General features: G+C 43.9%; 3 protein-coding genes across 7 annotated transcripts; 2 read left to right on the top strand and 1 right to left on the bottom strand.

Annotated features, from left to right (window-relative positions):
* The first annotated feature begins 3,877 nt into the window (after positions 1 to 3,877).
* Positions 3,878 to 51,287, top strand: ipo9 (importin 9). Its single transcript, XM_033042665.1, has 24 exons — positions 3,878 to 4,140; positions 4,994 to 5,055; positions 7,959 to 8,045; positions 10,519 to 10,720; positions 12,001 to 12,089; positions 16,315 to 16,401; positions 17,340 to 17,459; positions 20,122 to 20,222; positions 21,187 to 21,245; positions 22,378 to 22,529; positions 23,456 to 23,554; positions 26,640 to 26,746; positions 28,031 to 28,170; positions 29,230 to 29,389; positions 36,239 to 36,465; positions 36,936 to 37,084; positions 37,176 to 37,304; positions 37,617 to 37,892; positions 38,999 to 39,165; positions 41,842 to 41,975; positions 43,675 to 43,797; positions 43,954 to 44,082; positions 46,796 to 46,872; positions 49,904 to 51,287. The coding sequence occupies exons 1-24, from the start codon at positions 3,915 to 3,917 to the stop codon at positions 50,012 to 50,014; spliced, it is 3,213 nt and encodes a 1,070-aa protein (XP_032898556.1). The 5' UTR covers positions 3,878 to 3,914; the 3' UTR covers positions 50,015 to 51,287.
* A 16,761-nt stretch (positions 51,288 to 68,048) lies between these two features.
* Positions 68,049 to 71,481, top strand: kcna10 (potassium voltage-gated channel subfamily A member 10). The gene is made up of 2 exons (XM_033042664.1): positions 68,049 to 68,193; positions 69,913 to 71,481. Exon 2 carries the CDS (start codon positions 69,955 to 69,957, stop codon positions 71,458 to 71,460), a length of 1,506 nt encoding a protein of 501 aa, XP_032898555.1. The 5' UTR covers positions 68,049 to 68,193; positions 69,913 to 69,954; the 3' UTR covers positions 71,461 to 71,481.
* A 3,346-nt stretch (positions 71,482 to 74,827) lies between these two features.
* On the bottom strand, positions 74,828 to 99,136 carry shisa4 (shisa family member 4). 5 transcript variants are annotated; one of them, XM_033042661.1, is made up of 7 exons: positions 99,010 to 99,136; positions 93,736 to 93,913; positions 82,701 to 82,834; positions 80,706 to 80,834; positions 80,565 to 80,651; positions 76,812 to 76,919; positions 74,828 to 75,676 (listed from the first exon to the last, which is right to left on the bottom strand). In XM_033042661.1, exons 1-7 carry the CDS (start codon positions 99,065 to 99,067, stop codon positions 75,645 to 75,647), a joined length of 726 nt encoding a protein of 241 aa, XP_032898552.1. In that variant the 5' UTR covers positions 99,068 to 99,136; the 3' UTR covers positions 74,828 to 75,644. The 5 variants fall into 5 exon arrangements, with proteins under 5 accessions (XP_032898552.1, XP_032898550.1, XP_032898551.1 ...); XM_033042659.1 differs by having other exon boundaries at positions 80,565 to 80,834; XM_033042660.1 differs by having other exon boundaries at positions 80,574 to 80,834.
* Positions 99,137 to 107,283: the final 8,147 nt, after the last annotated feature.

Genomic DNA, 107,283 nt, shown 5'->3' with positions numbered 1-107,283 from the left:
TCTTGCCATTATTATTTGTCATTATTATTTATCTGATACGTTGGAGCTCCGCTCGGGCAGTGCACCTGAGATTTTGTTGTATGTATTTACAATGACAATAAAGTATTATTATTATTATTATTATTATTATTATTATTATTATTATATTGCTAACAGACAATGAGTTAGCCTATTGTGTTAGTTGATATGCACTGGCACATTTATGAAAGTTCAATAATATCTTTCCTTCACTGCAAGTAGTGTAAAATCTGTAATTGCAAAGATTGCTTTTCATTTCTGTGGCTCGCTGGGTTTTTCTTTGAAGTGAGATTGGATTGTTATCAATTTCAAAAGGCACACCTCATCTGTAGGTCATCTCACTCAATAAATATGGGTTGCTATCAGGGCTGAACTGGAAATGCTACTTTCATGTACTTTTCCCAAATATGTTAAATATTTTATCAGAAATAATCAAAAGTCAGACAGAAGAGATCAAGTAAATGTTTTTATTTTTTTTAAGGGTCAATACCTGTAGTTTAATTTTAATTCCCTCATACATTTGTTTTGTTTTTGAGGTTTCCAATCTAATATCTCATTGGCACCCACTCAATCTACTCTCAATTATAAGAAAAAATGATGGATGTTTTAACTGTGCTGTCAGAATGTGTGTATTCAACAAAACCAACATCTCAATGAGGTTTAGACAGGACCTTCGGCTCCAGATCTCACCGCTCTTGTGTAAACGTGGACCAGAGCTAAATTTTAAAAGTTAGTGACTGTTCTTGATAATTAGCCATTATTTGACCAGGTATGGCATTGAGGTGTCCTGATAAAACTAATGTCAATGGGCATTAAAGTAAAAAACTTCAATGACTGGAGTCATACATCACACAAAGAAAGATTGTTGTATCTGTAGATCAATGTCATGTTAGTTCCATGACATTGATCTAGGCCCATCTGTCTTCATCTGCTGCATCACTTATGTATCTCACATTACGATGATGTTTTCTGATGATTGCAAAATGATCAATTAGATACACAGTTCCTTAGTAAATGAAACAGTCCATACATGTATGCAATGAGAGCATGGCAACATTCAGCCATCGGCTGCTAATTGACAAGTTAAAATGTTCATGCCACAAAAGTTCCAGGTAATGTTAGAACAAATGAATTCTAACCACATACCACTTTGCTGAGACTGCACCATTAACCAGCTCAACTAAACCAGCCCCATTGATACCCTGGCTGTAAGAATGGGTCAGAGACTTATGTACGTTAAGGGAAAGAGGATAACCAGTGAGAGATGAGGGCCCCCCAAAAAGCAAAGCAGACATATTTGTGTTAAGTGACAGGAGATGGGGAGGGTCCTCAACAAATATTTCTCTGAATTTACTATGGAGAAAGACATGAAGATTGGGGAACGTGGAACAGTTAATAGAAATGTTTTGAGGATTCTCTTATTTTACGGTCGAGGAGGTGATGGTTGTCCTAAGGTGTATGAAGGTAGATAAATCTCCTGGGCCTGATCAGATACATTTGAAGACTCTCCTTTGGTTGGAGGAAATCTGAGGAAAGACATTCTTGCCATAGAGGGAGTACAGAGAAGGTTCACCAGACTGATTCCTGGGATGTCAGGACTTTCATATGAAGAAAGACTGGATAGGCTCGGCTTGTACTCGCTAGAATTTAGAAGATTGAGGGGGGATCTTATAGAAACTTACAAAATTCTTAAGGGGTTGGACAGGCTAGATGCAGGAAGATTGTTCCCGATGTTGGGGAAGTCCTGGACAAGGTTGTCACAGCTTAAGGATAAAGGGGAAATCCTTTAGGACCGAGATGAGAAAAACATTTTTCACACAGAGTGGTAAATCTCTGGAACTCTCTGCCACAGAAGGTAGTTGAGGCCAGTTCATTGGCTATATTTAAGAGAGTTAGATGTGGCCCTTGTGGCTAAAGGGATCAGGGGGTATGGAGAGAATGCAGGTACAGGATACTGAGTTGGATGATCAGCCATGATCATATTGAATGGCAGTGCAGGCTCGAAGGGCCGAATGGCCAACTCCTGCACCTATTTTCTATGTTTCTATGAATATAATTGCACTATGATCAGACAGACAGGCATCAATAATTTCTGTATTTCAAATTTGGAGACCAGACGATAGCACCAGGTCGAGTGTATGACCAAGCTTGTGCGTGGGTCCAGTCGTAAGTAGAGTCAGATTGAATGACTCAACCAGGTTCATAAATTCACTCACAAGAGGCTTAGTGGGACAGCAGACATGAATGTTAAAGTCACCAAGAATCAGGACCCGGTCAAATTAATAGCGATAAGATCAGCAAATTGTGAGATTTTGTCCTTGTACATTTTTGGTGGGTGATAAACAAGTACAATTAAAAGTGGACAGATTAGACCAACTATAATTAGTTGATGTTCAAAACTGGAGAAATGGTCAGCGTTCAGGAGGCGGCAGTTGAAATGTTTCTTAAACACATTGGCTAGGCCCCCACCGTGACCGGAGAGCCTAGGCGAGCTGAAAAAGTTACATTTATCAGGACAGAGTTCCAAGAGTGGAGCAAGCTCACCAGGATTAAGCCAGGTTTCTGTGATCAGTAGGAAGTCCAATTAGTAGGAAGTCGTTGAGGATGAAGGTTTTGTTCAGCAAGGATCTCGCATTGATCAGGGCCACTTTAGCAGGGACTGCAGGTGAGTTGTGGTCCGGTAGCGGCTCCCACGCCAGCGGGCAGAGGTTCAGGGAAACCACGCCGCTGCGTTTCACACATGGCCTGGCTGGAGCCCGCGGGCCAACAGACCGGGGACCGGAAAGATCGACCAGAGTGAGTCATACCTGGGCTCGAGGGACCGCCGATGGATGGAGCGGTAGGGCCGACCAGATCCGTCTTCACAGCGCTGGGCGAGGTAAGCTGATGTTGAACGGGCGCGGGCGAGAGTATTCAACCTTTCCAGGGCGCCCGCGCGTTTGCTCCGCCTGCTGGCTCGGCGTGTGTGGTGGCCGCCGCAAGACCGAGCCCATACACCCACCGGGAGCTGAGCGAGGGGTAGGGGAAGCTTTGTCCGGGGCTTTGTCCGGGGACTCGGATGAAGACCTCGATGACCGAGGCTCAAATGTCCAGCAGTGTTTGCCGTCCGTAGACCAGGATTGACTGCAGGCCATACGGACGGTTGAGGTTGCTTTGTTCGGGGATTTGTCCAGATGGGAGACGACGGGCAGCGAAACACAACGGCGCGAAATACAAATAGGAACGTGGAATGGGAAGTCTGGGCAGATAAAGTTCAAAGCAGAGAAATATGGTGCATTTTGATGGGAAGAATGGAGAGAGAAAATACATAGTAAGAAATAGTGTTCTAAAAAGGGCGCAGTCTTTGTGCTGAGTTAGGTTCTCCTCACATCATCCCTTCTCGTCCAGCACCTTCATCCTTGTCATGCCCTCCTGGTCCATTACCTTCCTTCATGTAAACATCTCCTGCTCTACCACCCTTCTCCATCTCACTCCTTACTCGTCCATCCCTCGGACTATCTTTCATCGGACTTTACCTGCACTAAACGTTATTCCTTTTTCCACTTATATTAATAATATTAATCATGTAACTATATATTGTAAATGGCTCGATTGTAACCATGTATTGTCTTTCCGATGACTGGTTAGTGTGCAACAAAAAACTTTTCACTGTACCTCGGTACACGCGACAATAAACTAAACTAAAAGGATCCCTCTCCTCCCATCACTCCACCCTGGTCCATCACCCGCCTACATGTTGCTACTGCAGGCCAAAGATCTTATAGCTATAGGATCTTTGCTGCAGGCAGCCAGTGGGGACCAGGCGCCTGCGCTTGGAGATCAAGGGGGTGATGCGCGTGCGCTGTCGCGACTTCCGCTGTGTTTGCCGCCTGAGCCACCACTGTGTGACCGGGAAGATGGCGGCAGCGAGAGCGGGCGCCGGAGTGGCGGCCGGTCCAGGTCACTCGAGCGTTGCTCCAGCAGCCAACGTCCCCACTAACCCAATCACGGCGGCTCCCGCTGGGCCCGTGCAGCAGGGCCTGAAAGAGGCGCTATTCGAAGCGCTGGGCTCCATCCTCTCCCCAGTGCAGGAGGTGCGGGCCGCGGGGGAGGAGCAGATCAAAGTGCTGGAGGTGACGGAGGGTGAGCGTCGGGGAGGTATCGGGGGTTGGGGAAAGGTTAGGAGGGATGAGGCGGTGGAGGAGTGACGATGTGGACGGGGCAGCGATGAGGGGGCTGCAGACAGGAAAGAAAGGAGGGAGTGGGGTTGGAAGGGGGGCAAGCACGAGGCGGGTGGGGTGGCACAGGAATGAGGTAAGGGTGGGGTAAGAATGAGGTTGGGATTGAGGTGGAGGGCGGTCGGAATGTGGAGAGGGTATGGTTGAGTGGGGATGGATGACGGGTGAGGGATGTGGTCGAGTGGGCAGGGATGAGGTGGGGGTTGAGGGGGGGCATGGATGATGGGTAGAGAGGGACTGAGAATAGGTGGAGGACGGGTGGCACATGGAAGAGTGAGGTTGTAGGGAAGGAAGGGATATTTTGAGAGACAAGTGTTTGGACTGGGATAATTACAAAGGAGACGTGCGATGCGGATAAGATTTTCCCCTCCCTGTTGCCCCTCTTGTTTGCCCTCGCTTTGCCATGGTTGATCCGTGCTTCCCTTCCCACAGTTCACTTCAGGTGCATGTCCCCATTCCTCCATCCTGACTTGGTCCAATTTCCCTTGCAACCCCTTTTTTCCCTTCACTTGCCTTGTCCTTTTTGCCTCACTGCATACTTGTCCAGTTCTAATTTCTGCCCTCGCCTGCGCATTGTCCTCTTTTCTCCTTGCCCACATTCCCTCCATCCGTTTACCTCTCCAGTTCCCATTCCCTCCCTCCCTCTGCCTCTTAGTGCTTTTTTCTCACTTTACACCCCTCTTGTGTTGTGTCCTTGATCTGTATAGCATATGAAGTAAAATCTGTTCCTGTTGATAGGTGGTTGTACTCTGTTTCAGAATTTGGTGTTCACCTAGCTGAGTTGACGGTGGATCCCCAGGGCGTTCTGGCTATCCGGCAGGTATGTGGAAAATGTCTCATGTAGGGGAACGTGAATATCTTACTTTAGTTTGCTTTACAATGTGTTGTATAATGAGGTATTGCAACAGCACTTTTGGGCTCTCAGCAAATAAATTGTACAGCTAAGAATCAGTTGTCTTGGAGGATGGCATCTTTAATGTATGGGGGAAACTACAGCAATTCATTGTGATTTCTTTGCCAGAATATTTGATGGTGGAGACAGGTCACATTAAACAATGGTTGAAGGTAGACAAAAATGCTGGAGAAACTCAGCGGGTGAGGCAGCATCTATGGAGTGAAGGAATAGGCGACGTTTCGGGTCGAGACCCTTCTTCAGACTGATGTGGGGAGGGGAATCGATGGTCACTTCAGTCTCAATCACTAACAGCAATGTGGTCACAGGGCTACATTTATGGTGGAATTATTCTCTGTGAGTGTGTTGGCATTGTTTTTTCAGTCATGAGTGCAGGATAGTTAATTTATGTTCAAGTTTTGCTGTTGTGGCCAATCCTGTAGACACCTACAAAAAAAAACTGATGCAAATAAGTTAAGTGCTAAAGTTTAAAATAAACAAGTTAAAATGATGGATGTCTGGTATTTAAAATGATTTGACATCCTTCATGTCATTGAGCTCTCTGCCATCAATGTACTTGGCACCATCGGCCAAAACCTGACCTGCCTTTGTAAGCCTGTGGCTATGGGCTGCTCAAATGGTGGGCATTCTATTAAGACATAGTTAAGAGCATGATAGAATTCTTTGGAAGAGTGAGACTCCAAAAATACTCAAAAAGCAAAGTGCCAACGTTGAAAAAAGCTGGCTGCTTGATTTATACCGTATCAATTAATTTGCAGATGCAGCAGGTAGTCAAAATTTTAGCCTTTAATAGCCTTAAATATAAGATATGGAAGTCTTATTGCAATTGAATAGGGTCTTGGTGAGACCAGATGGGGTCATTTATAATTTTTGTTTTAAGAATAGAGGGAGTGCAGAAAAAGTTCACTCGACTGGTTTCAAGGAAAGGAGACAAACTGCTAGAGTAACTCAGCAGTCAGACAGCATCTCTGGAGAACATGGGATATGTGATGTTTTGGATCGGGGCCTTTCTTCAGACTCGTCTGCAGTCTGAAGATCCCTGACCCGAAGCATCACTGATCCATGTTCTCCAGAGATGCTGCCTGGCCTGCTGAGTTACTCTTGCAGTTTATGTGCTTTTGTGTAAACCAGCATCTCCAATTCATTGTTTTCTGTACTAGTTTCAAGGAAGTCAGGTTAACCCTTTCAGGAGATATTACACTTAGCCTGTATTCTACAGTGTTCAGAAGAATAAGAGGAGATCTAATTGAAACAGGCAACATTTTTGTATGCCTTGACAGCCGTGATGCAGCATGGATGTTTCACTTTGGCTGAGGAGTTTGGAAACTCAATGCAGCAAGAGCAGCCTCGATGAGTGTCTGTCATACATTTTGTAGGTGATATACACCGCAGCCACACTCCACTGGTGGTAAAAGGAACTAATTCTGGAAGCTTAGTTGTTGAATTTTCTCAGAAAAGAGATCAACATTTAGATATCTGGGATATGAGGATGATATGTAAAATGGCTTTGGATTTAAAAAATAGCCATGATCTTGATGAAACATAGAAAGGTCTGCTGATCTTGTTTCTTACACCTTGAGAGAAAATCATTATCTCCGCAACGAGTAGACAATGCCTGCAGTGTGTACTATCTGCTGAATGCACAACAGTAACTCGCCTCAGTTACTCTGATAGAACTCCCAATTTTCTACCACAAAGGAGGGTGAGAGACACAGATACATCACCCCCTATATCATTTCTACATCAAAAGTTCTGCCTCATCACTGTAGTACATTCACCATTGCTTGGCTGAGATTTAAAAAAAGTTACCTATCACTACGACTGCTAGGTTAAAGAGGAATGGACAATAAATGCTGGGCTAGCCAGTCATATCTGCATTTTGAGGTAGCATTACAAAAATTAACTAGATGCTGTGTTGTTTTATGGTTTGGGACAGAGTTCTGGATTTTGATGGGATCCAGGGTTTTGGGAGTCTTCATTCTTTGCCCATTCTATCATGAGACTTTAGAGATTTTGTATCTTTCCCTCAATTTCTAAGCGTGTGCTTTGTTCTCTGACTGTCCACTGCCCCCATACTGTCAGAGGTTCCTATTGAAACTCCAATTCCAACACCGACCCAACTTGTCCATGCTGCCCAAGTTATGGAAACATTGTCAATTTCTATTGTGCAGTCGGCACCCACTTGTACCATGTTCTGGCCAGACTCCTTCATTGTGCGATCCCTGTAGAACATCCAATTCTGGATAAGCAGACACTCATCCTTAGCTAAGCTCTCCTTTCATCTGGCTACCACCTCCAGTCCCCCTCGGGAATCAGCTTCTTGAGCTGAAGCAAACTACTTGGAGTCTTGATGCCATATTTGACCCCAAAATGAGCTCTGTGGTGTAACAATAAAGCATTTTTTCCCACTTTCATTTGAATATCCTATGAAGCACCTTTTGCTAGCTCAAAGTATCAGTTTAGTATCGGTAAATGTGGGGCATGATAAAATAGAATAATTTCAAATGATATACATTAAAAGGAAGTTCTTAGTCTCTTTTCCTTATGGAGGTTGATCAATTTGTGATCAATCACTCAAGGTGGTTTAAATAGAGGAAACAGGGTGGTTAATGTCCCATGAATTAAGTGTGTGTTTTATCACAGTGACTGAATCACGATATCTGAAGCTTCTCGACTTTGGAAGGTAAAATTTCTAATATCCTCTCATGTAAGAGACCTGTAATGCTGATTCTAAGAATCTAATGCAGAATAGTGTGTAAATAAAAATATTTGGTTAATATTTTGTTTTTTTGTTTTTGACTTATCCATAGCTGGCATCTGTAATCCTCAAACAGTATGTGGAGAATCATTGGTGTAATCAGTCGGAGAAATTTCACACACCTGAGACTACCGAAAGGGTAAGAGCACAACGTGACCTTTATAAAATGTTAATAGATGTTTTCTTCCGCTGAGTGTGAGCATCAGGGTGAAACATTAAAGACAGAAAAATTGCAAATTTAGAAATTGGTAAGATATTTGGAGATCTAAGAACTGTAGCAGAATAGGAAGGATTAGTTTAGTTGTGGGTATGAACATGGAGCAGAACTGGACCAGGTCCTTTGGACCACAATATCTGTGCTGAACATTATGCCATGTAAAATTAATCTATGCTTGTTCTTGATCCATATCCCTCCATTCCTTGCACATACCATGTGCCCCTCCAAAAGCCTTTTAGATGCAGCTATCAGTGTATTGCTGGTCTAAGGACACAGATGAGATCTTTTACGACTGCTTTGACTGCAGCTAACTTAAATTAACATGCCACTGCTATCACGAATTTCAACAATTTCAAATCTGCTCCTCTTGCCTTAAAATGATGCCCTCTTGGCTTTGACAATTCCACTCTGGGGGGGGGGGGCCTGGGGGGGGGGGCCTACCCTGTGTATGCCTCGTATACTTTTACTGGGTCTCCCCTCGGCTTCCAATGTTCTAGGAAAACAATCCAGGTTTGACCAACCTCTCCTTGTAGCTAATACTCTTGTTAATATTCCGCTAAACCTCTTCTGGGCCCTCTCACAAGCCTCCACATTCTTTCTGCAATGGGGACGACAGAAACTGCTTGTAATATTTAAAAATCCTATAAAGCTGATTTAAGATTTACTGAGACTTGTATCAATGCCCCTGATGAAGGCAAGCACACCGCACACCTCCTTTATCACTCTTACTTGTGTTGCTATTTTCAAAGAGCAATGCACTTGGACCCCAATGTCCCTCTGTGTATCAGTGCCATTAACTGTGTACTTTCCTCTTGAATTTTACCTTTGAAATATGGAACATAGAAAATAGGTGCAGGAGTAAGCCATTTGGCCCTTCGAGCAAGCACCACCATTCAGTACCCTGTTCCTGCTTTCTGCCATATCCCTTGATTCCGTTAGCCTTAAGAGCTATATCTAACTCTCTTGAGAACATCCGGTGAATTGGCCTCCACTGCCTTCTGTGGCAGAGAATTTCACAGATTCGCAACTCTGGGTGAATTTTTTTTCCCTCGTATCAGTCCTAAATGGCCTACCTGTTATCCTTAAACTGTGACTCCTAGTTTTGGACTCTCCCAACATCGGGAACATTTTTCCTGCATCTATCCTGTCCAATCCCTCAAGCGTTTTATATGTTTCTATAAGATCCCCTCACATCCTTCTAAATTGCAGTGAATTTGGGCCCAGTCGATCCATTCTTTCATCATATGTCAGTCCTACCATCCCATAATTTTTTCCTCTTTGCATATCTATAGAAGATTTTACAGTCATTTTGATATTCAGCGCAAGCTTTCTTTCATGCTCTCAATTAACCCCTTTGTCCTCCTCTGTTGAATTCTAAATTTCTCCCAGTCCTCCAGTTTGTTGCTTCCTCTGGCTAATTTATGGTGTTGTCTGCAAAGGTCCCTGTGGAACTCCACTAGTCGCAGATCACTGGCCAGAAAACAACCCTCTGTCTTCTATGAGTATGCCAGTTCTAAATCCAAGTGATTGTCACCCTGGATCTTATGCATGTTAATTTTCTGGAACTTTCTACTCAGTACTCTGACTAATGAAGGCCAATGTGCCGAAAGCCGCCTTGTCTATATCTACCTGTGACACCACTTTCAAGGAACTATCTACCGGCACTGCTACATCTCTTATTGTCTACAACACTCTCCAGCGCCCTGCCATTTACTGTGAAGGTCCTGCCCTGGTTAGTCTTCCCAAAACGCAACACCTCACATTTACCTGCATTCACCTCCATTAACCATTCCTTTGCCCACTTGCCCAACTGATCAAGATCCAGCTGCAACGGTTGATAGCCATAATTGAAGGTTATACTACAATCTACTACGTACCATTGGCTATATTTAAGAGGGAGTTAGATGTGGCCCTTGTGGCTAAAGGGATCAGGGGGTATGGAGAGAAGGCAGGTACAGGATACTGAGTTGGATGATCAGCCATGATCATATTGAATGGCGGTGCAGGCTCGAAGGGCCGAATGGCCTACTCCTGCACTTATTTTCTATGTTTATATGTACTGCATTATCTACAATATATCCGCTTTAGTGTCACCTGCAAATTTGCTAATTCATGTACGATCCTATGGAAATCCAACTTTATTGCAGAGCAAGTGGTAATGATCTGAAACCCACTGCCTATGAGGATGATGGTAGTGTGAACGACCCAGGATTTGAAAAGCGATAGGTTAGACACTTGAGAAAAATAAACTTTCAGGGGAAAGCGGATGGAGCTGAGGAATAGATAAGGCAAGATTGCTATGGTGATGGCTGTGTTGACTAAATGTCATCCTTCAACTCTGTTACTGCACAGGATTAAGCAGGTAATCAGCCATTTATTTTAACTCCTGTTGCAGGCTAAGGTGGCCATCAGAGAACTATTACCAAGTGGCCTTCAAGAATCGATCAGTAAAGTGCGATCCAGTGTAGCCTACGCTATATCAGCAATAGCTCACTGGGACTGGCCTGAGGCCTGGCCAGAGCTCTTCCGACTGTTGATGGAGATGTTGATCAGCGGTGATGTGAATGCTGTGCACGGAGCCATGCGTGTCCTCACAGGTACTAATAATTGTACTAATAATTGTATCGGTGTGCTGGGTCCAACAAAGATCTTCTGATATATGCACGCCCAGGAATTTGAAGTTATTGACCCTCTCCACCATTGTCCCGTTGATATAAACAGGATTGTGGGTCCTCATCCTTCTCCTACTAAAGTCCACAATCACTTCCTTGGTCTTCCTGATGTTGAGAGCCAGGTTGTTGTGCTGGCACCTTTTGGTCAGTCGGTCGATCTCACTTCTATACTCTGACTCGTCCCCATCTGAGATTTGTCCAACCACAGTGGTGTCATCGGCGAACTTGATGATGGAGTTCGCACTATGACCGGCTACACAGTTATGGGCATAGAGTGAGTAAAGCAGGGGGCTGAGCACGCAGCCTTGAGGTGTTCCCGTACGAATTGTTACTGAGGATGAAGTGGTTCCTCCAATTCAAACAGACTATGGTCTGTGGATGAGGAAGTCGAGGATCCAATTGCAGAGGGTTGCGCAGAGGCCCAGTTCCGTGAGCTTGGTAACCAGCTTGGGAGGGATGATGGTATTAAACGTCGAGCTGTAGTCTATAAACTACAGCCTGACATAGGTGTTTTTATTGTCTAAGTGGTCCAGTGCGGAGTGGAGAGCCAGTGAAATTGCATCTACCGTTGACCTGTTGTGGCGGTATGCGAACTGTAGTTGGTCGAGGTTCTTGTCAAGGTAGAAGTTGATGTGCACCATAACCAACCTCTCAAAGCACTTCATTACCACAGACGTTAGTGCCAGTGGTCGATAGTCATTGAGGCACATCACCCTACTCTTCTTGGCCACTGGTATTATTGATGCCCTCTTAAAAGCAGGTGGGAACCTCAGACCTCAAAAGTGAGAGGTTTAAAATGTCCGTAAAAGCTCCAGCCAGTTGGTCCGCACAGGTTTTTAGAAAACGGCCGGGTATACCATCAGGTCCAGGTGCTTTCCGAGGGTTCACCCCCCCCTGAAGGATCTTGTGACGTCGGCCTCTGTGACTATGACTGTTACACCGTCAGGGCGAATAGGGGCTCTGGAAGGCACATCAGTGTGCTCCCTATCGAACCATACGTAGAACTCACAAGTCTCTGTGAGAAAAAGTGTTTCCTCGTCTCCGTTCTAAATGGCTTACCCCTTATTACCTGGTCTAGTGTTATTTTAAATGTATTGTCATGTTTCTTCAATTAGTAATGCTCTAAACTGAAGAAGTACTATTTAATTATTTTGGGCTGGCCCTATATTCGGTTCCTAATTTCTGTTTGTCACATTCTTCTGCAGAGTTCACTCGGGAGGTTACGGACATTCAGATGCCACTGGTGGCTCCTGTCATTTTGCCAGAAATGTATAAGATTTTTACAATGGCTGAGGTATGTGAACCAGGGTCCCATTCATTCTTCTGAAGCTCTGGGTTTGCCTTCAAACTTAAATTCTCTACATGGAAGACGTTTTGTGATGGTTTTACAAAACGTTAGTGGCTATTTAAATATATAAGCACCTTTAACCTGGGAAAATGGTCATAGGCATTGACTTTGCATGATGCTTGTGCTAACAATACTGATTAGGAGACAGATGTAAGGAAGAAGAAAACCAAAAAGAGATTGTAATTGGAGGATATGATAATTCAAATTGCTCTACAGTAGGCTAGTAATGTGTGGTCCAACATCCACGGAGGTTCTCAAGTGAAGAAAATTGATTCAGCAGTTGCAGTTGGGGCCAGTGACGTAGGAAAAATATAGAGCTACACTCTGAGGATGTTTCTACTTGAACTAGAATGTGATTAGAATCCATGAGAAAAGATTATTTGGATCCAATGATATATTTGACTAATAATACCTGGTCAGGAAGGTGGTGATGGCTGCAGGTGATGGGAGAATTGTGCAGGAGTTGGAGGGAAGTGATGTTGAGGATTCCCCTGGAGTATATAACAAGCCTGCAAAGGCAAGGACAAAGCAAGGACCAAGGTGAGGAATATGAGTAATATAAATAGTTAGGGAACGAAAAGCAAGCTATCAAACATATTAGACCGAATAAAATGTATTATGTTGCTTGTCGTGTAATCATCAAATTGTAGGCAACTCTTGAATTTTGTTATTATTTTGGGATAACTGAATTATAGCAAAGTCTATGACTTTCAAACAAATATTGTGGGACATATATTTAGAAAGGGTTGGGCAGGAAAAATATTGGTCAATATTCAAACTGGAGAATATAATGGCAATTATAAACACAAATTCAACTTTTACCATAGAAATAGAATCTAAATGAGGAGGAATGGATATTTACAATATGTTGCGGACCACCTATTAGTGAAGAATGTCAACAAATCTGAGAAATTAAAAATACTGAGATTAAAAAAGACCTGTTTCCAAATGTACTGATGAGGTAGAGAAAAGCCAAAAAGAAATTAGGATTTGGGATCCATGTTAAATGTTTTATGTAAGCAGTCGAACACAGGGTGGCCCCAGTGTACAAGTCAAAGGCTACAACCTAACAGTGCCGGTGTCTCTAGTTTGATCCTGATTATGGGGGCTGTCTGAGGAGTTTGTACCTTCTCCCGATGACCCTGCTTGTTTTCCCTGGGTGCTCAGGTTTCCTCCCACATTCTGAAGATATGCATGTTTGTATATTGTATATTGGCTTCTGTAAATTGTCCTTAGTATGTAGGATAGAACTAGTGTTCGGGTGATCGGTGTTGGGCCGAAGGGCCCGTTTCCACTCTGTAAACTAAACTAAAGTGTGACTTGATCTAGCTATAGGAAAATGAACCAAAGCAGATCTCAAATCTGTTGGGAAAATCCAGATAATAGTGATCATAATTATTTTTATGTAGTATATCAAGAAGGACATATGAGGGAAATAAATAGTCATATTATTAAAAACTAATTTTGACGGGACGGGAATATAACTTGAAGCTAAATTGTGGAAAATTAGCGGCTGATAAAATTAGCATTTGGAAATATTTAAGGGTTATCAGGAGATTGTTGCATTTCTCCTTTTTTTTAACCAGCATCAAGGGAATCAAATAATGAAACATATTGAATGAATCAAAGGAAAACAAAGGGAATGCATAGTTGTGAAAAGTCATAGACAATTAGAAAAGCAAAGTGGATCAATGAAAGTAAATTTGCAAGGAATATACTGTTCTACAAATGGCAAAAGATTAGAATATGCTCACAGAGGAGGGAGTATAGTAAACCTGTTGTCAGTGTACAGCACGCAACTTTGTGCTATGATCCTGTTTACAGCAAGTCTCCCTCAGCTGCTTGGCTGTGTTCAAACTGGTGGTTCACAACATTTTAAAAATGAAAGACCTATTTGTCCACATAAACACCAGATTCTGGCACAGGTTTCCTCCTTTAAGGAACTGGGCTGTGCCAGAAATGTGCGAGGTCACTTCAAAATGTCAGCTTTTTTTTTGTGAGCTTTCTAATTAAATTTCCTCACCATTTATGCCCCTCCTACTAATTCAAATAATTGTCTTAACAAAACATGTTCCAATCATGCATGTAGATAGGCTGATTTCATAACTCGTCCTATTGAAAATAATTTTTTTTTGCTGATATTCAACCTCCACTGTCACTGCATCAAAATATGTTTTCATCTGTTCAGTCCCAGTGATGACACATCTATTGTTACAAATTACAGCAATAGAAAGGAGGTAGAATAAAAGCAACGTGTACTTCTTCCTACCCCCCCCCCCCCCCCCACGGACTGAGACTGATTAATGCATGATAGTAACTGGGGAAACAAGTTTTGAGATAGCGTTTTGAGAAGGGTCAGGGGGTATTATTTAACAGGGGAAAGATTGATATTCTGTTTAACTGTGTACGAGCAGCAGTTATCAACTCTGTCAATATTTCAGTTGCTTGATAGCTCTGTCCGTAGAAAGAACAAAACATTCGACATCGCAAAAGTTGGTAACAGTTCCACTATTTAAAAAAGGAGAAAGAAGAGTTGTGAAGAGAGAGTATGGAATCTTTACACACTGGTCTCATGGAAAAATACAGAGAAAGAAAAATGGAATAATCTAGATTTCAATGGCATTGTCTGATCAGCGTAATTGTATTGTGGTAATAGAGGCAGTGCAACTATTTTCAAAAGGCCTTTGGTTAGCTGCCATAATTGGAGAGTCAGGGAGCCGATGGGACAATGGGTAAAAATTTGGCTGCAATTCAGCAAATAAAGTAGGGTGGAACTGCAGATGCGGGTTTAAACCAAAGATAGACACACAAACCTGGAGTAACTCAGCGGGACAGCAGCTCTGGAGAGAAGGAATAAGTGACGTTTCGGGTCAAAACCCATCTCTAGAAGGGTCTCTTCGGGGGGAGGGATAGGAGGAAGAAAATGTTGCTTTTATTCAAATTCCTTTCTTGCTGTCATTGGTAAGAAGGGTCTCGACCCGAAACATCACCCATTCCTTCTCCTCAGCTGTCCCGCTGAGTTACTCCAGCTTTTTGTGTCTATCTTCAGCAAATAGAGTTTTGAATTAAGATAGAGTTTCACAGGGACCATCAGAGTTCTAATTCAAACCACTTCTGTGGGCTACTCAATGAGAAATGTTTTATTTTGTTCAAACCATTCAGAAAAAATGCATGAAAGCTCTTTTTTCAAAAGCACAACTAGCTGCTCACATCTGAGTCAAAATTTCACTCGCACATAGTTCTCCCTGTTTACCCTTAATACTTATTGTTCTTTAGGCTCATCACTGGTTCGTCACTGAGTAAAGCTTATTATAATTTATAGAAGCTTGTACCCCTATACCTACTCTATAAAAAAGCAAATTGAAATTGCAGTCAATTTCATTCTGAAACCTTTATCCATTTTATGTGTGTTGCACTAACCTGTGGATAACCATGCTGTGACAATGCTGAATGGTGACTGATCCCTGCCCATCAGTAATATTTAGCTGCAACCAGAGTCAGATATAGACATGAATTTTCACTTGGCTCAATATCTAGTGTAGGGCTTGACGTTGTCTCTGGCCCCTGGCAATAGACCTGGCCAGTCACTGGGAGAGGAAATGAGGAACAAGTCCTAAATGCACTGTCTGACCTCAACAACATTGCTGTTGTCCTTGCCCTTTTCTTTTGGACAGTGTCATGGACACCTCTTGAGACTGGGACAATCCTGGGAGTTCCCAGTGTCTGTCAGGTCAGTGACTTGGGTAGCTAACCATAGCAATGAGGTCGTAAAGCCCAGGAACAGTCCATTGGCCCTCTGCATTTGCGCTGATGATCAAGCACCCATTTGCACAAATCCCTTCTCCCTCGCTTCCATATTAACACTTTGTGAGATTCTTCTGTCATCAACTATACTGTGGGTAATTTGTGGTAGCCTAGTCACTTATCGAGCCTGCCTTTGGTATGTGGCAGAAACCTAAAGTACTCGGGATTCATGTGATTATAGGATGATGTATAAACTCCACACAGATGTTATTCATACTCAAAGCATGTACATTTGCACTTGGACTTGTCAACTTTTTTTGCACCTAATCAGAAGCAATAAGTCCCATGTGTTCTGACTGATAAATCAATCTAAATGAAGATGAATTGTTTAAAATATCCAGGTGTTGATTTCCATTTGTTTCTGTAGGTTTACAGTATTCGGACTAGAGCACGTGCAGTTGAGATCTTCACTACGTGTGCCAACCTTATTTGTGCCATCGAGGAGGTTGAAAAGGTAAGTGTAAAGAAACTTAAACCTAAGAATGAAACTCATTTGGCTTGTATTTTCCCCACCACTTCCTGATCTTGCTATCATCTGTTTCTTTCTGCTTGGTGTATACTGATGCAAGGTAATCGTGTGCACATAAAGTCCCACCTTTGTCCATGAGTGGACTTATCCTTTACATAGCTAGATCCCGCCACCAGTCACATCTTCCCATCTCCACTCCTTTAGACCTTCTGCAGAGACCTCCCTCCGCAGCCCCTCGATTCACTCATCCCATCACATCAAAATCACTCCATCCCCTGGTACTTTCTCCTGCAACAACAGAGGTTCACATGCACCTCATTCACTGCATTTGGGGTTCCTGATGTGGCGTCCTTTACATCGGCAAGAACAAGCGTAACTAGGTGATTGTTTCGCTGAACACTTGCGCTTCGTCCGCTAACCATTTTAACTCCCCTTCCCATAATCTACAAACAACCCCCCTCTTCCCCTCTTCTCTCCCCCTTCTCCCCCTCACTTCCCTGTAGCCCATTTGGCTTTGCACCCATTCTTTCCCTCCCTCCTGTCCCCTTCCACCTATAGTTGCCCCTTCACACACACAATTCAAACCTCTTCTATCCTCATCTCACACCTTGTCTTCATCTCTGGCCTTTGTCTAACCAACTGCCAATCAAAAATCCTCCTTACCTGTATCCACCTATCACTCAAGACATTGTCCTGCCTCCACCTTTCTTCCAGGATTCTCCTTTCTCCCCCACCACCACAATCACATATCCATATTCTCCAGAGATACTGCCAGATCTGCTGGATTATTCCAGCAATTTGTCTTTTATTTGTAAACCAGCACCTGCAGTTCCTTGTGTGCCCATTGGTTCGCTTATTATGCGTGTTGTCTACTGCATGACGTGAAAAGTTATATCTGAAGGCTTTTTCTGTATTTCCATTAGGGTGCAGCCAAGGCATTGATATTCCCTGTGGTACAGCAGTTCACCCAGGCATTTGTACAAGCTCTGCAAATGCCAGATGGACCCAATTCTGATAGTGGATTGAAGATGGAGGTATTGAAGGTGAGTAGTGTGAAGTAATTGGGCAACATTTGCAAACTGAGCTGGCAATCTCGGTTTTTGAAACCACATAACCTTTTTCATGTTGGTAACAGCATTGTTTAATGACATTTTTTTTGCTGATTTAGTATTATAACAGGAATCAAGCCAAGAAACCCTGAAGTGAATGTCCCTTTGAGAAACTGCCAACTAAATACTCACATGTTCCTTAGAGAGTAGGAGCATGAGATATGTGGCCTAATACCATATGCTTTGTCCCATATCTTTTTGATTCTTGAAAATCCTTAAAAAATGCATATGGTAGAAGTCTGAAATAAAACCAGAAAAGGCTGGAAATGCTGTTAATTGTTTCTTTTAAATGCTGCCAATGAGTGTTTCCAGCACTTTCTGTTTTTGTATTCCTTTGATAAACTCAGTTTACACAAAAATCGTTCTCAATCGTTTTCTTAAAAAATGACCTGCAATACTTGTTGTGCACTATGTCAATTCTAAATATTTTCCTTTACATATTACCCAATTGCACTTTACCTTTTTTGGATGATGCTTCCTGATACTAGACATACCAGGGGAAGTAGTATTTTCCCACTTCAAAGACTTGTTTTTAAAAAGAAGAAACACTAATATGACCTAAGATTCAAAGAACAGAAATGGAGCTCTTTCTAATATCTCGGCTAATATTCACAACACACTCAGTATCTTTGTGAATAAAATGCTGTAAGTACTGAACAGTATAATATAACCAATCAAGAGAGATAGTTTTGTTCAAAATTGAGGTCCTGTTTATGTTCTATGCTCTTAATTTACTCTGATTTTTAAATTCATTTTGGGGGTCTTGGTGTTGTTGTAACTGTCACCATTTATTGCCATACTTAATTCTTGGGGGGGGGGGGGGGGGGGTGATGGCGAGCTGTCTTCTTGAATTACTGCAGTCCTTGAACATCTGTGCAGCCAAGGAAACAGGCCTTTCCGCCCAATTTGGTTGTGTTTGTGCACACATAGAAGTTGGGTTCCAAGACATTGTCACTCATTCGTGCTGCCCTATCTATATTTATATCACCAGTGTACGAATAGATAGAACTTGGTCTCAACATCCACAAAACCAAGCTTCTTTCCCGACTTCCCCTAATTGCACCACACTGCTGTCCCAACAGTTAAGGATTGTGCTTCTGAAGAGTATGGACCACTACCAATATCTTGAAGGTCGTCTCAGAGAAGGCAGATATTAAATGTTTGTATTTACTGCCAGACCAACATATCTAAAATTGAGGCACTGGGCTGTTATTGGTTCGCTACATTGAGTAGGCCATATTTGCATGCCCAACAACAGGCTCCTAGGACAGATACTCTTATCATAGGTAAAGAAAAAGATTGAAGGATATTCTCAAAGCCTCCTTGAAGAACTACACCACCCAAGGACTCCTGAGAACCTCTGGCCCAGTAATAGAAAAGAGATAGTACTGAGAACCTTAAGATTGTGCATCACGACCACTCAGATGCCTTGCTGGAGCTGCACACCATCACCAGCTGTGGAAGAGTATGTCATTCTCGCACTGACCTCAATAGACATTTCAGAGCCCACAAAACTGGAGCGAGTTGACCTCAATCTCAAGTCGATCATGGCTGTGGATGGCAATTGTCTGACTCTGTTCTTTTCTCTATCCCAGTTTCCTAAATTCATGTAGAGTGAATCAAAATGTCTGGAGACTAGCTTTCTTGTTGATGGGTATCTCGGGGAGAGTTGAGGTGGATCACTCCATTGGCAGTTTTGGCTGAAAATGATTATGAAAACTTCAGTCTTGTCTGTGGCACTCGTGCTGAGCACTGATGTTGAGGATGGCGATGTTCTTGGAGCCTCTGTTCTGTTAATTGTCCACCACCATTCATGACTGTTTTAAGTGGTGGTTCTGTAGAATTTTGGTATGAACTCTGATCCTGATTTTGATGCAGGCAACCATGGCTGTGACCCTAACTCACTGTTATAGACAATCTTGAGCTCTGTTACTACAAACAGTGAAAGCTCTTGATTGTGGCACTGGCTACTTGATTTTGTTGCAGTCGGTGTTGCCCCTAACTTCTGTTCCTCCTTTGATTTGTAGACAATGATAGCCCTGACCTGGTTCAATGCTCAATGGGAGAGAAGGATATGATCCCTGCTGTTATAAACAATGGTCTTGCTCTTTGTGCAGTTTTAGAAAGAGATTGTTTTAGACAGAGGTCCCTGCTGTTCTAGACCATGTTGTCCTGACCAGTAGACCTGCTTCTGGTTTAACACTGAATGTCCTGAAACATTGCCCTCATTCTATTAAATAGAGTGACAGTCCTGACTCCTGTGCTATAACTGGTGTTAACCTGACTTTCGGTTCTGTTGTAGACAATTGTGCCTAATTATTTCCTTGACCCAGTTTGCTGTGGGAAGTGATGGTCCTAACACATGCTTCTGATTATCTGTCAATTGATAATGTGCTTGGTGGCAGACAAGTTTCCTGGACTTACTGTGTGTTGCAGAAAGGTACAACCTGGACAGCTATTATATACTCTTATTATAGACAATGGTGTCTCCTATCCCAGCTTTGATTTGAAAGTTACAGGGAGAAGGCAGGAGATGTGGTTTGGTATGTGTGATTGGCATTGATACTGTTGACATCTCCCCATTCTTCTTTTGCAGGCAGTGACGGCTTTGGTTAAGAATTTTCCAAAGCACATGGTTTCATCAATGCAACAAATCCTACCGATTGTTTGGAATACGTTAACTGACAGTGCAGCCACATATCCTTCACTCAATACTGAAGAAACGTTAATCCTGCATCTTCCATAAATGCAGATATTTCCAACCTTTTTTGTTTTTATCTTTCACTCAGCTCAATAGTATTTCACATTCCTGATCTATAGTCAAGTGAGGACAGTATTTTTATTTTATAAATGCTTATTCTTAGCTTAAACATGGTGTAAGGTCACTGAGCTCCTGACTTTAAACAGATGTATGCAAGTCATATCTATCTTATGAATGCAGACTGAATTTTAAATATTCACTGTGCTTATTTACTGTTGTGTATTACTGTGTGTTGTGTATTTGAAATGGAATGGTCCTCTTGCCTTGATTTAGCCACCTTTCTCAAATCTGATGCTGGTGAGGCTTCTAAATGACCGTGTAATTGAGACATTAATTGTGGCCCCAGAGATGTGTGTACTGCCACAATCTATTCCAAACAAAATGTATAGACTTGACTCGTATGTTGGGGACAGTGTCTTCTGGTAACTACTCAGGAATTTTGGTTTTGATCAGTTTTTTGCCTCATAAATATCAAGTAGAATTTAATTATTCAGTTTGTTTTGACCTTCCTCTTTCTTGCCTCTTTTTTACAAAGTATGCTTTTCTAGTACAATGTTTTCAGGTACGAGTTTCAATGTGATCTGTTGACATGAAATACTTATTTATTTAGCGAATGCAAAGTCCTTTAGCCAAGCAGTTGCCTCTTGATCTGCTGTATGAAGGGTGACAAGTCCTCCTTTGAGTCTTTATGAAATACTTAATAAGTCGACAAACCGGACACACCCAGAACCCTACTTTTGTGTCAATAGATCCAGATAATTTGCTTAGTGCTGAGCAAAAAGCATTGGTGTGGGGTAGAGGTTAATAAATGACACACTCCGCATGGTGTGATAAATGGTACTAAGTTAGTAGAAGATTCAGGTAGTTAAACCATTGCTGTTTTCCTTAACTATGTGACACTTATGTAAGGACGGAGGTGAATTACATGGAAGAAGTAGATGATCCAGTGGATTCGGATGGTAAGTAGGAGCATTGCATTTGTCTTAAATTGATTGCTAGAAAGTCATTTAATTGAGGAAAGTAACCTTTAAGGATGGATGCCAGTCAATCAAATGCAAGAGTTTTATGCCATGCATTAGAAGCTTTATGTTGAAACTGAAAGTTTCCAAGTTTAATGCTCAAGATGGAAGCTGAGTATGCATTTGAGTTTGGAAATTATAGAAGATGAAGGAACATATAAGTGATAGTAGAATTAGGCCATTCGGCCAATCAAGTCTACTCCGCCAATCAATCATGGCTGATCTATCTCAAGTCAAGTTTATTTGTCACATACACTTACAAGATGTGCAGTGAAATGCAAGTTCACTCTCCCTCCTAACCATATCTCATGCCTTCTCCCTGTACCTTTTGACACACTAGTGGACACATCCACTTTATCCAAGCCTTTCACTATTCTGTGTGTTTCAATGAGCACCCCCGCCCCTCATTCTTCTGAACACCAGCGAGTACAGGCCCAGTGCTGACAAACGCTCATCATAGGCTAACCTACTCATTCCAGGGATCATTCTTGTAAACCTCCTCTGAACCCTCTCCAGAGCCTGCACATCCTTCTTTAGATATGGTGCCCAAAATTGCTCACAATATTCCAAGTGCTGCCTTACTAGCGCCTTACAGAGCTCCAACATTAAATCCCTGTTTTTGTATGCAAGCCCTCTTGAAATAAATGCTAGCATTGTGTTTGCTTTCATTACTACTGATTCGACTTGGGAGAATGTAATTAGAGCTTTTGTTTACGAGAATAAAGGTCGATACAGAACAGTTGTGTAAATTGGTCTCTGTTGAATAACATCATCTGTAATTGTAAATTCATGAGAACAAAGAAAATTCATTTCAATGGCAAAGAGTGACTGAGTTGGAGGAGTGGGGATGAATGAGAAGTGGTGTTGAATAGGTTAGGTTTGTGGGCATAATTAAGTATTTGTAATAATGCATATTATCTTGCCTCCTGATAAGTAGCAATGTTGACAGTACTGTTGCTGCCAATTGTATTTCCAGCTGTGGACTCTCATCTTCGAGTCCCTGCTGTCTGGGTTACTGACCATGTTGATGGGACAGGTTGATTGGTTGATTACTTTTTTTCCCCTCTCTTAGGTGAGGTGCTGGGGTTTGAGAACTTGGTATTCAATATTTTTGAGTTTGTGCATACGCTACTGGAGAACAGGAAGTTCAAGAACACGGTGAAGAAGGCCCTGCCTGAGTTGATTTACTACATCATCTTGTATATGCAGATCACCGAAGAGCAGGTGACACTTCACCTTCTGTCCCATACTCTAAAACTAGATAATCACTAAGAATCGAGATAATATCAGACATTCACAGATCCATTCCAGAATCACTCATGTTGTTGCAACTTAATGATATTGTGGGCCTTAATATGTCATCTGCTCATTTTATTGCGTCTTGGGGGGTATTTACATATCCTAATTAATTTGAAATGTTATTTCTACACCCTTCTTGGACAGCATAACGTTTTTAGTGAATATTGTTTTTCTGTAGATGCCATCATTTGGAAGCAACCCAGGCTATCACAAAATGCAAATTATGTCACACTATGGGAACTGATTTGATTCAGAAAGTTAAATGATCAGTCACTTGGCCCGTGACTGGCAAATCTCTACACTCTTTCCAGCTTAATGACATCCTTCCTTGTGCAGGATGATCAAAACTGAATACAGTACTTCCATGATTAAGTGAGGCTTCACCAGTGTCTTATACAACTGCAACGTAAGGTCCCAATTCCTATACTCAATACCCTAACTGATGAAGGTCAGTATTGGAAACCTAAAGCTGTACCTGTTTCACCCAATGTAAATAATTGCCATGCCCAAGTTCCTAACTTTTGCACTCTGAGATGTTTCGTATCCGTAGTGTGCAGCCACTCTCCAGGATAGGACTGACCACAACCAAGCAGCATATGCACTCGTCTTTCCTCTAAAATGTCACAGGCCATCACTGCAGCTCCTGTTGTAAAATTTGTACAAGGCAGGGTGTGAACAACTACTGAACATGCGTTGCCTTTAATTACTGGTTGGGGCATTGGGAGCTAGAGTAACATTATGTATTTTACCTGGGTTTGCTACATTGTTCAGTATTTGGTCCTAGGATCTTTGTGTGTGATATTTATTTATCTTTTCCTATTGTTCATTCCTCTGGTTTTCTTTTTCTGTAGATTAAGGTCTGGACGGGAAACCCACATCAATTTGTGGAGGATGAGGATGATGACACTTTTTCGTATTCAGTGCGAATCTCAGCTCAAGATCTCCTGCTGGTGAGGTCCGGAAAAATGTTCAGATGCAGGTTGCTATTGTAACAGATGCAGCATGCTTCTGTAGCCTGTCGAGGAGAAAATCTTGACAGCATAGTTATTAAATGGAGAGGTGTCTAGTCAAATGCACTGCAAGCGCTGAACAGTTGATTTCACAGTTAAACCCATCTGCTGAAATGATCCATGTGTGGGATTGTGGGAGTTCCTCTGTTTAACATGTTGTGATAATAGATTTGCCTTTGGGTAAACGTGACCAATGCCCTACTGATACTCGTGACCTGTTTACTAATGAGTGGAATCTGAGGCTGCAGTTCTCATAATCATGGAGATTGTTAGTCTTATTCCTGATGAACATGGATACTAAGCAAGCTGTGCAGATGCTGGAAGGTAGTTGCGAATTAAATGAACACAGGACGTGATCCATATCAAAGTAAAAAGAGATGGTGAATTGAAACTATCTTCCATGGTTAAATGATGTGTGAATGTTATGTGTGGAAGTGCCAATTTGACAACCCTAAACATCTCAGTGCCCCTTAAGCAGACATGGCAAAATGAATGGAGTTAGTGTATGTTCACCAGGTGTAACCTGTGAGTGTCCTTAACCAGATATCCTGCAGGATGTTGGTAACTACAGGATTCCACAAAGATACCAACATTACAGTGCATTTGGAATGACGGCAGCAAATTCTTCTCAGGAAGTCTGAAGCACTTGCATTCACACAATAGATGCTTTAGATTGTCTGGCCCGACCAACAAAAACAATTTATAAGTCACTGAACTAACAACCAGCTTCAACCTCACACCTCCAATTATTTTTGGTTTGGATCCTATCTCCTTTACCTCTCACTGGATCCAGCATGAAATGTTACAGGTATGGGAGTGGCAGGCAGGGTCGTATACGGCAGAATGTCAGAATTATTTATTTGCTCTCTAGGTAGTATACCACTGCTCTAATTGTTCCTGGGTCAGAAAAGATATGGGCCGGTCCCACTTAGGCGACTGGCGGACATTAACATTACCGGCCGGTTATCCTTGCTTCTAAAGTCTACTGCTTACGTTTTTTTCCTCCATTGAGCCAATGAAATTCACCGTTCAGCACCGGCTACAACCTACGAGAACCTTTGACCTCCTGGCGGCCCACCTAGGGCATGAGAATTCTCGCTACTCTCCATGGCGGCTTCATTCTTGTCGCCGCTAATTTTTCAACATGTTCAAAAATTTGCGGCGATCATAATGAGGCCGCGACTAGTTCACAGAATGCGGGAACTCCTCACGACCATGAAGGCGACTCCCCGGCAACTACTTGCCAACATGTGGCGACCGCAGAGACTCCTGCAGTCGCCTAAGTGGGACAGGCCCAATAAGGTCTGACCTCCAGCTCCTTCCTGCTGATTCCTGCTCTTTCACAATAGTTATCTTTTCATCTCTAGTTTTAAAAAGGATAAAGGAGGGCATTAATGCTTGGAGTCAGAGGATGGATGTAGGTGAGATACTAAACAAGTACTTTGCATCTACTCACCAAGGTGAAGGACGGTCAGATCAGTGTGAGGAATTGGTAAATGCTAGAATAGCTTGAGATCAAGAAGGAGGTGGTGTTCGGTGATGAGGAAAGCTGCCAAAATAAGCAGCTGAATATATGTCCGCCTCAAATGTTCAGAGAAGTGGCATATGGAGGTTAATCCGAGCAAGTGTGAGGTGTTGCACTTTGGGAGTTTGAATGCGAGAAGTATTCGGTTTATGGCAAGACCCTTATCAGCATTGATGTACAGAGGGATCTTGAGATCCATGTCCATGGACTCTTGAAAGTAGAGTGGTAAATAAGGCATATGATATGCTTGTCTTCATCGGTTGGAGTATTGCGTATAGGAACCAGGAAATGATGTTGCAGTCTTTTGGATGATGGTTAGGCTGTATTTACTATATGCAGTTCTGGTCTCCACATTATAGGAACGTGTTAAGCTTATGGAAAGGGTGACGACAGTTATGAAGAGGTTTACCAGAATGCTGGCTAGATTAAAGAGTATTTGCTATAAGAAGTTGTATAAACTTGAATTGTTTTCTCTGGAGTGTTAGAGGCCGAGGAGACTGATAGAAGTACATGTCTGCCACCCATTTTCCGGCATCTTTGGTTCCAGAGTCGTGCTGTATTATCCATTTTGCTGAACCAATAGAGGTCACATAACAATGATACCATTATTATGACCCATCAATTGTACCCCTCCCATGTCTCTAAAGCACCATGGACTGCTAGAAACGTAAATTATAAACGTATATGCAAATTAATTTTGCAGCAAAACTTGAGCTTTTATTGCACGGGCACCAGTTAACCGACTGCCCTTTGAAGTCCTGGTGAGGGTCGGATTGGCAGCCGCCCGCAAGTCAGGCGCCACTTTTCTTGCACGACATGCAGGCTGACCCCCTCTGACCCAAGATTTGCCAAAAATGTAATAGGGCGGGTGCACCTGCCATCCAACACAGGCCTCCAAGAGGGGTCCCAACGGAACAGGGTGTCCAGGCCACCATTGGGCCGAGATACCGGCCCGCTATGGGAATGGACCCGTCTGCTCTGGTCAGGCCGGTGTTCCAGAGCCCCGGCCGCAGGGTCTAAATTCGACCTGCAGATCGGCCGCGGAAGTCCCAATAAGGTCTCGTTCGGCCTCGTCGTGGTAAGGTTCACTACTTAAAAAACGGACAACTCACAAAAACTTTAGGTATGCTTTTAAGGTGAGATGGGGCAAGGTTTAAAGGAGATATGCAGGGCAAGTTGTTTTTTTGCAGAGTGATGGGTGTTGGAATGTGATGGAGACAAATACGATAGTGGCATTTAAGAGGCTTTTAGATAGGCACCGGATATGCAGGGAATGTATCACATGGAGGAGAATGATCACATGGAAGGAGGAGATTTGTTTATGTTCTGCATCATGTTCTGCACGGACATTGTGGGGTGCAGAGCCTGTTCCTGTACTGTTCTGTTTTATAGCCTGTATGAGTACCTAACACACTGAGGTTTCCTTTCACCCCACTTCCTCTCTTGAAAACCCATGCTTTCTATCAGAGCTAATACTGGTTTCTCATTTTCCCATTCCAGGCTGTTGCAAGTGACTTTCAGAACGAAAGTGCCATTGCCTTAGCAGCAGCTGCAACAAAACACTTGCAGGAAGCTGAACAGGCCAAGTGTGATGGGAATGTTCACTGGTAAGAAATTAGTCTGTCACCAAAGCAACAGCTAATATAGGTGTCCAGCCTTCATGAGGTGAGATCTGAACATCAGTGGATTATCACATTATTATTGGTAAATAAATGTTCAGCCTAAACAACTTCTACTTGAGGTTTTTACATTGGCATTGCTTGCTTGAGTCACAGATTGTCCTTTCCCACCCAAACCACCCCCTCCCCTGTCCCTTTACCTCCCTCCTCGACTCCATCCAAGGATCCCGACAGTCTTTTCAGGTGAGGCAGAGGTTCACTTGCACCTCATCCAACCTCATCTAATGTATTCGCTGTTCCAGGTGTCGTCAACTGTATATCGGTGAGATCAAGCGCAGGCTCGTCTATCTGACCTCCCGGTTGCGCAACACTTTAAAGGGGCTGTCCCACTGCGGCGACCTAATCCGCGAATTCAGAAGAGTGTCTTCAACCTTCAAGCGCGAGGGCACTTGCCTGAAAAACCTCGAGCTGGATTGACTGTCAGCGTTGAAATCACGAGCTGAATCGACCGACCGCACACAAAAACAGGCGCACACACACACACACACACACACACACACACACACACACACACACACACACACACACACAGAGACACACCCTCCTCCTTCTCCTCCTCCTCCTCCACCTCCTCCTCCATTGTCAGAGTGAGGCCCAGTGCAAATTTGAGGGAACAGCACCTCATATTTTGCTTGGGTAGCTTATACCCCAGCGGTATGAACATTGACTTCTCTAACTAATTAGCCCTTGCTTTCCCTCTCTCTCCATCCAATCCCCCTTCCCAGTTCTCCCACCAGTCTTACTGTCTCCGACTACTTTCTATCTGTCCTACCCACTCCCGTGACATCCGGCTGAAGAAGGGTCTCGACCCCAAAACATCACACATTCCTTCTCTCCAGAGATGCTGCCTGTCCCACTGAGTTACTCCAGCATTTTGTGTCTTCCATAGATCCTAAGCACTGTGTTCTAATTTTTACATTACAGTTTGGAGGAGAAGGATTTTTTTCCGTCTTTTGTAGTACAATTCTTTCGGTTTTACAGAGTAAAGGAAATCAGCCAGCTGTCAGTTCTCATTGAATCTGAATTTCTTATCCTCTCCCAGACCTGATCTATAACAGTGAGCTAGGAGATGTCAGCAGTGAGTATTGGTTTGTTTCTCCTGCGTTGGCACTGGATGGGCAGGAGGAAGCTATTGGTTTTTGAGTGTAGCTCTGGTGAGTGAGTTCTGATGAACCCTACCCATGAGTGAATTTGATTCTTTTTTAACCACAGGTGGAAAATTCATGAAGCTTGTATGCTGGCATTAGGTTCTGTGAAGAATGTCATTGCTGACAGTGTGAAGAACGGTCGGATACAGTTTGACATGCATGGATTCCTCACCAATGTTGTTCTTGCTGACCTCAACCTTTCAGGTATGGTTCAGATTGCAGTCACCTGATCACCCAGGCAATGGGAAATGGTCTGAATGATTCATTTTAGGCCTGGCATTTTCTGATGTCTGTTGGAAATATTCAGCATCAGTTGGCCATATAATTTCATTCTGTATCTTAGGAAAGATTGATTTGGATCTTGTTGAAGTGGGAATTAAAAGCCAAAATGTCCTGTCGAAGACTTGACTGTTACTAGATAAATAAAGGTTAAATGCAATGCCTATGTGAAGTCTGGCAAATGCACTACTTTTGTCTCCCTCACTATTCTATGGATAGTGTGAAGAGAGCTTCTTTCCTGTATTAACTAACACCTCTGCCCTGTGATGAATACAATAAAGGACAGAGAAGGGCATGGAAGCTAGAGAGTTCAAGGAAAAAAACAGTATTATCCTGAAGCATAGCAACATGAAGTAGGTGGTTTTGATGAGATAGCAAATGGAATACAAAACTGGTGCGGTGGTAGGAGGCAGGGGTGGGTAGTGGATCGCCGATTTTAAAATTGGCAACCTCTGCCGCAAGTATGGGTGCTAAGTCCTTTGTTTATTATCTATGTTAATGATTTGGTTGAAAATGTAGGTGGTATGGTGGTACAGTGAATGACGAAGGTCTTTCGAGGTTACGTCAAGATCCAGATGTTCGGGGAGGCAGGTAGAATGGAGACGTGTTGAGAAAATAGTTTCTGTGCCCTTGGATTTTACATTACAATGTGGAGATGGCTCTCTTGCAGAAGTAATCTGTATTGTGCCAAGGCACGTTTTGCTGTTTTTGCAGAGTGTAGGTGGAATGCGTAACATGTATTTTGTTTGCCCTGACTTGTTTGATGGGAATGAGCGCAGGAGCTTAGGAGATGGTTGATGTCTAGTCAGTTCCATGAATCCTATTCTGCTACTCAGATTTTTTTTTTTAGAGTGTAGAAAATGGTAATGGTGACAGTAAATGAAGAACCTCAAACTTCTCCCTCCCTCTCTTTCCCCATCTCCTCTGGTCACCCCTTCTCTTTCATGCATACTCACTGTTTTGCTTCTTTGCTCTCCCTCACAGTATCTCCATTTCTGCTTGGCCGCGCCCTCTGGGCCGCCAGTCGATTCACTACAGTTATGACCCCTGAGCTGATTCAGCAGTTTCTACAAGCAACTGTGAGTGGTTTGCATGAGACCCAGCCACCATCGGTGCGAATCTCGGCTGTTCGAGCTATCTGGGGGTAAGCTGCAAACTTGACGTTTTGTTTTATTTTGAGCTTTTAACCTAACCATCCAAGGTGCATCATGGTTGTCATGCAATCACACAGCACGGAAATGGACCCTGCAGCCCGACTCATCCATGCTGACCAAGATGGCTCATCTAAGCTTTTCCCATTTGTCCATGTTTAGCTCATCTCTCTATATACCCTTCATATCCATGTACCTGTCCAAATGTCTTTTAAATGTTGTAATTATAACGTCTCAACTAATTCCTTGGCAGCTCATTCTGTACACCTGCCACCTCGGTGTTGAAAAGGGGGTTCTCTCCCCCCCATAACTTTGTACTATGCTCTCAGGTTCTTGATTCCCAAAAAGGCTTCTCCACAAACACTTAATTAACCTGCCCTTCCAAATTTTTAAACCAATATGTAGAAGAACTGACTGGAGGACAGGCCATTCTACACTGGGTATTGTGTAATGAGGAAAGATTGTTTAGCTATCTTGTTGTGCAAAGCCCGTTGGGCAATGGTGACCATAATATGGTGGAATTCTGCTCTGGGATGGAAAGTTACACGGTGAATTCAGAGAGTTGAGACCTGAACTTAAAGAAAGGAGACTTTGAAGATATGAGATGGGAATTGGCTAGGATAGACGGGGAAATTATACTTAAAGGGTTGACGGTGGAGATGCAATGGCAATGATTTAAAGACTGCATGGATGAACTCCAAAAATTGTTCATCCCTGTCTGGCGAAAAAATAAAAGGGGGAAGGCGGCTCAACCGTGGCAATGAGGGAAATCAAGATAGTGTTAAATCCAAGGAAAAGGCATATAAATTAGCCAGAGGAAGCAGCAAACTGGTGGATTGGTAGAATTTTAGAACAGAGGGGTTAATTAAGAAGGGGGGGGAAGCATGAAAGAAAGCTTGAGGGGAATATAAAAACTGACTCTAAAAGCTTTTTTAGATGTATAAAAAGGAAAAGATTAGTGAAGACAAATGTAGGCCCCTTACAATCAGAGACGGGTGAATTTATAATGTGAAACAAAGAAATGGCAGAACAATTAAACGAGTACTTTGGTTCTGTCTACACAAACAATCTCCGAGAAATGCTAGGGGACCGAGGATCTAGGGGAAGGGAGGAACTGAAGGGAATCCACATTCGTCAGGAAATGGTGTTAGGTAAACGGTTGGGACTAAAGGCAGATAAATCCCCAGGACCTGATGGTCTGCATCCCAGAGTACTTAAGGAGGTGGCCCTAGAAACCGAGGATGCATTGGTGATCATTTTCCAATGATCTCCCAACTCTGGATCAGTTTGTGTGGACTGGAGGGTAGCCAGTGCAACTCCACTTTTTAAGAAAGGAGGGAGAGAGTTAGCCGTACATAGTTGGGGAAGATGCTTGAGTTGATTGTTAAATATGTTATGGCAGCGCATTTGGAGAGCAGTGACAGGTTTGGTCAAAGTCAGCATGAATATATGAAGGGGGAATCATGCTTGACTAATCTTCTGGAATTTTTTGAGGATGTAACAAGTGGAATGGATAAGGGAGAGCCATTGGAGGTGGTGAATCTGGACTTTCAAAAAGCCTTTGACAAGGTCCCCCACAAGAGATTAGTGTGCAAAATTAGAGCACATGGTATCGGAGATGGGTTATTGACATGGAGAGAGAATTGGTTGGCAGACAGGGAGCAAAGAGTAGGAATTAACAGGCCCTTTTCAGAATGGCAGGCAGGGACTAGTGGGGTGCCGCAAGGCTCGGTGCTGGGACCCCAGTAATTACCAAATACATTAACGATTTAGACGAGGGAATTAAATGTGACACCTCCAAGTTTGCCGATGACACCAACCTGAGTGTAAACTGTGATGAGGATGCTAAGAGGCTGCAGGGTGACTTAGAAGGTTGGGTGAGTGGGCAGAAGCATGGCAGATGCACTATAATATGGATAAATGTGAGGTTATCCATTTTGGTGGCAAGAACAGGAAAGCAGATTATTATCTGAATGGTGTCAGATTGGTAAAAGGGGAGGTGTAACAAGACCTGGGTGTGATTGTACATCAGTCACTGAAAGTAAGCATGCAGGTACCGCAGGCAGTGAAGAAAGCTAATGGCATGGTGGCTTTATTGCGGACTGTGCCCTGGAGTGTACAACAAAAACCCAGCGCCTCACAATTACCTGTATTAAACGCCATGTGCCATTCCTCGGCCCATTGGCCCAGTTGATCATGATCTTGTTGTAATTGTAGACAACTCTCTTCACTGTCCAGTACATCACCAATTTTAGTGACATCCACAAGCTTACTATGCAACCAACATTCATGTACAAATCCTTAATATAAATAACAAACTACAGTGGTCCCAACACTGATCCATGGTGCACACCAATTATTACAGATCTCCTGTCTGAAAAAGCCCCCCCCCCCCACCAGCATCTGCAGTTCCTTTTATTATAATTCCGCTACCACCATCCTCAGTTTCCTACTTCAAGCCAATTATGTATCCGGTCTCGTGATTTAACCTTCAAGATCAGCCTATCATGTGGAACTTTGTCAAAGACAATGTCTACTGTACTAACCTCATCAATCTTCTTGATCACCATTTCAAAAATCTCAATCAAATCGGAGAGACATGATTTCCCACAACCTTGTGTTTGTTATCCCTAATCAATCCTTGTCCTTTCAAATGCATGTAGATCCTATCCTGCAGTTATGCAAGGCATTGGTGGGTTGCACCTGAGCACCCACTCTTGAGCTGATCTTCTTTAAGGCACAATGAAAGCCATTTGTAGGAAGTCCATTAGAATTCTATCTGGAATGGTCTTACGAGGAAACATTGGACAGGTTAGGTTCAGCTTAGGGTGCTAAGAAGAATGAGAGTGGGTTTGAAACTCTCATGGGAACGGGGATTCCCCTCCGCCACCATAGATGAGGCTCACACCAGGGTCTCATCCATACCCCGTAACACTGCTCTCTCTCCCCATCCCCGCACACGCAACAAGGGCAGAGTCCCTCTGGTCCTCACCTTTCACCCCACCAGCCGGCAAATACAACACATAATCCTCCGCCACCTCCAACGTGACCCCACCACTCGCCACATCTTCCCATCTCCCCCCATGTCTGCCTTCCGCAAAGACCGCTCCCTCCGCAACTCCCTCGTCAATTCTTCCCTTCCCTCCCGCACCACCCCCTCCCCGGGCACTTTCCGTTGCAACCGCAAGAAATGCAACACCTGTCCCTTCACCTCCCCCCTCGACTCCATTCAAGGTCCCAAGCAGTCGTTCCAGGTGCGACAAAGGTTCACCTGTATCTCCTCCAACCTCATCTACTGCATCCGCTGCTCTAGATGTCAGTTGATTTACATCGGTGAGACCAAGCGTAGGTTGGGCGACCGCTTCGCCGAACATCTCCGCTCAGTCCGCAATAACCTACCTGACCTCCCGGTGGCTCAGCACTTCAACTCCCCCTCCCATTCCCAATCCGACCTCTCTGTCCTGGGTCTCCTCCATTGCCAGAGTGAGCAACAGCGGAAATTGGAGGAACAGCACCTCATATTCCGTCTGGGGTCCTTGCGTCCCTATGGCATCAACATTGAATTCTCCCAATTTGGCTAGCCCGTGCTGTCTCCTCCCCTTCCTTCACCCTCTAGCTGTCTCCTCCCACCCTCCCATCCGCCCGCCCTCGGGCTCCTCCTCCTCCTCCCTTTGTCCTTCTTTCTTTCCCCACCCCCTATCAGTCTGAAGAAGGGTTTCGGCCCGAAACGTCGCCTATTTCCTTCGCTCCATAGATGCTGCTGCACCCGCTGAGTTTCCCCAGCAATTTTGTGTACCTTCGATATTCCAGCATCTGCAGTTCCCTTTTGAACGAGATATGGAGAGGATGCTTGCTGTTTTGGGAGAATCTAACATTAGGGGGTCACCATTTAAAAACACAGGATCAGCCATAAAATTTCACCTCGATTGTGAATCTTCAAGACACTTCCTCAAAGAACAGTGGAAGCAATTTGAATATTTTAAGGACATGGTACACAGATTTTTCGTAAGAAAGGCACGGTTGGAAGGATACCAATGAAAATATAGAGTTAAAGTTGTGCTAATGGTGATCTTATTAAATGGCAAAATGGACTTGAAGGGTCCACTGTTTATTTCATAAGGTTGTACTATCGCTAAAATTAAACTTCTTTTAGGTCCATGTCCTATTGCTCCATTTTGATTATTGTAAATCATTTTTTGAATTCTTTTTTTCATTTTCAAAATATTTATGGGAAGAGAGCTTTCAACCCCTTGAGTTTTTTTTACTACTACGGAGTCTGTGCATAAACTTGCTCATTGTGCTCTTTATCTCTTGATATCTTGTCAAAGCATATTTTATTCAGCATATATATAATAATAATAATAATAATAAACTTTATTACGGACTCAAGGTCCAGACAAGGGGCAACATTACATTAAAAATGCATTGCATATCAAATATAAATAAATATAAAATCATGGTATATCACATAAAAACATCATAATTTATATTTAACAAAAACCCACAATACTTAAGTTAAAAATCCAGATTAGAAACAGAAACATAGAAATTAGGTGCAGGAGTAGGCCATTCGGCCCTTCGAGCCTGCACCGCCATTCAATATGATCATGGCTGATCATCCAACTCAGTATCCCGTACCTGCCTTCTCTCCATACCCTCTGATCCCCTTAGCCACAAGGGCCACATCTAACTCCCTCTTAAATATAGCCAATGAACTGGCCTCGACTACCCTCTGTGGCAGGGAGTTCCAGAGATTCACCACTCTCTGTGTGAAAAAAGTTCTTCTCATCTCGGTTTTAAAGGATTTCCCCCTTATCCTTAAGCTGTGACCCCTTGTCCTGGACTTCCCCAACATCGGGAGCAATCTTCCTGCATCTAGCCTGTCCAACCCCTTAAGAATTTTGTAAGTTTCTATAAGATCCCCTCTCAATCTCCTAAATTCTAGAGAGTATAAACCAAGTCTATCCAGTCTTTCTTCATAAGACAGTCCTGACATCCCAGGAATCAGTCTGGTGAACCTTCTCTGCACTCCCTCTATGGCAATAAAAGATGATCAATGTCCTACAACGAGACAACGATACCAGTGTTTCCACAACTGGGATTCGTAGCGTGTAGTGCTAACCCTTATGTTTGTCAAGGCCACAATAAGCACATTTTTAGAGTCATTTATCCTGCAAATGAATTTATACATGTGGTGTCTTAGGATAGCTTCTAAAGTACTGACTCCTGCAGCCACAAACATATTACTGGCACTACACCATCTAGGTTGCCTTAGCAGTGTTCTCATGGCATCGTTATATGCCACCTAGTCTCTGCATACTTGTCTTTAAATAGTTCGACCACAGGTGCGCAGTGTAGAGAGGTGTGCAGTATGCTCTAAATAGCGACATCTTCACCACATCTGCACATGCACCAAATTTATGCAAGAGGATATTTGCCTGTACATACAGCATGCGTCGTTGCCTATAAATATCCTCATCATCTGTCATTTGTTCTGTAATAATATGCCCTAGATATTTTATCTTATTACAGACACTAAGATTGTTGTCAGACAATTTAAAAACAGGATATTTTAGGCATTTATCCTCTTTGGTTCTACAAACCATAACAGCACTCTTACTAACATTATATTTAATGTCATGTTCCACACCATACACGGAACATATAGTAAGGAGCTGCTGGAGACCAGCGCTAGATGGACTAAAGACCACAAGATCATCTGCATATATAATATGGTTCACTAAAATATTACCAATCACGCACCCAGTGTTACAGGCTTTCAATTGTTTAGACAGATCATCAATATATAGATTAAAAAGGACTGGGGACAAAATTCCCCCTTGTCTAACACCATTGCTAACCCCAAATGGGGCTGAGACCCTATTGCCCCATTTTATTTGCATCGTCTGGTGGGCATACCAGTAGGCCAGAATTCTAACAATGTATTCAGGCACCCCTCTTTGACTCATTTTACCAAACAGCTTTCTGTGATTAACACGGTCAAAGGCTTTGGAAGCATCAATAAAGCACATAACGATTGAAGAGTTTTTACCTCTATTTTTGTTTACAATCTCCTTTACGCCTTTAATAAGCCTTAAAAAAAAGTGAGATCCCAGAGTAGTTTTCTCAAGATCGCATCTCAGAGTATATTTTCATCCCAGAATATATTTGCTTTATACCTTTGCTTTGTCTTCTGACTTTAACCGACTTCCAACCCAAGTCACTGGTTACTTCCTCTTCTTTTTGCTGATAATATTTTATGATTTTTTATCATTGACCAACATCCACAGATGCTGGAGGAACTCAGTGGGTGAGGCAGCATCTATGGAGCGAAGGAATAGGTGACGTTTTGGGTCGAGACCGTTCTTCAGTCTGGAGAAGGGTCTCGACCCGAAATTTCACCTATTCCTTCGCTCAATAGATGCTGCCTCACCCACTGAGTTTCTCCAGCATTTTTGTCTACCTTTAATTTTTCCAGCATCTGCAGTTCTTTCTTAAACACCCACAGATGCTTCCCAATGCTTCATTTCAGTCAGTGCATCAAAAAAATAATTAAGTTGGTGAATTGGACATGACCATCCCAACGATGTGTTAAGTGCTCAGTTAACATGGAAACAGAATCCTTAGATTCCTAACATTTCTTCTGTAGTTTCATTATTGTGTACTTTATTATGCATATTTGAGCAGTCAGGTTCTGAGTAATGGGTGGAATTAGTTTTTAATTGATGCATACTTAACGTACTGATCTCCAGTGTTATGTAAACTTGTTATGTAAGCAGTCTATTGTTAAGCAAATAAATGTAGCAATATAGTCTAATATGTCTGTCTTTCCTTTCCCACAGGTATTGTGACCAGTTAAAAATCTCAGATTGTACACGAGTACTACAGCCCTTCCTACCCAGCATCCTGGATGGTTTGATTCAACTTGCTACTCAGTTCAGTTCCGAGGTGCTCACCCTGGTCATGGAGACGTTGTGTGTTGTTTGCACCGTGGATCCTGCCTTCACTATCAGTGTGGAAAATAAAATCTGTCCTCTTACCATCGCAATCTTCCTCAAGTACAGTAATGGTATGTAGGTCAAAGTCAAATCCAATCTTATGTAACTAAATCTATCTGTTATTGGACTGGTAGTGGATTAAGATTTCAGACTTTCAGCATGGAAAATTCAATTTTGTGTTCATGTTAATATGAAGCCTATTAAAATCCATCTTCAAAATAAAGTTGAAGTAGGAGGAGTTGAACCCCTAGGAACTGGATGGGAGGTGATTATTTTTTGTGTGAATTCCTCAGTTGCATTGTGTTGGAAAGATATGAATTCTATATCGAACACATTTGGTGCGGCGAGTGAACCGTAACCACTGAAATGTATGTAGTCTATGAATAAATATTTCCAAATGTTTTGCATAGCCAGTGCTGGCAATAATATTCTGTTGTTTCACTGTCAGTTGGCCCATTAACAGATTTAACCAGAATTCATTTGCAAGGTGCATATGAGTGATTCTCTTCTTTAATTGCACTTGTTTACTTCGAATATCCAGATCCAGTGGTCGCATCTCTGGCACAAGATATTTTCAAAGAGCTTGCGCAGATCGAAGATTGTCAAGGTCCCATGCAGATGAGGTTAATTCCAACTCTTGTTAGCATCATGCACGCTCCATCTGATAAAATACCCTCAGGACTCTGTGCAGTGAGTAGTCCACACAAATTTATTATTGTGTTGATTGAATGCTCAATGCAAGTGAACTTGGATTGAAATTAGTTTTTCTGACCACTTGCAGACTGCTATTGACATACTGACAACTGTAGTGCGAAACACCAAGCTGCCGCTGTCAGAGGTGCTGATCTGTCAGGCATTCCCCGTTGTGGCTCAATGTACCCTGCACACGGATGACAACGCAACCATGCAGGTAGACAGTTTGACATTAATTTAGGGTTATGCACTTTGGCGGTGGAGGTGATTTACAATTGAATCAAAACATAAAATCTCGAGCATTAGCATTAATTTGGGTTTGAACTGGAGCAATGGGGAGGGTGGAGAGGTTTAAGGTTGTATACGTAGGGTGATGCAGTGAGAGTAGGTTTAAGATTTATGCAGGGTAAACTTAGTGTAGATTTGATATGCGATTACATGCTCCTATAATATATTCACTGTTAGTTAATTTTGTATATGCTTCCTGGTGGAATCTGCCCGTCTAAATCTGAACCCTGTTCTTTTACAGAATGGTGGCGAGTGTCTGCGGGCCTATGTGGCTGTGGCAATGGAGCAAATAGCACAGTGGCACGATGAGCAGGGTCATAATGGGCTCTGGTATGTCATGCAAGTGGTTAGCCAACTACTAGACCCCCGCACCTCGGAGTATACTGCAGCATTTGTGGGGCGGCTGGTTTCCACTCTCATCACAAAGGCTGGGTCACAGTTGGGAGAGAACCTCGACCAGATACTGCGAGCAATTCTCAGCAAAATGCAGCAAGCAGAGACACTCAGTGTAATGCAGGTGAGATCAGGAACTCTAAAAGATTTGATAAAGTATGTTTTTGAGGTGGGGCGGGGGATAGACGCGCGATGGGAGGGTGATGCACATTGGAAGGGTGGTGTGGCTCAGGAGGCTGAAGAGTGCAAAGGTTTATCTGAGTGAATATGTGATGCATGCAAAGACATGCACAGGATATGTGAAGGACACGATGCGGTGGTGTATATTTCTGCAGTTGGCGTGAATGAAAATAAGTGGTCATGGAACAGACTTCTTTCCTTGAGGCTCCGGCTTTGGAACACTCTTAATCAAACAAAAATAGAAGCCGACTTTGACTATTTTTACGGCAGAGGTAGATAAATCTGAGGATGTGGGTTAGAGCACTTCACTAGGAGATAGAGTAATCTCTTCACTTAGAGCTGTAAATTTCTGGTGCTTTCACTACAGAGTGTTGTGATATCAACAGTGTTTACAAGATTAAAATAATCTGAGTTTATAGGGAGAAGGCAGGAGAATGAGATTAGGAGGGAGAGATAGATCAGCCATGATTGAATGGTGCAGTAGACTTGATGGGCTGAATGGCCTAATTCTACTCCTATTCCTTATGACATTATAATGGCTTTTTGGTTAACAAGGAAATTGTGAAACACTAGTGGCACGGTGGCGCAGCGGTAGAGTTGCTGCCTTACAGCGCTTGCAGCGCCGGAGACTGGTTCGATCCCGACTACGGGTACCGTCTGTACGGAGTTTGTATGTTCTACCCGTGACCTGCGTGGGTTTTCCCTGAGATCTTCGGTTTCCTCCCACATTTCAAAGATGTACAGGTTTGTAGGTTAATTGGCTTGGTAAATGTAAAAATTATCGTGTGTGTGTGTGTGTGTGTGTGTGTGTGTGTGTGTAGGATAGTGTTAATGTGCGGGGATCGCTGGTTGGTGCGGACCTGGTGGGCCGAAGGGCCTGTTTACGCGCTTTGTCTCTAAACTAAACTAGTGTGAAAGTGGAGTTGAGATGGTGGATTGGGTATAATATTTTTAACATTAGGGGAAATACAAGACCTACTCCTGTGTTGTGTTCATATTTGTTCTCTCCATACCCTTCAATGAAGATGCTCATTGTTCTTCTTTCTCTAGTCTCTGATTATGGTGTTTGCCCAACTTGTTCACAATCAGTTGGAGCCTCTGCTGGAGTTTCTCTGCAGTCTGCCTGGACCCACTGGCAAACCTGCACTGGAGTTCGTTATGTCAGAGTGGACTAGCCGGCAACCTCTCTTCTATGGACAGTACGAGGGCAAAGTCAGGTGTGCTATCAGTTCTGCTTATGGATAGCTTGGGCAAATACAGCTGACCTTTGGGAGGTAGCTATGTCTTGATGTTTTGGGGAAGTGTGCAGAGGCAGTGTTGATGCAAGAGTGACAATAATGGAGACAAACTCCAATTAGTAAAGAAACGGGTACTTTACGTGCTTCAACAGCAAGAACTCTTGGAAATAAAGAAAGAAAGCCTGGCATCTGTCATGATCAACAAAATTGTAGCCCTAGAAAGAAATGATGCAATTGAGGCTTCAAAGGCCATTGACTCTATGGTTGTGTAAAGAAACAAAAGGGAATGTTATGCCTATTGGGCGTACATTAGGCCACCAATTGGTGGAAAGGCGGGGAGGATATTTCTGGGCAACAGTTTCAGAACTTCAGTTTTCTGGTAATGATGGGCTAGATCTCTTAAAGTAGGCTGGGATGGTAACAGTAAAGAGGGCAAGATGAGAAAGCAGTCATGAAATGTGTATAAGAACTTTATTCCATTTCCAGCCTGATAGGGAAGGAAACTATCCTCATCTTGTTTTGGGAAATAAAGATGGAAGAGGTATTAATGGAAGAGCTTTTGCAAACAGAATTCCAGTAGAATTACTGTAGCTAGGATGAGACCATATCTGAAAATATTCAACTGCTGATGAATTTAATTTCAGCGAGTTGTATATGGGGTTGGCCCAAGTGAATCAGCAGGAAAGGTAACTATTGGTTAATGTGAAAACGTCAGTGGATGTCAGTATAGAGAAGATTGCATTCCTATAACTCCTCTTCATCATCTACATCCTCCCCCTTGGTCAGATACTCCGCCACTTCAACCTGGACTTCCACTGTTACGCTGATGACACCCAGATCTACCTCGGCACCAAATCCCCCCACAACCCCCCCCCTCTCCCATATCAACTCCTGTTTGTCAGCTATAAAAACCTGGATGCAACATAATTTCCTCAAACTCAACAGCGATAAGACAGAATTCCTCCTCATAGGCTCCAAAGCCACACTCAGCAAAATCAATTACCCCACTCTCACCATCGACGGCACCACTGTCTCCCCATCTCCCCAGGCCCGCAACCTTGGCGTGATCTTTGATTCCACCCTCTCCCTTGAGCCTCACATCCGCCATGTCATTAAAACCTCCTTCTTTCATCTCCGCAACATCGCCAAACTCAGACACTCTCTCACACCTCCGGCTGCTGAAAGACTCATCCATGCCTTCATCTCCTCCCGACTGGACTACTGCAACTCACTTCTCCTTGCCATCAGCTCCACCTACATCAACCGACTCCAACTGGTCCAGAACGCAGCCGCCCGACTCATCACCCACACCAAATCCTGGCATCACATCACTCCAGTCCTCAAACAACTTCACTGGCTTCCCATCTCCCACCGGATCAACTACAAAATCCTGATCCTCACCTACAAAGCCCTCCACCATCTGGCCCCCCCATATCTCACTGACCTCCTCTTCCCCCTACCAACCCTCACGGTCTCTCAGATCCACAACAGCCGGTCTCCTCTCTATCCACGTCCAACCTCCGCAGTTTTGGGGACAAAGCCTTCTCCAGGGCAGCTCCCAGGCTCTGGAACTCCCTCCCCCAACTGATCCGCAATTCCGTGTCCCTCACCATCTTCCAGTCCCGCCTCAAGACCCATCTCTTCACCTCTGCCTATCCTTAGCCCCACGTCCCCCTCCCTTTTCATCTGTGCATTAATTGCCTCATATTGTGTTTTGTATTGAATTCTGTCTTTACTTTGTGTACTAGTCATGTCTCTACTATTTATTTCATTCCCCTTACATGTTTTTCCTCTACCTGCTAAATTTTTGTAAGGTGTCCTTGAGACTCTTGAAATGCGTCCATAAATAAAATTTATTATTATTATTATTATAACGTGGTAAAGAATGTAAAGGTTTTCCTGATTAATGAAGAAAGATGAAAAAACGCAATAAAAACAAGTGTTTTCTTATAAATAAAGAAACACCGTGTTGGGTGAGGCAGCATCTCTGGAGTACACGGGTTGGTGATATTTTGTGGCAGGACCCTTCTTCCGACTGATTGTGGTGTGGGGGAAAGAGGGGGGGGAAGAAAGTTGGACGAGACGTGGGGATAGGATGAGGCCCGGTGAGCGATGGCTGAATAGAGGTGGGGAGGCGGGGTGATAGGCAGATGGTTCGACAAAGGGCAGAGATGAAAAGAGAAATGGATTGAGACAGAGAGAGTAGTGTTAATGTATTAATAATAAAAAGTAGCGAATGGGCCTAAAAGTACATGCCTAAAGGGAGCAGAGGAGTCTTCTAAGAAACTGGAGAATTAAATCTGACATTTAGGATCGGGGTCCTTCATCAAGGGTGAAATAGTGGGGATATAACTGATCGAAAGGGGTTAGGCAAGAACTTGTATCTGATCTGGAAGTGTTAAATGGTAGAGTGTGGAGATCTTATTACTGTATAGTGTAGGATCGTTTGCCAATCAATAACGAGAGATGCTCATCGTATTTAACCTGCAAATGGTTGCAACCAGTGTTCCTGAAATGGAACCCCAGTCCAATCGTTAACCAGGACCAGTCAGAGGAAATCATGTATTAGGATTTTTGCCGCGTCATATTATCCTTGATTGGCTGTAACACCATGTTTCAAAGTTGATCATGAACCTGATTCTGTTTACTCCACAGCACTGTAGCAATGTGCAAGCTCCTGCAACATGGTATTAACACAGATGACAAGCGACTACAAGATATCATGGTGAAAGGGGAAGAAGTGTTCAATGCTGATGAGGGAATACGAACTCGTTCCAAAGCAGCAAAAAGTAAGAACCTCCGAATTCAACCTGGTTTTGAAGGCCACAAACCAGCTTTTACAGTTTATCTCTTTATTAACAACACTGGAGGAGATGCAGAGGAGATTTGCTAGGGTGTTGTCTGGGGTTTCTCTTGAGGAGATCGGATAGACTGGGTTTATTTGTTTGAGTGAAGGTGCCTGAGACTCTGACAGATATACAAAAGACAGAGGACATTGATAAGATACATAGTGTGAAACATTTTCCTCTTAAGTGCCCATGAACAAAAGGGATGTAAAGTGCATTCAGAAAGTATTCAGACCCCTTCACTTTTTCCACATTTTGTTACGTTACAGCCTTATTTTAAAATGGATTAAATTCATTTTTTTTATCATCAATCTACACGTAATACCCAGAATGAAGATGCGAAAACAGGTGTTTAGAAATGTTTGCAAAGTCATTAAAAAGAAATAACTGAAATTTCACATTTACATAAGTATTCAGACCCTTTGCTATGACTCTCAAAATTGAACTTGGGTTCATCCTGTTTCCATTGATTATTTTTGAGATGTTTCTACAACTTGATTGGAGTCCACCAGTGGTAAATTTAATTGATTGGACATGATTTGAAAAGGCACACACCTGTCTATATAAGATTCCACAGTTGACAGAGCAAAAACCAAGCCATGAAGACAAAGGAATTGTCTGTAGACCTCCCAAGACAGGATCGTGTCGAGACACAGATCTGGGGAAGGGTATAAAACAATTTCTGCAGCATTGCAGGTCCCGAACATTGGCCTCCGTTATTCCTAAATGGAAGAACTTTGGAACCACCAAGACTCTTCATAGAGCTGGCCGCTCAGCCAAACTGAGCAATTGGGGAGAAGGGCCTTGGTCAGGGAGGTGACTAAGAACCCTATGGTCACTCTGACAGAGCTCCAGAGATCCTCTGTGGAAATGAGAGAACCTTCCAGAAGGACAACTATATCTGGAGCACTCCACCAATCCGGCCTTTATGGCAGAGGGGCCAGACGGAAGCCACTCCGTCTGGCCACATGACAGCACGCTTGGAGTTTGTCAAAAGGCACCTAAAGGACTCTCAGACCATGAGAAACAAGATTCTCTGGTCTGATGAAACCAAGATTGAACTCTTTGGCCTGAATGCAAAGCGTCACGTCAGGAGAAAACCAGGCACCGCTCATCACCTGGCAATAGCATGCCTACAGTGAAGTATGGCATCATGCAGTGGGGATGTTTTTCAGCGGCAAGAACTGGGAGCAAGGTACAGAGAGATCCTTGATGAAAACCTGCTCCAGAGCATTATGGACCTCAGACTGGGGCAGAGGTTCATCTTCCAACATTATTTGGACAGTGTCAAAACAATAGTGGGAGCCACTAGCTAGTTGGCTCTTTCATAGTGCTGTGGCTTCATGATTAATGAAAAAGAGGAGATGAGTTTGAGGACTATCTTCGCGCAAGGATTGGGAAGAAGTAAGTAGAAGCTCTTTGGGCTGGGAGTGTGGTTGTTCGACATTCAGTTTGTTAGTAAATCTGTTCTTGTTCCTGGGGTCCTTGTATATACCAATGAGACCCAAATGCAGTTTAAAGCAAGGAATTTTATAATTTTTTTTAAATTTTCTTCCAATGGTATTCTTTCTTGCACCTCAAATTGTGTTCCAAGTTCTACTCAGCATAATGTTCATTTTACATGTTCTGTTGGATTCAATAGATCCGGAACGATGGACAAATATTCCTCTACTAGTTAAACTCTTCAAGTTGGTGATCGGTGAACTCTCCAGTGTAATGGAAGCAAATATCTCCAGGCAATCCAATACAGCTGAATGGAATCAAGGTAATTTGGACATAATTGTCGTCTCCTCCATTTCCATTCCCCCTCTCTGGCCCACCGCCATCAATTTAACAACTTGGATATCCTTCCGCACTGTCATGTTACCTCATCTTTCAGCTATACCCTGGAGGCTGATGGCTCTTTATCTTGCATATTTAGATGAAACAAACGACATGTGGGAGGACCAAGGTGACAATGATGATGAAGATGATGAAGATGATGATGATGAAGGACTAGCCGGACAGTTGTTATCAGATCTGCTCAATACAGGGGGAAGCATTAGATGTGGTAAGAGGCTCTAATAATTTCCACTCATTTTTGAATCATCGAGTTTTGTTATTGAATAGTTCGTGTTTTACTTATGTATTCTACAGTAAATCAATGATATTTGGCCCGTCTGTTCCACCAGTCAACAAAGTCACGCTGATCTGGTCATTACCTCAACTCCACATTCCCAACTTTATTTCTGCACAAGACTGTTTACATCTCTGTTTGAGAAGAGAATTCCAAAGAAAGCAAAAGGGTTCAAATGGGTGAAGCCTTATTTTTAAATACTAACCACCTGGATTTAGATTCTTCCACTAGAGGGAACATCATGCAGGTAAAATAAGAGGAGGACGTTGCTTTTTGATTGTAGAGGATATTCTTGTGGGGCTCATCCAGTGAGGCTATATGGGTAGAACTTAGACACAGGAAGGAAAGGGGGCGCTGTCCTGTGTTGCCTAGGGGGCGCTGTCCTGTGCACGGCTGCCCAACCAGCAGCTGTCTGTCTCTTCATCTTTTTATTTTTTATTTTAGTTAGTTAAGAGGTTTGTTTGGAGGTCTAGACTTTTTTTATGTGGGGGGGGGAGGGAGAAACTACCTTTCAGGGTCCCTACCTGGTCGGAGAGGCAGCTTTTCTCCGAGCTGCAGCTTCGACCCGTCCTCGCGGCCTACCAGCGGGCCTGGAGCGGCGTTTCCTGTCGGGGGACCGCCCAGAACCTCGTCTTCGGCGGCGGCACAGCGCTGGAGCGCTATCGCGGAGCGGGCGATGCCTTGCCTGGGTCGCCGCGCTGGAGCTCCGGTGAGCTGAGACCGCCGGGTAAAACATCACGGAGCTGCGGGACTGTGGAGCGACCAGCTGCGGGCGGCGGCGCTGAACTTACCATCGGGAGCCTGGGATCTCTAGATGAGATCGCCAGTTGTGGAGCTCCAACCGGCGCAGCCTTGTTGGCTTTGGAAGCCGCGGCCTCCAGTGCGGAAGCGGTCGTTCCAGCGTTCCCAGGCCGCTGGGAGGACTCTCCCGACGCCGGAGCAACATCACCCGGCAAGAACGGCCAGGAACATCGTGCCTCCGTAGAGGCAACTGTGGAGGCCTCAATAGGCCCGACTATGGGTGAACTGGGGTTGGGGACTGGACTTTGTGCCTTCCCTCATGGTGGGAGCCATTGTGGGGGATGTTCTATGTGTTTAAGACTCTCATTGGTGTTATGTCTGTATTCTTTTTTTGTGTGCTGCAAAATGGCAAAAAGCATTTCACTTCACTACACCTGGGTGTATGTGAATGTGACTAATAAAATACCTTTGACCTTTGATACCTTTGAAATGATCAAGAGTCAAAGGTGTTTTATTGTCATATGTCCCAGACAGAACAATTACATTCTTACTGTAGCACAACAGAATATGTAAACATAGTACACTGTAAATAATGATGAACGAGAGAGAGAGAGAGAGAGAAAAAAAGTTCAGTGTGTGTATACTCCAGAGCCAATAAAATCATGGGAGACCCCTTCCACCCCTGCAACGGACTGTTCCAGCTGCTAAGGTCAGGCAAACGCCTCCGTTGCAATGTTGTGAGAACGGAGAGGTTGAGAAGGAGTTTCTTCCCAGAGGCCATTAGGACTGTAAACTCCTATCTCACCAGGGACTAACTTTTACTGTACCACGCTACTGCTTTTTTTTTAATTGCTGTTTTTTTCCCTTTTCCCTTCTGCCCACAATATTTAATATGCAAAAGAATATGTGATTATGTTTGTAGTTTGTTTGGTTGTTTGTTTGTCTTTTTGCACAAAGTCCGCGAGCATAGCCACTTTTCATTTCACTGCACATCTCGTATGTGTATGTGACGAATAAACTTGACTTGGCTTGACTTGACCTCTTTGGCTCTTATGATCCTGACCACTTTGGATTCTGTTACCTCTCATTTACCTCAGGCCTGTACCTTGTATATCTGCCTGTTTTTTTAAATTATCTGGTACAGATACTGCATTGTAGTTTTCATATAGCTGAACATTTTCATTGTTACCAGACAATCTTGGACTGATCCAGTCTATTTCCAGTCACGGTCATAAGTAATAGGAGTAGAATTAGGCCATTCAGCCCATCAAGTCTTCTCTGCCATTCAATCATGGCTGATCTATCTCCCTCCTAACCCCATTCTCCTGCCTTCTTCCCCAACCCTTGATACGTGTACTAATCAAGAAACTAATCAAGCAAACTTCCCATTTTCACAAATATGCATTTATTTAGATTGCTTCAAATAAATTAAAATGGACGTACGTATTTGATAAAAGCTTCCTTCAGACAGGATTGTTAAAAAATGGTGGATTTTATTTAATGGTTACATTTGTTAGGCGATTTTCATAATGATTGATGCTCGTAAAACGTCAATAATCTGCTTTTGGACCGTTTGGAAATCCTGATTGTTTGGCCTCCCTTTCCCATGGGGCTCTCGCCCTCTTCCTGGAGCTCTCCCCATGCCGCCAGGGCTCTGTCCTCCCACACCCCTCCACCCCACCCCTCTCGCTGTGTTCATTGGAAGATTTATCCCCCAACTGCATTACAACTTAAAGTGAACTGAAAAGATATTGAAATATTAATTTTAAAAAACAACATTCAATAGTCCAGGAAGTCTGTTGATTTGCTACTTCTAAAGTCCTGAGCATGCCAGATTTACAGAGTTGCGCTGTGTTCTCAAACTATCTGAACTTGGGTTCAGTTACTAATAGTCTGCTTTTAACAGATGATGATTATTACGATGATGATGGTGAAGATGACCCAGACACGCTGAAGGATCCCTTGTATCAAGTTGATTTGCAGGTAATTTTAAATGTTTGACAGTGAATGTTAATTTTGATATTTGCCCAGCAGACATTAATGAAATGTTATTCCACAGTAATTAGCAGACTAGATTTTTTCAAATTACAATTTCTCACGTGGAGGAAGCTCTTGAAATTTAAGGAGTTTTCCGTTGACTGGAGCCACAATAATGAGGCTAGCAGAGCCAAATCTGGCAAGTATGACTGACAATCATTGGGGAAATCAGTATTCTGGAGCGGTGCCTGTCGGTAGATAATGGAAGTAAACTGGCAAAATCTGCTACTGGTTAAAATGTCAGCCAAGGTGTCTGAACAAATATTTAATTTTTATGCCCCAAGGAGACAAGTGTGCCTATGTTCAAGAAGTGTCAGAGAGAGAGAGAGAGAGTTATATAATTGTAAATGGTAAACAGCATAAAACGGTCTGAAGAAGGGTCTCGACCAGAAACGTCACCCATTCCTTCTCTCCAGAGATGCTGCCTGCCCCACTGAGTTTCTCCAGCTTTTTATGTCTATCTTCAGCATAAAACGGAAGGAGGGGATATAACAATGGAGAAGCCTGGTGACTGAACATGTACAAAGAATGAAAATGATTATCAAATGTTTTAGTGAAGGAGTTGGGAACAATCTCAGCCCTTCAATGTAAATGGAAATAAAGACATGGCACTGTGTTTAGTGACCAATATCTGCATTTACAATTCACTGGTATCTTGCAGAGTCCTCAGGATGCATTCCCAAGATTGGTAATGGTAATGGTAGTACTGAAAGGGGTTGTATGCAACCAATGTGCTTGGTTTTCTCGGTAACTCTCTGCCCTTCTCATCTCTTCTGATCCCTCTGCCCTTCGGCTCCCATGTGCTCTAGAGCTGGTGTGACATTTGTCCTCCCTGCTGAGATCTTATGAATCACTACCTCTTGTTCTCCAGAGGAATCAGTGTTGGAGAATTGCTGGACTAACTGACACTGGTCATTTGATTGGATTCTCCTGCATAGGTAAATACTTAATACTCAGCGCATGGGCATTGTCTGTGAAAAGAGAAAGGGTTTTCATGTTGGGTCTAAGATTGGAAAGTACTTTGTTCAGACAATAGGCCTGGGACCTGAAATGTTAACTCTTTCTGTTTACACGGATATAGCCTGATGTCCCGTGTATTTCCAGCATTGTCCCTTTTTATTTCAGATTTCCAGCATTTTTATTTCAGCAGTAAGTGTTTGTAGTTGTTGCAGCCTTGTCTGCTGCTAGACCTAGTGCGGAGATCTCCTTTAAAGTTGTGCCAGACTGTTCGGAAACGGGCCTTCCACACCAACTCGTCCATGCCGTTGAAGATGTCCCATGTAAGCTAGTCCCATTTGCCTGTGTATGACCAACATTCCTCTAAACCTTTTCTATCTATGTGCCTGTCCAAGTATCTTTTAACTGTTATGGTACCTGCCGCAACTACATCCTCTGGCAGTGCATTCCATTTACCAACCAACTTCTGAGTGAAAATATTGCTCCTCTGGTTCCTATTAAATCTCACCTTAAACTGTGTCTTCTGGATCTTGATTATCCTACCCTTGTAAAAGACTGCATTCGGTTTATTCCCCTCATGATTTTATACACCTCCATTTGATCCTGCGCTCCAGAGAATAAAGTCCTAGCCTGCCCAACCGTTCCCTATGGTACAGCCCCTCAAGTCCTGGCAACATCCTCGTAAATGTTCTCTGCGCTCTTTCGAGCTTAATGATATCCTTCCTATAGCAGGGACACCCTGCTCCAAATGCGGACTCACCAATGTTGTGTACAACTATAACATAATGTCCCACCTTCTATACTCAATACCCTGACTGATGAAGGCCAGTGCACCAAAAGCATTCTTGCCCACCCTATCTATCTGTGGTGCCACTTGCAGGGAACTATGTACCCATACTAGATTCCTCTGCTCAACAATACTCCCTAGGGCCCCACTATTCACTGTGAAGGTCGATCCCTGCTTTGTCCTCCGAAAATGCAATCCCTTGCACTTATCTGTATTAAAGTCCATTAGCCATTCTTCAGCCCACTTGCCTAGCTGAACAAGATCCGGCTGTAATTTTTGATATCCATCTTCACTATGGATGATACCAGTTATTTTAGTGTTGTCTGCAAACTTGCTCTTCATGCCTTGTACATTCTTATCTAAATAGTTGATATAAACCACAAACAGCAATAGGCCCAGAACAGATCCCTGAGGAATGCTCCTAATCACAAATCTGCATCTACATAGGAGTTTCCATAATTTCTAAAAGTCCGATGTACACACAAGTTCATTCCTACAAATGGAAAAACTACCCCCCCCACACCCAATTTTAGTAGTTCTTAGCAGTTTTGCTTACTACATCATGTGATTTGTGTTTTTTACGATTTGCGGACAAAATCAACTGTATAGATCTAGAAATGGAGTTTGTTTGTCATCCAGAGAAGGCTTGTACAGCACAGAAATAAGTCCATCTGTCCACCTTGTATGTGCTGACTAACGTACGCCCATTTACACTAATCCTATTTTATTTCCCTCATCCCACTTTTTCACTAACTCCTCTTCCCCCCCACCCCCCCCACACCCACACACACACACACACACACACACACATTGAACAATTTACAGTGGCCAGTTAACCTACTGCAGCTGCATCTGATAGGGATGTGAAAGGGAACAGGTGCAGCTGGTGAATCCCATATGGTCCTATGTTCAAACTCCACACCGACAGAGGTCAGCATTGAACCCAGGTTGGCTGGAGCTGAGAGGCGGTGGCTCTACCAGCTGTTCCACATGCTTGTGGTTGGATCACAATTGGAGCGTCTCTGCCATTTGTCATCAACATTTTTCATGCAGTAAATAATAGTTTTGCTACAGTAATTTCTGGGTGCTGAGTGGAATGTGGGGGCTGGTGTTTGCCATGATTTATGTGGTGAGTCCAAAGTAGTAAATGCTCTTTGTGCATGTGCTCGCGTGCGTTTTATTTATATAAATATACATACACGCACACACACTCATTCTGTCTTTTAATTTCAGGCTTATCTAACAGATTACCTCCGGCAGTTTGCGCAGCAGCCCTGCTACACACCGTTTTCAGATCACCTCAACGAGAAAGAGAAGAGAGTTTTACGGTCGATAGGCATTTAAGACAAACTGGAAGAGATGCAATTTTTCCCATGTCTGCCACGTTGTTGACTGACACCAAACTCGGTCATCTTATGAAACTTCCTACTGTGTATGGGGAGAAAAGATCAGATTTCATCGTAGCCTTTCTTTCATTGTGACTCCAAGCAATTGAACTACAAAGGCTTAAGAATGAGTAGTTTAATTTACTGAAGCACACAGGTCTTTGGGAGTTTCTGCAGCTGTGCTGTGGGGGACTGGAGGAAACCTGTGCCGTAAAGTTCTGCAACCTCTCTTGTCTTTGTAAAGTTCTGCCATGGATCAGTACTTTTATATTGGAACATGTGGGGTTCATGGGAGCAGGCCTGGTCCAACGCTCTACTTTTGCTACAGAACACAAATATTGAGCCGTGTGATGCACTTAAAAAAGTAGAATGAAAATTGAAGCTTTTGCAAAACATTTCGTTTTCCAATTGTCCCGGTATCTGAGCTATTCTCACCGAAAGTCACTCCTGTTCTGAAGTTGTATATGGAGCTGTGTCAAAAGCATTTCCTGGCAAGATTTGAGAGATTACAGCTGGGTTAGCCGTGGGATGAGAGCTGCTGTTGTCCAGGATACCGGTTTGTCCGGTTTACATTAAGGGAGGAGATATAAAATAAAACCTGAAGAGGAGTTTAGTGGAAATACATGATGAGACGGGGTCCAGTGCGAGAGGGGAGGCTGTGTCGGTGTAAGAGCTGAAAGGTTAGAATGCGTGGCGCGGAGGATGAGGACGTGTGTTTGAACATGGGGTTTGGCTTGTTGCTGTGTATGGGTGGGGAGTGTAAGCACATGTGAAGGCAATAAATATAAAACTGAGAGATAGAGGTGGAAACAGGATTAGATGTGGATGAGAATAGGGGTAGTGGGAAAAGAAGGGGGAAGTTGGCGAATGTTTATGTACTATGGTCTGGCTTTATCTGCATCCTCCATGGGACTATTTTGTATTTTTTTGTAATTCTTATGCGATGGATGTTAAACCTAATGCGTTGAGGACCTTGCTCGTGCAATCATCCAACCCTTGCTGAAATGAAATGAGTATCTCTCACCCAATGCCTGATTCACAGCAGATGTACTGGAACTGGTAGTTTTAGTACATTGTAAACTCGTCGAGTACCTCCTGAGGTACAATTGGAAAGCAGTATGCGTGTTCAAGTAGTCTTAGAAGAATTCACCTTGATGAACCTGCTGCCTACGTTTTAACCTTGATACAGCCTTTTCTGGATGTGACTGCATTAAAAGTCCCAACTAACTAACTCTGCCTGTGTTGTTAAATGCTTAATTTTGTAACCAAAAGGAAACAGAGCATCAAGATTTGGACAAGGAGTTTATTGATTGTTGGGATAGACTAATGGATAGTTTGTTTGCCGTCTATAGAAAACTGCTCCACTCATTAACGTCGCAAAAACACCTAGGTGAAGCAACGGGTCAATTGGCACATCAAGCCCCTCCCGACATTTAATAAAACTGGCTGATTTTCATTTTCTCTTCAAAATCTTACATCCTTGATTCCCTCTCAATCCCTGTCTTAAATAGATGCAATAATTGAGCAGCCAATGTATCTTCTAGAGACTAGGAATAGTAGAAAAATAATTGAGACTAACCAGCCCCTGAGAGTACCTGCAAGAGCAGACAGACGACGGCTCTGCTGAGGCAGTCCAGTTGTGGATTTTGGGGAGGAGATAGAAGCAGGCAGTGCACTGCTGGGGAATGATAATGTTGGAGGCTGTGAAGGGGGGGATTGTCAGAGATGATGAGATCAGAAACAGTCTGGGAGGTGATGGCTTGATGTTCATCTGTGGGGTCATAGTCAAGGGGGTCGGTATGAGGTGAATGAGAGCTGACGCCTGGCCTCAGCATGGTAGAGATCAGCCTGCCAGACTACAGCACCTCTCCTGTAGGAGGCTTTAATAACAATGTTGGGATTGTTGCTGAGTGTGCGGAGGGCTGTGCGTTAAGAGGGGGAGGTTGTAGAATGTTGTTGGGGAAGTAGAGAATGTCCTAGTATGTCAGTCACTGAAAGTAAGCATGCAGTTACAGCAGGCAGTGAAGAAAGCAAATGGCATGTTGGCCTTCATAGTGGGAGGATTTGAGTAAAGGAGCAAGGAGGTCCTACTGCAGTTGTACAGATCACTGGTGAGACCACACCTGGAATATCGTGTACAGTTTTATTCTCCCAATTTGAGCAAGGGTATTCATGCTATGGAGGAGTGCAGCGCAGGTTCACCAGGTTAATTCCCGGGATGGCGGGACTGACATGAAAGAATGGATCGACTGGGCTTATATTCACTGGAATTTAGAAGGATGAGAGGAGTTCTTATAGAAACACAAAATTCTTAAGGGATTGGACAGGCCAGATGCAGGAAACATTTTCCCCGTGTTGAGAGAGTCCAGAACCAGGGGTCACAGTTTAAGAATAAGGGGTAGGACATTTAGGACTGAGATGAGGAAAAACTTCTTCACCCAGAGAGTTGTGAATCTCTGGAATTCTCTGCCACAGAAGGCAGTGGAGGCCAATTCACTGGATGTTTTCAACAGAGTTAGAATTAGCTGTTAGGGCTAACGGAATCGAGGGATATGGGGAAAAAGATGGAACAGGGTAATGATTTTGGATGATCAGCTATGATCATATTGAATGGTGGTGCTGGCTCGAAGGGGGAAATTACCTACTCCACCTGTTTTCTATGTAAGTCAAGACACAGTTGATGTCACACCAGCAGTTGGAATAAAGAGGTCCAGAGAGTAGAAGGACAGCAGGAGGAATCCAAGAGGAGGAGGAATGTTGGAGATTGGAGAAGGGGTTGTCAAAGGGACTCAAGGATTTCTTTTCAGAGAAAAAGACCTGGAGCCAGAGACGACGGAAGCAAAACTCTACATCATGACTGGTCTGGAACTCGTTGAGGTGTGGGTGTACCAGGCACGTGCCGTAATTACTCGGGGTAGGCAGTCGGTCGGCTTTAAAAAAATAATTAAACCGCGCATGCCAAGATTGTTCACTCCGTAAAAATAAAAATAAAGACAGTAACAATTCAATTTACCCAAGGCTTCCTAGTCTCCTTTATTCTTAATTACTGAATGGGTGAAGGGTGATGGCAGGTGGAGAGATGGTGGGAAAAACGGGAGTACAGGGAAAAGTTGAAACAGTTGTCATCTTATTGAATGACAACACTTGTTCAAGGGACCAATTGGGGGGAGAGTTCCTTTCACAGCGTGTGGATAGTCTGTGCCAGGGATGAAGTTGCGGGGAGGGCAGGAGTGTTGAGAAGGAGGGGGTCAGGGATAATGGCAGTGACTCACTCACCGCTGCCGCAGCTCTCTGGGCGTGAAGCAACCGCACTGTAGCCGGGGATAGAAGCAGCTCGGGGAGCTGCGAGCGGCCACCGGGATCCGACAGCAGAACTGGCCGCCACTTCAGCGCCTTCTGCTGGCCCTCTCACCTCTGGCAGTGCTCTCCGTCTGAACACCTCTCACCTGCCGCTCGCTCATGTCAGCCGCTTCCTGCAAATCCTTAAATTCCCACAGCCGAGTAACAATTGCGCTGTTGGAATTTAATGATTTGCTGGACATGAGTGAGGCTAGCGAGTGGCAGGAGACCGGTTTTTAGACAGAGAGTTGCCAGAGATGAGCGGGGGCCGGCAGAAGGCGCTGAGGTGGCGGCCGATTCCGCTGTCCGGCCCGGCGGCCGCTCACAGCCACCCAAGCTGCTTCTTCCCCCCCTCGCCCTTTTCTCTTTGTCCAGTCAACCCATATAACATGGAAGGGTATAGCACAGACTCTATATCCCACTGTGTATGCAGTGATCATGAGGCCAATCTAAACTTGTCCCATCTGCCTGCTCATGAGCTATGTCCCTCCATTGCCTTCCTATTCATGTGTTTATCTAAATGTCTCTTAAACATTCCTGTCAGATCTGCTTCCACCGTCTCCTCTCGCCGAGGGTTCCAATTACCCACTGCTCTCTGCAAAAAACAAAACAAAATTGCTTCAAAAAGCTCTCTCATCTTTCCTTTTCTGACCTTAAACCTATGCCCTCTGGTGTATGACATTAAACTTCATCGGATTAAATTTCATCTGCCACTTATCTGCCCAAATCTTCAGCTGATCTACATCCTGCTGTGTTCCTTGACAATCTTTCCAGCTCTCCAGAACTGCACCAATTTGTATGTCACCTGCAAAGTTACTAATTAGATGACCTACATTTTCTTGCAAATCATGAATACATATCACAACAACGAAGGTCTCCGCACTGCTCTTTGAGGAACACCAATGGTCACCAACCTCCAATCAGAGAAACTCCCTTCCACCCTGTCTTCTATGGCCAAGTCAATTATGGATCCAATTTACCAAGTCACCATAGATCTTATGTGACTTATTCTTTTGGACCAGCCCACATTGCCAAATGCGATAAAGTCCATATAGACAACATCCGCTGCTCTATCTCATCAATCATCTTTGTCATTTCCTCAACAAAAAAAATCAGATTTGTGAGTTCTCTGCATATTGCCCCTAAAATATTGCATTCTCTGATCCCATATATTGCCCTCTGTCTTGTCCATTATATTTGTTCCTATCTCTAATCCCATTTATTGTCCTTTCTCTGTGTATTGTTCTCTCTCTCCATACAAGATACATTTATTTGTCACATGTGCCAGTTGGCACAGTGAAATGTGATCACCATACAATAAAAATAAAGAACACGACAAACGATAGAGTTCAACATAAAACATCCCCACCCAGCTGAATCAAAAGTTTCCCACTGTGAGGGAAGGCACCAAAGTCAGTCACCTTCCTCTAATGTTCCTGATGTTCACCCGTGGTTGGGGCCTCCGGAGCCCTCTGCAGTCGCCGCTCCGGGCGGCCCGATGTTCAGGCCCGCTCGCCGGGGTGATGGAAGTCCGACGTCGGGACTGGAGGACCTCCTCAGCTGCTTCGACATCCGAGTCGGGCACCACCTACCGGAGTCCGCGGCTCCCATAGTCCGCAGGCTGCGCTGGGCGGAGATGCAACGCTGGCAGCCCTCAGCAAAGGGCCCCAGGACTCCGCAATGTTGTTCAGCGCCGCCCGCGCTGGAAGCTCTCCCAAACGACAGCTCAGCGATGTTGGAGCAGCGGCCCAACGCTCCGGAGCTCCAAACGGCGATCCGGGTAGGCATCGCCCGCTCCACGGTGAATCCAGCACTGCGCCGCTGCTGTTGAAGCTCTGGTCCGGTCCCCGGCAGGAAAGGCCTCGCCAATCCAGGTGGTAGGCTGCAAGGAGGGGGGGCGAGGTCGCGACTCGGAGAATAGTCGTGTCCCCGCCAGGAAGCGACTGGGAAATATTTTCCCCTTTACCCTGCCCCCCTCCCCCACATAGAAAAGTTAAAGATTCCCCAAAACAAACTTTCAAACTAAAGTTAAAAAAAGATTGAAAAACAAATGGACTGTAGGCAGTGGCTGCCTTCAATGCGGCGCCCTTAGTGCACAAATGTCCTCTCTGTACTTCGCTGACTTATGCCCCTGTCCCACTTAGGAAACCTGAACGCAAACCTCTGGAGACTTTGCGTCCCACCCAAGGTTTCCGTGCGGTTCCCGGAGGTTTTTGTCAGTCTCCCTAATGGTTGAAAGTGGTTTCCGCTTCTTCTATGTTCAGGCGATTATTTCAAAAAATTCAAAACCGGCCGCGACTAAAATAGGTTGCCGTTTTAAAAATAGGTAATTTTTTAGTCGAAGCCGGTTGCGATGCTAGTTGAAGGTGGCTGCCGGAGGTTGCAGGTAGTGGAAGGTAAGACCTTCCACTACCTGCAACCTCTGGCAACCACCTGCATAGAAGAAGCAGAAACCACTTTCAATCATTAGGGAGACTGACAAAAACCGCCGGGAACTGCACGGAAACCTTGGGTGGGGCGCAAAGTCTCCAGAGGTTTCTGTTCAGGTTTCCTAAGTGGGGCAGGGGCATTAGTGTTCAGTTCTCGACATAATGCTCTCTGTATTTAATTACTTCTATGTTGCTCTCTCTCCTTTTCTGTAGTCCCTGTATGGTGCCCTCTTCTATACTCTATTCCTTGTGCATTGATTCTCTTGGCTCCAGCCCTCTGTACATTGGCCTCTTTCTCTAGCCAATTACCTTTAAATTGCCCTCTGTCTGTACATGGTCCATACCCGTGTATTGCCTACACTCTGTACCTTGTAACAAGTACATCATGAATCTCGTATGATTTATCTGTGTAGCTCCTTGTGTATTAATCATCTCTGACTAATTATTTGTAAACCACCCCCTCCCCCTTTCTTGCAGCTACCTATTCTAGTCAAGTCGAGTTTATTGTCATATTTATCATATGCATTAGTGAGCCACGGATACAATGAAAACCTTTCTTGCAGCAGTATGATAGGCACTGACTCAGTCAACACACAAAAACATGAATTATACCTAAATTACATATTATGCAAGACAGTGGGGGAAAAAAGACTGCAAAACAATATATTAGTACAAAATTAATTAGAAACTAAGTCTATAGCAGTACACGAGGTAAGCTGTCATGTTCTGCTGTAGAGGTAGGATTAGGGTTGTGCAGGTTGCTTCAAGAGTTTGATGGCTGTAGGACAGTAACTGTTCCTGAATCTGATGGTGTGAGACTTCAGGCTTCTGTACGTCCTGCCCGATGGTAGCAGCGAGAAGGGGACGTGGCCTGGAGGATACCCACAGTGTCTACATTCTTTTCCTCCGTGTTTTGAATGTACTCAAAGACTGAGCATCCACAGCCCCTGGGGTGCAGAATTTAAAAGGTGCACCTTTTATGAATAGGAATTTTTCTTTGCCTTCATCGGAAATTTTAGCAAACTGTCCCTGGTCACTTCCATGCGGTTCCAGACTCTGATTAAAGAACACATTGGGAATCAATGAAATGGCAAAAGATGTGGTCATACAAAATCCCCTTTGCCCAGTGGCTCCAGTCTGAATTATTAACATTTCCTATTTTTAGATGGGTTTTCAGTATCTAAGGTACTTTACTGTTCTGATCCAGTCTCGCAGTTTCCCTTGCATTGTTTAGAGATTGTAGCTTGTCCTCTCTGTGTTTCTTCCCCTCACTATTTCATTTTTTTGTTGCTTACAACTTCATCTTCAATGTTGTTTAGTAGAGTATTGAGTTATGTTGAAACACTCTTTAAAATATGTGACTTGATCTACAGCTTGATCTTTAAGCTCGAGCGCCAATTTTCCGTAACTGAGTATTACTTACAGCAGGCGATACATTGGCATCGCACACCTCCCCAAAGCTTGTAAATATTTTACTGCTCCTGATAGCAGGCTCTTGCTTGCTTTCACTTATCTAGCTCTTTATTCTCAGACCTGTCTGACTATCAGGTTTGCTGCAGATGTATTGCTGACATATTTAGAACCAGTTGCAATGTTGTGTTTCCCCTCATCTCGATGTTAGATGGGATTACCAAATTGGATATGGAATCTCAGAATTAAAGAATGTTTAGGCATGGATGAAGAAAATAAATCAACCTGTGATACACATGCTGAACATCCAACTTTGCTCTGATTACAGATTTGTGTTCTGACATCTGAGTGGACACCTTACGAAAGGTTTCATTGAATGATGTAATGGTTGGAATGATTGATTGTACTACTGTCCTGAACAAGTATACCAGTGGAAAATGGCAGCCGGTTTCAACTTCTTGTAAACTGACCTGTGTTTCCAAAAGGTAACCAAGGCCTCTCGACCTCAGCGGGGTTCAGAACGACAACTTGACCACTGATTTCTGTCATATTGCTCTTGTGGTGAATGAGTGCAGGTCAGGTCAGCCCCAATCTCCCTTCTGGCATCTGCCCTATATCCAGCCTGTTGAACACAGCCATCCATTCTTCCCCGAAACATGAGGTTCTGGAGGAACTCAGTGGAGGGAATGGATAGGTGTGGTTTTGGGTCTGGACCTTCAGATTGGGTCCTGACTTGAAATGTCACCTATCTATTCCCTCCACAGATGCCACCTGTCCCGCTGAATTCCACCGGCACTTGTGTTTTGCTTAAAAGTCCAGCATCTGAAGATCATATGTGATAGGAGCAGAATTAGGCCATTCGGCCCACCAAGTCTACTCCGTCATTCAATATTGGCTAATCTATCTCTTCCTCTGAACCCCATTTTCCTGCCTTCTCCCTATAACTTCATGCATCCGTACTAATCAAGAATCTATCTATCGTGCTTCCACAGTGTTCTGTGGCAAAGAATTCCACAGATTCACCACCCTCTGACTAAATTCCTCCTCATCTCCTTCCTAAAAGATCGTCCTTTAATTCTATGACCTCTAGTCCTAGACTCTCCCACTACTGGAAACATGCTCTCAGCATCCACTCTACTCAACCCTTTCACTATTCTGTATGTTTCAATGAGATCCCCTCTCATTCTTCTAAACTCCAGCAAGTATAGGCCCAGTGCCATCAAATGCTCATCATATGTTAACCTACTCATTCTTGGGATCATTCTTGTAAACCTCCTCTGGACCCTCTCCAGGGCCAGCACATCCTTCCTCAGATATGGTGCCCAGAATTGCTCACAATATTCCAAATGCAGCCTGACCAGTTGGTCCATCTTATCCACCTTCAGCCCTTTCAGCTTCCCAATCACTTTCTCCCTAGTAATATCCACTCCACTAACTTTCACCCACTGACTCTCTTGAATTTCAGGCATGTTGCTGGTGTTTTCCACTGTGAAGACTGATGCATAAAAGGTATTCAACTCCTCTGCCTTTATTCCCCATTATCATTTCTGCATTATCTTCCAGCGGTCCAACGTCCACTCTTGCCTCTTTCTTACTCAATATATAACTGAAGAAACCTTTGCTATCTTTTATATTATTAGCTAGCTTACCTTCGTATTTCATATTTTCCACCCATATTGCCTTTTTAGTTACCTTCTGTTGTTCTTTAAAAGCTTCCCAATCCTCTGGCTTCCCACTAATCTTTGCAATGTTATATGCCTTCTCTTTTAGTTTTATGCAATCCTTGACTTTTCTTGTCAGCCACGGTTGCGCCTTTCTCCCCCTAGAATCTTTCTTCCTCTTTGCTATGAAAAGATGCTGCATCTTCCAAATTATTCCCAGAAATTCCTGCCATTGCTGTTCCACCCTCATCCTCGCTCGTGCCTCTGTAGTCCCCTTTGCTCAGTTGCAATTCCGACACATCCGATTTCACCACCTCCCTCTCAAATTGCAGATTAAAACTTAGGTTATGGCCACTACCTCCTAGTGGTTCCTTTACCTTGAGTTACCTTATCAAATCCAGTTCATTACACAAAACTAAATCCAGAATTGCCTTCTCCCTGGTAGGCTCCAGTACAAGCTGCTCTAAGGATCCATCTCGGATGCACTCTACAAATTCCTTTCTTGGGGTCCAGTACCAACCTGATTTTCCCAGCCTACCTGCATATTGAAATCTTCCATTACCACCGTAGCATTGCCTTTCTTCCATGCCAATTGTATCTCCTGATCTAACTTGTCTCCTATATCCTGGCTACTTTTTAAGGCCTGTAAATAACTCCCATTTAGTGTCTTTTTACCCTTACAATTTATCAGCTTTTAAGTTCTGAAATTCTTTGTGCGTCCATTCTCACTTGCACAATCTCCCTCCCTTGTCCCTTATACAGACTTTCTCTTTTTGAGTCTCATCACCAGTTAACTGAATGCATCACTCCTCATGACCATCTCTCTCCCTGGCCTTCAGCTCCATTTGTCCACCTATCCATCAGCTCCATCACTGCAAATGGCCACTGCCCCTCTCCATAAACACTGATCATTCGTGCCTCTCTGGCCTTCACACCTTTCATTCCTTCTGATCGTGTCCTTCATGGTCAAACTCCATCTCCCTGGCCATTGACCTTTCTACTCCCTGGCTTCAGATGCCATTGCTTTCCTTAAAAATTGGCCTTCACTTCCCTACCTATGGCTACTCCGAGCCTGCCAGCTAGTACTGCCCACTGAGCTTTCTTATACATTCATTGTCAGGGCCAGAGTGTCGCTGTCAAGACCAGCATTTAGTCACCAAATCTAATTGCCCCTGAAAAGGTGGTGTGCAATGCCTTCTGGAGAAGTCCCTTCTAATTCTCAGTTTAGTTCATGTAGCATTTGTACTTTGATTCTAAATCTGTAACACTATATTCTGAACTTTATTTATGCACTACTTGTACTCGTATACAGTAAATTCTGCCTGAATAATACGCAAAACACATTTTTTCATTTTATCTCAATACACATGACTATAATAAACCAATCCAAAAACAAGTAAGTTAATATTAACTATGCAGCATTGAATAACCCGAGTAGCTGTTTCTTACACCTGTTCTCTATCTATTCTGCTATTTGTTTCCTTCTTGGATCACTAATCTGAAACACAGCCTGACGATAAGGTTGTGAATGGATTACTTTAATATAATGTACAGGTTGAGGAGAGGGAGTGATTTTTATGATCAGACTGGCAATGAGGACAATGGTGGATTACACTAATCTATTGCTCAGCTGGTAATGAGAATGTGATTGACTGGGGAAGGGTGATTGGTCACGTTGATCTAACATTCAGCTGATAAATCACCAAGTCCTCCTATACCCCTGCTGATGGGAAGGGTGAAGGATCACCTTGATTTTGTAACCTGGTAAAGTGTATGGGAATGGAATACTCTGCTCTCCCACTCAAACTGGCAATGGGTAGGTTTGAAACATTCGATGGCCAGGCAATAGAAATTATCTAATACATGCCTTGTAATGGGGAGGCAAGTGGATTGCACTAATTTGATGATACTCAGACTGTCCGTACAGATGCTGGTGGATCATCATGCAAAGCGTGCTGATGTGAGTGAACTACGTTAGTCTCCCACACGGCCACAGATGGTGACGGACCATACAGCAGGATATAGAAATGTGTTGGATTTCACAGATCTGATAAACTTGTGGTGATGTGAAGATTTATGGATTTCTCTTATCTAATATGCAACCTTGTGAGGGGGAGGACAATGGATTGTGCTAATCTTACAGCATTGTTAGATCACTAATCACCCACACACCAGAGAAATAGATCACTGATTCACCAATCCAGTCCAGCCAGTGGGGCAATGATACACTCATTGGATCATACACACCTGATGCTGAAATGCATGGTATAACTTGCTGGTCTTTCACAAAAAGTGCAATGGGCTAGAATGAGTCTGGCTGTTGAGTTTAAAGAGTAGAAGAGCATGGGGCCAAGTTGAAGGAGCTACAAACTCTATCTCCCGGCTCACTAACAATTACTCTGATCCCATCCCTCTCATTGGCCATCGGAAGGTTGCCTTCCATGCATGCAGGATCCATCCCTGCACCTCACTATCCGTTCTGTTCTTCTCCCTGATCACAGAATATAATCCTGATCCTGGCCACTGACTCCTATCTCCTCCCTTATAATTCAAGTTATGTTCCTATCTGCTCACGGACTGAATCCATCCGAGACCAGTGAAACAATCTCCCACTTCATTCTTGCTGGCCATTAATGTATCTCCCTCTGATAACTGAGTTAATCATCTCCCTGTCCATTGATGCAATCCTTCGTGTACTAACTTAATCCATCTTGCTAACCATTGACACGTTCTACCTCACTGTACCAATCCATTGACTCCACCCTACAGCTTATCACTAACGTAATTTCTTTCCCTGAACTGAACACTATCGCACTCCCTCACGACGGACTAATATATTTTTTGATCAGTAACTCCCTTGTTCTCACCAGTTACTGTTACTGATTCACATAATGTCCACCCAGTCCTGCTACAGAGTCCTTGTCGTAGACCACTGATGCCAACAATCTCCCTCTCTTGTGATGCAACACTCACCCTTGTACACTGAATTCATATATTTCCCTGACCATGCGTCTGCCAAGTCTCCCTGACTAGTGACATCATCTCCATAGTCCACCCTGCTCCCTAGACACTGATTAAATCAATGTCACTAGAAGATTATTCCACCAACTATCTCACCACCTACTATTCCCTCGCCCTGCCCATTCTTAATATAATTAGGCACTGGCTCCATCAACCCAACCACCAGCACTACTATTGACCTTGGTCATAAACCATGTCTGTTCTGGGCATGTATTACGACTTTCTTCACTTCCGGGTGTCTCTTATCCCCCCCCCCCCCCCCCCTGACCACTAACTCCATATTCCCCTCGACTCATGTCATCAATTACCTCCAAGGCATCTATCATCAATAGATTAGCAAAACATTGCTAATCCATACTGAATTGTACACCAATTTGGCCCGAAATTTCCCTTTTTACCATCCTTTGGAAGTTTTTATGTTTCTTGCCAATCTATTCTGATATTATGTATTCATTTAATTTATCCAACTCTTTGTTCTCTTTTGCTGAGTTCTAAATTATACCTCACTTATTTTTCCTTTTTGCCAGTCCTTCCTAATAGCAGTCATCATATCTACTGCTATTTTTTACGATTTTGTATTATAAGACACTTTATAAGTTTTATAAGGCACTGGTCAGACTGCATTTGGAGTACTGTGAGCAGTTTTGGGTCTCATATCTGATGGGATGGTCTGGAGTTGGAGAGGGTTCCGAGGATGTTTACGAGAATGATCCCGGAAATGGTTGGTTAACATATGATGAGTGTTTGACAACTCTGGGCGTATACTCACTGGAGATTGAAAGGATGATGGGGGACTTCATTGGAACTTACTGAATAATTATTTGGAGTCTGGGACCCGAGGGCACAGCCTCAGAATAAAAGGATGCACAATTGGAAAGGAGATGAGGAGGAATTTCTTTTGCCAGAGGGTGGTAAATCTGAGGAATTCATGGTCACAGTCAGCTGGGTATTTTTAAACTGGAGATTTATTTACAGGTTCTTGATTAATAAGTGTCAAAAGTTACAGGGCGAAAGCGGTTGAGAGGGAAAGATAGATCAGCTATGATTGAATGGTGAAGTAGACTCGATTGGCCGAATGACCTAATTCTGCTCTTATGACATGAGCATGACTTACTACCGTCATCTGTTCCCATAGCTAATACACCAATAAACACACACTAAAAATGAGTTTGATGAGATGTAAGAATTGAGCAAATGAGTGTTTAAAGGTCAGCATGCACTAGTTGTGCTGAAGGGCCTGTTTCTGTGCCGTGTACCCCTGTGATTCCATGACCTACAGAATAACTTGCTTAGTCCACTTTGATCCAGCACTTATGACGTTCATTTCAGCCATCAAATGCTATCTGTTACCTGTGGTGCTGGGTTACTGTGATGCAATCTGGTAACAGTAATTCAGCCTAATCTACATTAACTCAGTCCTAGATCATTCCTATACACTCACGGAAACACGGTAGTGATAGGTGAGTCACGGCATCTTGAAAAGTAAGAAGTGATGTCTTCAAGAGGAGAGGGGCACTGTCCAGAATAAAGCTGTGACATCCACAACAGCGGAGAGGAAGTCCTGGATAGGGTGGACTGCTGTACTCGTGAGGTGCAGTGTATGGACCGGTGACGGGAGCAGCTTCCAGAACATCACTGGTGAGTGGCAGTGCACTGAATAGGTGAGGTGAGTCGCGAGTCAGAACAGGTAAAGTCTTCTGTGAATCCAGGTAAGGGCAGGGTGCAGGTGAGGTCAGGGACCATGCAAGTTGCAGGGTCTGCGTCAAGAGCGGGGCAGAATCAAGGACATGTGGGGACAATGGGAGAATGAGGGGTAGTGTCCAGGACAAATGCAGCACAGTATCCAGGAGAAGGCTGTTTCCATGACTAGTGAGGTGTGGTGTGCAGGACAGTTGAGAAATTGTGTTCCGATCACATCGGTGACTTTGTCAGGGATCGGTAGGGTGCTGTGACCAAGACAGGTGAGGTGCAATGTTGAACACTGATGCGGTGCTGTGTGCGAGACCAGTGAAGCACCTTTTCCTGGAGAGATGAGGTGTGGTGCACAGTCAAACAGGAAAGAAACAGAGTCCATGCCATGTGAACCATTCCAGGACAATGTCCTGTGCCTGAGATGCAGTGTCCAGGATCAGTGACAGTGTGTTCAGGGGAGGCAGGTTACTGCACTGGGATGGGTAGAGGTGCAGTGGTGGGGACAGGAAAAGGATGGAATCTTGGTTGTGTCAGGTAAAGGGTGGTAGCTTGGACAGGTGTGGTGCAGTGTCTGGGACAGGTTGGGGGTAGTGTCCAGGGACGATGAGTGGCAGTTTCAAGTGCAGGAGAGGGGCAGTGTCCAGGAGAATATAGGGGAAGTATCCAGGAGAGATGAGGAGCAGCATTCAGGATAGGTTAAGGGCAGAGTCCAGGACATGTGAGGAGCTGGGTGCTCGAAGGATGAGGGGTAGTGTCCAGGATAGATGAAGGATAGTATCTGGAACAGATAAGGAGCGCTAACCGAGACAGGTGAGGGGCTGTCCGGGATGGTGAAGGGTAGTGCATGGGACATGTGTGGGGTGGCATTCATGACGGGTGAGAAGCAGTGTCCAGAACTGTTGCGGGTTTGTGTCTGGGGTAAGTGAGCCACAACATCTGTGAGAGTTGAAGCACAGTGTTTAGCCTAGTGAGATTCACTGCCCGGACGGGGAGTGTCATCGCATCCATGACTGATCATGCAATTTGGCACATTTTCCCTCATCAATCAGAGTATTGAGTATAGAAGTTGGGAGGTTATGTTGCAGTTATATAAAACGCTGGGGAGACTGCATTTAGAGTATTTTGTTCAGTTACATAGAAACATAGAAACATAGAAAGTAGGTGCGAGAGTAGACCACCAGGTCCGTCGAGCCCGCACCGCCATTCGCTCATGGCTGAACACTAAACAGACACACTTACCCACAAACAGTAGACACAAGACACAGAACACAAGACACTACCCTCCCCTTTATACCGCTATCACCCCTCTCCACCCCAAGAACCGCGTGATCTCCTGGGGGAGGCAAAAAAACGGATAAAAACCCAGGTCCAATTCGGGAAAAAAATCCGGGAAATTCCTCTCCGACCCCAATCCAGGCGATCGACACTTGTCCAGGAGATCACTCAGGTCTTACTATACTAACCATACCTAGGTCCATATCCCTGCCCTCTCCCCGTAGCCCCTTATCCCCTTGGCAGCTAAAAAACCATCTATTTTAGACTTAAATATATTTAACGTTTCTGCTTCCACTGCTCCCTGGGGCAGTGAATTCCATAAATTAACCACCCTCTGGGTGAAGAAGTTCTTCCTCATCTCAGTTTTAAAAGAGCCCCCCCTTATTCTGCAACTATGTCCCCTAGTTCTAGTTTCCCCGATCATTGGGAACATCCTCGGTGCATCCACCCGATCAAGGCCCCTCACGATCTTATATGTTTCAATGAGATCGCCTCTCATTCTTCTAAACTCCAAAGAGTAGAGTTCCAGCCTACTTAACCTTTCCTCATATGTCAATCCCCTCATTGCAGGAATTAATCTTGTAAACCTTCGCTGCACTGCCTCCAGGGCTAGTACATCCTTTCTTAAGTATGGACCCCAGAACTGTACACAGTATTCCAAATGTGGTCTCACTAATACTGTGTACAGCTGCAGCAAGACCTCCGTGTTTTTATACTCAATCCCCCTAGCAATAAAGGCCAAAACTCCATTGGCCTTCCTGATTGCTTGCTGCAGTTCTGGGGCACCATGTTATAGAAAAGATGTGAAACTGGAATGGGTACAGAGATTTATGAGGATGTTGCCAGGAATTGAGGATCTGAGCTATAGGAAGAGGTTGAGTAGGCTGGGACTCTGTTTGTTGGAGCACAGGAGGATGAGAGCTGGTCTTACAGAGGTGTATAAAATCATGTGAGGAACAGATTAGGTAGATACACAGATTCTCTTGCTCAGAGATGGGGAATCGAGGACCAGATGACATAGGTTTAAGGTGAAGGGGAAAAGATTTAATAGGAATTTGAGAGGTAACATTTTCACACAAAGGGTAGTGGGTGTATGGAACGAGCTGCCAGAGGAGGTAGTTGAGGCAGGGTCCTTCGCAAGGTTGAAGAAACAGTTAGACGGGGACATGGATAGGACAGGTTTGGAGGGTTATGGGCTAGGCGTAGGCAGGTGGAACTAGTGAAACTGGGACATGTTTGGCCGGTGTGGGGAAGTTAGGGCCTGTTTCCCTGCTGTATGACTATGACTCGATGTAATGCATGTTGGTGAGATATGGTATCGAGAGCAGGGGGAATTCAGAAGGGGTGAACTCTTTTCAAAACAGCAAGGTAAAATGAGATGCAGTGTACAGTACATATAGAGCATGTAAATGAGAACTGGTGAACCACTGTAACCAGAAAGGGGATATAGTGTTAAGGAGATCCGCTGCACAGGAATGGTGTGATAGTCCAGGATGGCTGGGCAGGGTTGGCGAGATCTTAGTCAACAATGGGTAAGGAATGTCCAAGATTAGTGAGGCACAGAGAACTGGGAATTAATGTGAGCAGAACATTCAGGAATGGTGAGGTGCAACATTGTATCCAGTAGTCAGCCATTGTCTACAGAACAGGTGAGGACTTGTCCAAGTTACAAAGGTGATGATGGCCAGAGGTTTGTCTTGTGTTTGTCCAAGCATTGGTGAGATGCCATCGGCATTGAATGGAGAGTCATGTATGCTGTGCCCAGGAATGATGTGTGGCTGTGTTTAATGCCGTTGGGGAACAAGATGGAAGTGGAGAAGTTGTTTTCCCTCCTGTGACTATTGAGAACATGGAGCATTATCCATACATAACGAAAACTCTGATCTTGTGCTCTTCCGGTTTTGTGTTTTTGTCTATTTGCGCAAAATCGGTACACGAGAGCGCTATGATTTTTCGCCACCTTGCCATTCTCCTGTGCTACAAGGCAACACGTTTTGTTCCGATCTATGGTATATTTTAAAAGTTAATAAGGTTTAAAAAATCTTAAACGTGCATGCGCAGATTGGTCTCCTCTCCTGTCAGTCGCCGGGATGGCGACGCCTCTTCCTGCACCATCTGATTGGCCGGGTCCATTGTCAGTCATGGGTGGCGCCCGCCTCGCCCGGCGAGGGGAATATAAAGCTGAAGGAGCGGAGTGAGCATCACCAACTGGCAGACGCTGGCTGGAGCTGCGTCTACGGGCGCATCCGTGGTGCCAAGCGGCTGAGCCCACTTCAATGTCTCTGTGGTGCCCAGCCGCAGGCTCCGTCGGCCGCTTCGTCCGACCCGGGCTTCTACTCGCGAGGCCCCGGCCAATGTTCATTGAGGCTGCGGCGGAGGTGGGGCCTTGCCGAATTTTTTTCCTGTCTCATGTCTTGTGGGGGTGGAGGGGGAATAGAAAGGAGGGGTGGGGGAAGTAAGGAGTTGGAGAGGAGGGCAGTGGGGGAGTTGAGGAGGGATAGGGGGTGGGGGGGGGGATAGGGGAGGTGAGGAGTGGGGGATAGAGGGATAGGAGGGGGGTAGGGAGGGGAGAGGAGTTATGGAGGGAGGGAGAGGTGAGGGAGGGATTGGGGAGGGGAGGAGGAGAGGGGAAAGATCCTGGTGAGGTGAGAGTGGGGGGATTGAGCATGAGGAGGGGGTAGGGAGAGGGGCTGTGAGTGGGCTAGGTGAGTAGGGAGAGTGAGAGAGGAGGGGCAATAGAGTGAGAGGAGGGGGGAGTGGAGAGGTAGGGAGTGGGGAATAGAGAGAGGAGGGCAGTGGGGGATGTGAGGTGGGATAGTGGGGCGATTGGGGAGGCGAGGAGTGGGTTGGGGGATAGAGAGATAGGAGGGGGGTAGGGAGAGGAGTTATGGAGGGAAGGAGTGACTGAGGGTAGGGGTAAGGAGAGGGAGGGAGGGGTGAGGGAAGGATTGGGGGAAAGAATGAGAAGAGGGGAAAGAAGAGAGAGGGTGAAGAGGAGGGGGAGGGAGTGCTGGGGATGAGGAGAAATGAGCTGCGCCTGCACAGTTGGGAGCTATGCATGACTGGTGGAATATTGCCTTGGGGGAACGGGTTGCGTTGGGAGAACGGGTGAGTGGTGGAATATTGCATTGGGGGAGCAGACCCGATGGGTCTGCAGCTAGTCTAGTATTAGAATAAAGGGTTACTATTTATGAGGAACAATTTCTTCTCTCAAAAGTACAAGAATATTTGTAATTTCTTATTACAGAGAGCATTGGAAGCTGAATCTCTGAAAATAGTCAAGACTGAGATCAACAGAAATTGGTCTAAAGGTGAGACAGCGCCTGTGGGGAACAAATAAAATAAGCAGATCTAAGCACTAGATCAGATCATCACTCATCTAACTGAATGGCGGAATGGATTGAAGACCTTGCAGCCATTTCTGCTTTTATTTTTCTTAATGTTTTTACATGTTTGGGTCAGTGCATCCTGGACAGTGTTGGAGATTTTTCCGCAAGTGTGATATTGTATCCAGAACCAAAAGGAGATTGTGTCTGCACAGAAAGGGAATGGTTTACTTGTGCCCTTGTCCCATATTTAACTGCTACTACTCGGGTCGAGGAGACTTGTCCTGCCCTTGTCCCATATTTAACTGCTACTTCTCGGGTCGAGGAGACTGTCGGGTCGGAGCGCCGTGTCCAGCCCTGTCTCACTCGTCCTGACGTAGTGCAGCCCATGGAGTGCAGCAGCAGCGCCTTGCCCGTGGCCCCGTCGGTCGGGAGCCTTGCCAGCTGTCTGACCTTCGGATCTTCGCTTACCGCCGACACCACCCCCTCTCCCTATCATGGCCGATCATCGGTGTGGCGTGCAAAGTCCGGCGCCCGGACCAAAACTCCTCAGCTGGCCCGCCGGCTGGGCTTTGTGCGGTCCAGCACCCGGTCCAACTCATCATTCATCCAGCCACAGCTGAGTCGGTCAATGAATTGCCATCGGGTATTTGTCCCTTATTTTGACCTCTTGTCCCTTATTTGGGAGTGAGAAAGTTAGCAACTCTACTTATATGTCTTTTTTTTTAAAACTCGTTTTGTTCTCAAATTTTGAAAGTATAACATTTTGGTCAGATTTTGGTCGAATTTGATCACAGATAAGCTCAAAAGGATCATAGGTAAGGCAATTTTTAATGCTGTGATATTTCATTATGATTTAATAACTTTAAAATTTGGTCACCCATGTCACCAGTTGGTACCCTTATTTACAGAAACACCCAAATACTGTCCAAAAGTACTTTACAAAATGTTTAAAACAAATAATTTTAAATCCACTCAAACCAAAAATTGAAAATTTTCTGAGGCTTACCTGTCCCCCTCAGAACCATTCCTCCCCAGTGAAATGTGTGAACATGCTGAAGCTGTATACCCAGCAGCTGAAGCTGAACTATAGAAAACTGCTGTGCTGGATGGCATGAGAATATCAGTTTCAGGGCACAGGCAGGAGACAATGAGGGAAGTTTGGAACTTCTGTGTTTGCATTCAGTTGTTTGGGTATCCCAAGATCCCCGACATCACCAGAGGGAATGCTAACAATTTTATAAGGAGCTGCCAGAATTTTTCAGGTAAGTCCAATCTTCCATGAGCCACAACCTGAACTTGACTCCTCAGGGCACTAAGCTCCTCATCTTCCCAAGAAAGGTAATAATTTATCTCCACTAAAAAAACTTGTTTTGTCACTTGCACCCTATTTCCAGCCTCCTTGCTGCTCCTAACCTTTCCTCTCCCTCTCTCAACTTCTCTTTCGCTGCCTTTCACCATGTCCCTCACTGTTCCCCCTCCATCTTCACCTCTGCCCAGTATTTAATGTACCCCTACATGACTCAATCTCCACTTCTCAATTCTCAGATCCTTCTTCTATCCATTTTCTCTTGCCTCTTTGTTTCTTATTGCCTCATCTACTTTCTCTACTCTCTCCCTTTACTTTCTCTGCACCTTAACTATACTACTGTTTTGTATTGCCATATGTGACAGTGTCAGTGCTTTGACTGTGCTTATCCCTAGGTCCCTAAAGAGTGTGAGCAGTCCACAGATGAGGGCTCTGCGATGCCGAAGCGTGAAATGGAGTTGGTTTTGGTGAGTCCTGAGGATGTTGATGATAATGATATCCCTGCCAGTCGGGCTAAGCTCCACGATTCCTGTCTGAACATGCTGTGGAAATGGAGAAACTTGCTGGACTGTGACGTCCCCACTGACAAGCTACTGAGTCAAGTGACCTGGCAGCATCAACAGGAGATGGACGAGTTGTTGGCGCAGGAGGGTAGTCAGAAAATAATCATCAATGTGGCTGGCTTGAGGTTTGAGACTCACGTGAAAACTCTAGCAGAGTTTCCGGACACACTGCTGGGAAACCCTGCACGATGCATGCCCTACTTTGATCCCCTCACAAATCAATATTTTTTTGACAGAAACCGACCAAGTTTTGATGCAATTCTCTATTACTACCAGTCAGGGGGAAGGATGCGAAGACCTGCCAACGTGCCCCTCGATGTCTTTACGGATGAAATTATCTTCTACCAGCTGGGTTCCGAAGCTATGGAACAGTTCAGAGAGCAAGAGGGCTTCATTAAGGAAATGGAGGTTCAGCTGCCCGTACACCCAATCTTCAGGCAGCTCTGGCTGCTGTTTGAGTATCCTGAGAGTTCTGGTGCAGCCAGGGGTGTAGCCGTGGTCTCGGTCGTTGTCATTGTCATCTCCATTGTCATCTTTTGCCTGGAAACACTGCCGGAATTCCGGGAAGACGTGGAACTGGGCACGTTTAGTGGTTCGGCTCACCACGACCAAAGCTCTGGTCCTGCTCCCAGTTTCTTCACTGACCCCTTCTTTCTCATTGAGACAGCATGCATGCTCTGGTTTTTCTTTGAGTTGCTGGTCAGGGCTGTAGCTTGTCCCAGTAAATCTGACTTTTTCAGGGACATGATGAATATAATCGATGTGGTTTCCATCATTCCGTACTTTGTGACACTTGTTACTGAGCTGATCAAGCAGCAACAACCCCAGCAGACAGGCAATGGTCAGACTCAAGGGCAGCACACCATGTCCCTGGCCATCCTGCGGATCATCCGGCTGGTCAGGGTCTTCAGAATATTCAAGCTCTCCAGACACTCCAAGGGACTGCAGATCCTCGGGCAGACTCTGAAGGCCAGCATGAGGGAATTGGGGCTCCTCATCTTCTTCCTTTTCATTGGAGTCATCCTCTTCTCTAGTGCCGTCTACTTTATTGAGGTGGATGAGCCTCAAACCCATTTTTCCAGCATCCCTGACGCGTTCTGGTGGGCTGTTGTTACAATGACAACAGTAGGATATGGAGATATGTGTCCTGTCACCATTGGCGGCAAGATGGTAGGGACACTGTGTGCCATCGCGGGAGTATTGACCATCGCCCTACCTGTGCCTGTTATTGTCTCTAACTTTAACTACTTCTACCACCGAGAGACGGAGAACGAGGAGAAGCAGAACATCTCAACATCAATTGACTGCAAGGAGCTGATTACGGCAGGATCCGTCCCGCGGGACTGCATCGCTTCCATAAATAAAACCAAAGCATTCTGAACCATCAAGAACAGCTGATAGCAATGAGTCCACTCACCAGGAATATCCTCTTACCTGCGCTTAAACCAGTCTCATACGTGTGTCACTATTGTTATTAGGAAGCACCTCCTCCAATCCTATCCAGACCTTTCTTTGCCATGCAACAGGAGACCTGCATTTGAAGGAGAATAAATAGAGTCCAGTTGTGGTGTGGTCGGGGTGTCTGACTCATACCTTTGAATCATGGTTTTTTATCATGTCGGGTTAATGTCACATTATTAATTGGTTTGGAGTTGCAATTTGAGCCTCATTACACTCATGTTCAAGATGCTGCATCAAATTTGAGGACTGTCAGGAGTCAGAACAATGAATGGATTGGAACTACTTCTAGGAGGTGTCTTGAATATGTGGGGTCTGGAAATACCTGGTGAGTGTTAGGTTTGGTCTTGTGTGTTTCCTAAATTGAAGTCCAGTAAAATCAGCAATCGGGGCTAGGCCAGCATCAATCAAGTTCAATGTGTGTGTTCATGTGGATCTGGATCAATACAACTGTTTGAGGTTCAAGAGTTAGGGAGAGGTTGAGTAGGCTGGGTCTCTATTCCTTGGGGCGCAGGAGGATGAGGGGTGATCTTATAGAGATGTACAAAATCACGAGAGGAATAGATCGGGTAGATGCACAGAGCCTTTTGCCCAGAGTCGGGGAATCGAGGACCAGAGGACATAAGTTCAAGGTGAAGGGAAATAGATTTAGTAGGAATCCAAGGGGTAACATTTTCACACAGGTGTATGGAACAAGCTGGTGGGTGTATGGAACAAGCTGCCAGAGGAGATAGTTGAGGCTGGGACTATCCCATCGCTTAAGAAGCAGTTGTTCAGGTACATGGATAGGACAGGTTTGGAGGTATATGGTCCAGGCGCAGGCAGGTAGGACTAGTGAAGCTGGGACATGTTGGCCGGTGTGGGCAAGTTGAGCCGAAGGGCTTGTTTCCATACTGTATTACTTTATGACTCAAAGAGTCAAGTGTTTAATTGTCAAATGTCCTGAAACAGAATAATGGAATTCTACTTGCAGCAGCAGAACAGATATGTAAACACAGTAGTAGTGGTAGTGTTGTTGGTGAATTTGATGATGGAGTTGGAATTGTGTTATAGTCATGAGAATAGTGTGGATAGAGCAGGGGGCAGAACATGCAGGTGCTCCTGTGCTGATGGTTATCGAGAAGGAAGTGTTTCTGCCAATTCATAGATTGCGGTCTGTTGATGAGGAAGTCGAGGATGCATTTGCAAAGGGATGTGGAGACCCAGTTCCGTGAGCTTGATGGGGATGTGTGTGCTGCAGTCTATTGTGAGATATATTGTTTGTGCTCACAATCACTATGAACAACAACTTAATGTTTTTATATTGTCCATGTGGTCCAGTGCAGAGTGGAGAGCCGGTGAGATTACATCCTCCATCGACCTGTTGTGTCTGTTGGCAAATTGTAGTGTGTACAGGTTTTTGTTGAGGCAGGAGTTGATATGCGCCATACCTAACCTTTCAAAGCATGTTAGTACCACTGGTCGGTAGTCATTGAGGCATGTCACCTTGGGCACCAGTATTATTGATGCCCTTTAAAAGCAGGTGGAAATATCAGACCAGCAATGAGATGTTGAAGATGTCCATTAAAACTCCAGCCAGTTGGTCAGCACAAGTTTTAACAATGCGACCAGGTATATCAACAGGCCCAAGTTAATTATTGAGTGAGATTCATGATCAGAGTTCTGAACAGATTTAGATCTGCATCTATGCGAGATTAGTGGGTTAATTTCAAAGCATCATAGTGTGGAATTCACCATTACCGGCACATTGGGTACAAGAATGTCACAGATCATACACAAATATGCACTATCTTGGTGCAGCAGAGCCTGGTCTCCAATCGTCTTTGACCCTTAACCTAGCAAAAACTTGCTTGGTCAAGATCATTTGTTGGTTGGTGTATAACGACCATTCTGGGTAAAGGAATTCATACACATTTATCTTCCAGTCATCAGAACTACAGTAGAATGAGGACATCTTCAATCCCAAGGGAATATCCAAGGAGGGAAGCACAATGCTGCACCAAAGAGTAAGAGCATAACAAAGAACAAAACAAGCTCCACAGCACGAGAATCACTGGCCTTACCATGGTGGCAGGGAGCTTTAAAGTGTGTGATGCAGAAAGTGTGTGACAGACACATTACCTTACTTAACATAGACACAAAGTGCTGGAGTAACTCAGCAGGTCAGGAAGCATCTCTGGAGAAAAAGGCAGGGTGACGATTCAGGTCAGAACCCTTCTTCAGACTGATTTCTTTAAGAAGAGAGCAGTAGGACCAAGGAGTCAGACCACGTGGTGTAGGTGCCTGTAGCGTGGAGGCTATAGGCCTGAAAATCGGGTGAGTGGTGGGTGTCTGGAACGTGCTGTCAGGGGTGGTGGTGGAGGCAGAAATGAAATGGTGTATTAGAGGCACTTTGGCTGTGCAGCTATGTGACATTCAACACCTCTCTGTGAAATTATGTTGTACATTGTGACACCCTGTTGCACTCTTGTGACCTTTAAACTTGTTGGTCCCCTTGTAACAATCCCTAGCTCTGAACGAGATTCTGCAGCTCCCTGTTACACTGCAAATTTTGGTGATTCTCATTTGTTCTCTTACACAGTGGCGGACTGGCCAGGGTGTCAGCTTGCCCGATGGCAAATGGGCCCCTGATGAAGTGATAGCAAGTGATGGGAAGTGGGCCCCTGTTAAATGATAGCATTGTAGTTGTGGGTGGGCCCCCTTTGTCTCCTGGCAAACAATATTTTTAGACCCAGTCCGCCACTGCTCTTACACTCTGCTGTTTACTATTCTATTATGCAGATCTTAGTGAGTCTCTATTGCTCTCTGAAAGTGCTAGGCTCTATGATATTCTGCAGCATTTGTTGCATACTGGAGTTATGTTATACCCTGAAGCTGCGTTGCAATACCCAGCTCTCAACAGCACTCCATAGACGTCAGTAGTATCTTAATGCTTTCCATTTTGTACCGTGATTCCGTATGAACACGTGTCTATTTCTCTCTTTGCCAAGCTCACCTGGCCACTTCTCTCCTATGCAAATACACGTATGTACATATTTTCCCTAGAAAAAGGACACATAGGCATGTAAGAGGGCACACGTGTACCTGCATATGCAGGTGGCTCACCTAAAGCCACAGATTGGCCAACTCTCCTATGCAAAATGAAAAGATACAGACACCTGTACTCACTCTCACCAAACACACACCTCGAAAAGCATAGCTCCTACAAGTATCTGCACATGTGCATACATAACCTTTCCCGCCCACCCCCACCCATTCTAATGGTTACTAACGCCCACAATTTGTCCAGTTCAAGAAATTCAAGAGTGTTTATTTGTCACATGCGCCATGAAAGGTCCAGAACAATTAAATTATTACAGATTTACAGGCATATTCTGTGAACATGATGGAAAATGGATGCAGAAGAAACAGGGAGACAGGGTGTTGTCAAGACGATGTGGGTGTGTGCCTAAATCCTGCAGTGAAGGCAGTAACATAATGCCTCCAATGTTAGAACAAAGATACTGCACATTTGAATTGCAAATAGAAAATACAGGAAATATTGATAGAGTGAGAAACTAGTTAATGACCATTCATTGCAAAGGACTGTAATCCAAAAAAATAATAGTTCCAAGTGCATACATGCTTACAACTTGTGACAAATCTCATTTCTCTATTACTCACATGAAATCTTCCCTCAGGTTTTTTTAAACAGTCTATTAATGTGTACAGCTCAGCAGTCTATTGCCAGCACTTTTTACACACAATACTTCAAAATAAATGACACAAGTGAAAAAGCTTCAATAAATAATTTATATAAATGTATACGTAAAATTTAATCTTAATGCTATGGGTATAATGAAGGGCATTATCTGAATATTAAAGTGCAACTTCCATAAACAAGTAATTTACAGCAATCAATCAAGGGCTCGCAGTCAATGATGAACCTACAATGGTAAGTGAACGCATTGGACAAGCAGTCAGTTCAGGAACTTACAGCAATCAATCCAGAAATCTACTGCGATCAAACAAGGAATCCAAAGCAAACATGCTTATGTCAGCAAACGTCGGTCACCAGCTAATAGCATGTTGAAGAATGGATATTTTGCAAAAAAAGGGGCCCTTCTTTAATATGGCTGTGAGATGTGTGGCGGAGCAGCTGTAAAAAAAACAGGTACTTTAATGTAGATACCCAACTGTACATAATATAATGCAATACATACATATAGCGATTTAGGCCTTGCCTCCAATCTAGCTTCCGTCTCCACGTCATCAATTCCCCCCCCTCCTATACATCGATATTGTATCAATACATTGAAATGTCTACACTTGCTTCTCAAGAAAAACAAGTGCTGCAATAATTCAGGATGTCAGGCAGCATCTGTGGAGGGAATGGATAAGTGATGTTTGGGTCAGGACCATTCTTCAGACTGTTTGTAGTGGGGAGTAGAAAGCTGGAAAAGAGAGGTGGGGATGGGGTGGGACAAAGCCTGGTAAGTGATTGGTGGATAGGTGTATTATCCTATTATTTGCTGAACCTCCCTCAACTGTGTCCACCTATCACTTGCCAGGCATGTCCTGCCCCATCCCATCTATTTCAAATTTCTCCTCCCTACTACAATCATTCTGAAGAAGGGTCCCGAACCAAAACATGCCTAGCTATTCCTTCCATAAATACAGTTTGATCTGCTGATCTGCTATAACACTTCTTGTTTGTCTCACACTGACTTCTAGTTCTGTTTATATTGATTCCCCAACTGTGGGCTTCAAAGCTATCTGCAGCTGAACATAGAATCACAGCATATTCATAAATTATTTCTGCTGCTAAACAATCAATGTTGTCCCACATAATCTAAATATTTCTTTCCCACTGCAAAGTAAAGTAGGATTCTTTACTGTCCCTTACATTTTCAGTCTTTGTATGTTCATTCATGGGATGTGGAAGCCACAGGAAATGCCAGTAGTTATTCCCTGTCCTTAAATGTATTTTCTTCTATTGGCCAGATTAGCTAAAGATCCCAGTTTTCTTTCCCTGAACGAAAAAACATAGAACAGTACCGTACAAGAACAGGCACTTTGGCCCTCGATGTTTGAGCCGAACATGGAAATTGCAGATCTATTAGACGACTTGATTTTAAATAATCTTGACTCTGGTGGGATTCAAACACAGGTGCTTAGATCAATGTTTGGACTCTGGGTACTAGGTCAGTAACTTGCTAACCCATTTGCGTTCATTCTCACTCACGGGCCTGGCAAGATATGTCTCATTGCGTGTACTACTTATTTGGCCTTACATGCAGCATTGTAAGCTGGAGCTGATGGATATGGAGCATATGATCCAGGAGGAATGTTGGGTGGGTATGCTGGGTTCATTGGGTTACTCTGAAACATCTCTCTTGAGCCTAAAAAAAAGAAAACAAGTGCACATTAACATAAACTATATCCAATGTATTACATTTATTTTGGTTTTATACTTGAAAGTATCGAAATCATTACGGATTAGGGTGATTTGTGAGGAATTTAATATTCTGGATGGGTAGGAGATGGTTAAATCACAAGCTAAGTTAAATTTAAATTTAGATCAGGCTATTTATGGAGGGTGAAACTGGAATTGATACGATAAACTGGTCAGCACTATTACTGGGACATAATTATAAAAGCAATTGGTAAAGTAAAAGCTTGTATATAACCATATTGAAGCAATTAAATAATTATTGTGCAATTATGCAACTGAATAATCTGGTCAATGAGGTAAGTGCTAGATGGTATAAAATAGAGAGCAAAGAACATAGTGGTAGAAAACAAAGGGAAATGATCAAAGAGAATCTTACTGACTGGAGAACTGTAGACAAAGCTTAATACTTGGTCTAGTGATTTTGATGATATGCATAAATGATTTAGACTGGTGTGCTTGAATAACAATGACAATGTTTGAAAATTTGGATTTCACTCCAGGGAGATATTAGACGTGGCATCAGAGAGGGACAAACAAGGTAGGATAGTGAGATAAAGTTTTTGGATATATTACAGTATAGAAACAGGCCCTTTGCCAACCAAATCCATGTTGCTCATCAAATATTCATTCACACCCATCCCATTTTTTATTTTCCACACATTACCATCAATGTCACTCAGGTTCTACTGCATACCTACATACCAGAGCCAATTTACCTACCAAATCACACGGTTTTGGTGGTGGGTGGAAACTGGAGCACCTGGGAGAGGCACATATTGTCCCACAGAGTGTGTGCAAACTCCACACAGACAGCAGCAGAGATCACAATTGAACATGGGTCAATGGTGTTGCGAGGCAGCAGTTCTACTATCATAGACAACATTAATCTTCTGATTTACTGTACAACTTTTGACAAAAACGGCATTGACTATTTGGCTAATAATATCACTGTGACATTCTACACGTAGGAATACCATCTCCTTCTCATACTTAATGCCAAATTCATCACAAACCATATGCTCTTGCTGAATTTTGACCAGCCTTTTTGATGTATGATAATCTGCTTAAACATTCACTTCAAGAGATGTATCCTTTAGTAAATTGAAGAATGGTTGTACAGAATCGTCCAAGTGGAGATGGAGATCATCCAAGTGGTTGTGGAGATCATCCAAGTACAGCACAGCATATTATTTACGCCATGAATGCAGGCCAGTGTAAAATTCCAGTTACCACAGTACCACAATGGAAAGTGTAAAGGAGATTTATGAAACTGTTTGTAGGGCTGAAGAATTATATAACGAGGAGTAACCATCTAGATTGAGTCTGCATTAAGAACAAAGGAGACAGAGGGGAGTTTTAAGTAAAGTATTAAAATGGAGACGTCTCGGGTAGGAAAATAAAGAATAGTTTTTCTGTGCAGAGAGACCAGAAATTATGGGGCATAATTTAGGTTAAATGGTTAAAAGGGATCAGAAGGGAATTGAGAAAAAATATTTTACTCAATGAGACCAAGAAACTAAGAGGGATAAGACTTGGAACTCACTGCCGAGAAAGATGTGCTGGAGGCAGAAATCCTCACTGCACTTAAAAAGTACCTGAATGAACCATAACAGAATGAACCAATAGAACTTTCTCCAACTGAATCTCAGAGAGGCCTACAGACCAAGAAGAGCAAACAGGAATTAACTTAGATCCTCATTATATGAGCAAAGTTGTCATTTATTATGCCGATTCCTTGAAAGAAGGAGCATATGAAAATGGAGACCAGCAGAGATTCCAGTCTTTGAGAAATATAAGGAATAGCGAGACAAAATAATATAGGTATTAAGAGTTGCATAATGGAAATATGAAAGGGTATTTGAGCTGAATAATTAACTGTGTTTCTCTTTGCACAGATGCAACTTGACATGCTGAGCATTTCCAGCACTTGAAGGCAGAAAGTGCTGGAGTAACTCAACGAGTCAGGCAGCATCTCAGGAGAACATGGTGACTTTTTGTGTCGTGATCCTTTCAGACTTAGTATTTCCAGCATATTCTGTTTTTAATATAAAAAGTCATTTGCAAAGAATATCATGGACAAGATATAAGGCTTTCACATGTTTTGCGTAAAATAAAGGTTAAAAACTAATGGTATAATGACAGGTACAGCTGACTTCCAGGCAAAGGCAAGGCAAATAACTTGCTGATTGTTTGCCCTGCTTCACAAATTCTACCTTGTGGTTATATTGACATGTTTACATTTTGGGCAAGTCATGATAGTCACCGATCAAATTTCATCGTTCCCCATGCCTAGGGTGTTGTCTTCTCAATTCATTAGAGACTAAATGCATTAGAAGTTATATTCATAAAGGCTAAATTCCATACATGGAGATAATTTGTAACACATTGGGTAAGGAGCAGAATTTGACCTGGTATGGGAAATAGATCAGGAAAGAAAGTATTATCCTCATCTATATCCTGATAGATGTTTTTTTAGTTTAGTTTATTGTCACGTGTACCGAGGTGCAATGAAAAAGCTTTTGTTGCGTGCTATCCAGTCAAAGAAAAGACTATACATGATTACAATCAAGTCGTCCACAGAGTACAGTTAATGGGCAAAAATGATGAAAACGCTTGATCTCTGACAAGTCATGTTAATTAAAAAATGATAACCAGTGGTAGAGCAGAGGGAGCAGGAACAGGTGCAACCACCAGCAAATTCTGCTCCAATTACAAAAGTAAAAACAATACAATACAGAAACAGGCCCACCGATCATCAAATACCCATTTACACCAATCCTATTTTATTCTTGCCTCATATCCTTCAATAGCCCCATTCCGTAGAAACTACCACTCACCTACACTAGAGGCAATTTACAGCGGCCAACAAACCTGCCGAACCGCAAGTAATAGGAATATGGGAAGAACCTGGAGCATGTGGAGGAAACCCATGTGGTGACAGAGAGAATATGCAAACTCCTAACTGTGCCAGAGGCCAAAATTGAACCTTGGTGCTGTGAGGAAGCACTTCCTGCCATTGTGCCACTTTGTGCACCATGGAATGACATTGGTTGAATCTAAATGATCAAAATGTTCAAAGTAAAAAGCAATTCAGGGAAACTACAAACTGTCATAGAATGTCCATCACTTGTGACCAGAGGTCATAGTTTCAGAATTTAAGGGTGCTTCTTTAGAAAGGTGAGGAGGAACTTCTTTAGTCAGAGGGTAGTTAATCTGTGGAACTCATTGCCACAGAGGGCTGTGGAGGCCAAGTCAGTGGATATTTTTAAGGCAGAGATAGACAAATTCTTGATTAGAATGGGTGCCATGGGTTATCAGGAGAAGGCGGCAAGAAAATGGGATTAGGAGGCAGAGATCAGCCATGATTGAATGGCGTTCTCGATGGGCTGAAAGGCCTAATTATACTCCTATAAACTGTGAACTTACAAATGTATTACACAACTCAACTGTAAATCATTCGCATATACATCCCATTTGCCAAGGTTTAAACTGCAGGGTCATAGGTACCGCTTATTAATGATGTAACTTTGCCCACCATTGAGATATGCTAAGACTTGTCACAGTTTTGCATGTAACAGTAATGAGAATTTACTTGCAACACCGTATGCTGGAGCTGTTGGGTATGCAGCATATGTTCCAGGCGGCATATTTGATGAATAGGCTGGTTGTGATGGATAACCTGGTTGCGATGGATAACCTGGTTGCGCTGGATAACCTGGTTGCGATGGATAACCTGGTTGCGATGGATAACCTGGTTGCGATGGATAACCTGGTTGCGATGGATAACCTGGTTGCGATGGATAACCTGGTTGCGATGGATAACCTGGTTGCATTGGAAAGCTGCGAATCACCTGTCCTGGCCCTGGAGAAAGTTTACAATTAATACACAGAAACAAAAATACATATTGTAGGTATGTTGTAAAACGTACCTGAAGCGTCGCTGAAAATCTGTCCTCGATTTTGGCGCTGTTTAGAGGGGGGTAGGTTTAAAACGCGATTTTCCCTAGGCTGTTCAAATCGAGGATGTTCAGCCTAGTTAATTATTAACGAAAAATCGCTGGAAGATTCCGTCGCTTGAGCTATTTTTAGTTTTAAGGGGTTTATTTACTTGTTATGGTAGGTTAAAAATTAACCTCTAAACCCGCGACCGCCGACAACGGGCCGGATCTCATACAGGGGACAACGGAAGGTAGGTTGTTTATTCTAACGTTAAAAAGGGCTTCTTAAGATCCCTTTATACAAAATTTTATGTTGCGAGTAGCTAATTTGGGGCCCATTATATCGCGCAGTATTTTTCTGGGCATTTGGTGCACAAATCTACCGCAATGTGAACGTTCTAAACCAGCGCGTTCCACAGGGAAAGCTGATTTAAATGCCATTAATTTACAGCAATTGAACACTAAATTCCTTCCATTTGGCCTATAAATTAATGTAAATGAGATTTAAAAATCATGTTTTATTGTGAATTCTTTGTGAATATTATTTGGACACTTAGGCTATTTAAAAATGTTAATCTTTTCTTAAGAAATGGATAGATGTTTAGATCTAGTAATTGAAGTTTGGAATTAGCTACAATTGGGTAACTAACTAACTATATGCTTTAATTTCAGGTCATCCAAGTAAGATTATTTTATATTTGTTTCAGAATGCTTCAATCTATGATAACTGAAAATTTCATTCAGTTCTCTTAATTTTTAAGAAAGGTATGGGCTTTTGACTGTCCACGATCACAGCTTTTTTGTTATGTTCATAGAAAATCAATAGGGAATAAGATGCTAATTTCCGCGTATGAAAATGACCATAACTTTTTTAATACTTGAGATATGAAAGTGAATTAGGTGTCAAATTAAACTTCTTTTTATGCTTTATCTGATGGGATAAATTGCAGACTTGATTTTTAAAATCTCAAAATTTTGTAACATTGCTACATATTGTTATTTGTGTAAGGAATGTGCACACACAAATACATCAACACATGCATGCAGGCACTGACATTTAAAACTCTGCATGATTGGACTGGTTCACGGGCTCACTGTGTGATGCTTCACTGTGTGGTCCTTCCCTCACTGGTACCCCATTTCATTTGCTTCCTTTCAACTTAAAAGGCTTAATTTTCCATGCTCCCTTTAAATTCACTGGGAAATATATTTGGATACTGTGTTCGAAAAAGTAATCTGAAAACATGTTTGGGTATTAAAAGTAACAACACCAAACAGTCCAAAAATCTGCGAGTTCCAAAATTATAAGATCATCAGAGCTCTCTTGCATTAGCCTTTACAATCCTTATCTCAGTCTTCACCCAACCTATTTTTCTAGTTCTTGCACATGGCAGCAGGAAATTATGATTATAAGGAGTAGGCAAGCACAAAATTTCTCAGAGATAATTTGAAATCAGGAACCGCTTCCCTACAGATTGATTCAATCTACTTGTTAGGTATTTTCTATTGGCTCAACAACATTTGACAGGTTAGCTCACTGGTATTCAAAAGAAATGTGCTGTTGACTTACTGACTCATGAATTGCATGGTTTTTAATTCCCTCATGAAATGTAGACATTGCTAGCAAGCTCAGCATTCTCTCCCATCACCGTACTTAAAAGCATTGTGGTAAACTGCACTGAAGCACTCCAGTAATTCAGTACCAGAGTTCTATTAGCTCATTGGCATGTTATGGGTACTTTCTGTTTGGCTCATCAAAATGAACATTAAACTCTGATTGGTTCACTGACCTGTGAACTGCTGCCTCAAATTGTGCCGTCGCCGATATAGATAGCAACAGGAACACAGGAAACAGCAAACGATAATTCCAATGATAAAAATAAATAGAAAGAGAGCAGAGGCAATTCCAGCAACCGTGGCAGGACTATTAAAAACAAAAGCAGAAACATTATGGTTACCAACATATGAAAGCAGTTTGAATTCACTTGCTACAAAACTTTGCAAGATTTTGAATATTCATGTTACATTCCTCAGTGAGTGAACTGGGAGAATCATCCGCTGCAAGATCAGTACACGGCAGAGGCAGCTGATAGACAGTTAAAAAGAAATTAAGACCGGTATAACATTAAAGGATATCCAAAGTTGCGGTAAAGAGCAGTAATAGGATTAAAGGTTCAAAGAATTCCGTATTGAGGAGTGCAGGAGTGGGCGCCGTCTGTGTATGACAGCCTGCCCACAGTCCGTCTCTTCACCTTTTTTTATTTTAAGTCCTGTTAAAAAAAATGTTTGTTAGTTAGTTGGGGGTCTTTTATGTGGTGGGTGGGGGAACTTTATTTCTTAGTCCACTACCTGGTCGGAGAGGCAGCATCCCTCCAAGCTGATTCTTCGCCCCGTCCTCGCGGCCTGTCATCGAGAGTGGAGCGGCGTTTCCTGTCGGGACCGGCCAGGACTACAGCTTCGGCAGCGGTGCAGCGCTGGGATACCAACAGGGAGCGGGCGATGCCTTACTGGGTCGCCGTGCGGTAAGCTCCAGAGCGGTGTGGCCGCCGACTCCCAACATCGCGGAGCTGTGGCTGCGGGCGTCCGGCCGCGGGCGGCGCTGGATTTGGAGCGCCGCGGAGCCAGGGATCGAGTTCGCCGGGGTCGGAGCTCCAACCGGCGCAGCCTGAGGGCTACGAGTGCCCCGGTCTCCGGGGAGAAGGCAGCCGCTCCAGACTTTCCAAGCCGCTTGAGGAATTGTTTCACCCGACACCGGAGTTCCATCTTCGTGGCAAGAGGGCTCTGAAAATCATCGGACTGGCTGCAAGGCCACAAATGGGACCCGACCTTGGGGGTTTCAGAGGAAGAGGACTTAACTTTCTGGTGCCTTTCCCCACAGTGGAAATTTTTGATTCTGCTGTGGGGGGGCGTTTGTGTTAAACTCTATAATGTGTTGTGTCCATTTTCTTTATTTTTTTTAACCTTTTTCTATGGTATGGAAACTTATTATCTATTTTATCTAAAGCACTTTGGTGTCAATGCGAGTTGACTTAAAACGTGCTATATAAATAAAACTTACTTACTTACTTACCTACATTCATTCCTTCCCACCCAAATCACCCTCTCTACAGATACTTTCAACCACAGGAGTAATATTTGTCGCTATACGCCCTCCCTCACCTCCATCTAGGGACCCCAGCAGTCCTTCCAGGTAAGACGTTTATATGCGCCTCATCTAACATCTACTGCATCCGGCATACAAAAAGACTAAAGATATGCAGAGCTATGTAAAAAGTGAAAAAGATTTGCAAAACCTATAGTGGATTTTTCAAAGATTGAAAGAGGAGAAATTACACTGAAGGTAAAGAAGCGGCAGAGATTTTAAACAATTAGTTTGCATCATTTTTCACAGAAGACCTAAAATCGACAGGAAATAATGAAGACACAGCTCGAGAGATGAATGGAAAAAGTATGAATATTGGTGTCAAATAACACTGAAGAAATCAATGTACATCCTAGGTTTTTATAGCAACGGTTATGGAAATTGTGGATACACTATTTATAATCTTCTGAAAATCCTTGAATGTTTTCCATAATTTGTAGGGCATGATTGGGTAGTCAACATGGCTATCTGAACGAAAAACATGTTTAAGAAATCTTTTAGATGTTTCTAGTTATAATTAATAGAAGAGGCAAAGAGGAACCAGAGTACGTGATGCATTTAAACATTTAATAGGTCATCCAGGGAATGCCATACAAGAGAATATTAAATAAAATGTATGCACATGGTATTGAGGGTAATGGGCATGAAGTTAGGAGTGATTAATGGACAGAAACAGTGGGAATGTATAGGTATTTTCATATTGCGAGTGCAGGACTCATGAGGTACTGCAGAGCTCGGCGCAAGAACTCTTACTACAACTTAAATCAAAACTACCTGGAAAGCCTCTGATTGTTCCTTCCACTCGTAGTTGAAGGGCCCTGCTTCCCAAGACAGAAGAAGATGATTAATGAGATACAAGGTTGGAAGTGGTACAACCCACTGTCCTGCCCCAACACCATCCATCTGCCCCAATTTTTGACACAGCTTCTAATGTTTGTAGATAGCCCAGGTAGGGCAAGACAAATCTATATACTTTGTGTAAAACATCTTGTACAAGGAAAATGTGATGAGTAGCACCACGGTACCTGAAAGAACATAGATAGCCCATGTGGCCATTGGTGTTGCAGAATCAATAGGCAGCCAATGCAATCTACAGTGGACAAAGAGTCCACTAAAAGTCAGGCAATGTTGCTGCCTCACAGCTCTAGTGAACAGAGTTAAAACTCAACCTCCTTGTGCTGTCTGTGTGGAGTTTGAATCTTCTCTCTGTGACCACAAAGGGAGAACTGTTTTCACGGGTACATAGAAACATAGAAATTAGGTGCAGGAGTAGGCCATTCGGCCCTTCGAGCCTGCACCGCCATTCAATATGATCATGGCTGATCATCCAACTCAGTATCCCGTACCTGCCTTCTCTCCATACCCTCTGATCTCCTTAGCCACAAGGGCCACATCTAACTCCCTCTTAAATATAGCCAATGAACTGGCCTCGACTACCCTCTGTGGCAGGGAGTTCCAGAGATTCACCACTCTCTGTGTGAAAAAAGTTCTTCTCATCTCGGTTTTAAAGGATTTCCCCCTTATCCTTAAGCTGTGACCCCTTGTCCTGGACTTCCCCAACATCGGGAGCAATCTTCCTGCATCTAGCCTGTCCAACCCCTTAAGAATTTTGTAAGTTTCTATAAGATCCCCTCTCAATCTCCTAAATTCTAGAGAGTATAAACCAAGTCTATCCAGTCTTTCTTCATAAGACAGTCCTGACATCCCAGGAATCAGTCTGGTGAACCTTCTCTGCACTCCCTCTATGGCAATAATGTCCTTCCTCAGATTTGGAGACCAAAACTGTACGCAATACTCCAGGTGTGGTCTCACCAAGACCCTGTACAACTGCAGTAGAACCTCCCTGCTCCTATACTCAAATCCTTTTGCTATGAAAGCTAACATACCATTCGCTTTCTTCACTGCCTGCTGCACCTGCATGCCCACTTTCAATGACTGGTGTACCATGACACCCAGGTCTCGCTGCATCTCCCCTTTTCCTAGTCGGCCACCATTTAGATAATAGTCTGCTTTCCTGTTTTTGCCACCAAAATGGATAACCTCACATTTATCCACATTATACTGCATCTGCCAAACATTTGCCCACTCACCCAGCCTATCCAAGTCACCTTGCAGTCTCCTAGCATCCTCCTCACAGCTAACACTGCCCCCCAGCTTAGTGTCATCCGCAAACTTGGAGATATTGCCTTCAATTCCCTCATCCAGATCATTAATATATATTGTAAATAGCTGGGGTCCCAGCACTGAGCCTTGCGGTACCCCACTAGTCACTGCCTGCCATTGTGAAAAGGACCCGTTTACTCCTACTCTTTGCTTCCTGTTTGCCAGCCAGTTCTCTATCCACATCAATACTGAACCCCCAATGCCGTGTGCTTTAAGTTTGTAAACTAATCTCTTATGTGGGACCTTGTCGAAAGCCTTCTGGAAGTCCAGATACACCACATCCACTGGTTCTCCCCTATCCACGCTACTAGTTACATCCTCGAAAAATTCTATAAGATTCGTCAGACATGATTTACCTTTTGTAAATCCATGCTGACTTTGTCCAATGATTTCACCACTTTCCAAATGTGCTGCTATCCCATCTTTAATAACTGACTCTAGCAGTTTCCCCACTACCGATGTTAGACTAACTGGTCTGTAATTCCCCGTTTTCTCTCTCCCTCCCTTCTTAAAAAGTGGGGTTACGTTTGCTACCCGCCAATCCTCAGGGACTACTCCAGAATCTAAAGAGTTTTGAAAGATTATTACTAATGCATCCACTATTTCTGGAGCTACTTCCTTAAGTACTCTGGGATGCAGCCTATCTGGCCCTGGGGATTTATCGGCCTTTAATCCATTTAATTTACCCAACACCACTTCCCGGCTAACCTGGATTTCACTCAATTCCTCCAACTCCTTTGACCCGCGGTCCCCTGCTATTTCCGGCAGATTATTTATGTCTTCCTTAGTGAAGACGGAACCAAAGTAGTTATTCAATTGGTCCGCCATATCCTTGTTCCCCATGATCAACTCACCCGTTTCTGACTGCAAGGGACCTACATTTGTTTTAACTAATCTCTTTCTTTTCACATATCTATAAAAACTTTTGCAGTCAGTTTTTATGTTCCCTGCCAGTTTTCTTTCATAATCTATTTTTCCTTTCCTAATTAAGCCCTTTGTCCTCCTCTGCTGGTCTCTGAATTTCTCCCAGTCCTCCGGTATGCTGCTTTTTCTGGCTAATTTGTACGTATCATCCTTCGCTTTGATACTATCCCTGATTTCCCTTGTTATCCACGGATGCACTACCTTCCCTGATTTATTCTTTTGCCAAACTGGGATGAACAATTTTTGTAGTTCATCCATGCAGTCTTTAAATGTCTTCCATTGCATATCCACTGTCAACCCTTTTAGAATTAATTGCCAGTCAATCTTGGCCAATTCATGTCTCATACCCTCAAAGTTACCTTTCTTTAAGTTCAGAACCATTGTACTTCAGTTTCTTCCCACACCACATAGAAATGTTGATTGGGGAATCAAACTGTTACTCTAAACAACCCCAAGTCCGACAGAGGATTGGTTTTGAAATGATTGCATTGATAATCAACAGAATCTCAATGAGCTGGATAGCCTCCTCCAGTACTATAGAAAGACAGTGAGGATTAAATTAATGGCAAAGGACTTGGTGTGTGCACCTCATATTGTAACTGTGTGGAGGATTGTGTGGTTGATATCTGGGATGGGCTGTTAAACATTTTCCAGGGTGGACTGGGAATACAGATCCTCCCAGCTTACAAACATCCAATTTCTGTACAGACCATACGTACAAACTAACATTTGGGAGACAAACAGCAAGGATTTACTGATTGCTGCGGGGCTAGAGCCATATTTTACCTTGCATCGCAGTTTATTTGTGATAGCTTTGTTCAAGAAGATATTTTGTGGTGCACAGCCTTTGCCCATAATGTCATTGACCAACATGACGCTAAGTTAAACTAATCTCCTCTGCCTGCATGTGATCCATATCCCTCCATTGTATGTACCCATCTTAAAGCATCTTAAATATCACTATCGTATTTGCCTTCATCACCACCCTTGAAGCACGTTCTAGGCACTAACCACTCGTTATAAAAAACACTTTCCCTGCACATCTCCTTTAAACTTTGCCCCTCTCACCTTAAAACAATGCCCTCTTGTTTTTGAAATTCCCACCCTTGGAAAAACTTCTACAGATGTGCTTTAAAAGGTATTCTGATGGTATGACAACAACTCTGATCTTGACAGTCGGAACCTGCACAGAGTGATGAACACAGCCCAATCGATTGCAGGCTTGAAATTCATCCATGCGTGAATCAGAAGACTGGCAATACTGTCAAGGATAACTGAATTAGGTAATTAACAGTCAAGCCCCTGTCCCACTTACGTGTCCTTGGCTCGCTAGTTACGCTACCTCGTCGTCGCGTTGAGGCGCACGGGTAGAGTGTGGTCCACGCGGGACGGTGGCATGGAGAAGCGCGGATGGGTATGGAGTTGTGCGCAGTATCGGTGCTCCAGGATTTTGTAGGGAAACGAAATCTTCGCGCGCCTCCGGCGTGACGTAGTGCGTACGCGCGCAGGCGTACTGCGGTCCCACATTACCCGTGTGCCTCAATGCGACAAGGTAGCGTAATTAGCGTGCTAAGGACACGTAAGAGTCAGGCACGTGCCGTCCGGATAGGCAAGGTAGGCACTGCCTACCCTGACTAAAATTATGAAATGGTAATTATTAAATATAAATAGTATGGACGGGAGAATTATGCCTATCTAAGAGACCGATCTCTTAGGTAGGCATATTTCTCCGTGCCTTTCAAACTCAGCACTTGTAACACGCGAAGGTCTGTGCAGCCCACGTGCCGTCAGCACTGCTTGAAGCCGTCAATGACAAGCGGGGCTGAAGGCAGCTGAAATTCTGCCTTTGCAGTAATAATAATAATAATAATAATAATAAACTTTATTGTGATTGTACAAGACAACGAAATTTTGTTGGAGCAGTCCTCCAGCTGCACATGAGTATAAAAATACGTTTAAAAAAAGAACTATTAAAAAATTAGACTATAAACATACAGGAGTATGGGCGGGTGTGTGAGAGAGAGGGGGGGAATCAGTGTGGGAGGGGAATAGAGTTCAGTAGTGTCACAGCTCTATGGTAGAAGCTGTTTTTCAGTCTTGTCGTGCGGGCGCTCAGTGTCCTGTATCGTCTTCCTGAGGGCAGGAGGGTGAAGAGGCAGTGTCCAGGGTGTGTGCTGTCTCTAATGATGCCCTTGACTCTCCGGATGCAGCGGGTCCGGTAGATGTCCTCCAGTCTGGGGAGCTGGGTGCCAGTGATCCTCTCAGCAGTTTTAATGACGCGTTGGAGAGCTTTCCTGTTCTCTGCGGTGCAGCCAGAGTACCATACTGTGATGCAGTATGTGAGAACTGACTCGATGGCTGACCTGTAGAAGCTCACCAGCAGCTGTTGTGGGAGACGTGCCCTCATCAAGCACCTCAGGAAGTGAAGCCTTTGAAGTCCTTTCTTGGCCGTCGCCGTGATGTTGACAGTCCAGGTCAGGTCGTGGCTGATGTTGACCCCGAGGTACCTGATGTTCTGCACAGCCTCCACTGTCTGGCCGTTAATGGTGATCTTATCACCGCAAGTTTCAGCGCAAGTTCAGAAACAGCGCAAGTTTCTTGGTGGGTTGTTCAAATATGGATTGTTATTATTTTATGAGTATATTAGGAAACAAAGAGTGAAGAATGGAGTTTGTGTACCAATAACGTGGTAAGTACATTTCTTGGTGCTTTATATTTTTAAATACCGTATTTCCCGGGGTGGGGGAGAAGATCCTTTCACAGTGTTTGGGGAGTCTGGCCCGGGGTAAAGTTGCGGGGAGGGCAGGAGCGTTGTGAAGGACCGGATCGGGGCCAGTAACCCACTTGCCGCGACGCTCCGGGCACGGAGCCACCGCATTGTGGCCGAGAAGTGAATTAGCTCGGGTGGCTGCGAGTGGCCGCCGTGACCGGACAGCCCCTTCTGCCGGTCCATTCTCACCTCTGGCAGTGCTCTCCATCTGAAAATCTCTCTCCTACCGCTCGCCGGCCTCACTCATGTCAGCCGCTTCCCGCAAATCCTTAAATTGCGACAGCGCGCTCAAGGAACCAATTGAAGTTACTCGGCTGTCGGAATTTAAGGATTTGCAGGAAGCGGCTGACATGAGCGGAGCCGGCGAGCGGCATGTGAGAGGTGTTCAGACGGAGAGCACTGTCAGAGGTGAGCGGGCCGGCAGAAGGCCCTGAAGTGGCAGCCAGTTCTGCTGTCGGGTCCCGGCGGCCGCTCGCAGTCACCCAAGCTGCTTCCCTCCCTGGAAGTGGCGGCCAGTTCTGCTGTCCGTGCCCGGAGCGCTGCGGCAGCGGTGAGTGAGGTACTGACATGATCTCCGACCCCCTCCTTCTCAACACTCCTGCCCTCCCCGCATCTTTAGCCCCTGGCACAGACTCTCCACACGCTGTGAATGGAACTCTCCCTCCAATTGGTCCCTTGAATTAGTATTGTCATTCAATAAGATGACAACTGATTCAACGTCCCGGTGTGCTCCCGTTTTTTCCACCATCTCTCCACCTGCCTTCATCCTCCGTCCCCCACCCATTCAGTAATTAAAAAATGAAGGAGATTTAGAAGCCTTGGGCAAATTGAATTGTTACTTATTTTTATTTTTATTTTTACGGAGAGAACAATCTGCGCATGAGCGGTTTAAGTTTTTTTAAAAAGCCGACTGACTGCCTATCTTGAGTAATTACTCACGGCACGTGCCTGGTAAGAGTTCATGGCAGCACCTCTGGGAATACAGTGTGAAAGGGTTCAGGAAGTAGATAGCATTGGTGGAGACATTATTTTTAAGCTTAAATGTCTGTGCTTTCAGCTCCTAGCAGTTTAAAATTTCAAGTAGCAAGATCGGGGACAGGAATGTAAAACGGTGAGATCATGGTTCAAGAGATAAATATGATAAACGTGCAAAGAGCGAGTGGACTGACAGTTTAATGAAGCAAAAGGAGCAAGTGTTTAAACCAGTGAGAGAATGGTTGAGACACTGATTGAGAAAATAATATTTTCAGTTTAAAACCAAAAGAGAGTGAGCAGTTAACTGTTGGTGACAAGAATTTAGGTGAATTAATTAATGCAAAGACATAATGGGGTTACAGTCAAAAGCTGTGAGAGAGCAAGAGAGGGTACACAAAATTGCTGGGGAAACTCAGCGGGTGCAGCAGCATCTATGGAGCGAAGGAAATAGGCGACGTTTCGGGCCGAAACCCTTCTTCAGCAGAATTGTACCCACTGCACCCGCTGAGTTTCCCCAGCAATTTTGTGTACCTTCGATATTCCAGCATCTGCAGTTCCCTTTTGAACAGAGAGCAAGAGAGAGCAGGCTCAGAATTTTACAAAGCAACAGCACGGGGGCGAAGTGTTTAAAGCGCTGAGAGCACATGTGGGTTGATATTTTGTCATTAGGGGCCTGGAGTTTAAAACAGTGGGAACATGGGCTGAGATTTCAACACAAAGCGGACGAGCAGCAAAAAATTATAATCAGTGGCGAGAGAGTGGGCAGAGAGCTGAAAGCAGTACAAGAGTGGTCTGAGAGCTCAAAACAATGAGAGCAGAGGCTAAGGGCACAACAAAGCAGATTATAATTAAATATTTAAAACAGCCAAAAACCATTGAGAATTTTAACCAGATTGTACCCATGAATCCAAGGCATCAAGAGAATCGGTTGAAAAAATACTATGAAATAGTTATAGAGAGGGTCGAGATAAAAGATGAGGTTGTGGGCTAATTACTTAAAGCCTTTTGAGTGAACTATTAACTTAAAATAGAGGGGACAAGAGTCTAGGAAACCCGAGCGGGCCAAGAGAAAAAAAGCACCCGCTTAAAGCAAATGAGACACATATTAAAGATTAAAGCAGCAAGACAATAGACCGAAAATTAAACCCTGTGACCAGGTGCACTGAGAATTTACAGCAATAAGAAACACCCAAAGAGCAAGTTTAAAGCAGCTGGAAAGCAGGTGTTGACTTAAAACTAAGAGAAGATAAATTAGAGTTTAAAGCACACTGGACAAAATCAAGTGTTGAAAGTAGCGTGACGGCAAATGCAATAGAGTGGATGATTAATGTAATGATTGATTAAGGGTTTCACATAGCAAGAGAATGGGTATAGTGCTTAAAGCATTGACAAACCAAGACAGTGGCCCAAGCTACCTGGACTTTAGAGTAGCAAAAAAAGTTAAGAGAAAGGATGAAGACTGCAGAGTTGCAAAATAAATAGTGGAGAGCAGAGAATAGCAATGCAGGAGTGCCGATAGTTTAATGCGTCAAGAGAAAGAGAGAGAGAGGGCGAAAGTGAGAGATACAAACAAACAGACAAAAAACTGGGCTGTGGGTGGGCGTTGTTTAAGCCATGAGAGAGTTGTGGCTGACATTAAACCAGACAGGATGGGGGTGCAAGAGAGTGTGATCCAAGAATATAATACAGCTAATATGGAAGGAAGGGTGACACTCAAAAAAGCAATGAAGGAGGATCAGACTACTTTTAGAGAATAAGGAAATGAGTTAAAACAACATCTGACAAGAGCTTTTGCAGAATTGGAAATCAGGAATTTAACATTGTGAGAAAGTGTGTGAGTAATTAGACCAAGAAAGCAATAGAGGATTAGATTTCTCTAATTTCAAGTAACCCTTTCATTCCCTCCTTCTCCATCCCTCCCCCCACCCTAGTTGTCCTACTAGTTTCACTCGACCTGCTTAGTTTCACTGTTTATATCTACTCGTTATCACCTTTTCCACAGGCAACAATGGAACATTGGAAGCTCCACCTTTTCCTGATCATAATTACTGGCTTTGATTTATTATTTTCTTACCTTTCATTCATTTGTTCTTTGTACCTTTTCATACTTCTAGCTTCCCTTTCCCCTTTCAGTCTGAAGAAGCGTCTCGACTCGAAACATAATTGATTCCTTTTCTCCAGAGATGCTGCATGACCCACTGAGTTACTCCAACATTTTGTGTCCAGCTATCACTAGCCAAGCTTTGTCCAACCCCTACAACTCTTCCAGGTTTCTACCCTGCTACAATCAGTCTGAAGAAGGTTCCCGTTCTGATACATCGTCTATCCATGTTCTCCAGAGATCACCACCGTCGTCGCCACTACCACCATTGCCGACTCTTACCTGCACTCTGGCTGCCTTCAGGTCACGACCAATGGCTGCGTGGATCCTCGCCATTCACCCGACCATCAACTCTCTTGGATTCCAGGTCCAATTTCAGACCAAGTATCAGAAGAAAGGTCTGGACTCGAGACATCACCTATTCATGTTCTTCAGAGATGCTGCCTGACCCACTGAGCTACTCCAGCACCGTGTATCCTTTTGTGTGTTAACCAGCAGCTGCAGTTGTTTGTTTTTACTATTTATAAAACTCTAATCCCTTACTCGGTTGTTGTGGACAATCGGCAATAATGGACACCACCTCCCCCCCCCCCCATTGTCCATTATAACGAGCTAATACTGTATTTGCAAATTATTACAGCTAAAGCCAAAGCATAGCTACTTATGACCATCTTCTATTAGCTGTGGCCAAACGTTCCAGACACATGTCTCTTCAATATTAACAGGAATATAAAGACCACATTGACTAACCTGAGGTTCGTGGTTGCACAATACTTTTGTTGCCTTTCAGTGATTCGTAGCATATAATCCTGGCAGCAATAACGGTATGTGCAGTTTCCACAGCAGAACTGGACGAATGAGCAGTCAAAACCAAATTGCCAGTTTCCTTCTACATCAGTGTACCACATGCAATCATTGTCTGCAGACACTGTTTGAAAAAAACGGACAGTGTAAGGGAATGGAAAGGTAAAGAATCAAATACAGTGCCCTCCATAATGTTTGGGACAAAGACCCATCATTTATTTATTTGCCTCTATATTCCACAATTTTAGATTTGTAACAGAAAAATAAAAATCACATGTGGATAAAGTGCACATTGTCTGATTTTAATATAGTAGCAATGTTACAACATTTTGAGATTTAAAAAATCAAGTCTGCAGTTTATCCCACCAGATAAAGCATAAAAAGAAGTTTAATTTGACACCTAATTCACTTTCATATCTTCAGCATTAAAAAGGTTATGGCCATTTTCATACTCGCAAATTAGCATCTTGTTCCCTATTGCTTTTCCATTGACTGAACACAAAAGCTGTGATCGAGGACAGTCAAATGGCCATAACTTTATTAAAAATTAAGAGAACTGAAATAGATTTTCAGTTATTATAGATTAAAGCATTCTGAAATAAATATGAAACAATCTTACTTGGATGACCTGAAATTAACGCATTTAATTAGTTAGTTACCCAATTGTAGCTAATTCCAAAATTCAATTACTAGATCTAAACATCTATCCATTTCTTAAGAAAAGATTTACATTTTTAAATAGCCTAAATGTCCAAATAACATTCACACAAGAATTCACAATATAACATGATTTTAAAATCTCATTGTCATAAATTTATAGGCCAAATGTAAGGAATTTAGTGTTTAATTGCTGTAAATTAATGGCCATTTAAATCATCTTGCGAGTGGGATTTTGTGGAACGCGCTGGTTTGGAACGTTGCAGTTGCAGTGAATTTGAGCCCCATGTCGGCATGAAAAATACTGCCGGTTCGGATGGGCTCCAAGTCACCTTCTCGCAACTTAAAATTTTAATTAAAGGCATCTTAAGAAGTACCTTTTTATGTAAAAATAAACAGCGTACCTTGCCTTGTCCCCTACGTGAGATCCGTCCCGTTGTCGGCGTTCACGGCTTTAGAAGATTTTAAATTTACTCTAACAATTAAATTATCCAGCGCTAATTTTAATAAACTTAATAAAACGGCAGTCGAAGGGATTTTTCTTTAGCAACTAACAGCCTAACAGATCAATTTGAATAGGCTGCAGAAAAATCGCATTTTAAACCCGCCCCCCTCTCAAAGGCGCCAAAGTCGCGCACATGGGCAACAGCAGAACTGCAGCGCCGCTGCTGTCGGAAGGGAGAGTGGACACTGGCGTGCTTTAGCTGCTGCTGCTCTTTCTGCACATTGGGTTTTTTGATTTTTTTGTCTTTGGAGCGATTTCTGTCTTTAATTTGTGTATTGGTGATGTCATTATTTATTTTACTCCGACTATATGTTTTTTTCTCTTCTGTTAATTTCTGTAAGGTGTCCTTGAGACTTTGAAAGGCGCCCAAAAATAAAATTTATTATTATTATTATTATTATTATTATTAAATATAGGCCATTTTTATACATTTTGGTTTCATCATGTAGAAATTACAGCAATATTTATACGTAGTTCCCCCTTTTCAGGGCACCATAATGTTTGCGACACAGCAATGTCATGTAAATGAAAGTCGTCGTGTTTAGTATTTTTGTTGCAAATCCTTTGCATGCAATGACCGCTTGAAGTCTGCGATTCATAGACATCACCAGTTGCTGGGTGTCTTCTCTGGTGATGCTCTGCCAGGCCTGTATTTCAGCCATCTTCAGCTTATGCTTGTTTTGCGGGTAGTTCCCTTCAGTTTTCTCTTCAGCATATAAAAGGCATGCTGAATTGGGTTCAGATCAGGTGACTGACTTGGCTACGCAAGAATTGACCATTTTTAGCTTTGAAAAACTCCTTTGTTGCTTTAGCAGTATTTTTGGGATCATTGTCTTGCTGTAGAATGAACCGCCGGCCAATTAGTTTTTTTGAGGCATTTGTTTGAACTTGAGGAGATAGGATGTGTCTATACACATCAGAATTCATTATGCTATACACATCAGAATTCATTATGCTACTACCATCAGCAGTTATATCATCGTGAGCCAGTACCTTCAGCAGCCATAAAGTACGTGCCCAGGCCATAAACCCCACCACTGTGTTTCACAGATGAGGTGGCATGCTTTGGATCTTGGGCAGTTCCTTCTCTCCTCCATACTTTGTTCTTGCCATCACTCTGTTATAAGTTAATCTTCCTCTCATCTGTCCACAAGATCTTTTTCCAGAACTGTGGTTGCTCTTAAGTACTTCTTGGCAAACTGTAACCCGGTCATCCTATTTTTGCGGCTAACCAGTGGGTTGCATCTTGCAATGTAGCCTCTGTATTTCTGTTCATGAAGACTTCTGCGGACAGTGGTCATTGACAAATTCACATCTTTCCCTTTGGGCTCAACTTCTTTGCACATTAGAAAGCATGTCAGGCTGCATCACAACTTGGTTTGGAAACAGCTCGGTCCAAGGGTCCAAGATCACAATAATTCCAGAGAGTTGTGGATGCTGTCCTGTCCATCATACACAGACTTCCCACCATTGATTCCATGCATGCCACACTTCCTCGGGAAAGCAGCCAACATAATCATAAAGACTTTTCCTGCTCCTGTTATTCCTTTTTTCTCCCTGCTCCCGTTGGACTGAAGATACCAAAGTTTTGAAAGTGCTCACCACTGGACTCAGTCCTTCCATAAGCCAGGGTACAGTCCGATTCTCCTCTACTTCATTGCGGACATAAGACTTTGCTTCTGGAATAGCTGCGCTATGATGCTGAGAACTACATTCTGCACTCTGTATCTTTCCCATCACTCTACCTATTGTACTTGGGTTTGGCTTGATTGTATTTATTGTATTATCTGAATTGATTGAATAGCATGCAAAACAAAGTTTTTCACTGGCACTGGGAGCAATCAGATCATTACCCTGGAGTTCCTGCTTTTCAACCCTTTTTTGCTAAACTCCCTATATTAGTTTTACAGGACCTAATTTCTTTTTTTACGCATGTCATTTGTGCCAGCATGCATGATGACTTCTGGCTACTCATCCTCCCTCTTGAGATTGTCTTACAGCCCCTCAGAGGCATCCTGGACCCTGGCACTAGGAAGGCTTTGTACCGTGCTGGAGTCTCAATTACTGCCACAAAATCTCCTATCTGCCCCCCTAACTAATGAGTCTCCTATCACTATAGCTCTACCGACTTGGTGTATGCATTTGGATAGACCGTTATTAAGCTTAGTAAGCATAGGTTTGTACATGGGGGGTTGTGTCTTACGAATCTGAGAATTTTTGAAGAACCAAAAAGGTTGATGAGAACAAAGCTATAGAAATTGTTAGTATGGACTTCAGCAAGGCATTTGATAAGATTCTGCATGGTTGGCTGGTCTGAAAGGTTAGATCACTTGGGATCCAGAGAGAGCTAGCTGATTGAGTAGAGAATTGGTTTCATGGCAGGAAGCATTGGGTGATGGTGGAAAATCTTTTTTTCAGACTGGAGCCCTGCGACTAGGGAAGAATGCTAGGACAATTGCTGTTTGTGGTTTATATCAATGATTTGGATGGGAATGTAGAAGGCATGATTAGCAATGGAGCTTTATGCAGATGATATGAAGAGTTGCATTTTGGAAAGTCAAACCAGGGTGGGACTTTCACAATGAATGGGCAGGGCCCCGAGGACTGTTGGAGACCAGATGAATTTAGGAGTGCAGGTACAGAGTTCATTGAAAGTGGCGTCACAGATAGAGTAGTTAAGGAGGCTTTTGGAACATTAGCCTTCATCAGACAGGGATTTTAAGCAACACTCATATCACCTCCGTAAGAAGAAAGGTTGCATGTTGAAGTGGGAGGGTAAGTATTAAATGTGCAATAGGTTATGGTGTGGGAAGGAGTTGTATTTGGTTCCTTTGTGTGAGGATGTCAGTTTTGTGCGAGGAATTGTTATTGACGGAGGAGGATTTGTATACTCAAGGACCTAAAGTGCTGGACACTGCGTCCTTTTGTGTATTAACCAGCATCTGCAGTTCCTTGTTTCTCTGAGGAAAAGTTTGTGTTTTCACAATAAACTCCGGCCTCACATAGATACACATAAATCTATGTATCTATGCGAGGCTGGAGTTTATTGTGACAAATCTCTTGTGTCAATCATGGTGTTATTATGGAGATTGGATAGTTGTATGTTTTGGGTTAAATGGCGAGGACAGCAATGCAGGGTTTCTCATTAACAGTGTTGTGGATGTAGGCGAGGGGTTCTTGGTTTCTTGGTCCTCCAAAATATTCCAAATGGAATTTAAACTGGAGGTGGTGAAGGGAGGGCTTAAGCCAGAAAGGGTTATTGGGAAGAAAGAGCTACTTTAAATTTAGTTGCATCTGGTTGGGTAACTATAGTTGGGTGGAGATTATTCCATGCTTTAATTGTGCGGGGGAAGAACGAATTGCTGTATACATCTGTCTTTATAGCTGGGATCACATGGTTGTGCATTGTTGCACAAGGTTATTTCTGGAGATGGGTTATGTGCTAAAGAAAATTAGAATGTAGGGAGGAAATGTGTTCTTCAGGGAGTGGGTAATGTTTGGGAAGGTTAGTTATTGAGGGGAAGGATTTGGATTGAGTTGTGAGTAATTGTATGTTGGGGGAAAAGCATTTGTACTATAAATAGTGGGTTATAGTTTTGGCAAGAAGGTACTGGAGGGAGGGGATGGGGTTCAGTGTAGGGAGGATGGCATTATGAGGTGATAGCAACTCGGGAATGTGGAATTACGTGGGAATGGAATTAGCGTAGGAAAGCTCGGTCTTGGATGGGGTTACATTGTAAGTATGTGTGTTGTGTGGGAATGGGATTGGGTTACAGTGTACGGAGGTGCGGTGAAAATAATGGTGTAGGGAATGGTGGTGATGTGGAGATGACGTTGCGGTGCAGGGTGTAGGTATCGTATAGGGAGGAATTTGTTTTTTTTTTGGAGGTAGGCTATTAGTGTAGGGAAGGTAGGCAGTGTTGTTATGTGGGGAAGATGTTATGGTAGAGGGAGGGTTTGCATTGGGCGAAGTGAGGGTTTGTTTACACTGTGGGTGGTGTGGTGTTGGGTGTTTTCAAGTTACCTACGGTTCCTGGGCCTCTGCGGTCTTTCCTTACCTGCTCCGGCGACGAAGAGAACCGCTAGCAGCGGCCCGCCGCCCCGGGCCAGGCCCATTGCCTGCCCAACGGAAGACGGAGATATTAGGCGCGAGCAACAGAAGCCGCGCCTGAAATCCAGGAGCGCGCGGGTGAGCGCGTGCGCAGCACAACAGCGCTTGCCCGGGAGAAACCGGGGACGGGCATTAGTTGAGCAGATGGGCCAAGTTGTGAGTGATAAGTATTTATTTATCTCTTGCAACATCGGCGGAAGCCGTTCGGCCCATCATGCCTATGTCGGTGCATTGGCCCAATTTCCTTCTTTCCCCATTGGCCATTTTTTCCTCAGAGACCCATCAAACCGCGGTTCTCCTGCTACCCACCTGCGGTAGAAGCGATTTATAGTGGTCATGTAACCTGTCCGCACGTATTTGAGATTTACGAGGAAAATAAATCATTGGGTGGCGAGAGTTGCTATGTATCTGGGGATAAACGTGGATGTGAGTCAATGACACCCGATGAGCCTCGATTACAGTGCCAGATGACAATTGGCAAGAGGTGCTGGGTGACACTGAATGGACATGCTGACTGACACTGGGTGAAAGTGGGTGACCTACTGGAGCTGTCTGGGTGAGTGATATTGGTGTATCTGACAGGTAAGATTAACTGTGGTACTAGGGAGTTGGGATGAGAGGTGCTGGGTGAAATTGTACTGAACTGGGTGCAAGATGCTCAATGGCACAGAGCAGGCCTGAGTAAGACACACTGGGTAATACCAGGTGAGATATCCTGGTTGTGCTGGGGAGAGAAGATGGAAAAACTAGATGAGATTCTGCTTGAGAATAGGTGATTTAGGAACACTGTTGTCCTTTCTTCTACATGTGACAACTTGATTATATGGGCAGCATCTATGGAGCGAAGGAATAGGTGACATTTCGGGTCGAGACCCTTCGTCTGAAGAAGGGTCTCAACCCGAAACGTCACCTATTCCTTCGCTCTATAGATGCTGCCTCACCCGCTGAGTTTCTCCTGGATTTTTATCTACCTTCAGTTCCTTCAATAATGTAGCTGGTAGAGCTGCTGCCTCACAGTGCCAGAGACCCGGGTTAATTCCTGACCTTGGGTGCTGTTTGTGGATTCTACCTACGATAACGTGGGTTTCCTTCAGGTGCTCTGGTTTTGTCCCACATCCTAAAGACGTGCAGGTTTGTATTTAAATTTGGCTCTGTATATTGCACCTAATGTGTAGGGAGTGGATGAGAAACTACGATGACAGAATTATTGTGTACGTGTGATCAATGGTTGATGTGGATCGAAGGGCCTGTTTCCATGCTGCATCTCTAAACAAAACTAAAGCAAACTCATATAACTGTTTTAGTTGAGGGATATTCCACTAACCATTGAGATAGAGCTTTGGTTGTAACAGAGATTATTTTATTCCATATCAATTAAGTTAGACTCCTGCATCCTAGATTTGAAATGATAACCAAAGCATCACTTGCATTATGACTAGGTCTCATAATCAAAGCAACAGTACTCTGAATTCAGTAGTTCACAACACTATGTAGCACTAATTGATTTCATGGCATGTAGGTAAAACAATGAGGAATTGTTCTGCTCTTTATCAAAGCCATATTTGTGGATTATAATATCACTTCCAAGAGATGCAATATTACTCTGTATTCAAGGAAAAACACTGCTGAGAACCCTTCACGTTGTAAACTTGTGAGCAATTTTGGGCCCCATATCCGAGGAAAGATGTGCTGGCATTGGAGAGGGTTCAAGGAGGATTACAAGAATTATCCTAGGAATGAGTGTTTTTTTTGTAATGATGAACATGTGACGGTACCGGGCTGCTACTCGCTGGAGTTTAGAAGGATGAGGGGAAACATCATTGAAATTTACTGACCAGTGAAAGGATAGAATGGACGTGAAGAGGATGTTTCCACTAGAGGGAGAGTCTAAGACCAGAGGTCACAGCCTCAGAATTAAAGGACATTTCTTTAGGAAGGAGATGAGGAGGAATTTATTTAGTCAGAGGTTGGTGAATCTGTGGAATTCATCATTTTGAGATACAGCATGGAAACAGTATCTCTGGAGAGAAGGAATGGGTGATGTTTCGGGTCGAAACCCTTCTTTAGATTGGTGACTGAAGTTTGAAGAAGGGTCTCGACCCGATCTAACGAAGAGATCTATAAGAGGTGCTGCCACAGAAAGACAGCCAGCATCATCAGCAACCCTCACCACATTGGCCACACTCTCACTGTAACATCCAGGTTCAAGAACATCTTTTTCCTAATGTCCATCAGGCTATTGAAAACTGCAAGCTCCAAACTACAGCTGACTTGGTTGCACTAGGGACTTCAGATCTTGTTTTGTTGTTTGCACTTTTTGTTTGTAATTAAATATTTTTAATGCTGTTAATTATACTCTCTATTGAGTATAGTGTTTAGATACATGTGGTGCTGCAAGTAAGAATTTATTTGTTCTGTTTTGGTACATATGATAATGCACTCTTAACTCTTGACTTCCCTTAAATTAACTGATGCTTAATGCAGTATTCTTTACGAAGATTTGAATGCTTATTATTATTAATTGATTCACTTTACAAATTAGTGCTTTATTTGCACCATTTGAAGTCAACAGAGCCACATGTTGCAGTGTAGTAAACGGTTCTTATTTATGCAGTACAAAGAGCATTAGATTAAAATGTTTCTCGTAACAAATTGATTTGTTTGGTTGATATTGCTTCCGATATTTTGAATGTGATTTCTCTGATGATATTAAATTCCTCCTGGATCCAGTTCAGAGGAGTTTTCGGTGAAGTAAACAGACTTGTTTTCCATTAAGGATAAACCCAGCCAACAGAACTTTGATCTCATTTTAAATGTAGGTAAATTAGAATGCTTGTTATAATAATTTGATTTGCATGATTGACGGAACTTACTTCATACATTGAAAAATAGATTAGCCAATGGTAGTATGGACCCAACCAAATAAAATAGGTTATTTCATGATATTGAGATTAACTTTTCTAATTGACACTATTTTAAGTGTTCTTTAAAGCGACGTAAATTAGAATACTTTGTATAGCAAATCAGTTCACTTGATGGAAGTTACTTGAGAGAGAGAGAGAGCTTTGCTATACTAATATTGCACCCTGCTGGACTAGTTGTGAACTTATTTACATTGTAAGAAACCGTTCAATGCCCTGCATTTGAGGGATAGTCCTTAATAATATTTGGAATATGTTTTGCCCTTGGTAGAAGAGATGACATTAGCTCCTGCTGAATTACTGGAACTTCAACATATCAAATTTGGATTGGTGATCAAAGCAACATCTTCAGACTGATGGGCGACGTTTCGGGCCGAAAAAAGGTTTGAAAAGGTTTGAAAAGATAAGAAACATCTTTTCAAACCTTTTCAAACCTTTTTTCGGCCCGAAACGTCGCCCATCAGTCTGAAGAAGGGTTTCGGCCCGAAACGTCGCCCATCAGTCTGAAGAAGGGTTTCGGCCCGAAACGTCGCCCATCAGTCTGAAGAAGGGTTTCGGCCCGAAACGTCGCCCATCAGTCTGAAGAAGGGTTTCGGCCCGAAACGTCACCCATCAGTCTGAAGAAGGGTTTCGGCCTGAAACGTCGCCCATCAGTCTGAAGAAGGGTTTCGGCCCGAAACGTCGCCCATCAGTCTGAAGAAGGGTTTCGGCCCGAAACGTCGCCCATCAGTCTGAAGAAGGGTTTCGGCCCGAAACGTCGCCTATCAGTCTGAAGAAGGGTTTCGGCCCGAAACGTCGCCTATCAGTCTGAAGAAGGGTTTCGGCCCGAAACGTCGCCTATTTCCTTCGCTCCATTGATGCTGCTGCACCCGTTGAGTTTCTCCAGCATTTTTGTGTACCTTCGATCTTCCAGCATCTGCAGTTCCTTCTTGAACATCTTTTCAAACCAATTTGTTTTCTAAAGTAGATGAATCTGGGTAGCTTGCACATCTAAAGCATACAAAATTAATTTGGGGGCAAATAAATAACATCCACGAATTAGATCTGGCCATCGATCACAGATTACACTTTCACCATGTTGAAATTGATGGAATGTTTTGTTCCACATTTTAAATGTCTTGACCTGAGCAATGTGGTACATTATGATGAAACTTGTAAAAGTGTAATATTGCACTTTGTGTAGAAGAAAGAGAGAAAACGCTTTCAAATTACAAATCGCATCATTGTAGGACTATTCCTTCAGACATTGAGGATAATGTTTGCATTTGGTGATAGTCCCTGTTTAATTCCTAGCAAACAAATTAGACTCAAACATATCTGAAGTAGTTTGAGGAAAGGTCCTGAGCCGAAATGTTGTTTGTCCATTGCCACCACAGATACTGCAAGGTCTGCTGATTCCTCCAGCACTCTGATTTTTACTTGAGATTCCAACATCTGCAGTTTTTTGTGTCTCCACTACAGCAGGTTTGAAAAGTTGATCTAAGATGCATTTTGCATTATGATAAGCTTAGTCAAATGAAGGCCTATCAAGGTGCACAGAACCCAAGTACTTCACAAACCCATATATGACGAATTAACTGATTTGATGAAAACCAGGTGACACCATGACAAATTCCTTTCAGGTTGATGTGTAAGAAGTAACTGCAGATGCTGGTTTAAACCGAAGATAGACACAAAAAGCTGGAGTAATTCAGCGGGACAGGCAGCATCTCTGGTGAGAAGGAATGGTTGACATTTTGGGTCGAGATCCTTCTTCAGACTGGTTAGGGATAAGGGAAATGAGAGATATAGATGGTGATGTGGCAGGATGAAGAACAATGAATGAAAGATATGCAAAAAGATAATAATGATAAATAAAACATGCCATTGTAAGCTGTTTGTAGGGTGAAAATGAGAAGCTAGTGCGAATTGGGTGGGGGAGGGAGAGAGAGAGAAAGAGGGAATGCCGGGGCTACCTGAAGTGAGAAAAATCAAAATTCATACCACTGGGCTGCAAGATATTAGATGCTGTTCCTCCAATTTGCGTTTAGCCTCACTCTGACAATGGAGGAGACGGAGGACAGAAAGGTCAGAAAGGTCTGTGTAGGAATGGGAAGGAGAATTAAGGTGTCCAGCAACCGGGCGATCAGGTTGGTTCAGGCGGGCTGAGCGAAGGTGTTCAGCGAAACGATCGTCCAGTCTGCGTTTGGTCTCACCGATGTATAAGAGTCCACATTTTGAACAACGGATACAGTAGATGAGGTTGGAGGAAGTGCAAGTGAATTTCAGCGTAACCTGGAAGGCCTGTCGGAGTCCCTGGACAGAGTAGAGGGAGGAAGTATAGCGACAGGTGTACTGTCGGGGTCCCTGGACAGCGTCACTGTCGGGGTTCCTGGAAAGAGTCATCCGATATGTCCTCATTCTTTAGGGAACGGGGGTTCCCCTCTCCCATCATAGATGAGGTCCCCCCTCGTGTGTCGTCGGTACCTCGCAGCTTCGCCCTTGCTCCCCCTCCACCTAGTCGCCTCAGAGACAGTCCCCCTAGTCCTTACCTTCCACCCCATCAGCTGTCGCATACAACACATAATCCTCTAAAATATCTGCCACCTCCAACAGGATCCTACCACTAGCCATATTTTCCCATCTCCACCTCTTTCCGCCTTCCGCAAGACCGTTCCCTCTGCAACTCCCTGATTAACTCATCCCTTCCCACCCTAACCACCCCCTCCCTAGGTACCTTCCCTAGCAACTGCTGAAGGTGCTACACCTGTCGCTATACTTCCTCCCTCGACTTTTTCCAGGGATCCAGACTGTCCTTTCAGGTTAAGTAGAGGTTCACTTGCACCTCCTCCAACAACATAGAGTGAAACAATGTGGAAACAGGCCCTTCGGCCCAACTCGCCCACACCTGGCCAAAATGTCCCAGATACACTAATCTGGAAGGCCTCACTGTAATCACTGCAAGGCCTCCAACCCTTGGATGTTTTGGGAACCATGTGGCGCGGGGAAACCCAAGGGCTGTTGGACCGCCGCACAATGCCCATATCTTCCATCAATTGGACTTCATTGCGGGCAATGTGCAGCTTGTCTGGCGGGAGGCGGCGCGCGCGAGTGTGCACCGGTGGACCTTCGGTTGGGATATGGTGCACCACACCGTGACGTGGCGCAGCCCTGTCGAAATGGGGTGTAAGTAGCTCAGGGAACTCAAACAGCAGAGCGGCGAAAGGCTCCTGGACCTCTGCGATGTCGTCACTTTGCTGTTTGGGCGGAGGCGAGTTGCGCGTTTTGGCAGGGCGGAGGTCTGACAACGGGACCATACGACCGCCACACACATCGACGAGAAGGGAAAATGCGCGCAAGAAATCCGCCCCCAAGATCGGCTGGGCGACGTTAGCAACGGTAAACTTTCAACCTGCACGGGTGGTAGTCAAAGGTTAGGTTAAGGGTCTGCGTACCGTACATTTGAATGTCACTCCCGTTAACAGCCGAGAGGATGGGTCCTATCTTACCAACGCAGGTATCGCGGGCGGTCGGGGGAAGGATGATGACGATGGCACCAGAGTCTACAAGGAAACGGCGGCCAGAGTGAAGGTCACGGACGTAGAGGTGTTCGTTCGAGCCGATTGCGGTCGCCTCCACGGGCGATCGGCTGAGGCATTTCTCTGAAAATTGCAGGGGCTTCGGCAGCGTCGTGCCTCGGCACCGAAACGGAGATGGTAACAACACCAACGACGTCTAACATATGGTTCGGAATGATGCGGTGGATCCTCAGAGGCGGCTGGTGACAGGCCTTCCTCGCGCTGCCTCCTCGGCTGCACTCTAGCTGTGACAGCTGGGCGGGTGAAGGCACAAACTTCCCGCAGCCCCGTGGTCCACAGTTCATCGGCCCTCTCGGCGAGCTGTTGGGGGTCGCTGAAATCGGCTCCCGCAAGCATTAGACTGACGTCATCCGGCATCTGCTCCAAGAAAGCCTGCTCGAAGAGTAAGCACGGGCGATGTCTATCCATCAGGGCCAGCATCTTGGCCATTATGGTAGAAGACCTCTGATCGCCTATCCCATCCATAGGAAGGATTTTTGCCGCCCGGTCCCGGCGGCTGAGCCCGAAGGTATGCAGCAACAGGGCTTTGAGGCCCTCGTACTTGGCTGCCACCGGAGGATCCCTCAGGTATGGCAGCAACCGCAAGGGCGACTCCTGCGGCAGGGCTCCCACCATGTGGAAATATCTGGTCTCATTGGCGACAATGTGGTGCAGGTGGAACTGCGCCTCCACGTGCGCGAACCAAACTTGGGGTTGATTGGGCCAAAAGGTGGGCAGCCAAAGGCTAGTGAAGTCCTGCTTAGCGCTGGACACCTCGGGGGGAAAATATTCCTCCTGCATGTTCTCCTAGCCTAAGAACGGTCAGACTCGTCGGGGTCACCAATTTGTTGGATTAGAAACGACAATCGGTTGTTTGAACAAGATTTATTCTCAATCAAAGGTTCTCTGATAACACAGGTTCTAATACACAACTGACCACCTTTGTGTTCACTGTAGAAGCAGAGAACATTTATTTGCACACAGAAAAACTGTGATTCTGACCTTGCATCCGTTATTTAGCTGCAGTCAACAGCTCTTGCTCTAGTATCTTTGGTCGGCAGAGACTATTGGAGTTAATCTAGTGTGTGTTTGTGGATGCAGTGTGAAGGTGTTTACAAAATCTTGGATTTCGTCTTTCATCTGAGGGTGGGCCTTATTGAGACGAGAATATAATGGATCATGCTGAACAAGAGTATCTTGATTTTGGTCTTGTTCAATTCGTTGAGATGTCACAGCAGAGATATGGTTAATATAAGGTGCGTCTGATGGCATGCTTTTTTAATTTCAAAATTAAACTTTATTCTGAAAAGAAAATACAAAATAATCGAGAGAAAAAATCCCTCATACATTTTCAGTGTCGAGACATACAATAGTGCAATAGACGTCTTCGCACATGTCTTTAACGTTGCCTATTTCCTTCGCTCCATAGATGCTGCTGCACCCGCTGAGTTTCTCCAGCATTTTTGTGTACCTTCGATTTTCCAGCATCTGCAGTTCCTTCTTAAACACTTTGTCTTTAAACTAAACCGCCTTGGCCCCCTCTCCTTAACCCTCTCCTTGTTTGAGGGGTGGAATCGGAATCAGCGGGAGGTTGGCTGGACACTTGTGTTAAATCAAAATGGCTGTCTGACATCGTGTTAGTTACAATTCAATTTATTGTCATTTGGACCCCTTGAGGTCCAAACGAAATGTCGTCCAAACGACACCTGTTGGTGGTGCATTCAATGGAGGGTGCGCTCCTCG

Source organism: Amblyraja radiata, chromosome 24 (genome assembly GCF_010909765.2).
Source record: "Amblyraja radiata isolate CabotCenter1 chromosome 24, sAmbRad1.1.pri, whole genome shotgun sequence".
Classification (NCBI taxonomy): Eukaryota; Metazoa; Chordata; class Chondrichthyes; order Rajiformes; family Rajidae; genus Amblyraja; species Amblyraja radiata.
This window is presented reverse-complemented; position numbering and strand designations above follow the sequence as displayed.

What these genes read in the sequence shown, in the direction of transcription:
- shisa4 (XM_033042659.1), bottom strand. Translation starts at nt 99,067, where the DNA reads ATGGGCCTGGCCCGGGGCGGCGGGCCGCTGCTAGCGGTTCTCTTCGTC. An exon ending in TGTGCAACCACGAACCTCAG is followed by an intron (nt 82,835 to 93,735) that starts GTTAGTCAATGT and finishes TGTTTTTAATAG; the next exon opens with TCCTGCCACGGTTGCTGGAA. An exon ending in TCCAGCATACGGTGTTGCAA is followed by an intron (nt 76,920 to 80,564) that starts GTAAATTCTCAT and finishes TCTTTTTTTTAG; the next exon opens with GCTCAAGAGAGATGTTTCAG.
- kcna10 (XM_033042664.1), top strand. Translation starts at nt 69,955, where the DNA reads ATGCCGAAGCGTGAAATGGAGTTGGTTTTGGTGAGTCCTGAGGATGTT.
- ipo9 (XM_033042665.1), top strand. Translation starts at nt 3,915, where the DNA reads ATGGCGGCAGCGAGAGCGGGCGCCGGAGTGGCGGCCGGTCCAGGTCAC. An exon ending in AGATTTTTACAATGGCTGAG is followed by an intron (nt 12,090 to 16,314) that starts GTATGTGAACCA and finishes TTGTTTCTGTAG; the next exon opens with GTTTACAGTATTCGGACTAG. An exon ending in TTAACTGACAGTGCAGCCAC is followed by an intron (nt 20,223 to 21,186) that starts ATATCCTTCACT and finishes ACTATGTGACAC; the next exon opens with TTATGTAAGGACGGAGGTGA.